Below are 125883 nucleotides of genomic sequence, written 5' to 3'. Positions count from 1 at the left end.
GAATTTTCTCAAGAGTCAGAGGCTGCATAAGACCCTTTATCCACAGATTGAAAGTTGTAGGGAATTTTTCTTTCTGTTTAAGCAGTGTTGTCAGTGTTCTAGCCAGGAGTGTAGCAAAGGCTATGCTTTTGCTGCATTTGTTGAGACAGAGATCCTGCGGTATCGTGCCAAATATTACATTATGGTGTGGGGTTCGATGAATATTTCTAGCATGTCAGAAAAGACCTGGAGTATAGCATTCCAGGATTCTATTAATTTTGGCAGAGCCAGAACATGTGATAAAGTGGCTGGTGCTGTTCCATAGCGATCACAGTTAGGGTTAATATTAGGTGTAAATTTGACCAGGCCTTGCTTTAGACCAATGTAATTTATGTACAATCTTACATTGTATTACTTTGTTTTAAACAAATTGAAGGTGAATATAGAGGGATATTACTGACGTCACCCAAAACCGGAAGTAAACAGACCCTGCGCCATATTGGAAGACCAACAAACTTGTGATTAGGGGGAAATAACAGCAGCGGTATGTGAACCCACGAGAATAAAGTGGAGTGGCAAACGACTTAAGCAAACAAATCTGAGCTGTTTTATTTATGATTTATTGGCCCAACAGTAGACTTGAAAGAAACCTGTGTGAGACTTGGCAAAAAACTGTGGATATAATGGATAAGTCTGTGCATGATCTGTGGACATGGAAGATTATTTCAAAACCCTGAAGCCTGCTGAAAGGAAGCGATATAAGGAATTTCATATGTCAATAACTGTAAATATTACAATATTGTGAAATACAAATTTAATACACGTACTTGAAAACACTTTGAGGTAAGCAAACGCAAGAAATTCAGATTTAAAACATGCTAAATTGGCCCCAAGTTGATAACTGTATGAGGAGCAAGCCTCCCAGACTTCTACAATTTAATAATAATAATAATAATAATAATAATAATAATAATTTAGGATGGTTTGGGGCTTGCTCTCCCTCCTATTATATAAATAAAGCATAGTTGTTGTGTAGGCATATATCATAAATACATATGTATAATTTGGATAAATTAACCTAAATTATGGATACCTTAATAGTAACAAAAAGTATTAATTTTTCAACTGAAAAGATATATTATTAAAAGATAAATATCAACAAGATTACCTTGGCCATAACTATGTGTAGGTTATTCTTAACAACAGCTGTAATATCACGAACCAAGCCACTAACAACATAATTGTAAGCCTGTAGCCCTTTGTAGGCCTTCAAGTCATCAGCAGTGTAGGCACTGGGTGTAAACAACAAATGGTTTACAATGTCTGGGTAGCAAACAGATGGCAGAATTGGTGTCAGGTCCTCCTTATGTTTCCATTCTCCCTTGCCCCGAGTCTTATCATATGGGTCAAACCCATCAATCACAGCCAGTTTCTCCACATACCGTGCCCTTTCTGCAGCTGGTAATGTACTCACATAACCAGACTTATCAGCCATCATGTCATTTCACTCTCGCTCGTAGTTTGTTTTATATTGTGAGTATGTATGTATGTATGTATGTATGTATGTATGTACTTGAGGTCTTCCAATATGGCGCCCTAACAAAATCTCGCGGTACGGTGACGTCATGCAATAGCCCTCTATATCGTATCTAATGATGATTGCCACATGTCCTCAGAAAGTTCTGTATCTAATTCTTCTTCCCATTGTCTTTTTAACCATGTCACGGTTTCCAAATTGTAATATGTGAGTAAAGTATAGATTGTTTCCAATACTCTTTTTAGGATAGGAACTGAGCTCTTAAAACTGATTCAAGGACAGAACTGGGTGGTGATGATGGAAAGTGAGCTGAATATGAAGATGCGAAGTTGTAAGTATTTAAAGAAGTGAGAGTTAGGGATTTTGAATTTCAATCTCAGCTGCTCAAAGATGCAAAACCATCATCAATATATAAGTATTTTAATGTAACTAATCCATTCTTGGTCCAAATACTGAAAGCTCCCTCTGTAATAGAGGGTTTAAAGTGCTGATGACACGTTTTTGACATCTTTGGCGATGTTTTATAACATAAAAAGTAATTCCCGATGATCCATATATTAATTCATGAAGGTGCCTATTTTACAAGTTATGATGATAAACGCGGCTATTTGGGCAAATTTGACGGGGCTGCAGCACCCAGAAGACAGAGGAGGAGGAGGAGCTATATGACGTCAGCAAAAGAACCTTCCTCCTAACTTACCAGTTTGTTGTTGATGCGACAGGTGTTCAGTTTATCATTATTAGTATTTTTATTAGACATTATTATACATTATTATATATACAGTTATTATGCCTTCGCGTTGTGTTGCCGGCTTTTGCTCCAAAACCCACAAGGATGGGGTAAGTTTATTCAAGTTTCCCAGAGATCCCGAGCTGCATGCGAAGTGGGTGAAGCAAGTCAGGCGCACTCGTAACAAGTGGGAGCCCTCACCAACATCCGTCCTGTGCTCTGAACACTTCGATTTGGATTGTTTTGACACCCTTCCCAGCTTAAAAGAATCTCTTGGGTGTTCAGTTCAGCACAAACGTGTGTTACTACCATCAGCAGTGCCTACACAGTGTTGCCAGATTGGGAGGTTTCCCGCCCAGTTGGGCGGTTTCAAGTGCATTTTGGTGGGTTTTGAACATATTTTGGGCTGGAAAACGTCAGCGCTGATGTTTTCCAGCCCAAAATATGTTCAAAACCCACCAAAATGCACTTGAAACCGCCCAACTGGGCGGGAAACCTCCCAATCTGGCAACACTGCCAGTATTCCGGAGGGGGTCTACTAGTAGCTATGCCGAATCCAAAGACAGTCCTCCTGTCAGAACATGTGTTGTGAAATGACATAAGATAAAGATACGTAGAGCTATAGATTCTACATGATAATCATAAATGTAATCATAAAGTCAGAGTGATATCAGTCATGTATTTGCTTGTGAAAGCTTGCGGGTTTCATGTAACTGCCGCCTAGCAACGAGAGGCAAAGGGTAAAGAAGGTAGGCTATCATAGATTCTATTCGGAAGAGATCAACACAATTCTAGATTCCCAGAAGAGGAAGAGCTAGCACTAGAGAGTTCACCGGCGTTTTCATGTGCCATTTCCATTGAGTAGAACCAGAGTAGAACAGCCAGTGAACCGCAGCGTGTTCTTCCGCTGACGTCACAGCATGGCCGCGAGCCACGGACCCAGTTTTCTTGCGCTGTGCAATTAAAAGTTGGATATTTGCGTAACAACAGCTTCTTTTCACGTAATTATAACAGAAATCTAACGTTTGCCATGTTGTATAGTTTATTTAAGAAATTGCATAGAGTCATGTTCGTGTCATCAGCCCTTTAAACATGTTGTTTCTTGCTATAGGGGCATCAACTGAGAAATTATTGAGTGAAAATGCTCATCTAAACTGTGCCCAGACCTTCAAGGTTTGTAGAGTGCATGAGTACAGGTTCAGGTGGTGGGAACTTGGAGCGAAGTAAAGTGTGTAGGGAGGCAAGTCCACATGATAAGTTCTCTAACAGTAACCATTTTGGGTCACTATCATATGATAAGTTAAGCCAATATAACATGGCACGTATATTGGCTGCCCAGTAATAATAATGAAAGTTGGCCACGGATAACACTTCATGTTGGCAGTGTAGTTGTAAGATGCTCTTGTGTATTCGTGGATTTTTCTTATTCTCAATGAATGAAGGTATCAATTAATCTATAAGAAGAAAGAAGGATTTTGTGTAAAAAAAAAAAGGTATACATTGGAACAGACATAAAAATCTAGGTAGCACGTTCATTTTAATGGTGTTAATTCTACCTCCTAATGATAATGAGGATAAGTTCCAACATTCAAAGTTTTGTTTCATAGAATCTGTAAGTGGAGGTAAGTTAGCTTTATAAAGGTGTTAAAAATTATGAGTGATCCAAATTTCTAAATACTTAAATTTATCTTTACTTAGTTTGAAGTGCAATGAACTAAACATGATCTGATTAGCTGCAGGATTGATGGGCATAAGTTCACTTTTTTGTTTAATTTATTATTACCCGATATTTCACAAATGCATCTAGTAAGCCAAGTGTTTGTGGCAGCCTGCTTAGCGGATCAGATAAGTACAAAAGCATATCATCCGCATATAGAGACACTTTCTGTTCAGAATTTTCTCTCTGTATACCTTTAATTGAAATGTCACCATGTAGTGCAATCGCTAGTGGTTCGATTGCCAAGGTGAATAAAAGTGGTGATAAAGGGCAGCCTTGTCTGGTTCCACAACCTAGTGAAAAGGAGGACAGATCATTGTTTGTACAGACTGCTGCAAAAGGGAAGGAGTAGAAAACCTGGATCCATGATATAAACTTTACACCAAATCCAAACCTTTTTAAGGTATCGAAGAGATAGTCCCACTCCACCCGATCAAATGCTTTCTCTGCATCAAGTAAGAAATGTATCTCAGGTATATCGGGTGGAGTGGGATTGTAAAGGATATTCAGTAGTTTGTGTACATTAGACAAGAACAAGAAGCCTTTATTTATCACAGGTACACTCAGGCACAGGTGTAAATACAGTGAAATGTGTCCTCTGCATTTAACCCATCTGAAGCAGTGAACACACATGCGCGCACACACCCAGAGCAGTGGGCAGCTATGCTACAGCACCTGGGATTAGGTGCCTTGCTCAAGGGCACTTCAGCCCAACTGTAAGAGCCATTTTTGTTATGTTTTGTTTATTATGGTGTTTTGTATGGGTGTGTCCTGTAGGGGTCACTCTTCGGATAATTGATTGTATAAGATTAGATTAGATTAGATTAGATTAAACTTTATTGATCCCTTTTTGGAGCGTTCCCTCAGGGAAATTAAGATTCCAGCAGCATCATTACAGATAAACAGAGAAAAGAAATGGAGAAAAACTTCTAGATAAATTAAAATAAATTAAGTATTTACATATACAAATATAAAAGAATAAGATATGGGGAAGGGGGAGGGGGAAATGGAGGAGAAGTGGGGTTAGGGTAAGTGTGTGTGTGGGGGGGGAGCAGGAAAGATATTGCACATTATATTGCACATTGTCCGGTATTGCTTATTGTTAGGCTAGGCTACTGCTCCTTCCCGTCCTCTGTCCTCCTGTTACCCCCAAGAGAGGAGTTGTACAGTCTGATGGTGTGAGGGACAAAGGAGTTTTTGAGTCTGTCCATCCTGCACTTGGGAAGGAGCATTCTGTCACTGAACAGGCTCCTCTGGTTGCTGATGACGGTGTGCAGAGGGTGACTGGCATCGTCCATGATGTTCAATAGTTTGTCCATAGACCTCTTCTCTGCCATCGTCACCAGAGAGTCCAGCTTCATGCTGACCACAGAGCCGGCCCGCCTGATCAGTTTGTCCAGCCTGGATGTGTCCTCCTTGGATGTGCTGTGCCCTCAGCACACCACGGTGTAAAACAGGACACTGGCGACCACAGACTGATAGAACATCCACAGGAGTTCCCTGCAGATGTTAAAGGACCTCAGCCTCCTAAGGAAGTATAGCCTGCTCTGTCCCTTCCTGTATAAGTGATTGGTATTGCAAGTCCAGTCCAGCTTGCTGTCCAGCCATAGCCTGAGGTACTTGTAGGAATCCACAGCCTCCACCTCGACTCCCTAGATCAGAACTGGTCGTGACCTTGGTCTGGACCTCCCAAAGTCAATGACCAGCTCCTTGGTCTTGGAGGTGTTGAGCTGCAGATGGTTCCTGTTGCACCACACAGCAAAGTCCCACACCAGGCTCCTATACTCCTCCTCTCTGTCGTCACTGATACACCCAACGATGGCTGTGTCATCAGCAAACTTCTGAATGTGACACAGCTCCGAGTTGTAGCAGAAGTCCGCGGTGTACAGGATGAAGAGAAGAGGGGCCAGCACTGTGCCCTGGGGTGCTCCGGTGCTGCTAATTACAGTGTCAGACGTGAACAAAGTTAAAGAGACCTAAATTGGTGTTTATACAAGCAATCAACCAAGTGTAAACTTTTTTACACACACACACACACACACACACGTATATCTCATCTCATCTCATTATCTCTAGCCGCTTTATCCTTCTACAGGGTCGCAGGCAAGCTGGAGCCTATCCCAGCTGACTACGGGCGAAAGGCGGGGTACACCCTGGACAAGTCGCCAGGTCATCACAGGGCTGACACATAGACACAGACAACCATTCACACTCACATTCACACCTACGGTCAATTTAGAGTCACCAGTTAACCTAACCTGCATGTCTTTGGACTGTGGGGGAAACCGGAGCACCCGGAGGAAACCCACGCGGACACGGGGAGAACATGCAAACTCCACACAGAAAGGCCCTCGCCGGCCCCGGGGCTCGAACCCAGGACCTTCTTGCTGTGAGGCGACAGCGCTAACCACTACACCACCGTGCCGCCCACATATATATGTGTGTGTGTGTGTGTGGAATGGACCCTTTATTATCACTGTACCAGTGAAATTACAGAGGGGAACAGGACTGGAAGACAGGGATAAAAGAAAAAGAAATACAGTAGTAACATGAGGAGAGATGAGGAAAAAAAAAAATCCCCCCCCCAGTATGCTCCTGTCAGGAGTACAGTGTGGGAACATTTAAAAAACCTCCGCACATAAGCACACAATAACACAAGTACACTTTAAAACATGGGACTTGAGGGGGGGAAAGGAGGGGGCAATCAGGGGTGGGGGGGGTAAGGGGGGAGGGGAGGAAGTAGAGGTAACCCAGCGCAAGCAAGCAGCCGTCCGCTCCTGCAGCCATGAGGGCGCTGGCCACGCACCCGCTTGTCACACTGGGGATGAAAACGGCGATCGTGGAAAGTTGGACAAGGAATACGAAGAATGCGAGAGCGTCTTCCAGCAGTGACCTTCAGGGGGAAATGTCTCAGCAACGGCCTTAACCGAGGCCGGTGCTGTCTCAGGGAGCCGAATGTCGATAAGATAGAAATTGTTTGGTCTTTCCAGACGCAGTCTTTGCACGTCCACACCGCTCGTCCATATCTGCCCATTCCGTCCATTCTGTTCAAATTGGTCTCCGAAATACTTATTCCTTGCAAAGCCGAAAGCTTTTCCAAGATAACAACCATATTGTGGTTCAAGTTCTGAATAGCCACAGTCTGAGTGCCGACAACTTTGCCCACCGCTTCAATCATATCGGGCAGCTTTGTGGGGCTTTGAACAGCTGTCACCGTTGTCTGATTTCCTCGATATGCCAGGGCAATGCCTAATCCAATCAGCAAAAGTCCTGTAATCATGGTTCCGAATAGGTAGATATCTTCAATGTCCTCCACAGAAAGAATCGCCAGGTACACGACCCGCCACTGCTCCCACGCATCCATCATGTAACCAGCCGCGAACATTCCGGCAGGACAGGCGGGTTCCCCCGAACCTAGACTTCTCGTCGAGAAAACGGTGTCAATTTCGTTAGGAGACCAGTTTATCAATTCCATGCTTTTTTTTAAGTTTAGAAAGTAATGCGGGGAGAGTCTCTTCAAAAAGTACAGCAGACGAGACGAGACAAAGAAGCACAAGCAGGGAAAAAAAGGAGGGAGAGGGAGAGCAGAGAAAATGCGACCGCCTTCCATGGAAGCACGGAGAGGAAAAAAAACATTTTATTCATATATATATATATATATATATATATATATATATATATATATATATATATATATATATATATATCACACACTGTGTGTGTATGTGTGTATATGTATATATATATCTCACACACACACACACACACACACACACACACACACAAAATATATATATTGTGTGTGTATATATATATATATATATATATATATATATATACACACACACACACACACACACACACACACAGTGCCTGGCAAAAGTATTCATACCCCTGAACTTTTTCACATTTTTCCACCTTACAACCACAAACTTAAAAGTTTTTTATTGAGATTTTATGTGATAGACCAACACAGAGTAGCACATAATTGTGAAGTGAAACGAAAATGATAAATGGTCTTCAAAATTTTAAACAAATAAAAATCTGAAAAATGTGGTGTGCATTAGTATTCAGCCCCCTGTCCTCTGATACCTCTAAATACAATCCAGTGCAATCAATTGCCTTCAGAAGTCATCTAATTAGTTAATAGAGTCCTACTGTGTGTAATTTACTCTCAGCATAAATACACTTGTTCTGTGAAGGCCTCAGTGGTTTGTTAGAGAACACTGAAGAACAAACAGCATCATGAAGACCAAAGAACTCACCAGACAGGTCAGGGATAAGGTTCTGGAGAAGTTTAAAGCAGGGTTAGGTTATAAAAAAAATCCCAAGCTCTGAACATCTCAAGAAGCACTGTTCAATCCATCATTCAAAAATGGAAAAAGTATGGCACAACTGCAAACCTACCAAGACATGGCCGTCCACCTAAACTGACAGAGCGAGCAAGGAGAGCACTGGTCAGAGAAGCAGCCAAGAGGCCCATGATCACTCTGGAGGAGCTGCAGAAATCCACAGCTCAGGTGGGAGAATCTGTGCACAGGACAACTATAAGTCGTATACTCCACAAATCTGGCCTTTTTGGAAGAGTGGCAAGAATGAATGAACCCTTTATTGTCACTGTTACCAGTGAAATTGACCATCAACCTGTCCTTACAGAGGGGGAACAGGACAGGAAGACAGGGATAAAAGAAACCCCCACTATGCTCCTATCAGGAGTACAGTGTGGGAGCATTTAAAAACCTCCGCAAAAGCACACAATAACACAAGTACACTTTAAAACATGGGACTTGAGGAGGGGAAAGGGGGGAAGGAGGGGGCAATCAGGGGTGGGGGGAAGGGGAGGAGGTAGAGGTAACCCAGCGCAAGCAAGCAGCCGTCCGCTTCTGCAGACATGCAAACAGCGCTGGTCACGCACCCGCTTGTCACACTGGGGGTGAAAAATGGTGACCGCGGAAAATTGGGGAAGGAATGCGAGAGTGTCTCCCAGCAGTGACCTTCTGGGGGAAATGTTTTCCCAGCAACGGCCTTGATCAAGGCCAGTGCTGTTCAGGGAGCCAAATGTCGATAAGATAGATTGTTTAGTCTTTCGAACAGATGCAGTTTTTACATGTCCACACCACTCGTCCATATCTGTCCATTTCGTCCATTCTGTTCAATTCAATTCTATTTGGTCTCCGAAATACGTATTCCTTGCAAAGCTGAAAGCTGCTCCGAGATAATAACCATTTTGTGGTTAAAGTTCTGAATGTCCACAGTCCGAGTGCCAACAGCTTTGCCCACCACTCCAATCATATCGGGCAGCTTTGTGGAGCTTTGAACAGCTGTCACCGTTGTCTGCTTTCCTCGATATACCAGGGCAATGTCTAATCCAATCAGCAAAAGTCCTGTAATCATGGTTCCGAATAGGTAGATATCTTCAGTGTCCTCCACGGGCATTCCAGCAGGACAGGTGGGTTCCCCCGAACCCAGAAACTGTGTCAATTTCGTTAAGAGACCAGTTTATCAAATCCATGCTTTTTTAGTTTAGAAATTCAATGCGGAGAGAGTCTCTCAAAAAAAAAGTATAGGCAGACGAGACGAACAAAGAGCACAAGCAGGAAAAAAAAGGAGAGGAGAGCAGAGATGCGACCGCCTTCCGTGAATGCACGGAGGAAAAAAAAAGAAGAAAGCCATTGTTGAAAGACAGGCATAAGAAGCCATGTAGGGGACACAGCAAGCATGTGGAAGAAGGTGCTTTGGTCAGATGAGACCAAAGCTGAACTTTTTGGCCTAAATGCAAAGCGCTACGTGTGGCGGAAAACTAACACTGCTCATCACCCTGCACACACCATCCCCACTGTGAAACATGGTGGTGGCAGCATCATGCTATGGGGATGGTTTTCTTTAGCAGGGACAGGGAAGCTGGTCAGAGTTGATGGGAAGATGGATGGAGCTAAATACAGGGCAATCCTGGAAGAAAACCTGTTTGAGGCTGCAAAAGACTTGAGACTGGGAAGGACATTCACCTTCCAACAAGACAATGACCCTAAACATACAGCCAGAGCTACAATGGAATGGTTTAGATCAAAGAATATTCATGTGTTAGAATGGCCCAGTCAAAGTCCAGACCTAAATCCCATTGAGCATCTGTGGCAATACTTGAAAATTGCTGTTCGCAGATGCTCTCCATCCAATCTGGCTGAGCTTGAGCTATTTTGCAAAGAACAATGGGCAAAAATTTCAGTGTCTAGATGTGCAAAGCTGGTAGAGACATACCACAAAAGACTTGCAGCTGTAATTGCAGCAAAAGGTGGCTCTACAAAGTATTGACGCAGGGGGGCTGAATACTAATGCACACCACATTTTTCAGATTTTTATTTGTTTAAAATTTTGAAGACCATTTATCATTTTTGTTTCACTTCACAATTATGTGCTACTCTGTGTTGGTCTATCACATAAAATCTCAATAAAAAACTTTTAAGTTCGTGGTTGTAAGGTGGAAAAATGTGAAAAAGTTCAAGGGGTATGAATACTTTTGCAAGGCACTTTCATAAAATCTGATGCATTTTTGTTTGGGTGTTCCTTTTCACCAATAAAGACATCCTGTAAAATTTTTTGACCATATTCAAAAGTCTAATGGTGGCACCATGAGGTTCATTTTTTGCCAAAAAAACGCTTATTTTATGTTTTCGCGTAAGGTTTGAATCACAATGTTGGACTCCATTTATTGATTTCTTGTGACTCAGAGATCCTGTTAAGAACCTTTGCAAGGGATTGAGAAGCATTAATGTGATTCATAATACATTTGTATTGTTTAAAAGTAGTTGAACAATGATTCAATGAACAGCTAAAACTCAAACTGTGCTTGATAATATGTTTAGAATATGTACTAAAAATGTGTATTTAAGATATTTGGTATACTCTATAAGGTGCCATAATGTTTCATGAAAAGTGATTGAAATTTTGTCATAAAAGTCATAAAATAGCAGCTTTTTCCATAACTTTGAGCTCCTGGTGCCACCATTAAACTTTTGAATTTTGTCAAAACATTTCACCCAGTGTGTTTTCTTACCAAAAGGAACATAAAAACAAAAATGCATCATGATCGGAGGAACTTTTCATTTAGGGGGCAACTGATGCACCCTAATATATGTGTGTGTGTGTGTGTATATATATATATATATATATATATATATATAGTATGTGTGTGTGTGTGTATAGATAGATAGATGAATAAAATGAAAAATATATTTCATTTTAGTATGTTAGTTATAACTGATTTAACGATTCTCCAATTATCATATTCCAGTGTTTGCGTGCTTTTACAACCCCAATTCCAAAAAAGTTGGGACAAAGTACAAATTGTAAATAAAAACGGAATGCAATAATTTACAAATCTCAAAAACTGATATTGTATTCACAATAGAACATAGACAACATATCAAATGTCAAAAGTGAGACATTTTGAAATTTCATGCCAAATATTGGCTCATTTGAAATAGCAACACATCTCAAAAAAGTTGGGACAGGGGCAATAAGAGGCTGGAAAAGTTAAAGGTACAAAAAAGGAAGAGCCGGAGGACCAAATTGCAACTCATTAGGTCAATTGGCAATAGGTCATTAACATGACTGGGTATAAAAAGAGCATCTTGGAGTGGCAGCGGCTCTCAGAAGTAAAGATGGGAAGAGGATCACCAATCCCTTTAATTCTGCGCCGACAAATAGTGGAGCAATATCAGAAAGGAGTTCGACAGTGTAAATTGCAAAGAGTTTGAACATATCATCATCTGCAGTGCATAATACCATCAAAAGATTCAGAGAATCTAGAAGAATCTCTGTGCGTAAGGGTCAAGGCCGGAAAACCATACTGGGTGCCCGTGATCTTCGGGCCCTTAGACGGCACTGCATCACATACAGGCATGCTTCTGTATTGGAAATCACAAAATGGGCTCAGGAATATTTCCAGAGAACATTATCTGTGAACACAATTCACCGTGCCATCCGCTGTTGCCAGCTAAAACTCTATAGTTCAAAGAAGAAGCCGTATCTAAACATGATCCAGAAGCGCAGACGTCTTCTCTGGGCCAAGGCTCATTTAAAATGGACTGTGGCAAAGTGGAAAACTGGTCTGTGGTCAGACGAATCAAAATTTGAAGTTCTTTATGAAAATCAGGGACACCGTGTCATTCGGACTAAAGAGGAGAAGGACAACCCAAGTTGTTATCAGCGCTCAGTTCAGAAGCCTGCATCTCTGATGGTATGGGGTTGCATTAGTACGTGTGGCATGGGCAGCTTACACATCTGGAAAGACACCATCAATGCTGAAAGGTATATCCAGGTTCTAGAGCAGCATATGCTTCCATCCAAACGACGTCTCTTTCAGGGAAGACCTTGCATTTTCCAACATGACAATGACAAACCACATACTGCATCAATTACAGCATCATGGTTGCGTAAAAGAAGGGTCCGGGTACTGAACTGGCCAGCCTGCAGTCCAGATCTTTCACCCATAGAAAACATTTGGTGCATCATAAAACGGAAGATACGACAAAAAAGACCTAAGACAGTTGAGCAACTAGAATCCTACATTAGACAAGAATGGATTAACATTCCTATCCCTAAACTTGAGCAACTTGTCTCCTCAGTCCCCAGACGTTTACAGACTGTTGTAAAGAGAAAAGGGGATGTCTCACAGTGGTACACATGGCCTTGTCCCAACTTTTTTGAGATGTGTTGTTGTCATGAAATTTAAAATCACCTAATTTTTCTCTTTAAATGATACATTTTCTCAGTTTAAACATTTGATATGTCATCTATGTTCTATTCTGAATAAAATATGGAATTTTGAAACTTCCATATCATTGCATTCCGTTTTTATTTACAATTTGTACTTTGTCCCAACTTTTTTGGAATCGGGGTTGTACAATAATAAAAGAAATTGTTAAATTCTTAAATTGTCCTTGCTGCCTCTGTAAATTGGATTGTAATTGAAGAGGTTTAATTAAAAGGATGTTTCCTCGTATAATTTATTGATTATACTCCATTTCACATTTACAATTAACTACATATTCCATATCTAATGATCAATTAATTACACAAGGAAAAGCAGCATCCTTTTAATGAAACCTCTTCAGAATATAAAGCTTTACACTCTGAATGTTCTTACAAGTCACATCGTATACATTGAGAATCAATGTTTATTGTTAAAAGCGCTATACAAATAAACTTGACTAGAATCATGGTTCTGTACACAGATATTACAGAATCATACATTCACAGTTTATTTTAATATGAAAACAGTTTCTCATAGAGTGTTAGAATAAAAAAAACAGCTACATACAATGAGCAATAAGACAGGTATAAAATCCTACAAGCTTCAGTGAGTTAGTTACTGTATTGGCAGCAGAGTGACAAACCTGGAGGCTTCAGCAGCTGCAAGGACACATTGTGCCACATATGTTTTCTGGCATGGATTTTGAGAGAAATATTGTTATATCCTTTCTGAAAAGACATGCATGGGCTCCAAGAGTGCACTGAGATCTTCACAAAACATCGTTTAGTGGTGGTATCATTCTCGTGCACTGTCTAGACCTGAATATATTTTAATAGCTTTTTTTTAAAGGAATATGGATTATGGTCACATTTTATGGATCTTGGCAGTTCTCATGGATGTTATGTTAGTTTGTATAATCCTGTCCATTTTGATATACCGTATAATGTTCAAATGCATTTGGCAGCTTGGCATTTTTTTGAATTGGCAACAAAACCTGCTGTGCTTAAAACCGTTACAGTGCATTAGGGCATTTTAAATAGTACTGAAGGCACACCATAACACTAAGTTCCAGCAAAACAATTTCTGAAATACACTCTTGCAAAAGGTGCACAGTCTCAGTGTTTTAAAATCCCAGACAATCCAGAGTGTGTGGTTTGAACTAAGGATCTGTCCTCTACTGGGTTTGTCCATGAAGATCTGTAGAATAAGAAATATAAATACAGTAACAAACTTCAGTACAACGCTTTGTCTCCATTATGCTGGTTTACAGTATTATGGAATTCAGCAATTCTGTTATCATTATTACTGTTGCTGCTGTACCCTGTTGATGCTGCCTTATTGCTGTTTACTGTTTGCAGTGACTCCTCCTGACATTCAGTCGTGCTCTGTAGTCTTTCCTCAGCTTTTCTGAAGCATCTCGGGATGGGAAAATACCCTTTGTAGAAGTTCCATGACACAATCGCAAATGTTGTCAAAGTTAAGCTGATGACTATAAATTTGAGGGCCAAGAGGATAGTCTGCTTTTCCTGAGAAGGATGTCCTGTTAAGTCCTCCAGCCTCAGCTCATACGTAATAATTTGGGTGATATACGTTTTGCCATTGGATGTCTCTTCAGAGGTGCAGGTGTAGTGGCCGACGTCACTGCCTGTGGCATTGAGGATCAACAGGCTGTCGTGTTGAATGTGGTACATGTTGGAGTTTTTAACTGGGTGATTGTTGACGAGCCACTTCACTTGAGCCCAGTTTGACCCAGGCTGGCACTGCAGCCTTACTGTGCTACCCGGGTAGAAGTTTTTATTAGTCTTAGTGCTCTCTGTAACACAAAAATGACATTGTAATTCAGTCATCTTAATTTTTCTCCATTTATATTTTTAGCTTTCTCCTTGAGAGTAAGATTGACTTTGTGTTTTAATGACAGTCACAATGGACTTAAACCACTTCTGCTGCATGTATATGTATATTCACCCTTACAGTCAGTGAAGTTCATTAAAACATTTGTGTAAATACTGTACGTGCTGTAATCCTCGAGATAAAAAAATATACATCTGTTAACATACCAACTGGAGGACAACGTATAGCATTTCCATCTCTCAGACTCTGAATCACCTCACTTTGAGAGAAATACAGGAAAAATACAGGGACATGAGAGAAAATACAGTATGTCGAACATTCCCATTTCAGATACAGTATATGCTTTAGAACAGTCAGTATAATATTTCAGACTACAGTGCTGTTCAATTCTTGATGCAGATTGATTCTTGATCCAGAAGGTGATTGATTGATTAATTTTCTTTAAGAGCAACTGAGAGTTGTGCTAACTTCAAGACACCTCACGAGTTTATATTAATGTCTGTGTTCTAATATGCTGCTGTTTCTACAGCAACGGTTCATTCGCAGGGATTTGTATGGTGGACGCTCCACATAATCTATTGAATAAAAAAAAAGAAAAGAAACATCTCATCTCATTATCTCTAACCGCTTTATCCTGTTCTACAGGGTCGCAGGCAAGCTGGAGCCTATCCCAGCTGACTACGGGCGAAAGGCGGGGTACACCCTGGACAAGTCGCCAGATCATCACAGGGCTGACACATAGACACAGACAACCATTCACACTCACATTCACACCTATGGTCAATTTAGAGTCACCAGTTAACCTAACCTGCATGTCTTTGGACTGTGGGGGAAACCGGAGCACCCGGAGGAAACCCACACGGACACGGGGAGAACATGCAAACTCTGCACAGAAAGGCCCTCGTCGGCCATGGGGCTCAAACCCAGACCTTCTTGCTGTGAGGCGACAGCGCTAACCACTACACCACCGTGCCGCCCGAAAAGAAACATAATAAATTAAAAAAAAATCTAATAATTGATATGATGCTTTCCTTAAGGAGATTTGTTCATTTGTTTATTTAACATTAATGGAAGGAGTCTCTAATGCCAGTGCATTGAAACAGTCAGAGAGGTAAAGGTTTATTTTTTTTTTCAGTAAACCTGCTGAAATCATCCAAACTACAAGCATGGACACTATATATGTTAGGTTCAGGCAGTCATCCCACCCTGCCTAAAATCAGCTACAATAGTCCCAGTGTTGAAGAAGTCTCCCATCACCAGGCTGAATGATTACCGTCCTGTGGCCCTCACTCCGGTAATCATGAAGTGCTTCGAGAGACTAGTTCTTCAGCACATCAAGGACCACCTCCCCCCAGACTTCGACCCCTACCAGTTCACATATCGCACGAACAGATCCACAGAGGATGCCATCGCCGTAGCTCTACACTCTGTACTGAACCACCTGGAGCAGCAGCAGAGCTACGTCCGCATACTCTTTGTGGATTACAGTTTTGCTTTCAACACAATAATCCCGGACATCCTTATCAGTAAACTGGACACTTTCGGCCTCCCCCCTCTCACATGTGCCTGGATAAAGGACTTTCTTACCAACCGGCCCCAGACTGTGAGACTTAGCCCCCACTTCTCCTCCACCTGCACGTTGAGCACCGGCTCTCCACAGGGCTGTGTGCTGAGCCCCCTCCTGTATTGCCTCTACACCCACGACTGTAGTCCGACCCACAACAACAACAACCTTATTGTCAAGTTTGCTGACGACACCACAGTGGTCGGACTCATCTCAAAGGGAGACGAGGCAGCCTACAGAGAGGAGGTCCTGAAGTTGGCAGCCTGGTGTTCAGAAAATAACCTCGCTCTGAACACCAAGAAAACCAAAGAGCTCATTGTTGACTTCAGGAAGCACAGCACCGACCTAGCCCCCCTCTACATCAACAACGAGTATGTGGAGAGGGTCCACACCTTTCGATTTCTTGGCGTCCTCATCGCCGCCGACATCTCCTGGTCAGTAAACATTACAGCAGTCATTAAGAAGGCTCAGCAGTGGCTACACTTCCTGAGAGTCCTCAGGAAGTACAATCTAAACTCCAACCTGCTGCTGACCTTCTACCGCTCATCCATCAAGAGCCTGCTGATGTACTGTATTACAGCATGGTATGGCAGCTGCACTGCTGTAGACAGGGAGAGGCTCCAGAGGGTAGTTAAGGCAGCACAGAAGATCATTGGCTGCCCTCTCCCCTCCCTGATGGACATTTACACCTCCCACTGCCTTAGCAGAGCTAAGAACATTATCAAGGACAGCTCCCACCCTAGCTTTGATCTGTTCGACCTGTTGCCCTCAGGGAGGCACTACAGGTGCATCAGGACAAAGACAAATCGATTCAAAAGCAGCTTCTTTCCAAAAGCCATAACCGCCCTGAACTCGGATATGCTCTGACTTTATAGTCTATTTATTTTACTATGTGACTCTCTTCGTGCAATAATTTATAATGTGCAGTACTTTATAAGGTGACTCTCTCTCTGCAATACTTTTATAATGTGCAATACCTCACTCCATAATGTGAAACACAACACATACACCTCAGGACTGTGCACCTTGCACACAGCACATACACCTCAAGTCTGTGCACCTTACCTTACCTTGCAATACTTCATAATGTGTCATATTTTATTTTATAATGTGACTCTCTCTGTGCAATACTTTATAATGTGCAATGAGCAGTACCTCACTCCATAATGTGTAACACAACGCATACACCTCAGGACTGTGCACCTTACACCCTCCCCCCCTTTTTTCCCTTCCTCTCTCTCTCTCTCCCTCTCTCTCTCCACCTCTCTCCACGCTGTTTGCACTGTTATTGGAGATGCTTTAATCTCATTGTACATGTGTATAGTGACAATAAAGGCATTCTGTTCTTTTCTATATGAACTACCCTTCCCAGAATTCACAGCACCCTCTGTCTCCTGACTATTAACCGCAGCTGTCACTCATCACTCCAATTAGTCCCTCTGCCTATTTTAAAACCCACTCTCATGCCACTTCATTGCAAAGTATTGTTCTGCTATCCCCAGTTCATACCAAGCTTTGTTGTTTCTGACTGACCCTTGTTCTTCTGACCTTTGCCTGTCTCTTTCATGTTTACTCCTATTCTCTTCTCCTGTTTACTCTGTTTGCCAATCGCCTGACCCTCGCTTGTTCCATGACTCTGATTCTCATCTCATGTTTTGGCTTGTTCACCGTTTGCTCTATGTTCCCCTTCTGTGTATACATCTGTAAGTGCCTGCACCGTGACAGGATACTTTGCCACCATGGATGTAGTGGAAGAGGCGAAGCAGACTGCTCTCAATGCTCAAGGACACTTATTAGGAGAACATCAGCAGATGCTAGCCGACCTCAACACAAGGAAGTCTCAACTAGGAGCTGTGATGTCGCAGGCCCTCCTAACGCACTCCAAGCCATCTCTGACCCCAGCACAACAACTCCCTGCTCCAGAGAAAAAAATCGCCGGAGACCCACTCGCTTGTAAAGGTTTCCTTCTCCAATGCTCCATGTACTTCGCTGCCATGCCTAACATGTCTGATGAGCATAAGATCACTAAATTCCTTTTCTTTCTCACAGGTAAAGTCATTTGATGGACCAGTGCTGTTTGGAACAAAGGCGGCGGACCAATGAAGTCTTATGAGCAGTTTCTCGCTCAAATCAAAAGGGTTTTCGACCATGAACCCGAGGGCATCGAAGTAGATGAAAGCTTGCTCACCATGTCACAGGGTTCCAGAAGCGTGGCAGAGTATGCTCTGGAATTCAGAACACTAGCGGCCGCTAGTGGATGGAATGATCCTGCTCTGAAGGCTGTCTTTCGCCAAGGGCTGCACACCGAGATAGTGAGTAAACTCACCTGCCAATTAGCACTGGATTCTCTCATTGACCTCGTGATTCATCTGGGCAATCTCCTGACTCATCAACCCTCCCTGCAGGAGACTGTAAAGCTGGCTCTGATTCCGGAGAACAGTTCCGCCATGGATGTCTCACGCACCCAGTTAACTCGCTCCGAACGTGCTAGGAGGAGAAGGGAGGGGCTCTGCTTTTACTGTGGAAGCTCTGAACATCAGCTCAACTGCTGTCCCATTCTATGCCCATGTATTGACTACAGGGGATTGAACCAAGTGTCAGTCAAGTACCTTTTATCCACTTCCTCTTGTTCCAGCAGCCTTGGAACAACTCAGATTGGCCAAGATCTTTTCTAAGCTCGACTTGTGCAGCGTGTACAATCTCATCCGGATTAAAAGAGGTGATGAGTGGAAAATGGCATTCAGCACTACCGCCGGCTATTTTGAGTACCCAGTAATGCCGTATGGCCTTTCTTCAGTGCCTAGCATGTTCCAGTGTCTCATCAACGACGTGTTCTGGGACATGCTAGGCAGATATACCATCGCCTATATTGACGACATCTTGATTCTCCTGATGAAGAATGCCACATAAAGCATGTTAGGATGGTCCTCAAACGCCTGCTCCAGAATCACCTCTATGTCAAAGCTGAGAAATGAGAGTTCCATTAGCATTGTATTGCCTTCCTGGGATACGTCATCAGCTCCAAAGGAGTCAGTATGGACCCATCTAAGGTCTGCAGTCATGTCTTGGCCCATGCCCACATCCATTAAGGAGCTTCAATGTTACCTAGGTTTTGCAAACTTCTACTGATGTTTTTATTCAGGGTTTTAGCTCGATCACTGTCCCTCTGACCGCGCTACTCAAAAAGGGACTTAAACGCCTTCAATGGAACCCCACGGCGGAATAAGCGTTTGGTCGTCTCAAGCAAGCAAGCCTTCACCTCTGTTCCCATATTGCAGCATCCGGATCCTTCCAAACCTTTCACTCTGGAGGTCGATGCATCTGACATGGGAATAGGGGCAGTATTATCACAACGTTTTGGGGAGAAACAGAAACTCCATCCAGTAGCATTCTTTTCTAAGAAGCTCTCATCTGCTGAAAGAAATTACGATGTAAGAAACTGGGAACTACTCACCATAAAACTGGCCCTAGAAGAGTGGCGACACTGGCTTCAGTGAGCTACTCACCCATTTGTAATCCTCACTGACCACAAGAACCTCGAATATCTCAGGAAAGTCAAGCGGCTAAATCCTCGCTAGGCCAACTGGGCTCTTTTCTTTACAAGATTTAATTTCACCATCTCATTTCGTCCTGGCTCTAAGAATATCAAGGCTGATGCTCTATCGCGAATCTTTGCCCCCACTTACCAAGATCCCATTACTCATCCCATACTCCCGTCTCAGTGCTTTCTTTAATCCATTACCTGGGACATAGATAAGGAAATCAGAGACTCCCAACCCCAAATGCTTCCCAACAATTTCCCTTCTATATGTGCCTAAGCATCTTGGAGGCAAACTAATTATGTGGGCTCATGCATCACCCGCTACTGGACACCCTGGCAGCCAACGCACCCATCAGATGATTAGGAACAAGTACTGGTGGGAGAACATGTTCACAGAAATTAACCAGTTCATCACCTCACGCTCCGTCTGTGCCCAAGCTAGTTCCCAGAACAGCTCCTGCCGGCAAACTTTGTCCCCTCCCTGTTCCTCAGAGACCCTGGTCCCACATAGCCATCGATTTCTTCACCAACCTCCCCCCCCACTAGGCAACACAACCATCATGATGACTATCAACTGCTTCTCCAAAGTCCTCAGACTCATTCTGTTACCTGGCATTCCCACAGCATCCCAAACGGCAGAACTGTTATTTCAGCAGGTATTCCGTTACTATGGTCTCCCTAAGGACATTGTCAGTGACCGGGGTGCACAGTTCATTTCACGTTTCTGGAGGAACTTCATGGAGAGATTAGGGGTTTCAGTGAGCCTCACATCCGGATACCACCCTCAGTCCAATGGCCAAGTTGAAAGAGCCAATCAGGAAATCAGCTGCTTCTTGAGAATCTTCTGTATGCACAACCAGGGGGACTGGGCATGCTTCCTTCCATGGGCCGAGTGTGCACAAAATTCCCTCAAGCACTCTGCAACCCAACTAACACCGTTTCAGTGTATGCTTGGCTACTAACTGCCCCAGTTCCCTTGGGACATGCCCAGCCAAGTTAAAGCCATAGAGGAGTGGTTCTCATGCAGCCAGACAGTTTGGGAGTAGGTATACCAACATATTGAAACGATCAATGCCAAGTACAAAAAGTATGCAGATAAACACAGAGCAGATACATCAACATACAACCCAGGGGATAGAGTATGGATAGCCACTAAAAACCTCCGAGAACCCAACTCCTGCAGCAAGCTCCAACCATGATGCGTCAGGCTTTTTAAAGTTATTTACCGCATTAATGAAGTTTCGTACTGGCTAGAACTCCCTCCTTACAGCAGACTGTCACCCACATTTCATGTATCCTATGTGAAACCTGCCATTCTGGGCCCCCTCGCTGAAAATGCACCAAGCCAGGAACACCCAGCTCTTGACCTTGAAGGCGAACCCATCTACCAAGTCAACAAGATCATCAACTCTAGACGAAGAAGAGGGCAGATTGAATACCTGGTAGATTGGGAGGGTTACGAACCCAAAGAACAGAGCTGGGTTCCTGACAAAGACATCCTAGCTCAGCTCCTCAAGCAAGAATTCCATGCCACACATCCAGACAAACCTGCACCCAGAGGTAGGGGGTGGCCTAGAAAGTCTATAGCTCCTGATAGGAGCTCCTCCGGGGGGGGTGTTCTGTCAGTAAACCTGCTGAAATCATCCAAACTACAAACATGGACACTATGAACTACTTTTCCCAGAATTTACAGCGCCCTCTGTCTCCAGTCCTGACTATTAACTGCAGCTGTCACTCATCACTCCAATTAATCCCTCTGCCTATTTAAACCCCACTCTCACACCACTTCATTGCGAAGTATCGTTCTGCTATCCCCAGTTCATACCAAGCCTTATTGTTTCTGACTGACTCTCGTTCTTCTGACCTTTGCCTCTCTCCTTCACGTTTACTTTACTCTATTGTCTTCGCCCATTTTACTCTTTTTGCCGATCGCCCAACCCTTGCTTGTTCTACGACTCTGATTCTCATCTCATGTTTTGGCTTGTTCACTGTTTGCGCTACGTTCCTCTTCTGCGCATACATCCATTAGTGTCTGCACTGTGACATTCTTTTTAAATACACAAGCACTGGCTGTCTATAACCTCTGTAATATGACAAGAACTAACTTGTTTAGTGGATAGCTAGTACATGACATTAAATGTAACTACTGTATAAGTGGATAAAACTATGATGTTATTCTTTAATAAATAAAAAATTGAAATCATTGGCAAATCACTGTGGTCTAAGAGGAATAAGACTATTGGGGACATCCTGTTGTAGGATTAACTTCAGGCCGCATCACACCACCCCATTGTTCCTGTTCCTGTTTTCCTATAACGGCAGTTTACATCATGTTTTATTCCTTCCAACATGACATTAAGAAATACGAGTAGCGTATGTTCAGTACCTGTGTGTGTCTGGATGAGTGTTATTTATAGCAATGCAGCTGTCGGAGGAGAAGTCCCAGCCACAGTACGGGTCTCTGGCCAGCACACAGTCCATACAGGAGATGTAATGGCCACATGCACTCAGCGGCATCTGCACCACTGCCACCTCAGAGCCTGCATACAGCTGACCCTGATAAAATATGTGCACCAGTTATTGAAATGTGGGTCAAACTGAAACTGAATCTCAAGTTCAAGTAGATACAATTAAATTAATCATAACAAATGAATTGGATGAGTATTGGGATAATCATATAATTACTTAATCATGATTAAGTAATGATATAACAATGTTATGCTATTCTAGTGTGATTAATGATGGCACAAAATCTAAAGTTAAGGTGTGCATGTTCCCTAAAGTGCATTACAAAATTGTTAAAATGGGAGGAAAACTGTATTTCTATATTGCTTTGGAAAACTAACAAAAGGATAAGAGAAATCTATTCAAGAAATGCATTTTATAAAATATTCTCCCAAACTAAATAAGTTTCTATGAATATTTATTCCTATTACTAAATCACTTCATCAGTGTAAAAGTGTAATTTTTTTTTTTGAAAGTGAGAAAAAAAGGCCTTGCCTATCAGATTCTTACACTGATAGATTCACAGGGCATGGCAGTCTGTAACTGGCTGTCATGCTCCCAGGCTCACTGAACACTCAGGACTCCACTTCCCACAATCCCCCTCACACACCAGTCACTACCACGTGCACTCCGTCAGCCAACCCAGAGCCACTTCCTAGGAGTGGCTCCTCCGAGTTCTAATTAACATCACCTGTACCTTTTTTGTTTCCATTTGTATTTATACCCCTTTGTTTGTTTTGTTCCTCGCATAGTATTGCCTCCACATTTCGTGAGTCTACTGAGCGTTACTATTCTGATTGTATTCTTGTGTATGACCCTTTTTGCCTTCCGTTTTTTTCTCATTTTGCCTAGCCCTTGTGTTTGTTTGCTCGTTTCTCTTGCTTCCTGGTTTCTCGAGCCTCACCTGTTTTCCGATTACGATTTGCCTAGCCCTTGTTTTTAGATTGCCTGTGTTTTTCTGATTCCCGGTTGTTGGACTATTGCCCGTTTCCTGACCACGATTTGTCTAGCCCTCGTTCCTGTTTTGGATTTCTCTGTATTGACCTGGCCTGGCTTTTGTACATTGTCTTTTCTTACTGTGTTCATTAAAACCTTGAGTTCATTCTTAATCCGTGAGCGTCTGGTTTGTCACAGCCACGTTACAGAATTCTGTGCCATCATGCATATGGCGGATTACACGGAGCTAAAGGTGGCGCTTAGCAGCCAAGGACAGATGCTGGGACATCACCAGCGTTTTGACTCCGTAACTCAGTCCATCCAGACTCTTATGCAGCAGCAAGGTGAGCAGCAAAAACAGTCGATGCAGATTGTTGAAAGCATGAGAGAAATCACCACCCAACTCCAACGACTCAGCTCCTCCGGCTTGCCTATGGTTACTAACCTAGCTGCTCCCTTCCCGGCTGATGTCAGTTCATTTGTCAGTAAACTGGATAAATTTGATGGCTCACCTAATCAGTGTAAAGGGTTTTTGTTACAATGTTTGATATTTTTTGTGAATTCCCCTCCGAGCTCTGACGAGGCTTTTATTTCTTTTATGATTTCTCTCCTTACGGGCAAGGCCTTAGATTGGGCATCCGCAGTTTGGCCCGTAGTCCAGTCTGACACTTACGACAATTTTGTTAAAGAATTTAAAGCAGTTTCTGATCACGCCAATGAGGGCCACTCTCAAGGGGAATTACTCACCCATTTACATCAAGGTAATTGCTCAGTTTCTGACTATGTTTTGGAATTTTACACTCTTGCGGCTGGGAGTGGTTGGAATGAGCCGGCTTTACTTGTGACATTTTGCAACGGATTGAACTCTGACATACTAGCGGAAATGGCTTATAAGGACGACGGTCTTTCATTAAAGAAGCTTCTTTCATTAGCCATTCGCCTAGACCAATTGAAGCACAGGAGAGGTTTTCGTAAATCCCTTACGGTTCCAGCTGCTGCACTGACTCCTCACCACCCGTATCCAGCTCTGACCTGGACTCGTGAGGAACCAGAAATCCTAGAACCCATGCAGTGTGACTCATTCCATTTGTCTGTGGAGGAGAAGCAACAACGTCTCCATGATGGGCTGTGTCTCTGTTGCGGAACTGCTGGTCACATTCTACGTGACCTGTGGAATCCGCTGACGCAGTACTTCGGCACTGACCCCAGGAAAGCATGTGGAGCTTGCTTCACACGCTAATGTGGTGAGTGCACCGCCTAAGGGGTTGGTCTCCAAGTCCTTCCTCTTACCCGTGACGACAGTTAACTGCCCTCAGTCTGTCTTTGTGTTCTCAGTATTAATTGATTCTGGAGCTGAAGGAGACTTTATCCACGCCAAGCTGGTGGAGCAACTCCAGATTCCTGTGGAGCCACTGGAGGAGCTGCTGAGATTGACTGACTGCTGTTGATGGGGATCCCGTGGGAGAAGGGCTTGTTAACCGGGTCATGAAGCCCATTAATATTGCTGTCAGTGCGTTACATTCTGAAGAGATTTGCTTTTTTTGTATTGAATTCTTGTGAGTATTCTATTTTAGGTTTGCCCTGGCTTAGGAAACATAACCCTGTCATATCTTGGTCCAATAAAGAAATACTTTCATGGTCCAGTTACGGCTATGACCATTATCTAGCACTTCCCACAGTTTTGGTATCGTCAACGACTATAGAAAGCCCCAATGCCAATGTCATAGTTTCTGCCCCCCCCCGAATACAGTGACTTTTTAGAAGTATTTAGCAAGAAAAGTGCTACCAAACTTCCCCCTCACAGAGAATATGACTGTTCTATTGAATTAATAGATAATGCTATTCCACCTAAGTCTAGGGTTTATCCATTCTCTCAGGTGAAGGAGAGAGAGCTATGGAGGAGTATATTCAGGAGGCTTTAGAACAGGGTTTCATCCATCCTTCTCCCGCAGCTGCAGGGTTCTTTTTTTTGTTAACAAGAAAGAGGGGGAACTTAGGCCCTGCAATGACTATCGTGGGTTAAATCAGATCACGAAACCCTTTTCTTATCCGCTGCCTTTAGTCCCCGTAGTGCTAGAACAACTTCGTGGAGCGTTTATATTTACAAAACTCAACTTAAGAAGTGTACAATTTAGTCCATATAAAAGGTGATGAATGGAAAACTGCATTTCTTACCACTAGGGGGCACTATGAGTATTTAGTAATACCGTTCGGGTTGCGTAATGCCCTGTCCGTATTTCAAGCGTTTATAAATGATGTCCTCAGGGATATGCTTAGCAAATATGTTATTGCCTACATCGACGATATTTTGATTTACTCCCCTAATCTTGAAACTCATATTTGTCATATCCGTTCTCTGTGTCTGCTAGAGAACCAGCTGTATGTTAAAGGGGAGAAGTGAGAATTTCATTGCCCTTCTACTTTCCTCGGCTACGTCATCAGTCTGGAGGGTGTTATGGACGATAAAGTAGAAGCCATAACTAATTGGCCCATCCCTACTTCCATTAAAGAACTCCAGTGATTTTCTTGGGTTTGTTAACTTCTACTGTCGCTTCGTTCACAATTTCAATAGTCTAGCAGCTCCTCTTACTACCTAATTGAAAGGAAATGCCAAAACACTCTCATGGAATCCCTGGGTGCAGGAGGCGTTTGAATCCCTCAAGGTAGCCTTCACCTCTTCCCCCATTCTGAAACATCCCTTCCTCGTGTGAACAGATCATTTAAAAACCTTGAATATTTACGGTCAGCTAAATGACTTAATCCCCGTCAGGCTCGGTGGTCTCTATTCCTTTCCCTATTTAATTTTTCCATTTCTTATCGTCCCGGTTCCTGTAATACTAAAGCAGATGCCCTGTCTCGTGTATATCCCGGTCCCGAGTCATCCCCTGAGGTAGTTAATGTACTACCCCCATCAGTTGTGGTTGCCCCCATTAGATGGGGAAATAGATGAAGAGATTGACCAAGAGCTATCCATCACGTCTTCCCCTGAATCTTGCCCCGTAAGAAGGAGATATGTACCCACTCAATGCAGGGATAAGTTAATTACGTGGGTCCACTCCTCTTTGACTTCTGGTCATCCGGAGGAGACACGTACGCACCAGTTATTTTCTGGCAGATATTGGTGGGAAAATATGCTATCAGATATCCATAGGTTTGTCTCCTCATGCACTACCTGTTCAAAATGCAAAACACCCAAAACTCTTCCTGCCGGTAAACTCATGCCCTTGCCTATCCCTTCTCGTCCATGGTCACATTTAGCGGTAGACTTTGTTACTGACTTGCCCCCCTCACAGAACTACACGGTCATTCTGACCATTGTTGATACGTTCTCACGAGGAGTTAGATTTATTCCCTTTGTTAGCCTACCTGCCGGCTTTCAGACAGCTGAAACCCTTTTTAACTGTGTTCCATATATTTGGCATTCCAGAAGATAGTGTCTGAGGGCCTCAATTCACCTCACATGTATGATCAGCTTTCTTTGAGAGACTGGGAGTTAACGTCAGTCTCACTTCCGGTTACCATCCCCAGTCAATGTGAAAGGGTAAACCAAGATCTGGGAAAGTTTTTGAGAATGTACGGTCACGAAAACCAAGCCGACTGGTCCAACTACTTGCCCTGGGCCGAAATGGCCCAAAACTCGTTAATTAGCTCTGCTACAGGCCTCACACCCTTTCAACGTATGCTGGGCTACCAACCCCCCGTAATGCCATGGTTTGCCATGCGCTCTGACAACCCAGCCATTGACAGTTGGATGCAATGGAATGAGCAGGTCTGGGAACAGACCCACCAGCAGATCGAGAACGTTCTCCATTGACACAAGAGGCTGGCAGATCATTATAGAGGTGACACACCTACCTACCTCCCTGGGGACGAAGTGTGGCTTTTGACCCGGGACTTCAGGTTTCCTGAGGGAGGTAGAAAATTATGACCCAAATACACTGGCCTGTTTAAAATTCTCCAGCAAATTAACAAATTAGATCTGCCTGTGCATTACCGTGTTTCTAACTCATTCCATGTATCTCTCTTGAAACCTGTTGTCTCAGGTCTGTTGGATGAGGCCACACCCGATGTCGCGCCCCCACCTCTGGTGTACATAGAAGGTACCCTGGTGTATGCTGTCTGCCAGTTGCTGGACTCCAGAAGGAGAGGAGGGACTCTGCAGTACCTTGTGTACTGGGAGGGCTATGGGCCCGAGGCGCGTAGCTGGGTTCCCGCACAAGATATCCTGGATCCAGGGTTGGTGGAGGAGTTCATCAGCATCATCCAGAGAAGCCAGTGCCTCGGCCTAGGGGCTGTCCCAGGCGCCGTGGGTCCAGCCCTCCTGGCGGTCTGTGCAGCAGTGATCCCAGAGGTCGCCCATGGCGATGACCCTCTGTCTAGCACTGCGGCAGTTCTGATGGCTCGCTCAGGAATGTTCGCAGCAGCGTGGGTGGTGGTCGTGGTTGCCTTGTCCCTCGGCCTCCTTGGACTCCGGGGGGGGGGTGCCGTCACACTCCCGCTCACCGAACACTCAGGACTCCCCTTCCCACAATCCACCTCACACACCAGTCACTACCATGTGCACTCTGTCAGCCAACCTTTTTGTTTCCGTATACCCCTGTTTTGTTCCTCGCACAGTATTGCCTCCACATTTCGTGAGCCTACTGAGCATTACTATTCTGATTGTATTCTCATGTATGACCCTTTTTGCCTTCCGTTTTTTCCCATTTCGCCTAGCCCTTGTTTGTTTGCTCATTTCTCTTGCTTCCAGGTTTCTCGATCCTCGCCTGTTTTCCAATTACGATTTGCCTAGCCCTTGTGTTTAGATTGCCTGTGTTTTTTCTGATTTCTGGTTGTTGGACTATTGCCTGTTTCCTGACCACTATTTGTTTAGCCCTCGTTACTGTTTTGGATTTCTCTGTATTGACCTGGCCTGGCTTTTGTACATTGTCTTTTCTCACTGTGTTCATTAAAACCTTGAGTTCATTCTTAATCTGCGAGTGTCTGGTTTGTCACAGTCGTGTTACAGAGGCTTTAGTTTTATATTCAACTCAAAAGCAGCTCAAGTCTAAGTTACTGCAAACTTGAAATGAGTTTTTTGAGCTGTAATTGATATTTTGTGGGTTGAAAATAGTTCAAAACATGATCAACTGGTTTAAATCATCATGAGCCTTGCACAGTCGATGATGACAGGGTCACCCATTTTGGACTTATCTACATCATGAAATGTATATTTAAAAAAAAGAATATTAATGCACTAATCAGAGGTGGGCAGCCCATCTCCCCCAGACCCCATCCTAGAATGGAAGAAATTGCATTCATTTTCAAATGTATGCTGATCAAAACTCATTCACAAGAGTTTATGCTGTTTCCCCACCCCACATCCCTCCTCAACCACTCCTCAGCCCCTTGCCCACTTTTTAGCATTTTTCAAAATTTTCAGTGAAAATTCACAATAAATGTAGCTAGTTATTGATGTTTTACAAAATTGAGGCAAGGTGAGTTAAAGTTGCTCACTTGTATGCAAAAAAAAATGAGCCTCTTTCAATATTTTTTTTTTCAATACAACTGGAAGGCACTCGAGTACTATATTACACAATATCCCCATCCCTGCCAGAACGAACAGGACGTAGCATGAAACTAAACCACTTTAACCAATGTCTAGTCCTGAAACAAATCTCAGCCACCATTTTCAGGTTGACCAGGGATCAGTTCCTGGAACTGCACCCAGTTTCAAAACCAGCTTATACCACCTATAAACTTTTGGTGTAGCTTCAGGGAGGAGAAAATCAAATGTAAATATTCTGAGGCTTACCGTGGTGGTGGAGAGGCGCAGTATCTTCACTGGCTCAGAATGATTAAAGAGCTGCATCTCCTCTATGATCACCATCTCTCCATTATAGTCGACTGCTTTCAGCACTGAACCACTTGCTGTTACAAACACACGTTTGATTTGTGAATGCTTATGTGAGCAAGCACTACAATTCGCTGTCCTGGATGTATTTAAATGTGTTTTGCTTAGACTATTGTAACCCATAAAATAGATCTATTTTTATAAATGATGTAAACCGTATGTCAGTAAACCTGCTGATTTCAACCAAACTACAAACATGGACTCTATGAACTACACTTCCCAGAACTCACAGTGCCCTCTGTCTCCCAACTATTAACCGCAGTGGTCACTCATCACCCTATTAGTCCCTCTGCCTATTTATACCCCACTCTCACACCACTTCACTGCGAAGTATTGCTCCGCCTTTCCAAGTACATACCGAGTTTTTTCTTATTTCTGACTGATGCACGTTTTCTCGACTTTAGCTTCTCCTCTCTCGTTTACTCTCTTGCCTGTCCTCATTTGCTCTGTTTGCTGTTCGCCCGACTATTGCTAGTTCTTTGACCCTGATTCACACCTCACATTTTGGCTTGTTCACTGTTTGCTCTACACTCCTTCTGCGTATAGGTCTGGAAGTGCCTGCACCGTGACACTGTACACTAAATGAATACCTGTGCCAATAAACATGACCTGATGGCTGCTCCCATCCAGGGCAGTAGTGCTGGCCACTACTATACATGTAAAAGCAGCTCCTTCCTTCACCAGTAGGGGTTGTTGAGAGGACGGCGTCACTGCCTGATCCATCAGAGGCTTGTCTTTGACAAACTGAAGGGTTTTATCAGGCAAGTCCAAGGACGTGGAAAACCCTTTCTGCCTTGCGTCATTGTTAATACACTACATACACAGAGAGAGAGAGAGAGAGAGAGAGAGAGAGAGAGCGCAACAGCTAACATTATCCAGCTTGTTACTTTGGCATATCTAGACTTTTATATGTCACACTTTGTGTGAAGAAAGGCTGTACAAATGCAAGTTGTATTAGATTACTTTTGGACATAAAATATTCCAATGACATAGTCCATGCAAGCCCATGTACAAGTTATTTCTAAGGAAATGTTAACATGAGCATTAATTTAACCCTTGCAACTGGAACTACTGTCCAAGCCACATTGTTATAGAAAATTAATCAACACTTTCTGATGAATCAAAAGCAAGCATTCAGCTGTGGTATAATTCTCTTTATTATATCCTGACCTAATTAAAGAGACTGGCTCACCCTTCCCAGAATCCTCTGCACCGAGTAGCAAGTAGCCATTTTCCATGCTAATGATTTTCCTAAAACAATCTGCAACAATTCGGCAACATCTTAGGCCATAGATCTTAAATTTGAACATGAAATTGAAGATATTTTATCAAAGTATCTATATTTTTTATTCTTTTTGCGATCCATTCCATTTTCATATGGTTATTTAAATGGGTCACATGCATTCAAAACAAAAACAACAAATAAGATTCTGGGAAAGGGGAACGGGCTCCTTTAAAATCCTTTCTCCTTCACCACAGCTAATATGTTAAAATGATTGTTGCAGAATTAGTTGATAAGTGCTGAACTTACAGCTCCAGGACGGGGGTCAGGAACTTCTCCGGTGTACGTCACCCATTTTGTAACAGGATGGTTATTGTACAGCATTTTGAATTTGCCTTCAGAGAACACTTCCCTGATGTCTTGTATCCCATAGGCACACACTGCAGAGAACTGTGATGTGCTCCTATCAGTTAAATCACAGCAATGAAATGAACATGTTAGGATGGAGCTTAGTAAAACTACTTTTAATTAAGTGTTGGGTTTCTGCTAGAGTTATGATTTTCTACACAAGTTATTTAGGTTTTTACTGGCTATGACATCTTGGTAGATAAAAATATTTAAGCAATTTCTAGATTTACATCGCAGTCTAATTTGAAATTAAGGCAGGTTTCGAATCCCTTAAATACTTTTGTCTTCACCTCATTGCATCATGTAACCTCCAAAAGTGAATGCATTTCAGATTATAGTACAAATCTGCAGGGAAAATACACAAAAATAAAGCAGTATCTAAGGCAATTGTATCCATGATTGAATTTGACTGACAGAATTTCATTTGATTGTGTTGTAAACCAAATAATAAGTCTCACATACTGCATATTATGAGGATCAGTATTTATATTGCATACACCAGTTTAAACTAAAGACAACAAGGTGGTGCAGCATGGCTGTCTCAAGCACCAGGGTCTGTGGTTTGATCCTGTGCTCGGGTTATAGTTTGTGTAGAGATTTCCTTTCCTCTTCTGTTTCCTCCAGTTTCCTCCCAGCTCCCAAAACCATGCCAGTACATGGAGTGGCTGCACTAAATTGCCCATAGATGTGAATGAGTGTGTGAATGTGTCTGATGCCTTTTGTTGTATGGGAACATAATGGGTATGTAGTACACATATAGGTTATTACATATCTACTATTACATTCAACAAATCAAATGCAGTTTATGAATCAGAAATAAAAGACTGCTGCAATTTAAAAGAGAACACATTGCAAATTAGGAATACACTGTGCAGTTCTGTAGTTAATGGCAAACCATAAATCACTAGAAATACCAGCGAATTTTAAAAGCTTATTAGCTTATCCATGTGTCCTAATCACCTTGGGCATTCCTCGACCTTAGGCTGATCTAATACAAGTGGTAATGTTTAAGTCCTCCATTTTAGGGTTTGATTGCTATGTGCATTGTCAGACTGGTATAAAACCACAATCATGATTACATATAATATCAATAATTGTCTTATAATGGTGATTTTTTTTTTGCAGGGTCTTCATTACAGTTATTCAAACCTACTCTTTTGGCATATATGAACTGAACCATACTCACGTCTGAGGAGTGAAGACTCCATAGAACACACAGGTTGTCCAATTGCCTGGGCAGAAGAGGAACACATCCTGTATAATTAAAGGCAGTTTGCTTTGAGGGACAGGACAATCCAGATGAGCCTTTAGAAATGAAGTCCACTTCTTCTGCAATATCCACTTTCCTCCTCTATCCCCCTAGAAAGGAGAGATCAGAGGGAATGAGAATAATTGCTGCAATGCTGCAAAAAAAAGGACATCTTATCAAGTGTATAGTTATATTTGTTTATTCATATTTATTTCATTATACACTTTATAATGTATTATGCACATTGTAAAATGTATTACACATTATAAACATAACCAAATATTTATTGGAAAAGTATTCTTCTATGGGCAGATAATATTTTGAATTTTAAGCATTTATTTCTCAAAAGAATCAAAAGTATCTGCCAATAGAATAATAAAAATATATTTCACTGATGCATGAAAGTATCAAAAGCAGGCTGAATCTTATAATATTTGATTTATAATGATTTCAAAATCGAAATATTAGATACATTTTCACGTATTCAAGATATTTTCACTTGCTAAGATATCATCTTTGTTCAGTGAAGACAAGTTGGAAGTGGTCTGGTTGGTTGAAATGAACATACATGGTGCTTTTATGTAGAGCGAAGTGTAAAATGTTCATTCAATCATCGGGAGATTGAGTTCAAAACATAAATGACTCAATTTGTGACGTGTATGGCTATCAAAAAGCAAATTGTGGGTGTCTGTTAACTCATGCACCATTATGGGCAAAAGTGAGTACACCCTCCTTCAAGTCTATGTTTTTACTGATCAAGGTCGAAATAACAATTGTGAGGTCCTCATTAATCACTATAAACAAACAAATAACCTCAAGTGACAACAAAAATACACAACAGATTTCAATATGTTGCCTTTTTTTTTTTTTTTCAAAATGTAAACCAACGTTCAGAAACCAGGTCAGAAAAATAAAGTACACCATATAATTTTGTGACACGTACAACTGTTCCTGTACAACATTTTGTAACGTACTATTGCCTTTAGCAGTAGTAATTTAAAGTACATGTTTTCTGCAGGAATTTATCAGTCTCTCACGTTGTTTTGGAGAATTGTTTTTCCCCCCTATTGTTGATAACATTGCTTCAATTCATTGATGTTTGAGGGCATTCGTTTATGCATGGCTATCTTAAAGCATATATGCAGAGCCATGGCCTCACTTTCATTTATAAATGCCTTGAGACCTCAAGAATGGCACAGGAATAGTGTTAAGCGTTAACAATAAATCTAATATAGTAATTTTTACCATTAAAGTGATTTATATAGGTAGCAGTGATGAGTAGCATGCCAATGTGATGGACAATGGTGTAACATAGGGAAAAAAATAAAAAAATTCAGGTTTTGATTTTATGTATTGAAATAACTATTAGGCACAATTTTTACAATATCTATATAAATTAGTTGTTTTTACCCATTTTAACCTTGAAATCAGCATTTTAATGATTACCCATAATGCACTGTTTATCCCGCTAAAACAAGCAAAAACGTCATAAGACAGTGGAAATACTACCTTTATTACCTTCACGTGGCGTCTTTCTCGATCGCACGTGCCTAGAAGCGTACCTTCTAGAACATTCCTGGGTGGTCACGGACTGTCACGTAGCCTAGTTCGATTGTGAAACTCGCTAGGATGGAGTATTTTTGCGAGTTTAGTGGCAAACTTTTGCGCTGCAATTTCTCTATTCTCGAAATTTGTAACCTGAAACCCTACAAGAGATGTTTCATAATGTTTGGGATTTTGAAAAATGCTTCTAGCAAGTTTATTTTGCTGTATTTTTCCGTGAAACTTGGCATAAATCATCCTTAAGTGATGAGCGTGACATTGTTATTTTGGTATGGGTCACGTAGTTAGTTGGAAGCGGGAGAAATGAGAGTTTCTCAACTACAGCAGCACTTCTCACCATAGATGGCTGGCGTGTTTCACAGCGTTTGGAATTTACTAAATCGACTAAATCTCTAGATCTACTGAAGCTACGAGGATATAAATCACCAGGATTCTAATTTACTGGGTGAGAAGTATTATATATTTTTTGAAAGGTTTATTCGCGCTACAAGTCCATGAAAGTTGGAATTGTTCATGAAGGGGTTAGTTAGATTTTGGTAGCGTGACGCGCACAACAAGCAAAAGAAAAAACAAATTTTCTTCCGAATTTCCTTGCTTTATCAAAATTATTTTTTGATACATTAAAAGACTGTGTGTTTATAATATTTAAGCAATTTTTTTATTATAGAGAATATTTTATCAAAACTTTCAAAACAGCATTCAAAGTGATTTTTCACGGGTGTAAATGTTACGCGTGACGTGCATAATTACGTTAAATTTTAAGAACTAAAATTCTGTTAAAAATTCTAGATTTGTGCTATCATTCTGGGGTTTTGCTGAATAATACTTTAGGGAGTTCTCTTACAATGCTGAAAATTCAATGAGTTTTGGTGAAATTCTAGAAAAGTTATTTACATTTTAACGTGCCTGATAGCGATTGTGCTCACACAGCGTGCTACTCATAAGTCTGAGTGAATGACCTTGACGTCCGTAACATCACAGCAGGAAGTCTATCAGTCTCATCGCCACTAAAACACAGAGCTGACTGCCACTCCAATCCTCCATTTTGAGCTAATTTATCGCCATGCCACATAGATGTATTGCTGGCCAGTGCAGTAACACAACAGAAGGTGGATTTATGTTGCATTCATGGCCCAAGAATGTTCAAACTGCAAAGATTTGGACGCGTTTTGTGAGAAGTTCATGGGCACATTGGACGTCTACGAAGTGGTCTCTCCTCTGCTCTGCACATTTAACTGAAGACTTGTACGAGACCTCTGATCTGTTGAGGAGCGTTGGCTATAAGCCCGTATTGAAAGAGGGTGCAGTACCAATAATTAAAAGGAAAAGAAAACTACAAGAAAAGGAAAGTATTTATTTAATTTAATTTAATTTTTTAAAAGGAAAGTGAGTTCAGTTGCACCAGTCCTCCCGCAGTGAGCTGAGAGTTGTTGCTAAAACCTGGGATGGAACGGGACGTGACATATCGCTTGGGCAGTGACCTCCCTGCAGTTGTTGCTAAAACTGGTGACATCCCACTCCGTCCCGGGTTTTAGTAATTGCCTGAGCCCAGTAGTAATGATGGACTACACAGTATGAAGAAAAGTGAATGAGTGGAGGAGCTGTCTTATTCCTAAACTGGATAGTGCTGCCATCTCTCCCTTACATGGAAGAAGTGAATGAACGGAGAACTGAACAAACAACTGAAAGTCAGATTGTTTCAAAAACAATCGGCCTTCAAGAAGCGAGAACACAGACGGGTAAGCTCTGACTTTCATTTGGATAAAAAAAAAAGCCACCACGTTGTTTATCTGCATTTAGATTAATACATGTAACTTGTAGTGTGTATTTAAGTTACCGGCATAAGATTATTTAATTTGCTTCAGAATGTGATTGTCTCAGTTCAGCTTATTATTTAATTAGCCTTTTACGTTTTATCAGTGAAAATGCATGCATGTACATGTATGTTGCATAAGTTATAACACCTATCCTGTTTTAATGAGAGTCAACCCACAATCAATGAAGTCAAATCAGTCTTAGTTGAGCAAGTCGGTAATGGTATTTCTTACTTTCACCGTAAATTTTTATTTATATGACTTTGGTCTATAGCTGTAAAAGGCCTCAGCCTTAAAACCAGTTCCTGCTGTGATGTCACGCGCTCGGGGCTGGCTGGCTCAGTGGGGCAGCTCGAATGCCAACTTTGCGGTCGATTTTAACTCTCAAAAATATATATATATTTTTTATTCCCATTTATGCAGCATACAAGAGTCAAGGATGGAGATACTATCCACTCAGAAATTTATTTAAAAATAAAGGCTCTGCATATCTCCTTTAAGATCCCACCACAGCATCTCAGTGGGGTTGAGGTCTGGACTGTGACTTCACCATCCCAAAACCTTGATGTTTTCTTCTTTAGCCATTCAGATGTCAATTTTTCTGGTGTGCTTAGGATTTTTAGTAAATTTTTGGCCCAGCTTTACCTGCTGGGCAGATGGCTTCACATTTGTCCCAAGAATATTCTGGTAGAACATGCAACCCCTACTACCATGCTTGACAGTAGGTGGGAGGTTTTTGTGGCGATATGCTGTGCTTGGTTTTCACCAAACATGGCGCTATGCATGATGACCAAAGAGCTACATCTTGGGCTCATCAATCTAAAGTATATTGTTCCCGAACTTTTTTTAAATGCAATTCTGCAAAACTGAGTCATGCGACCACATTCTTTTTGAAGAGAAGTGACTTTTTCCGGGTCACCCTTCTATGAAAGCCATAGTTGTTCATTCTTTCTGATTGTGCAGTCATGAGCATGAACATTTAATGTGCTTACAGAGGCCTGTAGGTCATATGATGTAGCTCTTGGATTTTTTTTTTTTTAATATCTCTGAGCATTAATCGGTCTGAAATTGATGGGATGTCCACTCCTCAGAAGACTGAAGACTGTCATTATGTAAATAATCCTTTTTACTATGAGTAGCACTGATCCCTTGACCTATGCCTGTTTCTTGACCATGATTTCTGCCTCACGATTTGGCTACAACTGCAGTTTGCGCCACACCCACTCTCCTCTGCATCTGTAAGGGCCTGCATTCTGACAGGATACTTCGCCATTATGGATGCAGCAGAGTAGGCTAAGCAGACTGCAATCCATGCACAGGGGCGACTGTTAAGAAAACACCAGCAGATCATAAGTGATCTCAACACCAGGATGACACAACTCACTGTCGTGGTGTCGCAGGCTGTTCTCACACATCCCTCCTCTCCTTCCTGCATGCCCTGAAGTATTACTCAGCCAGAAAAATTTTCCAGGGAAGCCTCCTGTTGTAAAGGATTTCTTCTTCACTGTTCCTTGTACTTCACTTCTCTCCCGGAGGCAACTGATGAGCACAAGATCTCCCAGTTTATCAGTCTTCTCACCGGTAAGGCCCTTCAGTGGGCAAGCATGGTATGGAAGCATGGGGGCGAACACACCACATCATATGACTATTTTCTGGAACTTTTCATGAGTGTGTTCGACCATGAGCCAGAGGGGATCGAAGTTGGAGAGAGCCTGTTCAAGGAGAAAGGAGTGTAGCTGAATATGCACTGGACTTCCACACATTAGCTGCCGGCAGTGGCTGGAACGAGCTAGCCCTGAAAGCCTCATTTCGCCAAGGGAGCAAAGGGAGGGCCTGTGGTCTGCCCCCTCACTGTCCCTATGACTGTGCTATCGACCTCCTCCCAGGTACTCCTCCTCCTCCTCCTCCTCGAAATCGTATTTACCCATTGTCCCTGACTGAACAAACAGCCATGGAGGAGTACATACAGGAAGCCCTGTAACAGGGGTATATCAGACATTCTACATCCCCAGCCTCAGCGAGGTTCTTCTTCATTGAGAAGAAAGGGGAGGAGGTCTCTGGCTATACATAGACTATCAGAGCCTGAACCAGATCACAGTAAAATACCCATATCCTCTCCCACTGGTGCCTTCAGCCTTAAAACAACTCAGATCTGCCAAAATCTTCTCTAAACTTGACTTGCGCAGTGCTTACAACCTGTACAGGATTCGTGAGGGTGATGAATGGAATCCCACTTTTAGCACCACCACAGGCCACTTTGAATACTTCGTCATGCCTTATAGCCTTTCTCATGCTCCCAGTGTCTTCCAGTACCTCATCAACAATGTGCTCAGGGACATGTTTGGGAGGTTTGTTATTGCCTACATTGATGACATCCTGATTTACTCCCCAGATGAGAACACCCACCATGAGCACATCAGGTCAGTGCTTTCTCGCCTGCTTCAGCACCACCTGTACATTAAAGCAGAGAAATGTGAGTTTCACATCCACCAGATCTCATTTCTGGGCTACATTATCAGTTTGGAGGGGGTGAGCATGGACCAAGCCAAGGTCACTGCCGTGACATTATGGCCCACTCCTATGTCAGTTAAGGAGTTGCAATGCTTTCTGGGGTTAACCAATTCCTACTGCCAATTCATCTGCGGTTTCAGTACCATCGCAGCTCCTTTCACCGCTCTCCTGAAAAAAGGACCTTGATGCCTCCGCTGGAATCCTTCTATTGATCAAGCTTTCAACCAATTAAAGGGCTGATGACACGTTTTTGACATCTTTGGCGATGTTTTATAACATAAAAAGTAATTCCCGATGATCCATATATTAATTCACGAAGGCGCCTATTTTACAAGTTATGATAAAAAACGCGGCTATTTGGGCAAATTTGACGGGGCTGCAGCACCCAGGAGACGAATGAGGAGGAGGGGCTATATAACGTCAGCGAAAGAATCTTCCTCCTCACTTACCAGTTTGTTGTTGATGCGACAGGTGTTCAGTTTGTCATTATTAGTATTATTACAGGGGCGCAGATACGTTTTTTGAACTGGGGGGGACAAAAAACTGGGGGGGACAAAAAACTGGGGGGGACAAAGCTGCCAGCAAACCAACCCCAACCCTGATATGCCTGTCAAACTTGTTGTGGGTAACCATAGCAACCAAGCTCGAGCTCGCAACCTGTGCAGTCTGCGCAGCTCAACCAACCGAATATCAGTCTTTGTTTTGTTTTATGTGAGTTGTTGCAACTATGTATATACTGCTGTGCACCTCAATAAACTGAATGGTAATTAGTCTTTTGATTTTTCCGTGAGGTTTGCCTTATGCAAAGAAAGACAGCATAGATGTTTTTTCCTCCCTATAAGTGGGGGGGACCGAAAGAGGTGAATTTAAATCTGGGTGGGACGAATCCCACCCGTCCCACCCTCTATCTGCGCCCGTGTATTATTATTATACATTATTATACATTATTTTATATATATATATATATATATATATATATATATAATCTCATTATCTCTAGCCGCTTTATCCTTCTACAGGGTCGCAGGCAAGCTGGAGCCTATCCCAGCTGACTACGGGCGAAAGGCAGGGTACACCCTGGACAAGTCGCCAGGTCATCACAGGGCTGACACATAGACACAGACAACCATTCACACTCACATTCACACCTACGGTCAATTTAGAGTCACCAGTTAACCTAACCTGCATGTCTTTGGACCGTGGGGGAAACCGGAGCACCCGGAGGAAACCCACGCGGACACGGGGAGAACATGCAAACTCCACACAGAAAGACCCTCGCCGGCCATGGGGCTCGAACCCAGGACCTTCTTGCTGTGAGGCGACAGCGCTAACCACTACACCACCGTGCCGCCATATATATATATATATATATATATATATATATATATATATATATATGAGAGTGATTCCACGCTTATGGGTACTGAAATGGGGACATGAACTTATTTTTAAAAAGTCACCTAAAACCATTTCTTTTTTTTACCATCAGGTCACAAAACATGTAATCTTTAATGAATGATATGTTAAAAGATAACTTTAATTTTCTGAGATGTAATAAAAACATATTTATATGCCAAAGTCAGAACGTAACAGAAGTGTTGTGGACATATATATTCTCAATTTTAACAATGTAGAATTACTTTTTGAAACATAGGAAGGTGATGTTTTAGCAAATATAATTAATAAGCATGTGTAGTAGAATAAACATACACATTCTTTCAATAAGATTAACATGGTATATAGCTAGATTGTAATTAATTTGTAACAGACGTGAGATGGACAATCGTAACAGAAGTAATGTAACAGACATCATTTTGGAACTCATAGGCTTGACTTTGGCATATAAATATGTTTTTATTACATCTCAGAAAATTAAAGTTATCTTTTAACATATCATTCATTAAAGATTACAAGATTACATGTTTTGTGACCTGATGGTAAAAAAAGAAATGGTTTTAGGTGAATAAGTTCATGTCCCCATTTCAGTACCCATAAGCATGGAATCACTCATATATATATATATATATATATATATATATATATATATATATATATACATACAACCCCGATTCCAAAAAAGTTGGGACAAAGTACAAATTGTAAATAAAAACAGAATGCAATGATGTGGAAGTTTCAAAATTCCATATTTTATTCAGAATAGAACATAGATGACATATCAAATGTTTAAACTGAGAAAATGTATCATTTAAAGTGAAAAATTAGGTGATTTTAAATTTCATGACAACAACACATCTCAAAAAAGTTGGGACAAGGCCATGTTTACCACTGTGAGACATCCCCTTTTCTCTTTACAACAGTCTGTAAACGTCTGGGGACTGAGGAGACAAGTTGCTCAAGTTTAGGGATAGGAATGTTAGCCCATTCTTGTCTAATGTAGGATTCTATTTGCTCAACTGTCTTAGGTCTTTTTTGTCGTATCTTCCGTTTTATGATGCGCCAAATGTTTTCTATGGGTGAAAGGTCTGGACTGCAGGCTGGCCAGTTCAGTACCCAGACCCTTCTTCTACGCAGCCATGATGCTGTAATTGATGCAGTATGTGGTTTGGCATTGTCATGTTGGAAAATGCAAGGTCTTCCCTGAAAGAGACGTCGTCTGGATGGGAGCATATGTTGCTCTAGAACCTGGATATACCTTTCAGTCTGGTGTCTTTCCAGATGTGTAAGCTGCCCATGCCACATGCACTAATGCAACCCCATACCATCAGAGATGCAGGCTTCTGAACTGAGCACTGATAACAACTCGGGTCGTCCTTCTCCTCTTTAGTCCAAATGACACGGCGTCCCTGATTTCCATAAAGAACTTCAAATTTTGATTCATCTGACCACAGAACAGTTTTCCACTTTGCCACAGTCCATTTTAAATGAGCCTTGGCCCAGACAGGACGTCTGTGCTTCTGGATCATGTTTAGATACGGCTTCTTCTTTGAACTATAGAGTTTTAGCTGGCAACAGCGGATGGCACGGTGAATTGTGTTCACAGATAATGTTCTCTGGAAATATTCCTGAGCCCATTTTGTGATTTCCAATACAGAAGCATGCCTGTATGTGATGCAGTGCCGTCTAAGGGCCCGAAGATCAGGGGCACCCAGTATGGTTTTCCGGCCTTGACCCTTACGCACAGAGATTCTTCCAGATTCTCTGAATCTTTTGATGATATTATGCACTGTAGATGATGATATGTTCAAACTCTTTGCAATTTTACACTGTTGAACTCCTTTCTGATATTGCTCCACTATTTGTCAGCGCAGAATTAGGGGGATTGGTGATCCACTTCCCATCTTTACTTCTGAGAGCCGCTGCCACTCCAAGATGCTCTTTTTATACCCAGTCATGTTAATGACCTATTGCCAATTGACCTAATGAGTTGCAATTTGGTCTTCCAGCTGTTCCTTTTTTGTACCTTAAACTTTTCCAGCCTCTTATTGCCCCTGTCCCAACTTTTTTGAGATGTGTTGCTGTCATGAAATTTCAAATGAGCCAATATTTGGCATGACATTTCAAAATGTCTCACTTTCGACATGTGGTATGTTGTCTATGTTCTACTGTGAATACAATATCAGTTTTTGAGCTTTGTAAATTATTGCATTCCGTTTTTATTTACAATTTGTACTTTGTCCCAACTTTTTTGGAATCGGGGTTGTATATATATATATATATATATATATATATATATATATATATAGTTATTATGCCTTCGCGTTGTGTTGCCGGCTTTTGCTCCAAAACCCACAAGGATGAGGTAAGTTTATTCAAGTTTCCCAGAGATCCCGAGGTGCATGCGAAGTGGATGAAGCAAGTCAGGCGCACACGTGACAAGTGGGAGCCCTCACCAACATCCGTCCTGTGCTCTGAACACTTCGATTTGGATTGTTTTGACACCCTTCCCAGCTTAAAAGAATCTCTTGGGTGTTCAGTTCAGCACAAACGTGTGTTACTACCATCAGCAGTGCCTACAGTCAGTGTTGCCAGATTGGGCGGTTTCCCGCCCAGTTGGGCGGTTTCAAGTGCATTTTGGTGGGTTTTGAACAGTATCTAGCAACACTGCCTACAGTATTCTGGCGACTCCTCCAAAGACAGTCCTCCTGTCAGAACATGTGTTGTGAAACGACATAAGATAAAGATACATAGAGCTATAGATTCTACATGATAATCATAAATGTAATCATAAAGTCGGTGTGATATCAGTCATGTATTTGCTTGTGAAAGCTTGCGGCTTTCATGTAACTGCCGCCTAGCAATGAGAGGCAAAGGGTAAAGAGGGTAGGCTATCATAGATTCTATTCGGAAGAGATCAACACAATTCTAGACTCCCAGAAGAGGAAGAGCTAGCACTAGAGAGTTCACCAGCGTTTTCATGCGCCATTTCCATTGAGTAGAACCAGAGTAGAACAGCCAGTGAACCGCAGCGTGTTCTTCCGCTGACGTCACAGCATGGCCGCGAGCCACGGACCCAGTTTTCTTGCGCTGTGCAATTAAAAGTTGGATATTTGCGTAACAACAGCTTCTTTTCACATAATTATAACAGAAATCTAACATGTTTGCCATGTTGTATAGTTTATTTAAGAAATTGCATAGAGTCATGTTCGTGTCATCAGCCCTTTAAAGACCACATTCACCACAGCTCCCATACTGCAGTACCAAGACCCATCCAAACCCTTCATCGTGGAGGTGAACGTTTCTGAAACAGGAGTAGGAGTACTGTCACAGTGCCTTGGTGAGTGACCCAAACTGCACCTTATAGCATTCTACTCAAAGAAGCTCAGCCCCACTGAGAGAAACTACGACATTGGTAATCAAGAGCTTCTAGCAGTTAAATTAGCTCTAGAAGAGTGGAGGCACTGGTTGGAGGGTGCAGTGCACCCATCCACGATCCTGACAGATCATAAGAACCTTGAGTACTTGAAAACAGCGAAACGTCTGAACCCCCGTCAGGCCAGGTGGGCCCTGTTCTTCTTACGATTCCAGTTTACCATCTTCTATTGTCCCGGTTCCCAAAATACCAAGGCTGATGCTCTATCCCAAATCCACTCATCCTCACTACACTCATCAGAACCTACTACCATCTTGCCACCTGAATGCTTCCTACAAACTGTAACCTGGGATGTAGATAGAGAGATCAGACTGACACAACCCACAAACCCTTCTGAAAATTGCCCACCTGGACTATTACATGTTCCAGCCAGACATCAAGGCAACCTCATCACATGAGCACACTGATTTCCTGCCACTGGACACCCCAGCAGTCATCGCATCTACCAGCTCCTACAAACAAGCATTGGTGGGAAAACATGATTTCTGACATTAATCATTACATCTCCTAATGCTCCATCTGTGCCCAAGCCAAGGTTCCTAGAGCTCCTCTTGCTGGCAAGCTATGTCCTCTCCCGATACCCCAGTGGCCTAGGTCACACATCGCCCTTGACTTCATTACTGACTTACCCCACTCACAAGGCAACACTGTCATCCTGGTCATGACTGATAGGCTCTCAAAGACACTCGGGCTCATCACACTACTGGGTTTACCTACTGCACTTGAAACAGCTGAATTGCTATTCACTCACCTCTTCTGTTACTATGGTATCCCTGAGGACATAGTCAGTGACCAGGACCCCCAGTTCACCTCAAAGTTATGGTCATGATTCATGGACAAGCTGGGAGTATCAGTTAGTCTCACATCTGGATATCACCCCCAGTCCACTGGCCAAACAGAACGAGCTAATCAAGAAGTGGGGTGCTTCCTCCGTGTATACTGTATGAGAAACCAGAAGGATTGGGTGCAATTCCTTCCCTGGGCTGAGTACACGCAAAACTCTCTTAAACATTCAGGCACTCAGCTAACCCTGTTCCAGTGCGTACTTGGATACCAACCTCCATTCTTTCCATGGGACGACACCCCTATGCAAATTCCAGCCACTGACTCATGGTTCCAGAGGAGCCAACAGATATGGGAAGAGGTACATCAAAGACTGGAGAATGTCAATGTCAAGTACAAACACTATGCTGACAAACACAGAAGCGCCACTCCCAAGTATGCCCCGGGTGATAGACTATGGGTTTCCACATAGGACTTCAGAAGTCCCAACTCCTGTAAGAAGCTTCTGCATCCATAAGTGCCTGCGTTCTGACACTTACTTTGGAATGGTGAATATCAAATTGTTTGGAAATGGCCTTATAACCCTTCCCAGATTGATAAGCAGAAACAGTTGTTTCTCTGAGGTCATGGCTGATGTCCTTTCTTCTTCGAATGATGTAGATGCACATCTGAGTGCTCCAGAACACCAAACTGCCAAAATGTCTGCAGTTATAGATAGTTACATTCCTTGATGATTATCAAACCTTGTGCATTTCTATAGTATGACCTGCCTGCAACTTACTCTCTTAATAATTGTGGAAGTAGGAAGGAATTTTCCCACCTGATTTATGAATGTTGGCTTTTTGGGAAAAATTATATTGAAATCTGTTTTTTTTTGTTTGTAATTGTGGGGTTGTTTTTAGTTTATTTTTGTCATCACCTGAGATTATTTGTTTGTTTCTAGAAGTTGGTAAAGACCACACAATTGTTATTTAGGCCCTGATGAATAAAAACATATAGATTTGAAGAAGGGTGTACTTTCTTTTTCCCACGACTATGTATGAAACAGGGCAGTTAGTGCTGTCCTCCAATCATGTTTAGCTGCCCTAAGATGTTGAACAAGCAGTTAGAAAAGCTGTTGTATGTGTTGGGGAAACTAATCATTTGCCTGAAAGTGACTGAATTTGGGCCCTGTGATGACCTGGTGACTTGTCCAGGGTGTACCCCGCCTCTCACCCATAGTCAGCTGGGATAGGCTCCAGCTTGCCTGCGACCCTACACAGGATAAGCGGCTACAGATAATGGATGGATGGATGACTGAATTTAGGAAAAGCACTGTAATGTTAGCCAAACAACGTTCTATTGCAGGGAAGAATACCTTACAGATGCGGGCCACCCTTGACACTTGCATCTTATTGTAGGAGTCATACTCTACAGCTGTTTCACTAAAGAAGAGGTAAATCTTGTCATCATCCCCCTCTGGGTTTTCCTTTCCCTCCGCAATATGCTGCATGCCAATAAAAATGGGGTCTGAAATCACAGTAATAGTCAGTGATAATCTTAAACTGAGTAGAAGAATCTCAAGTTCAAAGAATTAAAGAATATCACAACAAACTAGATGTAAACTAGAAGTTTCAATTTTATACAATTCCAGAAATGTTTCAATTTCAGCAACAAATCTTCTATTTCCAAAATCTTTATCCCTTTCAAAGTGCAATAAGATTTACATAAAAATTGATGTTGGTGTCATGTTTGATCTTTACATTGACCAACATGACTTTGTGTGTGTGCATTAGGGTGCATCAGTTGCCCTCACTTTCATAAAATCTGATGCATTTTTGTTTGGGTGTTCCTTTTCACCAATAAAGACATCCTGTAAAATTTTTTGACCATATTCAAAAGTCTAATGGTGGCACCATGAGGTTCATTTTTTGCCAAAAAACGCTTATTTTATGTTTTCGCGTAAGGTTTGAATCACAATGTTGGACTCCATTTATTGATTTCTTGTGACCCAGAGATCATGTTAAGAACCTTTGCAAGGGATTGAGAAGCATTAATGTGATTCATAATACATTTGTATTGTTTAAAAGTAGTTGAACAATGATTCAATGAACAGCTAAAACTCAAACTGTGCTTGATAATATATTTAGAATATGTACTAAAAATGTGTATCTAAGATATTTGGTATACTATATAAGGTGCCATAATGTTTCATGAAAAGTGATTGAAATTTTGTCATAAAAGTCATAAAATAGCAGCTTTTTCCATAACTTTGAGCTCCTGGTGCCACCATTAAACTTTTGAATTTTGTCAAAACATTTCACCCAGTGTGTTTTCTTACCAAAAGGAACATAAAAACAAAAATGCATCATGATCGGAGGAACTTTTCATTTTTAGGGGGCAACTGATGTACCCTAGTGTGCGTGTGCACACACGTGCGCACGCCTGTATGCACACTCTTACCTTTGAGACAACCAGACGAATAATCAGATCGTACAGTGTAATTTAAGCTTCGCATCACAGCCATGTCTGAGCCCAGGAAATTCATAGATGTAGCAGAGTACAGCTCTCCATCTAAATGCCAAGCAGAATTGTAATATTGTTATAACATTAGGGTGATACCATTCGGCTATATTCCTATGAAACCATTAAAAGTATAATTTTAGCTAAGATGAGCAGCATCTGTATTAAAGTGCCTGGGCATTCATAATGAATATAATGCATTTACTAAACTGAGAAAGGAATTTTATAAAGAGTAAAGAACTAAACACATTAAAGAGATACTAAACATATGTGTTTTTTGAGCTGTAAACTAAATGAGGTGACCGTACTGTAATGAAGCACATCAATACTGCTGTTAATACTGACAAAATTACCATTTTTATCATTGCTATTTTATGGGTTGAAAATGGCTCAAATTGCCATTCTATTGGTTAAAATAATCCTTAACTTTGCAAGGCCAATGCTGATGTAGAGTCAACGTTTTGGTACTTCTCTACATCATAATGTTCTTTTTTTTTTTTTTTAAAGACTGTTAACAGCTTCTAATCAGAAGGGCAGCCCACCTCCCCTAGTCCCTGCCCTTGAGTGGGAGTCTGTGAAACTGCCCTAATTTTCATATATTATGCTGATTGAGACTCATCATTCACAGGAGTTTACACTCCCCTCTTCAGATGCTCCCCACCTCCCTCCTTTCAGCCCCTCCCCTCCCCACTTCTCAGCCCTTCCCCACCTCTCTCTTCTCCTACAACCCCCCCACCCCTATCCCTACCCCCCACACACTTTTTGAAAAGCTATTTTTTCAAAATTATGCACTGGATTAGGCTCAGAGCTGGAGTGACATTACACTTTAAATAACTCCCTAACTGAACATTGTGTGCTTTAATTTGTTACGTCATGGAGCAGTTACACATTAAAAGTGATGAAGCACCTACCAACAAGTTCAGAGGCGTATCTCTGGAAAGGATCAAATGGACACCTCCCCTTCCCATCATGTTCTTTATTTTCCAGAGTCAGGTTGCCATCTGTATAAGACTGGAAGACAGAACACAGCACAGGCTATATGAAACATCTACATGGTGTTACGATGCAGCAAAATATTCACAAAGACTGAAACTTTGCTAATGTCTACAATAACATGATGACATTTTGCAGTGAAATAATGTGACATATTACTCACCATTAAATCACAAGTTGGATTGAAAGCATTGGTACCACACACATACATCTTGTCATCTGGCATTTCATGAAGGATCCGGATGTAGTTATAACACTCGGTCTGGAACGGAAATAACAGGGTCCAGTGAATTATCACAGTCTGGACTGTCAGAAAACAGAGATTCAGTTCATTCCAGACCAGGTCACAGAACAATACAAGATAGAAGAATAAATGTGGAATAATTTCATGGGGGGGGCTTTACGGTGGTGTAGTGGTTAGCGCTGTCGCCTCACAGCAAGAAGGTCTGGGTTCGAGCCCCGTGGCCGGCGAGGGCCCTTCTGTGTGGAGTTTGCATGTTCTCCCCGTGTCCGCGTGGGTTTCCTCCGGGTGCTCCGGTTTCCCCCACAGTCCAAAGACATGCAGGTTAGGTTAACTGGTGACTCTAAATTGACCGTAGGTGTGAATCGTTGTCTGTGTCTATGTGTCAGCCCTGCGATGACCTGGTGACTACCAGTCAAATGTTTGGAAACACCTTCAAGATGTTTTTATTTATTTTTTTTCCTACATTGTAAATTAATACTGAAGTCATCCAGACTATGCAGCAACATGTAAGGAATCATTTAGTAAACTTTAAAATGTTAATCAAACCAAAATATGTTTTAGATTCTTCAAAGTAGGCACGTTTTGCTTTGATTACAGCTTTGCACACTCTTGGCATTCTCTCAATCAGCTTCATGAGGTAATCACTTGAAATGGTTTTCCAACAGTCTTGAAGGAGTTCCCAGAGGTGGTGAGCACTCGTTGGCTGCTTTGCCTTCACTCTGCGGTCCAACTCATCCCAAACCATCTCAATTGGGTTTAGATCAGGTGATTGTGGAGGCTACGTCATCTGCTGAAGCACTCCATCACCCTCTTTCTTGGTCAAATAGCCCTTACATAGACTAGAGGTGTGTTTTGAATCATTGTCCTGTTGAAAGACAAACGATAGGCCCACTAAGCGCAAACCAGATGGGATGGCATGTCGCTGCAGAATGCTATGGTAGCCATGCTGGTTAAGTGTGCCTTCGATTTTGAATAAATCGCCAACAGTGTCACCAGCAAAGCACCCCCATACCATCACACTTCCTCCTCCATACTTCACTGTGGGAACCACACATGTAGGAACCATCCGTTCACCTTTTCTGTGTCTTACAAAGACATGATGATTGGAAGCAAAAATCTCAAATTTGGACTCATCAGACCAAAGGACAGATTTCCACTGGTCTAATGTCCATTCCTTGTGTTTCTTGGCCCAAGCTATTCTCTTCCTCTTGTTGTTCTTCCTTAGAAGTGGCTTCTTTGCAACAATTCGACCATAAAGTCCAGATTCATGCAATCTTCTCTGAACAGTTGATGTTGAGGTGTATGCTACTTGAACTCTGTGAAGCATTTAGGTGGGCTCTTATCTGGGGTGCTGTTAACTTGTGGTTTCTGAGGCTGGTAACTCTGATGAACTTATCCTGTGCAACAGAGGTAACCCTAGGTCTTCCTTTCCTGGGGCGGTCCTGATGAGAGCCAGTTTCATCATAACGTTTGATGGTCTTTGTGACTGCACCTGGGGATACTTTCAAAGTTCTTGAAATTTTTCGGACTGAGTGACCTTCATTTCTTAAAGTAATGATGGACTGTCGTTTTTCTTTACTTAGTTGAGTAGTTCTTGGCATAATATGGATTAGAACAGTACTCAAGGGAACAAGATGGTGTCGTAGAGTGAGCAGCACTGTTCAGCAGCTCCAGTGGCTATCTTTATCTTTTTTTTTTTAAATATAAATACGTGTTTGTATAAAAGACATACGAAACAACTGCGAGGGAGGTACCCTAATATGAACCTAGACACTTATTTTGGACAAAAATCGACTATGGACAAAAAATTGATGAAAAAAACGAAGAATACTCCTGCGAAATCTAGCCTGAGAGGTGAGCAAACGAGGGCAAGCGCTATGGAACCTAGCATTGTCCAGGCTTTGGATAATTTATCAGATAATCTCACGAAAGCTATCGACACGAAAATCTCCACCGTACTAGATGCCATTAAAGAACAGACCTCACAAATTCAGGCTGTTGCCACACGCATCGAAGAGGCTGAAAAACGAATCCTCGATGCTGAGGAAGCGGCCACAGCCTCAGAAGCTAGGATAGCATCACTTGAAAAGCAGGTTCATGATATGCTTGAACATGTCGATGACTTGGATAATCGGGGTTGCAGGTGTAATGTGCGTGTCGTTGGCTTACCGGAGGATTCAGAAGGGAAAGATCCAGTGAAATTTTTAGAAACATGGATTCCCGAACACCTCCAAATGACGACGAAAGGCAACCGCGTAAAGCTTGACCGAGCTCACAGATCCATGGCACCAAAACCCGGCCCGAATCAGCGTCCAAGGCCACTGATTTTGAAGTTCCACAACTTTCGAGACAAACAGCGAGTAATGGAGGCGGCAAGGCGGCTAGGATCCCGTGATCAAGATGGCTCTACATGCAGGGAGCCCAAGATCTCCTTTTTCAACGACTTCTCGGCTGAAGTGGTATGGAGGCGCAGGGCATTTGATGATACGAAGACACGACTGAAGAAACTTAACGTGGCATATGCGTTGCTCTATCCGGCTTCTTTGAGGGTGACATTGGACGGAAAACAGACGAGATTCAACTCTCCTAAAGATGCCGCATTATTTGTACAGTCGCTGGAGGAGGGACGCAGAGGTAACGTTAGGTCGAGCCAGAGCAATGAGTCTGAGGATGATAAAGTGGACACTGATTAGCCTGGTAAATTTGTAAGTAGTACCTCCCTGCTTAACGTTAACGAAAACTCGTATATTTTATTTGTCTAGCCACAGTGAGTGTGCTGAAATGTTTTTTTTTTCTTCTTCTTGGGTTTTTTTTTTTACTATTCTTATTGAGGGTTCTTTTGTTGTTGTGTAAGGGGCGGTCACACAGCACTCCGCGTCTATATCACGTACAAAAAGATACAAAAATCTGGTGGACGTGGTCGTAAGTGCTAATTTTTGGTCAATTTTGGCTTTGCCGTGCTTTGTACGGGGTATGGCCGTCGGCCGCTGTTTCACTGCTGCAGCACTGCCTAAGCACAGCTAACCAAGTCCAGCCACGCACCCAGATGTTCCGTACCACCCTCCTCCTCCTCCTCCTCCTTCTTCTTCTCTCAGCAAGGATATGTTGAGCCTGTATCAGTTGGTTCTGTTGGTGCTGGAGCATTAAGATGAGGACATCACAGCGTTGAGGGTTCATGTTCACCCCTTGACATCTAGACTGCAAGTGCCGAGGTCTCAGAAAATTACGGTATTTATACATGCCGCAAATCAGAAGTGATGCAGAAGTGATTAGACAGTGATCAATCGAATTTAGAACTTGTTTGAGACGTCGTTTAACGGGCTTAGACAGTGCTATGTACGCGGAAAAATCCATTTCTCAGTGATAAGCCGCTAAACACACGCTATATCCCGTGATACCAACGCGTAACACCCGTCTGATGACCGTGCTCTGCCCGTGATAGACCGCCAAACTTTCGCGTCTTACCACGTCTCCCCAAGTTTTAATAACGGCCGGGACACTGATTATCACGTGTTTTTCACGTGTGTTGCACGTCTTTACCACGTGTGCCGGCCGTGGTTGTCCGCGGTCTAAAGTTTTGAGCAGTCCAAAACTTTTTGCCGCGTCCGACGCCGTTCCGATTTTCCCCTGCGTCCTGTCACGTCTGTATATCGACTGTAACACGTCTTAACTTCGACATCAACACGAACAACATCGTCTGCTTCACGGGAGAGCACTTTTTGACGGGTTTTGGCCGTGATAAAGCCGTAAAGCGCTGTGTGACCGGGCCTGTAGGCTAAAAGCGCCTCAATAGTGGCTTTACTTATGGTGAGAGATGAGGATTGGATGGCAAGCTATTTCAGCTGGCCGAGGATGATGTTTAGAGTTCCCTGCAGGTTAGGTAGCAGGGATATCCCCCGTGAACTTTTAAGTTGGACTTGTTTTTCTTTGTATGATAGTTCTTTGTTACACTATCAGCAGTGTTTCTCTCTTGGCTCAGTGAATGCATTATGTTTTTTTTTTTTTAACGTTTTATGACACATGCTCAGTATAGGTTATTATTTGTGCAAGCTTATAATTGATAAATTATATGATAAATTGTGCCTCTGTACATGGAACATAAAAGGGGTTCATAATCCTGTTAAAAGAAGAAAAATTTTGACCTTTTTGAAAAGAGGTAATATTGATATTGCTCTCTTACAAGAAACGCACTTAAATGATGAAGAACATTTAAAACTGCAGCGGGGAGGTTTTGCACAAGTTTTCTTCTCTTCATTCACTTCAAGGAGTAGAGGGGTAGCTATATTGGTAAAGAAGAACTTACAATTTTCAGTACTGGATTGTGTTAAAGATAAAAGTGGCCGATATGTTATTGTTAAGGGTGTTATACAGGGTGTGACCATCTCTATTTTGAATGTATACTATCCTCCTGCTCATCCTTCGGACTTCATAACAAAAGTGTTTTTGGATTTTTCTGCTATTCAGTCAGATATTGCCATTGTAGGTGGGGATTTTAATTGTTTATTAAACCCAATGATGGACAGGCTCCCCCCTAAAGCTATGCCTCTCTCACCACAAACTAAAGCTCTCAGTGCAATTTGTGAGGAACTTGGATATGTAGATGTTTGGAGAGCTCTTCATACTACTGATAAAGCATATACTTTTTTTTCTGCTCCCCATGGCTGTCATACTAGAATTGATTACTTTTTTCTATCAAGGCTCTCTTTGCACAGAGCTTTGTCCTGCTCTATTGGCAGCATCTTGATTTCTGATCATGCTAAAGTGGTTTTGGATCTCTCCATTAAAGGAGTGAATAGTAGGGTGAGATGCTGGAGACTGAATACATCTATTTTGAAGGATCAAACATTTCTTGATTACTTCACTACGGAATTTGGGTATTTTTTGACTACTAATTCCCAGTCCACAGATAACTCAGCTTTACTTTGGGAAACTACTAAAGTGTTTGCTAGAGGGTTAATTATTGCTTTTTCAGCCAGTAAAAGAAAACAAAAAAGGGAGAAGCAAAATAAGTTAATGGTGGAACTCAAAACTAAAGAAGAGGCTTATGTAGCATCCCCATCCCCTGCTATTATGGCAGAAATAAATGCAATAAAAATAACCTTAGATAATCTTCTAACACAAGATGAAGAGATCAAAATTCGATTTATTAGACAAAGGATGTATGAACATGGGGACAAACCTGGAAAGTATCTGGCTTATCTCACCAAGAAAAGAGCGGAGTCACAAACCATTGCAGCCCTTGTTGATGTACAGGGCAATCTCATATATGAGAATAAGCTTATTAATGACACTTTTAAGATATTTTACCATAATCTTTACACTTCAGAGCAACCATGTGGTGTATCTGTATTGATGGATAATTTTTTTGCTCCATTGGAAATGCCCACTGTATCACCAGAGGATAAGCTTATTCTTAACTCCCCTGTTTCCAGAGAAGAGGTGATTAATGCTATAAAAGTACTACAGAATGGGAAAGCCCCAGGACCTGATGGGTTCTGTGTTGAATTCTATAAAGAATTCTCTGGCTTATTAGTGGATCCATTGGTTAGCATGTTTAATGATGCATTCTCAAAAAACGAATTGCCCCAGACATTAAGAGAGGCAAATATCTCTCTCATTCTTAAAAAAGGGAAATGTCCAGAGGCATGTGGCTCCTATAGGCCCATATCCCTTCTAAATGTTGACAGAAAGATTTTGGCAAAAGTTCTGGCCACACGCCTTGAGGGTTTATTACCAAAGCTCATAAAGGAGGATCAAACCGGATTTATTAAGGGACGAAACTCTTCTAACAATGTCAGGCGTCTTCTGAATATCATTCAAGTTTTTAAAAGATGGCAGATTGGTGGTTTGGTGCTTTCTCTGGATGCAGAGAAAGCGTTTGACCGAGTTGAATGGTCTTATTTATTTTACTGTTTAGACAAATTTGATTTGGGAGATAATTTTATTAGATGGGTTAAGGTCCTATATGATAACCCTCAAGCAGCTATTCTAGCTAATGGTATCAGGTCTGGCAACTTTTCTGTATTTAGAGGTACTAGACAGGGTTGTCCCCTGTCCCCCCTTCTTTTTGCCTTGGTCATAGAGCCATTGGCAGAGGCCATAAGGACAACACCTTCTATTCATGGTTTAAAAATAGACAAGATAGACCATAAGATAAGTCTTTATGCAGATGATGTCTTGATCTATGTTGCAAACCCGGAAACATCAATACCCATATTACTCAATGTTATTGACTTGTTTAGTAAATTTTCTGGATATAAGATTAATCTGACAAAATCAGAAGCCATGCCACTTGGGAGTCTTAAGTCAGTTCCTAATGTGCTGCCTTCTTTCCCCTTCAAGTGGTCCCCAGGGGGCTTTACATATCTAGGTATATTCATAACCCCTGAATTTCAACAAATGTACAAAGCCAACTTTGTCCCACTATTTGAGAAGGTGAGACAAGATCTGGAGCGTTGGAGTTCATTACCAATCTCCTGGCTAGGACGCATTGCTATGATCAAAATGAATACTTTGCCTAGATTACTGTATCCTATCCAAATGATTCCAATTTTGTTTTCAAATGCAGTTGTGAAAAAGCTAAATGGCTGGCTTAGTGCATTCATTTGGAGCAAACGCAAACCCAAACTAAAGATGACTACCTTGCAGATGCCGCATTCTGAAGGTGGGCTAGATTTACCGAACTTTAGAAAATATCAAATATGTGCCCATATGCGATATATTTATGACTGGTTCTTTGTCGACAACGGGTCTGTCTGGTTAGATGTGGAAACTTCTCTATCTAAATACCCATTAAGGGACTTGTTGTTCATCAAAAACTTTAAAACAATTAAATCACTCTGTGATAATATTATCACCCTCAATACAATTAAGGCATGGCGACTAGCCCGTAGGCTTGAAGGAAGGTCAAAACTAACATCAATTTACACCCCCATCTTGAACAATCCTGATTTCCAACCAGGATTGATGGATGCTGGCTTTAAGCTTTGGAGTGGCTATGGCATATATATGTTAAATGATCTATTCTCTAATAAGACGATAATGACATTTAGTCAACTGGTTGAGAAATACAATATTCCCAGACAGCATTTTTTCCGTTATTTACAGATAAGACACTATATATTACAAAGTACAACTCTCACTGATAACTGTGAAACATCTCCCCTGGAGAGAGTGCTGTTTGGAACATATGGGAGGATGTCTATTAGACTACTTTATGGAGCTCTGCGCACACTACCAGCTGTAGGCCTACAGGAGCTTCGAGAAAAATGGGAGACTGAGCTCTCTGTTACAATAAGAGATAATGAATGGCATGATATGTGGACCTATGCTAAAGCAATTTCAGTTTGTAACCGGGCTAAATCAATACAGTTCAAGATTTTACATAGAATGCACATATCTCCTAACCGCAGACATATGTTTAATCACACTTTGTCACCAATGTGCCTCAAATGTAAAACAGAGATTGGTACTTTAACTCATTGCCTATGGTCATGTCATAAACTGCAGAGCTATTGGTCAGATGTTGTAACGGAAATGGAAAAGATACAGGGTGTGAGGGTAGAAATGGAACCTATGTCTCTTATTATGGGTCTTCCAGGCAGATCTGTAATGTCAAGGAATCAGAGACTTTACTGTATTCTAACATACGCAGCTAGAAAAAATATTCTATTGCAATGGATCAGTGATAAGGTGCCTACTATTAAGGGTTGGCATGATGTATTGTTTGGTATGGTACCTCTAGAATATCTTACATGTGTAGTACACTCAAAGTCAAACCAGTTCTTTAAGGTTTGGGAACCATATCTGAATTTTTTAGACCCGGATGTGTCTGATATTATGTTACAAGGATTTTTTGAAAGGTAATAGGAAATTGCTTGATGCTGTGTAACTGTCATAACTATGTTTTTGTAATAATTATTGTTTTGTGCATGTAGCTGAGCCGTGTTGTTGTGGTTGTGTGTTGTTTGTTTGTGTGTCTTTTCTAAAGTGAAAACCAATAAACATATTTCTAAAAAAAAAAAGAACAGTACTCAAATAGGGCCATTCACTGTATACCAACTCTACCTCTTCACAACACAACTGATGGTCTCAAACACATTAAGAGGTCAAGAAATTCAAGAAATTAACTCTTGACAAGGCACAGCTGTAAACTGAAAACCATTCCAGGTGACTACCTCGTAAAGCTGACTGAGAAAATGCCAAGATGTGTAAAGCTGTCATCTAAGCAAAAGGTGCCTACTTTGAAGAATCTAAAATATAAAACATATTCTGGTTTGATTAACACTTTTTTGTTTACCAAATAATTCCATATACATTTCTTCATAATGTCGATGACTTTAGTATTAATCTACAATTCAGAAAATTTTAAAATAACGAAAAACCACTGAATTAGAGGGCATTTCCAAACTTTTGACTGGTAATGTATATATTTATGGCAGGGTTTCCCGCAGAAAATCAGTTAGTCAAGGTGGTGACCAGGGGGGAGGGGGCGTCGCGTGGTGTCCTGTTTGGGCGACGTTGGCGAGAAATCTGGATCACAGGGCCAACAACTTCTTTAAGGGCAACAGCCTTCTTTTATTTACTGAACTCTTTATAAATAAACAAAACAGTTAAAGTGCAATAACAAAGTGCAACAACACAATAACATACAATCAAAGTGCAATAACAAAAACAATAACAAGATAACATACAATCACACAACGTGCAAGTATTCTAGTGCGATACAACGTCACATAGTTGTCTGTAAACTCTGAAGGGGCACTGTGGAGTCTTGTTTGTGATTGGGGTGGCGGTAGGTGTTTACAGGATCATAAAGGAAACAACATCTTATTTACTCTTTATAAATAAAGAAAGCAGTAACTAAGTGCAAGGCACAGTATACAATTGCACAACATGCAAAAACACTTCTAGTCTGACACAACTTCAGATAATTGTGTTCAGGTAGTTAATAATAATAATAATAATAATAATAATGTTAAATTTATATAGCGCCTTTCAAAAAACCCAAGGACGCTTTACAATTATAGACAAGAAAAAATAAATAATAAATAAAAAGTCCACCAAGTAGGGGTCAGGATGTAATTCCCATGGTGTAGCAGCCACAGTCCCACCAAAAGGAGCACAAAAACAAGTCCCACATCTCCAGCACCGCCGCCGTCAACAACAGCGCTCGAACACCACGCCGTGGATCCACAAAGCGAGCAGAGAAGCTCCGCCATGCAGAGCGCTGGTATGTCCCAAACCGCCTGCACAGCCGCCGCGTCACCACCGAGCAACATCGCTCGGAACATCACGCCAGGCGTTAAAGCGCAGAGCGCTGGACAACCACGATGTAAAATGAGCAACGAACTCACTGCAGTCCACAGCTGGGAGCACAGGCATCACCCATGGCGAACCAAGGCCTGGAGGGAACCGACGCCCAAAACTGGGTCCGGAGCTACACCACAACCGGCGGACAAAACACTCAAACAAACATCAAACTACACAAACACGCAGAAAAAAAAATAGAAAAAGAAATAAAATACAGTAGTTGTTCTGCCGGATAATTAGCCTCTTCCCGTTAAAAAAAAAAGTCATGCTGGCGTAGCAACAGGTGATAGATGGCGCAGTAACACATTTAACCAGCAGATGCCGCTATTCGGCCTCATCGCGATGCGGCCGTATTTTAATTGTCTATGCATGCGCGGATGCGGCAGATTTTTTTTTTTTTTCCTGGGGGGACGTAGTCAAGGCGGGGGGCAGTTGTTGTCAAGGCGGCCGCCCTAACTATAAAGCGCTGCGGGAAACCCTGTTATGGGGAAGCCATGACCTAATGGTTAGAGAAGCAGCTTTGGGGCCAAAAGTTTGCAGGTTCAATTCCCTGGACCAACAGGAATGGCTGAAGTGCCCTTGAGCAAGGCACCTAACCCCTAACTGCTCCCCAGGCTGCTCTGGGTATGTTGTACGTTGCTCTGGATAAAAGCGTCTGCTAAACGCCATTAATGTGATGTAATACAGTGGGGAAAATAAGTATTTGATACACTGCCGATTTTGCAAGTTTTCCCACTTACAAGGAATGGAGAGGTCTATAATTTTTATCATAGGGACACTTCAACTGTGAGAGACAGAATCTAAAAAAATCCAGAAAATCACATTGTATGATTTTTAAATAATTAATTTGCATTTTATTGCATGAAATAAGTATTTGATCACCTACCAACCAGCAAGAATTCTGGCTCTCACAGACCTGTTAGTTTTTCTTTAAGAAACCCTCCTATTCTCCACTCATTACCTGTATTAATTGCACCGGTTTGAACTCGTTACCTTTATAAAGACACCTGTCCACACACTCAATCAGACTCCAACCTCTCCACCATGGGCAAGACCAAAGAGCTGTCTAAGGACACCAGGGACAAAACTGTAGACCAGCACAAGGCTGAGATGGGCTACAGGACAATAGGCAAGCAACTTGGTGAGAAGGCAACAACTGTTCGCTCAATTATTAGAAAATGGAAGAAACTCAAGATGACTGTCAATCTCCCTTGGTCTGGGGCTCCATGCAAGATCTCGCCTCGTGGGGTATCAATGATCATGAGAAAGGTGAGGGATCAGCCCAAAACTACATGGGAGGACCTGGTCAATGACCTGAAGAGAGCTGGGACCACAGTCTCAAAGATTACCATTAGTAACACACTATGCTGTCATGGATTAAAATCCTGCAGCGCACACAAGGTCCCCCTGCTCAAGCCAGCACATGTCCAGGCCCATCTGAAGTTTTCCAATGACCATCTGGATGATCCAGAGGAGGCATGAGAGAAGGTCATGTGGTCATATGAGACCAAAATAGAGCTTTTTGGTATAAACTCCACTCGCCATGTTTGGAGGAAGAAGGATGAGTACAACCCCAAAAACACCATCCCAACCGTGAAGCATGGGGGTGGAAACATCATACTTTGGGGGTGCTTTTCTGCAAAGGGGACAGGACGACTGCACTGGATTGAGGGGAGGCTGGATGGGGCCATGTATCACGAGATTTTGGGCAACAACCTCCTTCCCTCAGTAAGAGCATTGAAGATGGGTTGTGGCTGGGTTTCCAGCATGACAATGACCCGAAACACACAGCCAGGGCAACTAAGGAGTGGCTCCGTAAGAAGCATTTCAAGGTCCTGGAGTGGCCTAGCCAGTCTCCAGACCTGAACCCAATAGAAAATCTTTGGAGGGAGCTGAAACTCCGTGTTGCCCAGCGACAGCCCTGAAGCCTGAAAGATCTGGAGAAGATCTGTATGGAGGAGTGGGCCAAAATCCCTGCTGCAGTGTGTGCAAACCTGGTCAAGAACTACAGGAAACGTCTGACCTCTGTAATTGTTTCTGTACCAAATATTAAGTTCTGTTTTTCTATTGTATCAAATACTTATTTCATGCAATAACATGCAAATTAATTATTTAAAAATCATACAATGTGATTTTCTGGATTTTTTTTTTAAATTCTGTCTCTCACAGTTGAAGTGTACCTACGATAAAAATTACAGACCTCTCTATTCTTTGTAAGTGGGAAAACTTGCAAAATCTGCAGTGTATCAAATACTTATTTTCCCCACTGCATATCTGTGGTGGCCTTGTAAAACCCTTCATACAGTAAAAGTTTCATATTCTCAATATATATGCTTTCCTGTATTTAAATTGGTGTCTTATTTGTGCATATATCAAGCATAAGTTAAGTCTTCTACTTATCAGCATTTTAAAAGCCTGGTTACTGTGAGAAAGTGAAAAAGGAAAGAATGAAATCATATTTACGTATTTCATTTTAATTCCATGGAAAGATGTCCTACCTCCATCTACATTTATAACCTAATTTACTTATGTAAAAACATCACTGTCAAAATCAAAATTTTAAAGTAAGCTTACAATTGGAAATGAGTTATCACTAATTATCAGCATCATTCATATCGGTCTCTGTGTCACCATCCTGAAGGAAAAGTTACTTATGTTTAAAAAAAAAAGTTCTCATCCTTGTCTCGTCACTCCCCTGAGCTCTGCTAACACCACTGGAAATAATCACTGATTCATTCAACAACAACTGTTCTGTTGACCAATTATTAGGTGTGCTGTATGTATATTTTTGACCCTGTATGTGTAACTTTGACTGTGCTGATTTCAGAAAACCCAAAATAAATTTAAAAATTGTGCACCAAATTTGTAGCCTGGCAAGCCAGACTAAATGTGAATATTTAGTCTGGCCTCGCTCGTAGACATTTCCGAATGGGGTGGGAGGAACAACCTGCTGTCTTTCAAACTGTCTCTGTGCGTATAGGCCAACGCTCTGACCAATCAGCGCAACAGTGACTGTGATGTAGTCAGAGCGACAGAAAGCAGTGGGGGAGGCCTTGAAATAAATAATTTTTCAAAATGCATATTAATTAATAAACAGGTTCTAGATATTAAGAAGTTTGGAGATAATGACCACAAGTTTGGAGTCTGTACCACATACACACTTTTTTTTTTCAAGTGTTTTTCAAGGGTTTGCTTAAACTGTTTTTGAGAGTTTTTATTTTTATTTAGTGGTGTTTGGTGAAATAATTTCCCTTAAATTTAAAATAACGGGAAAATAAGAAACAATCAAAAAGTAATGTTTCAAAGCTGTTTATTAATTCTTCGTACTGCACAAACTAGCCCCGTCCTTTTGGCTACGAGCGGAGCCAGCTGGTAGATCAGACTTTTGCCATAGCCGGTCGGCAAAACAGCGAAAATGTCCTTCTTGAAAAGGAATGAGCAGAGAGCCTTTTCCTGCTCATGTTTCAATGAAAACTCCAAGTCTAATTCTTCTAAAACTGATTCCAAAGCAGAGTTAAACGCGCGCTGTTCACTAGCCGTAGCCATCTTTCCTGTTGTGCTTTCTCCAGCATCGCGCAGCTTTGTCGTCACTCCTGCAAAAGCCCGCCCAAAGAATCCAAACAAAAACCTTGCGTTGTGATTGGCGGGCACGATTTGATGCCCGGGGTGTTTTGTTGATATGGTGCGAGGCTAGACCCACTCGCTAGGCAAAAATATTTTTGGCCGCTAGGCGGGTGGATCTAGTTTACTAGGCTACCAAATTCTCATCTCATCTCATTATCTGTAGCCGCTTTATCCTTCTACAGGGTCGCAGGCAAGCTGGAGCCTATCCCAGCTGACTACGGGCGAAAGGCGGGGTACACCCTGGACAAGTCGCCAGGTCATCACAGGGCTGACACATAGACACAGACAACCATTCACACTCACATTCACACCTACAGTCAATTTAGAGTCACCAGTTAACCTAACCTGCATGTCTTTGGACTGTGGGGGAAACCGGAGCACCCGGAGGAAACCCACGCGGACACGGGGAGAACATGCAAACTCCACACAGAAAGGCCCTCGCTGGCCCCGGGGCTCGAACCCAGGACCTTCTTGCTGTGAGGCGACAGCGCTAACCACTACACCACCGTGCCGCCCTACCAAATTTGTATTTTTAATTAAAAAAAAATATATGTTGCACAATCATTCATCCTCAGAAAACAAACAGTTCAAAGAAATAATTAAAAGCCCAATATTGCCATGACATTCATGTCTATAATGAGTGTATGCAAACTTTTGAATGCAAATGTATGTGAGAGGAAATGCATCATGTCAACATCCAATCTAACAAAAGCCCCTGATGGAACTCCCACAGGTTTGATCTGGATAATTTAACTATAATTTTTACAGCAAAAAAAGATCTCACCTCCAAACTTTTCCCTTTGTTTAAACATGCCTTCCGCATATCTGGAGTCACCTCCCACTTTACCTGCAACAGAAATAATCAGTATAATTGTCCACTGATATAGTCTTAAATACAGTACAGATTAAAATGTATTACTACACTCAACAATTTTAATAATAATAATAATAATAATAATGTAGCACCTTTCATTCATTTAAAATACATACAGACATAATGAAACAAAATGTAGCCAAATAGAATAGTGAAACAAATATATAATAAAAAATAGAATTGACAAAAAGAGAAAATATTTCAATTAATATCGCCACAAGTGGTGATGAAGGCTCCAAGCACCTCTGGTTCTGTGACCCATCACACGTGGTCATCATACAGCGCACATGCGTCTGAGATGTGTGACAAAAGCCTGCGTATGTGATGTGTGCACCACCAGTGATGAGGCTTTAGGCATTTACTTTACATGTGTCTGTTAAAAGCTATGGCTTCAAATATTGGATGTACTGTTTTTTGTGTATAAAATTCATTTAACAAGGCAGTGTTATTGTTTGCAAGTTATACTCAATTTGTGAATATTTTATGCAGTTCAAAGTTCATGAGTCTATCAATAAACTACATCAAAAGGAGCATTTTGGTATATCATGGGGTGAAACACAGGACTCAGACACAGACATACAGTAGTGCTTGAAAGTTTGTGAACCCTTTATAATTTTCTATATTTCTGCATAAATATGACCTAAAACATCATCAGATTTTCACACAAGTGCTAAAATTAGATAAAGAGAACCCAGTTAAACAAATGAGACAAAAAATATTATACTTGGTCATTTATTTATTGAGGAAAATTATCCAATATTGCATATCTGTGAGTGGCAAAAGTATGTGAACCTCTAGGATTAGCAGTTAATTTGAAGGTGAGAGTCAGGTGTTTTCAATCAATGGGATGATAATCAGGTGTGAGTGGGCACCCTCATCTCATTATCTCTAGCAGCTTTATCCTGTTCTACAGGGTCGCAGGAAAGCTGGAGCCTATCCCAGCTGACTACAGGCGAAAGGCAGGGTACACCCTGGGCAAGTCGCCAGGTCATCACAGGGCTGACACATAGACACAGACAACCATTCACACTCACATTCACACTTACAGTCAATTTAGAGTCACCAGTTAACCTAACCTGCATGTCTTTGGACTGTGGGGGAAACCGGAGCACCCGGAGGAAATCCACGTGGACACGGGGAGAACATGCAAACTCCGTACTGAAAGGCCCTCGCCGGCCACTGGGCTCGAACCCGGACCTTCTTGCTGTGAAGCGACAGCGCTAACCACTACACCACTGTGTGAGTGGGCACCCTGTTTTATTTAAAGGACAGGGATCTATCAAAGACTGATATTCATAAAACGTTTGTTGAAGTGTATCATGGCACGAACAAAGGAGATTTCTGAGGACCTCAGAAAAAATGTTGATGCTCATCAGGCTGGAAAAGGTTACAAAACCATCTCTAAAGAGTTTGGACTCCACCAATCCACAGTCAGACAGATTGTGTACAAATGGAGGAAATTCAAGACCATTGTTACCCTCGCCAGGGCTGGTCGCCCAACAAAGATCACTCCAAGAGCAAGGCGTGTAATAGTTGGCGAGGTCACAAAGGACCCCAGGGTAACTTCTAAGCAACTGAAGGCCTCTCTCACATTGGCTAATGTTAATGTTCATGAGTCTACCATCAGGAGAACACTGAACAACAGTGGTGTGCATGGCAGGGTTGCAAGGAGAAAGCCACTGCTCTCCAAAAAGAACATTGCTGCTCATCTGCAGTTTGCTAAAGATCACGTGGACAAGCCAGAAGGCTATTGGAAAAATGTTTTGTGGACAGATGAGACCGAAATAGAATTTTTTGGTTTAAATGAGAAGCGTTATGTTTAGAGAAAGGAAAACACTGCATTCCAGCATAAGAACCTTATCCCAGCTGTGAAACATGGTGGTGGTAGTATCATGGTTTGGGCCTGTTTTGCTGCATCTGGGCCAGGACGGCTTGCCATCATTGATGGAACAATGAATTCTGAATTATACCAGTGAATTCTAAAGGAAAATGTCAGGACATCTGTCCAAGAACTAAATCTCAAGAGAAGGTGGGTCATGCAGCAAGACAACGTCCCTAAGCACACAAGTCGTTCTACCAAAGAATGGTTCAAGAAGAATAAAGCTAATGTTTTGGAATGGCCAAGTCAAAGTCCTGACCTTAATCCAATTGAAATGTTGTGGAAGGACCTGAAGCGAGCAGTTCATGTGAGGAAACCCACCAACATCCCAGAGTTGAAGCTGTTCTGTACGGAGGAATGGGCTAAAATTCCTCCAAGCCGGTGTGCAGGACTGATCAACATTTATCGGAAACATTTAGTTACAGTTATTGCTGCACAAGGGGGTCACACCAGATACTGAAAGCAAAGGTTCACATACTTTTGCAACTCACAGATATGTAATACTGGATCATTTTCCTCAATAAATAAATGACCAAGTATAATATTTTTTGTCTCATTTGTTTAACTGGGTTCTCTTTATCTACTTTTCAGACTTGTGTGAAAATCTGATGCTGTTTTAGGTCATATTTATGCAGAAATATAGAAAATTCTAAAGGGTTCACAAACTTTCAAGCACCACTGTATATTACCACAGTAACACCTTAGGGGAGCATAGGGGAGCATATGGCTCCCCTACGCTCCATCACTGAAGCCACAGAAAGAGTCACAAGGTGGCTCTGGATGAAGCCCAACAACCCATGGCTTGTTGCTGCTGGGATGCAAGCCGGGACCTGATCAACCCCAGCTGGGTCACCTGGGTGAGTGGGTCTGATGTTGCAAGACCCGAAACCCCCAGTGACCCCAGGCACATCACTGAGGATACATCCCAGTGCACAGCAAATTCCTCAGTGTTGAATTAACACCCAGAGTGTTTATATAGGTCCAACACTCTGGGTGTTAATTCAACACCGAGGAATTTGCTGTGTGCATCATAAAGATATATCTTGAAACCCACGGTGACACCTTCAGGTCATTTGTTGGAAAACCATTGAAGCTGCTGTGTCTGAGGGATGTTTTTTGTGATGCTGTTACACTGAATAGAATTAAACACAAAGGTGTTTGTTATTTACTCTTGCCTCAATTATTGAACTTGGGTGCACTAAATAATATAAACAGGTGTCAGTGCAAAGCAGTAGATTTCAAAAACACCAGAAACTACAGTCTCCAAAATAACAGTTGAATCATCAGGTCTCTAAATTTGTTTTAAAAAATAATGACTATTCTAGCCTTCATGACGCTTACATTTATTGCAGGACTGGTGCATTAGCTTGGTTCCTAATTAATACACAACTATGTATGATAACATTTCAAGTGTTAGTGACACCTGTGATTTTTTGCCTAAAAGAAGGACATACCAGGATACCTGATAAACACCTAAACATAGGTTATGTTTTTTTAATTATTATTATTAGGCTATCACATGATTAAAGAAATTAACTACAACCCTGATTCCAAAAAAGTTGGGACAAAGTACAAATTATAAATAAAAACGGAATGCAATGATGTGGAAGTTTCAAAATTCCATATTTTATTCAGAAAAGAACATAGATGACATATCAAATGTTTAAACTGAGAAAATGTATCATTTAATGAGAAAAATTAGGTGATTTTAAATTTCATGACAACAACACATCTCAAAAAAGTTGGGACAAGGCCATGTTTACCACTGTGAGACATCCCCTTTTCTCTTTACAACAGTCTGTAAACGTCTGGGGACTGAGGAGACAAGTTGCTCAAGTTTAGGGATAGGAATGTTAATCCATTCTTGTCTAATATAGAATTCTAGTTGCTCAACTGTCTTGGGTCTTTTTTGTCGTATCTTCCGTTTTAAGATGCGTCAAATGTTTTCTATGGGTGAAAGATCTGGACTGCAGGCTGGCCAGTTCAGTACCCGGACCCTTCTTCTATGCAGCCATGATGCTGTAATTGATGCAGTACGTGGTTTGGCATTGTCATGTTGGAAAATGCAAGGTCTTCCCTGAAAGAGACGTCGTCTGGATGGGAGCATATGTTGCTCTAGAACCTGGATATACCTTTCAGCATTGATGGTGTCTTTCCAGATGTATAAGCTGCCCATGCCACACGCACTAATGCAACCCCATACCATCAGAGATGCAGGCTTCTGAACTGAGCGCTGATAACAACTTGGGTCGTCCTTCTCCTCTTTAGTCCGAATGACACGGCATCCCTGATTTCCATAAAGAACTTCAAATTTTGATTCGTCTGACCACAGAACAGTTTTCCACTTTGCCACAGTCCATTTTAAATGAGCCTTGGCCCAAAGAAGACGTCTGCACTTCTGGATCGTGTTTAGATACGGCTTCTTCTTTGAACTATAGAGTTTTAGCTGGCAACGGCGGATGGCACAGTGAATTGTGTTCACAGATAATGTTCCCTGGAAATATTCCTGAGCCCATTTTGTGATTTCCAATACAGAAGCATGCCTGTATGTGATGCAGTGCCGTCTAAGGGCCCGAAGATCACGGGCACCCAGTATGGTTTTCCGGCCTTGACCCTTACGCACAGAGATTCTTCTAGATTCTCTGAATCTTTTGATGATATTATGCACTGTAGATGATGATATGTTCAAACTCTTTGCAATTTTACACTGTCGAACTCCTTTCTCATATTGCTCCACTATTTGTTGGCGCAGAATTAGGGGGATTGGTGATCCTCTTCCCATCTTTACTTTTGAGAGCCACTGCCACTCCAAGATGCTCTTTTTTTACCCAGTCATGTTAATGACCTATTGCCAGTTGACCTAATGAATTGCAATTTGGTCCTCCAGCTGTTCCTTTTTTGTACCTTTAACTTTTCCAGCCTCTTATTGCCCCGTCCCAACTTTTTTGAGATGTGTTGCGGTCATGAAATTTCAAATGAGCCAATATTTGGCATGAAATTTCAAAATGTCTCACTTTTGACATTTGATATGTTGTCTATGTTCTATTGTGAATATAATATCAGTTTTTGAGATTTGTAAATTATTGCATTCCGTTTTTATTTACAATTTGTACTTTGTCCCAACTTTTTTGGAATTGGCGTTGTAATTACTCACACAATTTTGCTCTGCTTACTCGCAGTTAATTTATAACTTCTGACACTTTTAATAATGGATATTGAAATCATGGAATTCATGGAACATCAGCAAACAATTCAAATACTATTGCTTAATTTAATTTACTCTCTCAAACTTTGAACACAGAATTGACACAAGACAAGCCAACAGAGTGCCAATTAAAAAAAGACCTTATTTGAAAACGACCGTGCCAAATTTTCCCTCGCCAAAATGTTGGCTACATTTGCAGTGTTATGTACAGTGCTGTGAAAAAGTATTTTTCTGATTTTTCTGATTTCCTGATTTGTTCTATTTTTGTATATTTGTCACACTTAAATATTTCATATCATCAAACTAATTTTAATATTAGACAAAAAGATAGCCCAAGTAAACAAACAAACAAAAAAAAATGCAGTGTTTACATGATTTACTGATGGAAAAAAGTTACCCAACCCTACCTGGCCCTATATGAAAAAGTAATTACCCTCCCAACCAACCAACCAACTAACCAACCAACCAACCAACCAACCAACCAACCAACCAACCAATTAACCTAAAGATTCAAGATTCAAAAATTTTTATTGTCAATTCACTATATATCCAGGACATATAAGAATTGAAATGCCGTTTCTCTCTCACTTATAAAATCAAATAAAAATATAAAACTATTTAAAAATATAGATAATATAGGTGGAGCGGCACACTGGTGTAGTGGTTATCACTATTGCCTCACAGCAAGAAGGTCCTGGGTTCGAGCCCAGCGGCCAATGAAGGCCTTTCTGTGTGGAGTTTGCATGCTCTCCCCACGTCCGCGTGGGTTTCCACCGGGTGCTCCGGTTTCCCCCACAGTCCAAAGGCATGCAGATTAGGTTAATTGGTGGCTCTAAATTGCCCATAGGTGTGAATGTGAATGGTTGTTTGTCCGTATGTGTCAGCCCTGTGATGACCTAGTGACTTGTCCAGGGTGTACCTCTCGCCCATAGTCAGCGAAGATAGGCTCCAACTTGCCTGCAACCCTGTAGGACAGGATAAGCGGCTACAGATAATGGATGGATGGATAATATAGGCAAAAATACACTCTGAAGTCAAACAAGTACAAAATAACAGTAGTGCAAGTACAATACAATAACCGTAACAGAGGTGCTTAAAAGAGCAGCTTATGAGGTGTACACGGACAGTAGTGCAAATGACCAATAGCAGCATGTACAACAATGATGCAAATGATTGTGGTGTGATTTGCAAACAGCTGAGAAAGAGTTCTTGTGTAAATGAATGTGCTACAGTCCAGGGGCAGGGGGTAGGTAGTGAACAGAGTTTAGCATCCTGACAGCCTGGTGGATGAAGCTGTTCAGCAGTCTTGTGGAGCGGGCCCGGAGGCTCTGGTACCTTTTCCCTGAGGGCAAGAGGCTGAAGAATAAGTGTAAAGGGTGGGAGGTGTCACCAGCGATGCTGATGGCTCTGCAGGTGAGGTGGGAGTGGTAAATGTCCATAAGGGAGGGCTGAGGGGTACCAATGATCTTACTGGCCGTGTTCACTATGCGTTGCAGAGTCTTCCGGCAGGAGCCACTGCAGCCTCCATACCACGCAGTGATGCAGCCAGTGAGGACACTCCATGGTGTCCCTGTAGAATGAGCACATGATGGGGGGTGGGACTTGTGCATTCCTCAGTTTGCAGAGGAAGTAGAGGCAAGTTTGAGCCTTCTTGGCCAGCGATGCGGTGTTGCTGGACCAGGAGAGGTCCTCAGAGATGTGCACCCCCAGAAATTTGATGCTGCTCACCCTCTCCACTGCAGCACCATCGATGGTCAGATGGGGATGCTGTGAGTGACCTCTCCTGAAGTCGACTACAATCTCTTTGGTCTTCCCTACATTCAGGAAGAGATTGTTTGTTTTCTTTGCTCCACTGGACCAGTTGGCTCACCTCATTCCTGGAGTTGGCTTCATTATTATTAGTGTTGAGGCCCACCACAGTCATATTGTCTGCAACTTGATGTGGTTGGTGCTGTAGGTTGGTACACAGTCATGGGCCAGCAGGGTGAAGAGCAGCGGGCTGAGTATAATATTGTTTGTATAATTGTTTGATTATACAAACAATCACATCATTAAGTTCTCAGACGACACTGCAATTTTATCACTGTTGAAAAAGAATCATGATATATCTGACTACTTTCTGGAAATTCAGAGGTTTGTTGAGTGGTGCGACGATAACCACCTCATTCTGAATGTGAATAAGACAGAAGAAATGGTGTTTGACCGTCGAGGAGTGGGTGACCACAGGCCCATGGTCATCCACAATCAAGCCATTGCCCAGGTGCAGTCATACAAATATCTGGGTGTCTTTATTGACAACGCACTCACCTGGAGCACACACGTCGACAGCCTCTGTTGCAGACTACAGCAACAGTTGCATTTTCTTCGTCGTCTGAGAATTCATGGTGTTGATCAGATTTATGTTGATTTTTTATAAGGCAGTCTTGGAAAGTCTGATCAGGTATAGTATCACAGCTTGGTTTGGTAACCTCTCTGTGCAGCTAAAGAACAAACTGCTTCGGCTAATTCATGCTGCTGGAAAAATTATTGGTGTTAAAGAGCACTTCTCCATTCAGAGTATTTATGAACAGGCCACTCTGCAACAAGCAAGTAAGATTATCTGCGATCCATCACACATGGCGAGTATGAGCTGCTACCATCTGGTAGAAGGTTTAGAGTTCCTCATTGCAGACTGAACAGATTTAAAAACCCATTTGTTCCTGTGTCAATTAAGCTGGTAAACAAGGTCAGATAAGACCAGAGCACAGATGACTTGTGGTGGTTTGTTTTGCACAGGTTAGTATTTTTACTTATTAGAATTTTAGCATTTTATTACACCTATTAGGTGTTATTTATTCACTCTCTTATTTATTTTTTGTATTTTTATTATTGTATTTTATTATTTTATTTTATTTTATAATTCACAATGTTTCCTGCACTTTAGGCACCTTTGTATGTCTTTGTATGTGTATTGTGTTGTATTGTATGTTCTGTGTTGTGGCTGCAGCATGGGCGAATGGCCCAGAACAAATTTCTCACTTTGTGAGACAATAAAGTTAATCTTGAATCTTGAGTACACACCCTTGTGGGGCCCCTGTGCCCAGCATGATGGTCCTGGAGGTGTTACTGCTGACCCGCACATTCTGTGGCCTCCCTGTAAGAAAGTCCAGCACGCAGTTACAGAGAGAGAGGTGTTGAGTCCCAAATATCCGAGTTTTTGTATTAGCTGCTGGGGAATGATTGTGTTGAATGCTGAACTGTAATCCAAGAACAGCATAGGTGTTGGTTGAGTCCAGGTGAGTGAGGGATGGGTGGAGAGCAGTGGAGATAGCATCCTCTGTGGACCTGTTTGACCTATATGCAAACTGGAATGGGCATGGGAGGGAGGGAGGATGGATGGACTTGATGTTCTGCATGACCAGCCGCTCAAAGCACTTCATGACGATAGAAGTCAGTGCTACGGGCTGATAGTAATTATAGCTAGATGGAAGGGGCTACTTTGGCACTGGTATTATGGTTGTGAAACACGTGGGGGCAACAGCTTGGTTCAGGGAGATGTTAAAGATGTCAGCGAGGACATCCTTGAGCTCCATGGCACAGTCCTTCAGAGCAGGGGTTAAATTGGGCCGGGGCTGTCCGGGGCTGAGCCCCGGCACATAAGCTCGGAGCGGATGGCATATGATCACGCACACATCAAAAGCAACAAACCCTTTTCACGATTTTCAGTTCTGAATAATTAAATATCATTTTATTAATCAATAAACCCATGACTTTTATGAGATAGATAATAGTTTTCCTGATAACAAGACGACCTGTCAAAGCTATTTAGAACAGAACTTGCGATCAGAGATTCTGGTTTCTGGAACACTGCGTGGGTTGCCAATTCCGCTTTTTATAAGCGACTTTGGGGTTTCTTTTTTTGTGAGCTCGCTTTAAAAAAAAATCAGAAGTCGTGGTTTGCGGGTTTTTGGGCTTGTGTTTCAGCGTTGTGACTTGTTTATAATTTTCTCCGTACACCGTCTCCCCTTTTACCTGCATACGATCCTAATCCATCAGAGGTGCTTGAACGAACTGTCTGTGCATTTGGCGAGTTCAATTTCCATAGTCCCCAGTTATCGACAGAAATTAGCCAGGGGGAAGGGGGAGATGTCAGTTAAAGTTACTGAGATTGACCAAAAGTTGAGCCTAACGTTGCCTCAAGTTAGCTACTTTTGGCAAACATAAACAAAACACTCGTCTTGTGCTCTAGCCTTAATTAACTGTCGATACAGTCAATTTTACTTTTATACAAGAAGGTTAATAAATTGTTTTGTTGTCTTGGATTTTTAGAGGTCAGCAGCTAAAGGTTAAAAATGAGGAAAGCAAAGAGGAGGAAGCTTACAGATTTCTTCAAAAGGTGGGCAGATTATCATATTTTTTATTATTAAAAACAAAATATCAAATAATACTGAAGAGGGGAAAAAATAATACTGATCTAAATATGTTGTGTTTTTATTTTTAGACAGTATGTGTTTAGCAAAACACATACTGTCTAAAAATAAAAACACAACATATTTAGATCAGTATTATTTTTTCCCCTCTTCAGTATTATTTGATATTTTGTTTTTAATAATAAAAAATATGATAATGATTATGTTCACTGTATTGTTAATATTATTAGTGTTTTATTATTTATTGTTAATATTTAATTTAATGTTAATTTATTATTATTTATTGTTAATATTATTAGTGTATTATTAGTGTAATTATTATTGTTATTATTATGTATTCAATTATTTATTTGGCATGTGGTGCTTTTTGTATTGTCTAGAACATACATAAGATGAGCATATTATAGCAGCAAAATAGAAGCACAATCATTTGAATGCATAAAACTTTTGCTGCATTCAAATGATTGTGCTTCTATTTTGCTGCTATAATATGCTCATCTTATGTATGTTCTAGACAATACAAAAAGCACCACATGCCAAATAAATAATTGAATACATAATAATAACAATAATAATAAATGCTTCCAATGTTATAGTGTTGTTTGTATTTGGTTGCATTCACTGCATGAATATATTTGATTGACAATTTGACTGACAGTGTTTTGGCATATTTAACATTTATCCTCCAAAATAAATCAACTGTTTTGGTTTAAGATTGTGCAAGCCTTCAAATTTTCTCACTGAACATTTCTCCTTCACATTTTTCACCTGTAGGCATGTGACAAGATTTAACATGATATTGCTCAACCTACCTCTGTAAAGTCAGCTAACAACTTATTAAAATGCACCAGAATTCAGCAAATAACATGTATGATAATAAAAAACTTCTGGGGGAGGACCCCCAGACCCCCCACTAATCATTTCCTTCAAACCAGTGTACAACAACCTGTACAATCTGTTACATTGGCCAACCAATCTACATTCAAACTGCCATAATGTGTAGGGGGGCACTACAAGACACACATACGCCTACAACACACAGATAAGGTGTATATCTCTGTGCAATATGATATGGTTATCAAATTAGAGGGTTATTTTCCAAAAAGTATATTGGGGCAGGGCGGCGGGGGCAGGGGCGGGTACGAGGCAGAGCCCCCCCACATAACCAATCCCAATTTAACCCCTGCTTCAGAGCATGAACAGGTATGTTGTCTGGTCCAGCTGCCTTACGTGGGTTGATCCTGGAGAGGGTCCTCTCCACACTGGCTGGAGCCAGACATATGGCCTGCTCGTCCGGGGAGGAGTGGTCTTCTGTGCTGGTGTGTTGTTTTGTGTTTCAAAGCATCCAAAGAAGTCATTGAGGCAATTTAGCAATGTGTTGTCACTCTCACAGGTCCATGGTGGGGGTTTGTAGTTTGTGAGGGTTTGAATGCCACTTATATATTATACATACTGCTATATATACACTAACTTAATATTTATATACTAACTTAATATATATTGTATAATATCACACTATTACATATATTTACTGATATATAATTTAACTATGCCTATCATGTAATATACTACGCTTTTTATCTACCATATACCACTAAGCACACTGCACATGTATGTAACTGTCCACAAAGTATTTGCACTGCTCATTATAGTCTTATTTGCACTTTCACAGGTTACTGCCAACTGCACTACCTCACTACCTCCCACACTGAGAGCTGTATATTCTATTATTTGCTCTTATCGGTAATGCTTTAAGTGACCCTTATCGCTTACCGGACGTAGTTTTCACGACCGTGTCAGTGGATATTGAACTGCCAGAGGTGGAATACCCAGACGTGTATAATTACCTCATTAACTTTCCCTCGCTGTTCAGTGGTGAAGCACTGCGTGCTTATAAATCTCTGGACAGTTATCTTTACAGAAATTCAGGATTTGTCAGCCCCCCTAAGATGTGGCATCTTGTAAACAAGAAAATAATCCTCATTGGAAGGGTAAGTCACTTAAGGCCCCCCTAAGATGTGGCATCTTGTAAACAAGAAAATAATCCTCATTGGAAGGGTAAGTCACTTAAGTATTGAGTACTAGAACTGATACTAGATATATCAGTAGTATCTAGTATAGCACTGACCAGCCGATTATGGTTGAATATTTTATATTATCAGTTAGATCAAGTATCAGTAGTCTATCACTATTACTGTATATACGGTATACCTGCTTTATGAAATAAAAATGTATTTGTCCAGTTTAATTGGATATACTGGAATAAATACATGGATATACTGGAATAAATACATGGATATACTGGAATAAATACATGGCGAACCTGAGATGAAATGATCACTGCACAGGCGCCAGTGATCATTCTTTCCAGTCGGTACCCATGCCTTGTTGTTGTTGTTTGGATCGGCCCGGCTGATAGCAGCAATCCATTTTGCACGCCTGTCAGGGTCCCGTGGCAGCCTATGAAACTTTCTTCCCGATTTCTGACCTCTCCTGTTGTGGCATTTATATGTCATACAACTCTCCGGCATTGTGGCACGATAATATTTGAAGATTTGGGCGAAAAATAACGAAAGTCAGTGTCAGTAAGACGGCAGAAATATGGCGTTTTACCGACAAGATGGCGTCTGTGTACAATCTGGATCGGATGTGACGTCACGTGCAAGTGCTCCATACTGTATGCAGGTCTCAGCATGATGGTGATGTGATCAGAGAGACCCAGGTGTGTGTGTGTGTGGGGGGGGGGGTGTGTGCCTTGTATGCTCCTTTGTGGGTTGTGCACACCAAGTCCAATAAGATGTCTCCTCTTGTTGGAAAGTTCACATGTTGATGTAGTTAAGGCAGTAAAACCTTTAAATCTGCGTGATTGAAGTCTCCTGCTGTGATGAGGAATCTGTCTGGGTGTGCTATCTGTTGTTCACTGATGGCCTGTTAGAGTTAATTCAGAGCCTCGCTCCTTACGTTGGTGTTAGCAGTGGGAGGGATGTAAACAGCGATGAGCAGAATTGATGTAAGCTCTCTCGGTAGGTAGAAGTGTCGGCACTTGATGATAAACTCCGCCAGCAGAGAACAGGTTTTGTGCACAACAGTAGCATTCTGGCACCAAACGTCGCTGATGTAAACACACACTACCCCGCCACGGGTCTTGCCTTCTTCCGTAAAGGCTCGGTCAGTGCAGTAGCATGTTAGCTCAGCTAGCTGGATAGCGGAGTCCGGGATGATGTTGTTCAGCCAGGATTCTGTAAAGATGAAAACACAGCAGTCCCCCACATCACGTAGCGCAGATCTCATGAGTTCTATGTGGTCTATTTTGTTGTCTAATGAGCGTACATTGGCCAGAATGAGGAATGGTATTGCGGGTCTGTGCAGGCTAGCAGCTAGCCTAGCCCAGATGCCGCCACGCTTGCCAAGCTTCTGATTCTTCTCACACCGCTTCTGGCATCTCCTCTCTAGGTGAGAGGCAGCAGGCGAGTCTGGTGATGTAGTAGTCTGGCAGAGAAGACCCAGGCCTCGAAGTTCCTCTGTGACTTTCTGGTCCAAGACGAGGTGTTTGGTCTTATTTCCTATAGCCAGAAGACAGTGGCGATGATATCTTATGACCGACTTCGTCAGTGCACAACTCACACATGCACATAGACAAAGCACACAGACATACACTAGGACACACACTTTTAGACACTAAACATGGAGAGAGGGGGCCACTGCGTCCGTTTGCGCTGCCATCTTGAATCAAACAATTAACCAAATTTAATTGATAATTAGATTCAATTTCACTAGACACACCCAGGCATGATTACTGCCAGACCTGTTCAATCTAAACACAGTCCCCTCCAAAAGTATTGGAACGGCAAGGTCAATTCCTTTGTTTTTTTTGTACACTGAAGACATTTGGGTTTCAGATCAAAAGATGAATATGAAACAAAAGTTCAGAATTCCAGCTTTTATTTCATGGTATTTACATCTAGATGTGTTAAACAACTCAGGACAGAGCACCTTTTCTTTGAACCCACCCACTTTTCAAGTGAGCAAAAGTATTGGAACATGTGACTGATGGGTGTTTCTAGTTGCTCAGGTGTTGCCTTTTAGATTGATTGCTGAAACTTTAAATAGTTCTTGTTTTTGGCTTTGGGTTTCACCTGTGAAAACTGTATTTGCTGCTAAGCAAACATGAAGACCAGAGAGCTGTCAATGGGAGAAAAGCAAACCATTTTGAAGCTGAGAGAAGAGGGAAAATCGATCAGAGCTATTGCACAAACATTGGGCATAGCTAGTACAACAATTTGGAATGTACTGAAAAAGAAAGAAACTACTGGTGTACTGAGCAACAAACATCGAACAAGTCGGCCAAGGGTAACAACAGCAGTTGATGACAGAAACATTGTGAGAGCTGTAAAGAAACACCCAAAGACAACAGTCAGTGACATCACTGCCAAACTCCACAGGGCAGGGGTGAAGGTATCACAATCCACTATTCGAAGAAGACTTCGAGAGAAGAAATATAGAGGCCATACCACAAGATGCAAACCACTCATCAGCAAAAAGAATCAGAAGGCTAGATTGGATTTTGCAAAGAAGTACAGAGATCAGCCACAAAAGTTTTGGGACAAAGTTTTATGGACTGATGAGACCAAGATTAACCTCTACCAAAGTGATGGAAAGGCCAATGTATGGAGAAAGAAAGGATCTGCTTATGATCCAAAACATACAAGCTCATCTGTGAAGCATGGTGGAGGTAATGTCATGGCTTGGGCTTGCATGGCTGCTTCTGGAACAGGCTCACTAGTCTTTATTGATGATGTAACTCATGATGGTAGCAGCAGAATAAATTCTGAAGTCTACAAAACCATTTTGGCAATTTACAGAAAAATGCATCCAAACTAATTGGGAGAAGCTTCATCATGCAACAAGACAATGACCCAAAACACACTGCCAACACAACAAAGGACTTCATCAGGGGGAAAAAGTGGAAGGTCTTGGACTGGCCAAGTCAATCACCGGACCTTAACCCAATAGAGCATGCATTTTACCTCCTGAAGAGGAGACTGAAGGGAGAAACCCTCAGAAACAAACAACAACTGAAAGAGGCTGCAGTAAAGGCCTGGAACAGCATTTCAAATGAAGAATGCAACAGCCTGGTGAAGTCAATGGGTCGCAGGCTCAATGCAGTTATTGCAAGTAAGGGTTATGCCACCAAATATTAAATGTTATTCACTTTAAGTTAATTTAATAATGTCTGTTCCAATACTTTTGCTCACTTGAAAAGTGGGTGGGTTCAAAGAAAAGGTGCTCTGTCCTGAGTTGTTTAACACATCTAGATGTAAATACCATGAAATAAAAGCTGGAATTCTGAACTTTTGTCTCATATTCATCTTTTGATCTGAAACCCAAATGTCTTCAGTGTACAAAAAAACAAAGGAATTGACCTTGCTGTTCCAATACTTTTGGAGGAGACTGTGTCACTAATAGAACCAGGCTGGCAATGTGGAGTAGGCTAATAGATCTTAAAAAGATGTGCAACAAAATAACTGAAATCTGTCAGTCTGGAAAGGGTTACAAAGCTATTGCCAAGGCCCTGGGACTCCAGCAAACCACAGTGAGAGCCATTATCTACAAATGGAAAAAAACTTGGAACAGTGGCGAACCTTTCCAGGAGTGGCCAGCCTTCCAAAATTCAACCAAGAGCACTTCAACAATTGATCTAGGAGGTCACAAAATAACCCTGACAAAAATCTAAAGAACCGCAGGCCTCACTTGGCTCAGTTAACATCAGTGTTCATGATTCTACAATAAGGAAGGCACTGGGCAAAAATGGCATCCAACGGAGAGTTGCAAGGTACAAACCACTGCTGACCAAAAGGAACAGAAAGGCTCATCTCACATTTATCAAAAGCATCTTGATGACCCCCAAGACTTTTGGGATAATATTCTGTGGACTGATCAGTCAAAAGTAGAACTTTTTGGAAGACATGGGTCCTGGTACATCTGGTGTAAAGCTAACACAGCATTCCAAAATAAGAACATCATACCAACAGTCAAACATGGTGGTGGTAGTGTGATGGTCTGAGGCTGCTTTTCTGCTTCAGGACCTGGATGAAATGCCATAATTGATGGAACTATGAATTCTGCTCTCTACCAGAAAATCCTAAAGGAGAATGTTGACCCATCAGTTCGCGACCTAAAGCTCAAGCACAGCTGAGTTATGCAGCAGGACAATGATCCGAAGCACACAAGCAAATCCACCTCTGAATGGCTCAAAAGAAATAAAAGGTTTTGGAGTGGCCTAGTCAAAGTCCTGACTTGAATCCAATTGAGATGCTGTGGCAAGACCTTAAATGGGCAGTTCATGCTCGAAAACCCTCTAATATGGCTGAATTCTGCAAAGAAGAGTGGGCAAAAATTCCTGCACAGTGATGTAAAAGACTCATTGCAAGTTATCGCAAACATTTAATTGCAGTTGTTGCTGCCAAGTGTGGTCCAATCAGTTATTAGGTTTAAGGGGCAATTGCTTTTTCACATGGGTGATACAGGTTTTGATAAATTTTTACTGTTAATAAATGGAGTGATCATTTAAAAGCTGCATTTTGTGTTTACTTACATCGTCTTTATCTTATATTAAGTCTTGAAGAAAAAAAATCCTTAGGAAAATAATAGGGCCTGGCACCTCTGGTGCTTGGGCCCTAATAATAAATAAAAATAAATGTGTGAAACTAGAATAAAAGTACAATAATTAAAATAACAGTGTAAAAAGTAACATAAGATTAAGGCAAATAATAAACACCTAATAGTTAAACTGAAAAGTTTTGAAGGTTGATAATATTTAAAGGTAACGTGTTTGGTATCAAAAACAAAATTCTGCTTTTGATTTTGACATTGAGATGTAGGTCCTGAATTACCAAGAGATTTAAAAACTAAAACCTGTAGTCAGTTCTAAATTAAAATAATGCTGCCTGAGCATTGTGAAAAAGCTTTAATAATAATAATAATAATAATAATAATAATAATAATAATAATTTTCCTGACCATAGCCTTCTTGTGGGTGATGTTAGTGAGGTCCAGGGCAAAGATGGTCTCTCGAGCTCCCAGGATGAGTACACCAATGTCTTCTCTCAAGAGTATGGTAGAGTAGTTCCACACTCCCTCCTCTTGAAAAACATGTCCTCTGTAACCTACCAACAGCAGAACAGACTTTTAGGGCTTAGTATTGTGGAGTAGCTATTGGGAGGGAAGACTCATGCTGTTCTAATAAAGAACAGTCCAAAGAAGCGAAGTAGAAGACTTGGTGATAAATTAGCAGAAGATACAGTGGGGCAAAAAAGTATTTAGTCAGCCACCAATTATGCAAGTTCTTCCACTTAAAAAGATGAGCGAGGCCTGTAATTTTCATCATAGGTACACTTCAACTATGAGAGACAGAATGGGGGGAAAGAATCCAGGAAATCACGTTGTAGGATTTTTAATGAATTAATTGGTAAATTCCTCGGTAAAATAAGTATTTGGTCACCTACAAACAAGCAAGATTTCTGGCTCTCACAGACCTGTAACAACTTCTTTAAGAGGCTCCTCTGTCCTCCACTCATTACCTGTATTAATGGCACCTGTTTGAACTCGTTATCAGTATAAAAGACACCTGTCCACAACCTCAGTCACACTCTCAACTCCAATATGGCCAAGACCAAAGAGCTGTCAAAGGACACCAGAAACAAAATTGTAGACCTGCACCAGGCTGGGAAGACTGAATCTGCAATAGGTAAGCAGCTTGGTGTGAAGAAATCAACTGTGGGTATTAGAAAATGGAAGACATACAAGACCACTGATAATCTCCCTCGATCTGGGGCTCCACGTAAGATCTCACCCCGTGGGGTCAAAATGATCACAAGAACGGTTAGCAAAAATCCCAGAATGACACGGGGGGACCTAGTGAATGACCTGCAGAGAGCTGGGACCAAAGTAACAAAGGCTACCATCAGTAACACACTACGCTGCCAGGGACTCAAATCCTGCAGTGCCAGACGTGTCCCCCTGCTTAACCCAGTACATGTCCAGGCCCATCTGAAGTTTGCTAGAGAGCATTTGGATGATCCAGAAGAGGATTGGGAGAATGTCATATGGTCAGATGAAACCAAAATAGAACTTTTTTGGTAAAAACTCAACTTGTCGTGTTTGGAGGAGAAAGAATGCTGAGTTGCATCCAAAGAACACCATACCTACTGTGAAGCATGGGGGTGGAAACATCATGCTTTGGGGCTGTTTTTCTGCAAAGGGACCAGGACGACTGATCCCATGTAAAGGAAAGAATGAATGGGGCCATGTATCGTGAGATTTTGAGTGAAAACCTCCTTCCATCAGCAAGGGCATTGAAGATGAAACGTGGCTGGGTCTTTCAGCATGACAATGATCCCAAACACACCGCTTGGGCAATGAAGGAGTGGCTTCGTAAGAAGCATTTCAAGGTCCTGGAGTGGCCTAGCCAGTCTCCAGATCTCAACCCCATAGAAAATCTTTGGAGGGAGTTGAAAGTCTGTGTTGCCCAGCGACAGCCCCAAAACATCACTGCTCTAGAGGAGATCTGCATGGAGGAATGGGCCAAAATACCAGTAACAGTGTGTGAAAACCTTGTGAAGACTTACAGAAAATGTTTGACCTCTGTCATTGCCAACAAAGGGTATATAACAAAGTATTGAGATGAACTTTTGTTATTGACCAAATACTTATTTTCCACCATAATTTGCAAATAAATTCTTTAAAAATCAGACAATATGATTTTCTGGATTTTTTTTTCTCATTTTGTCTCTCATAGTTGAGGTATACCTATGTCATCATTACAGGCCTCTCTCATCTCTTTAAGTGGGAGAACTTGCACAATTGGTGACTGACTAAATACTTTTTTGCCCCACTGTACTTTATCGTTGGTTAATCAGTAACCCAATAATGCTTAGTGTTATTTAGATTTGTAATACTGATCTTCTGAAGACTGCAGCATTCAAATGCCCCAAATGCTCCATTTTAAAATTATATACTGTGAAGATTTTCCATATTTCCAGGAAGAGCTTCTATGTACGATTTAAAGGCTGTTTCACAATCATGGTTGTCTTTTTGAATAACACTAACTAACCTGTTTTTAAAAAAAAACCCAGACAGTTCACTTACTGCTCAGAGAAATTGTTTTCCGTGCTGTGCTGTGCAAAGGCCAAACCTGACCAGCAGTCAATACATTTGTACCCAATACAGACAAGATGAGCAGGAGCAGCATGTTGTTAGCTCTTCAAGTCTCACTACAGCACAAGGCCATTCTTGGTCTCTTAAATGGTGACACTAAATTTCTGGAATCAGAATTAGAATCAGAATACTTAATTGTCATGCAGAAACACCCTCTAGTGGGCTTGCTGTTGATCCTAGAAGGTGGCACTCTCATGTTCTTTAATCCAACAACAAAATTACATAACATGTAACAATAAAAAAGGTAAGCACTAATACTGCTACAAACCCAAATAATGCCATGTCTTGCAGTTCACGAGAAAACAAGCAGAGAAAATCCCCCCTTCTAGGGAATATCTATCTGCTCCTGGTGTGTCCAGGAGGTAATAACAGCATGTTTTCAAAACTTTGAATATCACACATGTTCACATCTGTTTTCTTATTAAAATACCCACTATATGAAAACTACTGTGTAAAACTTGTGAAGTTTTGTTGATCTGCTTCAACATTTATAAACACTGTCAAGATGTTGTTGAATCAGGAAATGTAATTTTTAGATTGCTTGACCTCTCAAAACCCAGTTACATAAAATGGAAAATTGTCTTTGGCAGTGGCATGGAGGACAAAAAGACAAATAAAATATACAAAAACAATAGACATTAAGAATACAATAAAAATACTGTAAAGAAAATGGCATGGTCAGTTCCAGGTTATTCTAAAAAAAAGAATATAAAAATGAATGAATAAATAAAATAGGAATTAAAGAGATTCAAGGTTTGCATGTATGTGCTGAGTGAGCAGATGCGGGACTTATTTGATCAGGGACTCCCTTGTCAGTTCTGGAACTCGCTTGTATGTAGGGCTGGGACTTGGCTCTCTTTTGATCTCTGCTCTTGGCTCAGGTACAGGCTCGAGGTCTGTCAATGCACTGCTTTGGTCCTGGTTAGGACCTGGTGACAGGATGATGCAGATGTCTTCATGGCAGGGCAGGACAATGCAGACGTCCTCCTGGCCGGGGGAGGCAGAGGTTGTTCTGACGTCCTCTGACACAGGTTCAGGAACAGGCTCAGGTTCTGGTCTTAACTCTGGCACCGGCACTGAAGCTGGCGCAGGTGCTGACTCTGGCACTGACTCTGATGCAGGCTCTGGCTCCGGAGTAGGCCCTGATGCAGGCTCTGGCTCTGGAGTAAGCCCTGATGCAGGCTCTGGCTCCAGAGTAGGCCCTGACACAGGCTCTGGCTCCAGAGTAGGCCCTGACACAGGCTCTGGCTCCGCCTCTGGCACAGGAGCAGACACTGGCTCTGACTCTGGCTCCGCCTCTGGCACAGGAGCAGACACTGGCGCTGGCATGGGAACAGATGCTGGCACTGGAACAGGAACAGATGCTGGCACAGGTTCAGGCATGGATTCTGATACAGACATGGGTTTAGGCATTAATTCAGGTACTGGTTCTGGCTGAGAAACCAGCTCAAAAGAGACAGCCTCTAAGAAGGGCTCAGGAGCAACAACCTCCTCTGCTGTCTCTACATCAACCACCAGTGAGAGCTCTGGAGCGATGGTCTCCTTGGCTGAGTCAGCCGCTGGAGGGAGCTCTGGAGTGATGGCCTCCTCAGCTGGGTCAGCCACTGGAGGGAGCTCTGGAGTGACAGCTTCCTCAGCTTATTTATTTATTTATTTTATTTAGCTTCGCCTGATAAATACAGTAACGGATAGGCAGGGACACCACAACAGTAAAAAACAATTACTGTGGGCCCAGAAAACAATAAAAGTATATTACAGTAAGAATACAAAAATACAACATTAATAGCAGCAAGTGATTTAGCTTGCTAGACTTCTTGCAGTATTACATTTCAAACAAATTGACTTAAAGCTACGTGGATCCTCATAATTGTAATTGGAAAGAGCATCATTATAGTATTTCTTAAGTAATGTTTTAAATTGCAGCAGGTTTAAGTTCTTGCATCTTAAGTTAGATGGTAGACAATTCCAGACACGTGTAACTCGGACAAGATAGGACTGTTTAAAAGTTGCAGTCCTACATTTGCGTAACCGAAAGAGAATCGTATTTGTGTTGGACGTAGATCTTGTCACTCGTCTAGGAATATCAGGAGATGGTAGCACATCAGCAGACAACTGAACAAGGCCATTTGTAGCTTTAAAGAAGACAAGGTCCATGTATTCATGTCAGTATGAAATTGGCATCAGCTCCAATGTGCTGATGCCAATTTCATACTGGCATGAATACATGGCCTGTCTGTGTATGACTCACAGCAGAGGAAGGGAAGATTCAATATGAATTTTGAAGCCTGTCTTTGGAGCCTCTCAGTACGCTTGATCAGCTCAATGGTCTGAGGACACCAAATCTGACTTGCATAACCAAGGATAGAGCGAACCACAGCAAGATATAAGGTGCAACGAGTCCTTGTGCTTGTGATTTCAACTGCACTTCTTCCTAAGAACCCCAGTAATTTATTGGCCTTGGGACATCTATCCAGTACATGCTTAGTCCAGGTAAGATCGTTTGATACCCAGATTCCGAGGTCTTTTTCAGCTATGGGAGTGTCCAGGGCATCTCCCTTGATCCTGTATGGATGGAGGATGGGTTTGATTTTCCTTGTGACTCGCAGACACTTGCACTTGGCTTGGTTGAAAGTGAGACCACTGGTGGAAGACCAAGAGACAAGATTGTCAAGGTCCGTTTTCAAGAGAACAGCATCTGCGACGGAGTCGATACACTGGTAAATTTTGGTATCATCAGCAAAGGAAGATATTTGACAATTATCAACGACGTCTGGGAGGTCGTTAACGTACAACAAGAAAAGAATAGGCCCCAAGGTCGAGCCCTGTGGAACTCCTGAGACGACACATTTTTCTGAACTAGTTGTCCCAAGGATGGTCACACGCTGGTGGCGGCCGTGTAGGTATGATCTGAACCATTCAAGGAGCATCCCAGAAATATGGAAACCCTTGAGTTTGTTAATAAGAGCAACATGGTTTACTTTATCAAACGCCTTAGACATGTCCATAAAGACAATATCAGTTTGTTTGCCACCATCCAGTAAGGAACCAATGTGGTCCAATACCTCCACAAGCTGAGTAGTACACAAGCAGCTTCGGATAAACCCGTGCTGAGAAGAATTAATCAACTGCAACAAATGGTCGCATAAGTTACTAAGCACACATCTTTCAAGAACCTTAGACACAATACAGAGTAGCGAGACAGGACGGCAGTTCTCAACAAAACTCTTATCACCCTTTTTAAATATGGGCATTATATTGGCAAGCTTCCACTAATCTGGGAGTGATCCACATGCAAGAGACTTGTTGAGTAAGAGACACAACGATGGTGCTATTTGCAGAGCAGTGTCCTTGAGTAGCCTAGCCAGGATAGTATCTGGTCCGGTTGCTTTGTTAACATCGAGCAATTGTAATTCCTTTAGTACTTCTTCAGTGGAGAGCTGTAGGTTTGACAGAGTGGGTTTTAGGCTAATTGCAGTTACAGGAGGGTCTGTGATCGTCATGTTCAAGTCAGTGTCGTTGAACACAGACGTAAAATAGATGTTAAAAAGTTCTGCAATGTCATGAGGTGTGGAAGCATTGCGAACAGCAGCTGGATCTAATCCTTCCTGTAAACCCATTGATAACTTGTCAGGAACACTAGATTGCTTGTTGTTCAATCTGAAGAGTGACCAGAATCTTTTAGGGTTGTTTACAAAGTCAGTATCTAAAGAATCATAAAACATAGCACGACTATCACGAACCAGTGATTTAATATTGGCCCGCAGTTCTTTGAATTTCTTTTCCATCACGTCAGTTGGCAAGACCTTTAGTTTCCGATGAACAGCTTCCTTTTTCTTTATGGCATGAATGATATTGCCAGTAACCCAAGGAGGGTTGTTCCTGCCTTTAATCTTTTTCATTGGTATATAGTCCTGAACTGCTGCGAGGAACATATCTTTCCATTTTATCCAACAGATGTTAATGTCGGACTCAGAGTTGATAGCATTCGATAGATCAATTGCTTCCAAAGCAGCGCAAAGTCCATCAAAATCGCCTCTACTATAGTTGTACACTGTTCTCTTAAGCCACGGCGCTGCTTTGATTGACATCTTAAGGTCGAAAACAACTGCTGAATGGTCTGTTATTAGTCCGCTCTGTTCTGGGCTGAAAACTGATAAATTTGTAATATGATTTGGAGCATTGGTAAGAACAAGGTCTAGATAGATTAGAATATTCACTTCTCTTGTGGGAAAGGTGTTGAGTTGAGTAAGATGATAATCATTCAACAATTCAGTAAATAAGACTTCATCAACACCTATAGTAAGTTCTGGTGAATCCCAATGGACTTTAGGGAAATTGAAGTCGCCACATATTAACATATTTGAATATCCAGAACATGAATTTGCTAGAAATATATTAAATTTATCCATCCACTGTCTATTAGCATTTTGTTGGGACTTGTAACAACAACAACAGATTAAATATTTTAGGTTCGAGCTTGATGCCAGTTCCACAGTGACAAGTTCAAGATCCGTATTGAAGTTAATTTCCCGCTCTATTGGGAAAGAGCTTGAATTTATCGCAAGTAAAACTCCACCACCGCATAAAATCCGGTCTTTTCAAAATATTGTATAGCCCCATGGCAGGATTTCTGAGTTATAGAGTGCTCCGAGATGATGCTAAAAATAGTAACCATGGGGTCGGCGCGGCCATCTTGGAAGTCACTCGCTCCAGAGCGCGCATAGAGTACACATCATAGAGTAAACATTCACCGATTCGTTTCCGTGTTAGAGGGCTTAGAAGCTTTGATTTTTTTAAGAATTTAGACATCTGAAGTGATGGAGCACTACTGTGAAAGTTTGGATAAGCAGGCACGGGAGCGTTATGCTGAGAAGGTACGTTTCATTGGGAATGTAGATCCATACACTGTTAGTGAGAAGGAATGGAAAGCTGACCCCAGCTTGTTGCCGCATAATTATTATCAATTATTTTAGTCAGTGAATAAAATGTAGGCCTAGTATGTAACTTGTACTAACAGCATGTGTACATAAACATTACTAGGCCTAGATCTTAAATGCGGGCGGCACGGTGGTGTAGTGGTTAGCGCTGTCGCCTCACAGCAAGAAGGTCCTGGGTTCGAGCCCCGGGGCCGGCGAGGGCCTTTCTGTGTGGAGTTTGCATGTTCTCCCCGTGTCCGCATGGGTTTCCTCCGGGTGCTCCGGTTTCCCCCACAGTCCAAAGACATGCAGGTTAGGTTAACTGGTGACTCTAAATTGACCATAGGTGTGAATGTGAGTGTGAATGGTTGTCTGTGTCTATGTGTCAGCCCTGTGATGACCTGGCGACTTGTCCAGGGTGTACCCCGCCTTTCGCCCATAGTCAGCTGGGATAGGCTCCAGCTTGCCTGCGACCCTGTAGAAGGATAAAGCGGCTAGAGATAATGAGATGAGATGAGATCTTAAATGCCATTTGATGCAACAATGCACTGCAGTAGACATAAGCTACCTAATGTGACATATCCATTAATCATTAAAGGACCCATGGCATGGTGGTTTGTTGATGCTTTAAACGGGCTCGTGGAGGCTTCCGGATGTTATATCCGCAGCCTTTCTCAAAATGAACCCTCGGCAGATAGATATAGCCTCCTGGGAGAAAGCCCCATTTCAGCCCTTTTCCCAGTGCGTTGTTTTGCTAATGAGAAGCATGGAGGCGGGCCATGGGGGGAGGGGGAGGGGGCGGGGCTTGACCAAGCTGCGGGCATGCTACCTGGCTAACTGCAGGAAGTGGTTAGCTGCACAGCTAATGTAGCCATTGCTAGGCTAACGCACCGATTTTAAAACACGGCAAAACGACTTAACAGTTATACACTTACTTGTTCAGTGTTTGTGGCTGATGCGGCAGGGATGCAGCACAATTTCCATGTTTCGCTCACATAGGTGGTGTAAAGTTATCCTACCTCTTCAATTTGTCCTACCAAGCCTACTGCGCACGCGCGAAGCCTACTGCGCACGCGCGAAGCCTACTGCACATGCGCAGAACATATGACGTCATTACAATTAGCAAGTTCTCATACAGACCGTTTTATTATACAAAACAAGTCATTACAAATTATTTGACTTGGCCAAAGACTCGACCAATACGCACAAAACATAAAAATCGGCACATGCGTGAAATACCGATTTTCTATCAGCCCAGCTGATCGGTAGGACAAAACTACTGTTGAATTTTCCTACCCTCCTGGATTTCGCACATGCGCAGTAGACTTGGTAGGACGGGCAATCCATACAGTGGGTGGGAGTCCAGAGGGGGGTCATGGGGATCATCTCCCTTGCTGACGTAGTAAAGGGAAGAGCCTATCAACGCGCCATTTTGACGCGCCATTCTCAAATGTTGGGCATAGTTTGGTTTACACATTATGAAATTTCTAGCCACTGGGGTGACTTAAGAAGGTTAGAGGAACTCATTTTAACGTTAAAAAACCTCAGAAAGTGAAAATGTCATGCCATGGGACCTTTAAAAGATAATAGTTTGTATCACATTTATTTTAGTAACTATGAAATTCAAGACAATTTAACCTACCTGTCACAAAGTGATCAGAACAAATCCGGATACAGTCTAGTTGTCCTAAATTTGATCGGTTAATGGCAGCCAGCCACTGTCGTCTCCTCCGCTCGCTTTTCTCCTGTGCTGCAATTCCCTGGTTTGTCACGACTTTAGGGAGTCTGTGGAAGCTTTTGCCACCCTTTTTCCCCCGGCTACTACAGCCAACAATGACACACGTATTCGGCATTTTGCTTCGCTGAGCAACAACAATGCACTGACACAGCGACGTTCCAATATGGCCGCCGCCAGGTTTGCGCTGATCTCGAAGCACTCTATTGATGTTGTCCTTAAGCCATGTCTCAGTTACCCAAACAATGTCAGCAAGCTCAGAGTAAACTAACTCCCGAAAACGAGCTAGATGGCAGATTTGTTTACTTTCGCTTAAATGCTTGCTTACAAGACTTTGAGCATTGATGACAAGGCATTTAGCTGGAACTGTACCTTGTTTCCCCTTTAATTGGTTTTTAGGAGGTCCTGGGTTAATACTGACATCTCCAGCAAGAAGAATAGATAGCAAAATATGGAAGTTATTTCCACGGATGTCAAAGCCTAGAAGATGGCGCTTTAACGGAGAATTTAAAATCATCCATTTCAGGTCCCTCGAATAACACCACAAAAAGCATTCCTTGTCTGTTAAGATGACGAATTTTGAGCCATCAGCATACTTATTTAAGATAGATCCTCGAAATAAACAGCCAGAGTTCATATATGATGCAAAAATCCAGATAATGGTGGACAAGCAAAAGGGCCGTCTGAACACCGCCGCCATTTTCCCTGGGTCAGCCACTGGCATGATTGCCCCTCCCCAAAAATTTTCATGGAATTCCTCCTTTTCTAATGATTAAAAAATGAACTTGAGCATGGCAAAGAAAGTCTGTGAACTTCAATGTTAAGGTTTTGCTAGGATTTGAACCCAGGTCACTGGTGTGATAATCCAGCAAACCCCTACTAGGCCACCAGGGAGATGACACAAGTGCAGAGGCGTGAGGCGAAAGTAGAGTATCAAAAACCAGTTTATTTACACTATATACAATCCAATGGAGCCCTGTGATGACCTGGCGACTTGTCCAGGGTGTACCCCGCCTTTCGCCCGTAGTCAGCTGGGATAGGCTCCAGCTTGCCTGTGACCCTGTAGGACAGGATAAAGCGGCTAGAGATAATGAGATGAGATGAGACAATCCAATGGAAAAAAACAAAAAGAAAATCCAAAAGCTCAGAAGATAAACCAAAATAAAAATATCCAAAGGTTCAATGTCCAAAAACAAAAGGAAAGGCAAAATGCTGAACGCTCAGAAGATCAAAAAGGTACAAAGTCCAAAGAAAGCAAAAAATATCAAAAACACAAGGGCACAGGCAAGATATGTGGGACAGAGGAAACTAGCACTAGACAGCATAGCATAAAGACAGAGGGGTATTTATACACAAACTAATTAAGGAACAGGGCGGGGCAGGAAACAGGCAATCAAGACAAACACAAAACACAGTGGCGGCCTCTAGAGGCCAAAACAAACATGACAAGATAAACATAACAGCGGCCTCTAGAGGCCAAAACAGTCCCAGTCCTAACAGGACCCCCCCTCTAGGAGCGTCTACTGACGTTCCCAGGGTGATCCGAATGGGCCAAATGGAAGTCCCGACAAAGTCCTTTATCTAAAATGTCCCGGGCGGGGACCCAACAGCGTTCTTCAGGGCCATAGCCCTCCCAGTCTACCAGATATTGAAGCCCGCCGCGGACCCGGCGGGAGTCAAGCAGGCGATGCACAGTGAACACAGTCTGACCCTGGAAGATGCGGGGGGGTGGGGGATTCCTAGGGGCAGGGGCATACGTGGACGTCAGTACGGGCCGCAACAGGGAAACATGGAATGTGGGGTTGATCCTCAGAGTCCGGGGCAACTGGAGCCGGTAGGCAACAGGGTTCACCCTGCGCACCACCTTGAAGGGGCCAATGTAGCGAGGAGCAAGCTTGCGGTTCTCCACCTGCAGCGGAAGGTCCTTGGTGGACAGCCAAACCCGCTGCCCAGGGCGGAAAGTGTGGGCAGGTCTTCTATGGCAGTTGGCCTGAGTCTGGTTGGTTCTGGAGGTCTGGATGAGGGTCATCCTGACCTTGCTCCAGGTCTTGCAACACCGTCTCACATATTAGTTGACCGAGGGCACCCCTGCGTCCTCCTCCTGGTCCGGGAACAGAGGTGGCTGGAACCCGAATTGGCACTGGAATGGCGACAGCTTGGTGGCCGATGACTGCAGGGTGTTGTGAGCGTACTCTGCTCATGGCAGCCAGGTGCTCCATGATGTCGGGTTATCCATAGCCAGGCCTCGCAGGGTGGTTTCCAGGTCCTGGTTGAGCCTCTCCGTCTGGCCATTGGACTGTGGGTGGAACCCAGAGGAGAGGCTGGCAGTGGCTCCAATGAGCTTGCAAAACCCGTGCCACACTCGGGAGGAGAACTGGGGCCCCCGGTCAGAGATGATATCCTGTGGGAGACCAAAGACTCGGAAGACGTGATTGAACATTAGTTTAGCTGTTTCAAGGGCAGAAGGGAGCTTGCACAGTGGTATAAAGTGGCAGGCCTTGGAGAATCTGTCAACTATGACCAAAATAACAGTGTTACCTTGTGACTCAGGGAGACCCGTGATGAAGTCGACTGCCACGTGGGACCAGGGATGCCGGGGAATGGTCAGAGGATGCAGGAGGCCCTGGGGATGCTGTCGTGGGTTCTTGCTTCTGGTGCACACCTTGCAGGAAAGGACGAATGACCTCACTTCCTTCTCCATGCTTGGCCACCAGAAGCGTCTTCTCAAAAAGTCCAGGGTCCTTCGAGCTCCTGGGTGGGCGGTGAGAGGGGACGAGTGACCCCACTGGAGAACCTTGGCCCGGGCTTAATGTGGGACGTACAAGAGGCCCGGTGGCCCCATCCCAGGACCGGGGTCCTGGCGTTGGGCTCGTCGGACGGCCTCCTCAATACCCCAGCGAACAGGGTCCACAATCCGGGACACAGGGATAATAGGCCCGACTTCGCTCTCCCTGTTGGTGGGAGCGAACAGCCTGGAAAGCGCGTCAGGTTTGGTGTTTTTGGAGCCGGGGCGGTATGATAGGGTAAAGTCGAACCGACTGAAAAACAAGGCCCACCTAGCCTGTCGTGGATTGAGTCTCTTTGCTTGCTGGAGGTACTCCAGGTTCTTGTGGTCCGTCCAGACCAAAAATGGATGTTGCGCTCCCTCCAGCCAGTGCCTCCACTCCTCAAGGGCCAGTTTAACTGCTAGCAGTTCTCGATCCCCCACGTCATACCGGGACTCCGTAGAACTCAGGCGGTGGGAGAAGTATGCGCAGGGGTGCAACCTTCCTTCCGAGCATTGAGAGAGGACCGCGCCAACGTCGCTGTCCGAGGTGTCCACCTCGACGATGAAGGGTTGCGAAGGGTCCGGGCGGACCAGAATGGGTGCCGTGCAGAAGCGGTGCTTGAGGTCTTTGAACACCTTTTCCGCCTGAGGAGACCAGACATAGGATCCACCTGTCCCTTTGGTGAGGTCCGATATGGGCGCTGCTACAGAACTAAAGTTCCTGATAAACTTGCGGTAGAAGTTAGCAAATCCTAAGAACCGCTGAACCTCTTTGATGGACTTGGGGGTGGGCCAGTCCCAGATGGCCAGGGTCTCGGCTGGATCCATCTGGAGTTGGCCTGTCCGTACAATAAAACCCAGAAAGGAGACCTCGGGAACATGAAATTCGCATTTCTGGGCCTTAGCGAACAGATTATTCTGTAGCAGCCTCTGGAGAACCTGGCGGACATGGTGGCGGTGCTCCTGCATGGTCTTGGAAAAGATTAGGATGTCGTCGAGGTAGACAAAAACGTACTGGTTAATCATGTCCCTCAAGACGTCGTTGATTAGGGCCTGAAAAACAGCTGGTGCGTTGGTGAGTCCAAAGGGCATCACCTGGTACTCGTAGTGCCCAGACGGGGTGTTAAAGGCAGTCTTCCACTCGTCTCCCTGTCGGATACGGATGAGGTGGTATGCGTTCTGTAAGTCCAATTTGGTGAAGACAGTGGCGCCTTGGAGCAGATCGAACGCTGTGGACATCAGCGGAAGGGGATAGCAGTTGCGTACAGTGATCTTGTTCAGACCCCTGTAATCAATACATGGCCGGAGCCCTCCATCCTTCTTGCCGACAAAGAAGAAGCCGGCACCAGCGGGTGAGGTGGAGGGTCGAATGAACCCAGAGGCCAAGGCGTCCTTGATGTACTCCTCCATGGCCTTGCGTTCTGGCTGAGAGAGGGAAAACAGTCTGCCACAAGAAGGGGTAGTCCCAGGGAGCAAGTCGATGGCACAGTCGTAGGCACGGTGTGGAGGAAGAACGGCGGCCCTGCTCTTGCTGAAAACTTCTTTGAGATCCCAGTACTCTGTGAGAACTTGAGATAACTCGGTGAGATCAGGAGGCTCGGCAGGAGACACAGGAGAGCTAGAGAGCAGACAAGAGGCATAGCAAGCAGGACCCCACTCCACAACCTGGCTAGTGACCCAGTCTATACGAGGGTTGTGGTGGGTAAGCCAAGGAAGACCTAGAATAACTGGGAACTCTGGTGAAGGAATCAGGTGCAGGGATATTTCTTCCTTGTGACCTTGAGACTGGAGGAAGACTGGAGAAGTTACTTGGGTGACTCTTCCGTCACCTAAGGCTTGGCCATCCAGGGCAGACACAGACAGTGGGACTTCAAGAGGTGCAGTTGGGACATTGATACTTTGGGCGAAGTGAACATCCATAAAGTTTCCAGCCGCCCTGGAGTCTAACAAGGCCTGATAAGAGTGGACAGACTCACCCCAGGAGATGGAGACCGGGATGTAGACTCCTTGGCCAGGGAGTTCAGGAGAGAGGGTAGGCCCCGTCACAACCCTCCCTTGGCTGGACGGGGCAGTCCTTTTCCCGAGAGCTCGGGACATGATGCTCGGAAATGGCCAGGCTTGCCACAGTAGATGCAGCACTTGTCCCTCCTTCTGCGCTCCCTCTCAGCTGCGGAGAGACGAGTACGGCCAACTTGCATGGGCTCTGGACAGTCACTGGAGGAGGTAGACGGACTCCAGGTCGAGGCAGTGAGGCCGGGGAAGCTCAGGACTCGGCGGCGCTCTCTAATCCTGTTGTCAAGATGAGTAGAATGTGAGATCAGAGTTTGGAGGTCACTTGGGCATCCGATAGAGGCCAGGCCATCTTTGATGGAGTCAGACAAACCATGGTGAAAGGCTGAAACCAGGGCTGCTTCGTTCCATCCGCTGACTGCTGCGAGCGTCCGGAACACGATGGCATAGTCCGCGACGCTTCCTTCTTGCCGGATGGACATGAGCTTCCTGGCTGCGTCTTTACTGGTGTCTGCCTGATCGAAGACACGAAGCATCTCCTCCATAAACAACTTGAAATCAGAGCACTCGGGTCCCTGTCTCTGCCAAATGGCCGTTGCCCAAGCTCGTGCCTTACCAGCTAACAAGGTTATCACAAAGGCAATCTTGTGGCGATCCGTAGTGTGGGTGGTAGGCTGAAGCTCAAAGGTGAGTTGGCACTGGGTAAGGAACTCCTGGTACTCACCGTGTTTGCCGTCATACCTCTGTGGTGCAGGAAGGCTGGGTTCGCGAGGTGAAGGAGACAGCATGGCGGGAGGCACTGGAGTGGGAGCCGGATCAGGAGATGCAGGCAGAGGAGTCAGCTGTGCCAGGGTTTTCCCAATTTGCTGAAGCAGTACCTCGTGGCTTGTCCATGAGTGTCCATGGTAGCTCCGAAGTGTGTAAAAGAAGCCATAATTCCCTGAAGGTTAGCCAAGTAGACCGTTGAAGACACCTCTGCTGAGTCCTTCTATTAAGGTTTTGCTGGGATTCGAACCCAGGTCACTGGTGTGATAATCCAGCAAACCCCCACTAGGCCACCAGGGGGATGACTCAAGTGCAGAGGCGTGAGGCGAAAGTAGAGTATCAAAAAACAGTTTATTTACACTATATACCAGGGGTGTCCAAACTGATCCATAAAGGGCCGTGTGGTTGCAGGTTTTCATTCCAGCCATGCAGCAGCACACCTCATTTGGCTTATTCAATCAATTGACACACCCACCCTTTAATCAAGGGTGGGTGTGGCTGCAAGTATTTGACTGTGTGAAGACAGTTCAGTTGATTGAATGAGCCAAGTCAGGTGTGCTGCTGCATGGCTGGAATGAAAACCTGCAGCCACACAGCCCTTTATGGATCAGTTTGGACATCCCTACTATATACAATACAATGGAAAAAAACAAAAAGAAAATCCAAAAGCTCAGAAGATAAACCAAAATAAAAATATCCAAAGGTTCAATGTCCAAAAACAAAAGGAAAGGCAAAATGCTGAACGCTCAGAAGATCAAAAAGGTACAAAGTCCAAAGAAAGCAAAAAATATCAAAAACACAAGGGCACAGGCAAGATACGTGGGACAGAGGAAACTAGCACTAGACAGCATAGCATAAAGACTCCGTGACAAGGGAACAAACAGAGGGGTATTTATACACAAACTAATTAAGGAACAGGGCGGGGCAGGAAACAGGCAATCAAGACAAACACAAAACACAGTGGCGGCCTCTAGAGGCCAAAACAAACATGACAAGATAAACATAACAGCGGCCTCTAGAGGCCAAAACAGTCCCAGTCCTAACATTCGAAGACACAGGTGCTCTACACGAATCAGGTAATCCACTCATCTGTGTGCTCGTCCAGAAATAAACGTTAGTAAGAAGCTTACCCAGATGGGTTCAGGTGGTTTGGGCTCTTGGAGGTCCTCATAGAAGAAGTCACACTGTAGCTTGAATTCCATAGGGTGATATATTCTTTAGTAGATTGCCGGGGGGCTCCAGTCAGTCTTCAGCCGAAAATACGAAGTGAGGGATTGCATACTGAAACGTTTCTGCTACATCCATTGTATGGCGAAGTATTCTGTCAGGTACGTGAAGGAGGTGATGTATGTGCAGAAGTGTTCAGTTTAATAAAGTGCATACACACACACACACACACACACACAAAGGCGAACAATCCAAAACGACAGGCAAGATCAGAAACGTGAAAACAGGCAAAAGGGTCAGTCAAAGTGCAAACAGTACATCAAAGGCTAAATTAGAATGAGAACAAGAAACCAAGCACATGGGTAGAAAGGCTCGGTAATGCACACTTAACATAGCGTAATACTTCGCGATGCATTTGCATCAGCGCAGTCCTTAAATAGGCAAACACAACGTTCTCTAATTGAGTTCAGATGCGCCTTGTTCATGGTGCGCGTGCTGGAGTCCACTTGGTGCACATGCTGGAGTCCACTTGGTGTGCGTGCAGCCTTCAGGTGCATGCGCTACAGCGCGTAGGACTAACGTTACTGAGAATGGCCACAGCTAAATGGGATAAAAGCCTCTTTATAGCCCTTCTTCTTGGCTATTCTGGCCCCTTTTAAATGTTATATATTTTAAATAAGCTTATTTCATGGATTATAATGTGTTATTTAATAATATAATTAAGACATTGCAAAATGTACTGCCCACATTTAAAACAAGTAACATTTCTTCACATAAATGTAGCTTGAAAAAGTTGTGTAATAGGCAACTGTCCTGTTTGCAACTCAATGCACATGTCCACACACATGGCCACCACTATCATCTGAGAGGCACTGTTTTTTTTTTAAACTTAAACTGGGATTTGTATACACATTAAATCATGTTTTGATGGAGAAAAAAAGTAGTTACAGCTATGGGGTTTTTATTCTGACTGTTAAACTTTAGCTAGCCAAGTGTAGATGTACGGTACTGGTAGCTATAGCTGACAAGCAAGTTAAATTGACGTTTCTTATAAATTAAAAGCAAATCACTGTTCAGTATCTTGTTAGACTATCTTTATTTGATTAGTTTGCTGACATCAGATGTAAGTCTACCGTCCATCCATCCATCCATCCATCCATTATCTGTAGCCGCTTATCCTGTTCTACAGGGTCGCAGGCAAGCTGGAGCCTATCCCAGCTGACTATGGGCGAGAGGTGGGGTACACCCTGGACAAGTTGCCAGGTCATTGCAGGGCTGACACATAGACAACCATTCACACTCACACCTACGGTCAATTTGGAGCCACCGATTAGTCTTACCTGCATGCCTTTGGGGGAAACCGGAGCACCCGAGGAAACCCATGCGGACACAGGGAGAGCATGCAAACTCCACACAGAAAGGCCCTTGTCAGCCACTGGGCTCGAACCCAGGACCTTCTTGCTGTGAGGCGACAGTGCTAACCACTACACCACCGTGCCACCCCGTAAGTCTACCAGCTTTAATTAATTATTTAATACCTTGTAGCTTCCCATTTATTGCTGTCTCACCTTGCACACTGGACATTACTGACTGGCTGTATGTTTTCTAATTTTGTCATTGTGGTGATTTTAGCACAAAACTAAATATGAGAAAGCATGTCGGTAGAAGTCGGGGGGGGGGCTTTCAAGTCGTGTACTCAGTTCCTGGTACCAATGTGTAATGGTCCCCTCCTTTCAAGTGGACAGGTATCAGCTATCTGTTCATGGCTAAGAGGCAGATTTGCAGCAGCTTGCTTTCTGAGAGGGGCATGAGTTTGACGGGGCTGGGATAACAACCAAGTTTACCACTGTAAGATTGAGAATTATGTAAGCATGTTGCACCTAAGCCGAATGAAGGGGGAAACTAAGGAAATATAGACTGTTTGCATGTGACATCACATATCCCATGACCCTCTCTGATTTAGCTGTGTCCACCATCTTGATGGAATAACACATGCATAGCAACAAGTACCTTAATACGAAATGCCGCAAATTTCCGCAGTTATCGGCTGCTCAACCAATTCTGCTAAGGCTGGAGTCAGATTGTTTAGCTTACCCACTGTTAAAATGCGGGAAAGACCCGAAATGGAAGATCTGACCTGTAGAAGACAGAGACAGTGGCTTGCAAATCTGAACAGATTGGACATAAAAGAGACCAGCTACAAATATGTATGAGTATGTGCAGATAATTTCATAAAGGGTAAGTTTAGATTTCTACCATTAATGTGAACCATAGACAAAATTTATATAAAGATGCGACATACTGTAAGTGATAGACATATAAGTGCTACTCCTCTTTATGTTGCAGTTATAAATGCATAGCACAAAGCCCTAGTAAAATGTAGGTAGTTGAGCTCAGTAAAATGTTGCCTTAGAAGATGTCAATAATTAGGTTGTTTTTATTTATTTATTTATTTATTTATTTATTTTGTTTTGTGTTTTGTGTAACATTTGCCCACATCAGGAACCTACGAGATTCTTATATATTGTGGGCGCTGTGTGAGATGGCTGCCTCTCCAGTAGCTCTGTAGATTTTAGCTCTTTAAACCTCTTTTTTCCACCTTTTTTTACTTTTCTGCTCTTCTTACAAAGACAAAGTGTGTTTTACTTATATCACATGGATATTTTTAACTTTAACACGCAACCAGGAGCCAGTTTTCTCGCTTATTCGAGAGAGGAGCTGCTGGCCCTGAAAACAATGGGACAAGCCGGGATACGACACCCCATCCCGGCGGAGCTGAGGAGGAAACCCAGGGGCTGCAAAGCCGGACTAAGCAAAAAAGCTAGGCTAGCAGACAACCGGCGGCGCTACAAACCATCCATTCCCTCGGTTATCATGGGGAATGTGAACTCGCTGCCGAATAAAGTCGATGAGGTTTCTGCTCTGAACAACCAGCGGATTTACCGTGAGAGCAGCTTATTTATCTTTATGGAGACATAGCTAACACACCTCGTACCGGATGCTAATGCGGACTTGCAGGGATTCACTGCTGTGAGAGCCGACAGAGACACTAACACATGTGGGAAAAGCAAAGGTGGGGGACTCACCATTTATGTTAACAACCGCTGGTGTAACCCGGGGCATATCTCCATAAAGACAGTTTTATGTTGCCCGGACTTGGAGCTGCTAGCTGTTAGCCTGCGGCCATATTATCTGCCGAGGGAGTTCAGTCATGTGATCACCATCTGTGTTTACATCCCTCTGAGGGCAGACGCAGCCACTGCATGTGAGGGGATTCACTCTGTTACAGCAAGGCTGCAGACACAGCACCCTGAGGCATTTATGATCATTTCTGGGGACTTTAATCATGCTACTTTGGACTCTGCTTTGGCTGATTTTTACCAGGCTGTGGACTGTCCAACAAGGAACAACAGGGCAATTGACTTGCTGTATGCTAATGTGAGGGATGCATACAGAGTCACACCCCTCCCCCCACTAGGGAAGTCTGACCATAACCTGGTTCGTTTACAGCGAAGTACACCCCCCTGGTTCAAAGGCAGCCTGCAACAACTAGCTGCATCAGGAGGTGGTCCCCTGAAATGAAAGATGCCCTCAGAGACTGCTGTGACATCACGGACTGGGATGTGCTGCTTAGCCCACACTGTGAGGACATAGAGGGGCTGACACACTGTCTGACAGATTACCTCAACTTCTGTGCAGATGTGGTCTTCCCCGCTAAGACTGTACAGTGTTACCCTAATAACAAGCCATGGGTAGCACAGGAAGTCAAAGCTGTCCTCAACAGGAAGAAGGCTGCCTTCAGGAGCAGGGACAAGGAGGCGATGAAAGCAGCACAGCAGGAGGTGAAACGCTGCGTGAGGGAAGCTAAGGACAGCTACAAGAGAAAGGTGGAGCAGAAGCTGAAGGAGAACAGCATGAGGGAGGTCTGGGAAGGTGTGAAAACCATCACAGGCTACAATACAAAGACCAGAGTCATTGAGGGGACAGTGGAGAGGGCGAACGAGTTGAATGACTTCTTAATTTGGTTCAACCAGCCCACGTCCCCCCACCCTCCCCCTCACTGCAGCCATCTCTCTTTCTTCCCTCAACACACCTCCCCCCAGTCATCGCAGAAGCCCCCTCCTCCCCCACCTCAACACAGACTCCTCCATGCATTTCTGCAGACTAGGTCAGAGGTCAACTGAGAAAGCTTCACTCCAGGAATGCAGCAGGCCCAGACAAGGTGTGTCCCTGACTACTGAAGATCTGCACTGCTGAACTGGGTGAACCACTCCAACGCATCTTCAACCTCAGCCTGCAGCTGGGGAGAGTGCCCACCCTCTGGAAGACATCATGTATCGTTCCAGTTCCCAAAAAGATTCGGCCCAGTGAGCTGAACGACTTCCGACCAGTGGTGCTCACTTCACATCTGTTGAAGATGTTGGAGCGGCTCTTCCTCAGCCTCCTCAGACCCCAGGTACAACATGCCCAGGACTGTCTGCAGTTTGCGTACCGGGCAGGTGTTGGTGTGGAAGACGCCATCCTTTACCTGCTACACCGAGCCCACTCACATGGGGAAATGACACAGTGAGGATCCTCTTCTTGGACTTCTCGAGTGCCTTCAACACCATCCAGCCCCTTTTGCTTCAGGACAAACTGAACAGGATGCGAGTGGACCCCTGCCTGGTCACCTGGATCTCCAGCTACCTCACTGACAGGCTGCAGTATGTCAGACTGAAGGACATCACGTCTGACACTATGATTAGTAGCACCGGAGCACCCCAGGGCTCGGTGCTGGCCCCTCTTCTCTTCACCTTGTACACCGCGGACTTCTGCTACAACTCGGAGCTGTGTCACATTCAGAAGTTCGCCGATGACACAGCCATCGTTGGGTGTATCAGTGATGACAGAGAGGAGGAGTATAGGAGCCTGGTGAGGGACTTTGCTGTGTGGTGCAACAGGAACCATCTGCAGCTCAACACCTTGAAGACCAAGGAGCTGGTCATTGACTTTGGGAGGTCCAGACCAAGGTCACGACCAGTTCTGATCAAGGGAGTCGAGGTGGAGGCTGTGGATTCCTACAAGTACCTCGGGCTGTGGCTGGACAGCAAGCTGGACTGGACTTGCAACACCAATCACTTATACAGGAAGGGACAAAGCAGGCTATACTTCCTTAGGAGGCTGCGGTCCTTTAACATCTGCAGGAAACTCCTGTGGATGTTCTATCAGTCTGTGGTTGCCAGTGTCCTGTTTTACACCGTGGTGTGCTGGGGGGGGGGGCAGCACATCCAAGAAGGACACATCCAGGCTGGACAAACTGATCAGGCGGGCCGGCTCTGTGGTCAGCATGAAGCTGGACTCTCTGGTGACAGTGGCAGAGAAGAGGACTATGGACAAACTATTGAACATCATGGACGATGCCAGTCACCCTCTGCACACCGTCATCAGCAACCAGAGGAGCCTGTTCGGTGACAGAACGCTCCTTCCCAAGTGCAGGACGAACAGACTTAAAAACTCCTTTGTCCCTCACGCCATCAGACTGTACAACTCCTCTCTGAGGGGGAGGAGGGGTAACAGGAGGACAGAGGACGGGAAGCAGTAGCCTAGCCTAACAATAAGCAGTACCGGACAATGTGCAATATAAAGTGCAATATCTCTGCAGTTGGCCCCCCTTTTTTCTTTCTTTCCCCCTTCCTCTCTTCCCCATATCTTATTCTTTTTATATTTGTATATGTAAATACTTAATTTAATTAAATTTAATTTATCTAGAAGTTTTTTCTCTATTTTCTATTCTCTGTTTATCCTGTAATGATGCTGCTGGAATCTTAATTTCCCTGAGGGAACCCTCCCGAAGGGATCAATAAAGTTCTAATCTAATCTAATCTAATCTAATCTAATCTAATCTAATCTAATCTAGTCTAGTCTAGTCTAGTCTAGTCTAGTCTAGTCTAGTCTAGTCTAATCTAATCTTACAGTAAACTTGCGCTAAACTTTTGTAGGCTTTCATCTGCTTCCCAGTGACAAGGCTAGTAGTTAACACCAGGTAATTCATGATGTCCGTGTAATTCCCACTCAGCCACATCCGTACATTGTCTTCATACTCTACAACATTGCTGTTCGGATCCACCCCTGAACATTCATTTATCTTTTCCCTGTATCTGACCTTGTCACTATTATTACATTTGTGATGTATTTGTGGAAAATTACAGCTCGCCAGTGTACTCTCCTCAGTTGTCATGGATGCTATACCACAAAGATGGCAGACACAACAAAATTGGAGAGCATCATGGGAGATGCTCTAAGTGCTGCAAGTGCAAACGGTCTATGGTCTTGTTGAGGTAATAGTGGTACATGGGCTACAGAAGCAGACTTCTGATCAGAAAGGTGCCAGATCAATTATGTTTTCTCAAGTGCAGACAGTGAAAATGCAACTCCTGCCTTATACAATGTGTTTGACAATCCCTAGCTCAGTGGACAGAAGATCAAACTGGATGTGCTCAGCACATACCTGTAAAGATGACAGCATTGTCAGTGAAAGTCCCTGAATAAATAAAGTTAAAATGGTGCTTACATCCTACACATTCATACTTCTCACTTTTCCAAAAAATTAAGCCACACTTTACAAGTATTTTCTACTTAAAGAAGGAAGGCCACTTACATAATGTTTGACTTGACATTGGGCTATATAAATAAAAATTGACTTGACAAATCCATCCATCCATCCATTATCTGTAGCCGCTTATCCTGTACAAGGTCGCAGGCAAGCTGAAGCTTATCCCAGCTGACTATGGGCAAGAGGCAGGGTACACCCTGGACAAGTCACCAGGTCATTTCAGGGCTAACACATACAGACAAACAACCATTCACACTCACGGTCAATTTAGAGCCACCAATTAGCCTAACCTGCATGTCTTCGGACTGTGGGGGAACCCAGCGCACCCAGAGGAAACCCATGCAGACGTGGGGAGAACATGCAAGCTCCACACAGAAAGGCCCTCATCAGCCCCTGGGCTTGAACCCAGGGCCTTCTTGCTGTGAGGCACCAGTGTTAACCACTACACCACCATGCCGCCCTCGACTTGATAAAATTGATTGGAAGGCAATGTACCTGTATAGTTTTTAGGTTTTCACAGGTTGGAAAGTTAATTTTTTTTTGTAGTCATTTATGTGTTTAGGCATGTTTTAATCAGTGGAATTCCTTTACACAGGCTACGAGTGATGTTAATCACAAAAGGGCAGCAGTCCTCAAGGCACTTTGCGTCTACCTAGGTGAGGAAGATGGAAGTCTAATTTGGGAGTATGTGGTAAGTCAGTTTAACTGCTTTTTCCAGTCAGATGTACCATAATTTGTTGAAAATATTTTAAGATTCTAAAGTCACCTGCCCATTTCGTATCTGGGAGAGGTGTCCATCATGTGTAAAATTATGTGTAAAACATAATGAGCGATGGCAGCACACTATAACAAATCATTTGACAAGTTCTAATGTTTTTACTGCTGTATCTGACTTGTGCAAAAATAAGTAAATTGTTGGTTGGCTTTTTCAACGTATTTGAACAAGCAAACATGAAGAAGTCTTCTCTTGATCCTTGACAAAAAAAAGTCCGCCTACATCATGGAGAGCATTCTTGACTTGCTGTGCAGTCGTATAGGGATTTTTCTTCACCATGCAAATGATTTTCTGCTCATCCACAAGAATGCACCTAACTGCTGATTTTGCCAAACCAACTACCTTTGAAATCTCTGATAGATATTTGCTTTTTTGAGCCTCATTATTATCTTCTTTACCTGCAAGGTCACCTCATGACTCTTCATACTGATAAGAACTAAACTTAAATGGTAACTCTCAGTCAACTCTGAGTTACGTGTGAGCTGTTTTGCACATGAACTCACATATGTAAACCTGGACTTCAGAGCCTGAAGAACATAAACTGTGTAACTGTTCAAATCAAAGCTTTATTGCCAAGTAATTGTTGCAACTACAAGAATTGGGCTTGGAGTTAAAGTGCTAAATGAATAAATACTAAATAAAGACAGTCTATTCTAATAAAGGAGCTACATAGAAATGGTCTATTCTAAGATATTAAGAAATAAGAGCTAAATAAATAAGATAAAAATAAGATAAAATAAACAACTGTGCAACTGTGCAAATCAGGTAAACAATAGGATAAAATAAACAAATGTGCAAATCAGGTAAGCAATAAGATAAAATAAACAAATGTGCAAATCAGGTAAAAAATGGGGGGGGTCAGAGTAAATGGGGTCACTGGACTTGTTTATTGAGGTGGGGGGTCAGAGTGGGCCAGGAGTCTGAGATATGGTACTGGCGGTGGCAGGGGGGCAGAGTAAATGGGGGTCACTAGTCATGTTTATGAGGTCAGCAGAGGTAGGAAAGAAACTGTTTCTGTGGTGTGAGGTTTTGGTCTTGATGGACCGCAGCCTCCTGCCAGAGGGGAGTGTCTCAAAGAGTTTATGTCCAGGGTGGGAGGGATCAGCCACAATCTTACCTGCCTGCCTCAGTGTCCTGGAGGCGCACAGGTCCTCAAGCGAAGGCAGGCTGCAGCCGATCACCTTCTCTGCCAAACGAATGATACCCTGCAGTTTACCCTTGTCCCTGGCAGAGGCGGCAGCATACCAGATGGTGAATACTTCCAGTATTGACCAAAAAAAGCCAGAAATTTCTAGGTGTGGGTGGAACTTTGCGCACAGGTTGAGAAAGTATTGAATTTTGTTTTTCCTACTCAAAGGTCCCTCATCCCAATTTTCCAACAGCACGTCCAAAATGCTGTGAGGCTTACACCCATACCGTATAATTATTTGAATGGGGAAAACCCTGTGGGGGCTGGTGGGACCTCTCATACTGCGAATAACAGGGTCTCAAGCAATTTATCCCAATTACATGTGTCTGTAGGTGGTAAACGCTGATGCGGAATGGATTTAACCCCTAGTAATTTGTAGAGTTCATGAAGTGTATGTGACATACATGTAGTCCCCTGGTCAGTCAGGATTTCTTTGGGAATCCAGACTCGGGAGATAATTTTAAACAGTGCCTCTGCCACATTGCATATGGAAATGTTACACAGCGGGACTGCTTCAAGGTATTGCATTGCATATTCCACTGGGCCTAAAAGTGATGCCCTCGTGCAGACCAGTCTAATGGCCCAAAAAGATCCATACCAATTGTTTTGAAGAGGGTCTTCATCAGGGGAAGAGTGCGCACTGGTGCTTTTGGTGTGGTCACTGGATACACCAGCTAGCATTCATGGCATGCCACACACCACCTACGGACATCCCTGAGAATCCCTGGCCAATAAAATTGGGCCATTATTCGGGCTAGTGTCTTATCCTGACCTAGGTGTCTGGCCATAGGGTTAAAATGAGCCACATGGAATATGAGCTCCCTACAGCTCTTTGGGATTAACAACTGGGTTACTTTTTCATTGGTTTGAGTGTCCTGTGCCACTCGGTACAACCTGTATTTGATGATTGTGAAGTATGGGTAGGATAGTGTTGTGTTTGGCTGGAGAGTCTGACCATCGATGACTCTCACTTGGTCAAAAGCAAGACATAGTCTTGTCTTATATTTGTTCTAAAGGGAAATACTTGAAAGAATCTCCAAAAGAGAGAGAACGGGCAAGCCACTCCCATCTCTCTATGTTGCTCTGATGTGGTGCTGATGTGGACAGCTCTGAGATGGCTTCCCCAGACATGCTACACTGGGATCCCTCCATAATGTGCCACTGTAGAACCTGCCCACTACTACACAGTCCATTAGAAACTTAAACCCTGGCAAATCTGTCCCCAGAATCAGTGGGTGGGTGAGCCACTGCCACCTCTACACAATGGTTTGTTCCCTGGAAATAGATGTGAACGAACACAAGCCAATATTTGTGAACATCCCCATGCACACACAATACCTTCACCAATTGTGCTGTCCCCAGTGCCACACTTTGAATTAGGCTTTGGTGGATGGAAGTCTGATTACAGCTTGAATCCACCAATGCGTTATATGTGTCCCCTTGAATTGGTAAGAGCTACACTCCAGCTCGATCAAGAGCGGTCTTTGGCGCATCAGGGTTCTGGACCACTCCCCTGACCTCCATCGCATGGCACTGGTCCTGGAAGTGCCCAGGCTCCTCACAGTGCCAGCATACTGGCCCAGAATTCAATTCTACACTGGTGATTTGGGGATCACCCATCTGAGGGGGAGAAAACACAGACACATAAGGGGAGGGAGGAGGACACCATGGGCTCGGTGAACAGACTGTGGGGGGTTGGCCCCTGCTTCCATGGTGCAGGGCTGGGGTGGGGACGCAAACAGGGGGCAGTGAAGGAGAGAGAAATAGAGAGAGAGAGAGAGAGAGAAAATAGGCAGGATGTCCATCTGCTGTTGGCTGCAAATGGTCCTCCACCAACTTGATTGCTCGATTCAGCGATGCTGGGTGGTGGCACTGGACCCACTCTGCTGTCCCTTCTGGCAGCCACATGATGAACTGCTCTATCACCACCGCATCAATGATCCCCTAGCATCATGATCTGCCCTCAGCCACCAACAGCAGGCGTCCTGTAGCCGCTGGCCAAAAGCGGATGGCCAGCGACCTCTTCCAGAGTCAGTGCGCAGAAGCACTGTCAATGTAGTTCTGGGGTGTGGCTGACATGCAGCAGGATGGCTCACCTCAGTTCAGCGTAGTGGAGCTGGTTGTCAGCAGGGAGTGTTTGGATGGCGAGTTGGGCCTCTCTGGTCAGGAGCAGCAGTAGGTGAGCAGCTTGTTGTTCAACTGGCCACCCCCACACCTCCGCAGCTTGCTTGAACAGTGTAAGAAGGCCTCTGGGTCATCAAGAGGCCCCATCTTCACTAGGGTGATGTGGAGGAGGTCTGCAGACACAGTGTCTGAAGGCCTTGCTGATGCAAGCAGGTGCCAGAACACCTGTCTATCCTCCTACTGAGCCTGCAGCAAGGACTCAAAGTGCTTTTCCTATTCCTTGAGCAGGACGATCACCACTTGGTGCTGGCTTTGTTGGGAGGTGGTGAGGGCATGGATGAGGTCCTCAAAGGGGGAGGACTCCAGAAAAGTGGTTCCCCTCAGTGTCCTGGGTTTCAGCACCAGGGTAAAACATCTCTGAGAGCAGGTGGAACACTGAAGCACAGACAAGTGGGTAGTGATGGTAAATTCTGTCTTTTTTTTGTCATGGTAGCTTTTAAGATGCCTACAAAACCCTACTCCTCCCCCACCTTGGGGCCTCAGATCACTCCACTGTTATGCTAATGCCAACATACAGGCCGCTGGTTAAAGTCACCAAACCAGCTACAAAACAGATACGTGTGTGGCCAGAGGGGTCCTCAGAGGCACTCCAGGACTGTTTTTCCACCACTGACTGGAGCATGTTCAGACAGGCGGCCACCTATCAGCAACGTCACAGATCTCCAGGAGTACACGGAGACCATCACTGCCTACATGAGGAAGTGCATGGACGATGTTACGGTCACCAGAACCATCTCCATTCGGGCAAATCAGAAGCCATGACTGACAGGGGAAGTCCACAGGCTCCTGAGGGCTCAGAACACCACCTTCAGAGCTGGGGATGAGGTGGGCCTGAGGACAGCTAGGGCCAATCTGTCATGAGGCATCAGGGTGGCCAAGAGACAGTATTCTAGGTATATTGCTGACCATTTCAATGACAGCAGAGACACCAGGAACCTGGGGTGGGGGATTCAGACCATCACAGACTACAAGCCCTCGCCGCAGGCCTGTGACAACTCCACGTCTCTGCTGAATCAGTTGAACGACTTATTCGCTCGCTTTGAGGCAGACAACAGCACCACGGCACAGAAGACCCCACCACGTCCCAGCAACCAGGTGTTGACGCTGTCCCCAGACAGCGTGAGGAGAGCTCTCAGGACGACAAATGCACGAAAAGCCCCGGGTCCTGATAATATTCCTGGTCGTGTCCTGAGAGACTGTGCCGAGGAGCTCACAGATGTCTTTACAGACATCTTCAACATCTCGTTGAGCCAGGCTGTTGTCCCCACGTGCCTCAAAACCACCACTATCATCCTGGTCCCGAAGAAGCCGTCTCCCTCCTGCTTCAATGACTACCGCCCTGTCGCACTCACTCCCATTTTCATGAAGTGCTTCGAGCGGCTAGTCATGCGGCATATCAAGTCTGCCCTCCCCCCCACCCTGGACCCTTTCCAGTTTGCATATCAGTCCAACCGTTCAACCGATGATGCCATCTCCACTGCCCTCCACTCAGCCCTCACCCACCTGGAGACAAAAGACTCATATGTCAGAATGCTGTTCATAGACTTTAGCTCAGCATTCAACATAATCATTCCTCAGCAGCTCATTCATAAACTGGACCAGCTGGGACTCAACACCTCCCTGTGCAACTGGCTGCTGGACTTCCTGACAGGGAGACCACAGACTGTATGGGTCGGCAGCAACTCCTCCAGCACCATCACATTGAACACGGGGGCCCCCCAGGGATGTGTGCTAAGCCCCCTCCTCTTCACTCTGCTGACCCACGACTGCACACCAACATCCAACTCTAATCTCTTCATTAAGTTTGTGGATGACATGACTGTGGTGGGTCTCATCAACAATAGCAATGAGACAATCTACAGGAGTGAGGTGAGCCGCTTGGCCATGTGGTGCAAGGACAGCAATCTCCGTCTGATTGTGGAGAAGATGAAGGAGATTGTTGTGGACTTCAGGAGAGCGCACACCCAGCATGCTTCACTATCTATCGACGGTGCTGCAGTGGAGAGGGTGAGCAGCACCAAGTTTCTGGGTGTGCACATCTCTGAAGACCTGTCCTGGAGCAACAACACCGCATCACTGGCCAAAAAAGCCCAACAGTGTCTGTACTTCCTCCATAAACTGAGGAGAGCAAGGGCCCCAGCCCCCATCATGCACACATTCTACAGAGGCACCATCGAGAACATCCTGACCAGCTGCATCACCGTGTGGTACGGTGCCTGCACCGTGTCCTGCTGCAAGTCTCTGCAGCACATCGTGAGAGCAGTTGAGAGGATCATTGGTGTCTCTCTCCCTTCTCTAATGGATATTTATAACTCCCGTCTCACCCGCAAAGCAATGAGGATTGCAAGTGACCCCACCCACCCATCTCACAGTCTCTTCAGTCTGCTGCCATCAGGGAGGAGACTGTGGAGTCTCTGGGCCAAAACCAGCAGGCTCAAGAACAGTTTCTTTCACCAGGTGGTCAGGAGGGTCAACTCCCTCCCTGTTCTGCCCCTCCTCCCCCCTCTGCCCCCTGCCACAGATTCTGCTCGCACACCCCCCTGACATGTCATCCTCACAGTCCTGGCATCTGACATGTCATCCTCACAGTCCCCCCCCCCAAACACACACACACACATACATACATCTCATCGTTCATTAACACACTGAACTCAGGGACCACACATCTCACTTTACCTCGCTCATTTGCACTATTCCGCACTACCTCATCTTAACAGCTGCTAGTTTGTTTATATTGCTTATTTCATGTTTACCTGCTATAACTCAAGTGCCCTTGACTGTTTGTTTATTTGCACCAATTTATGTGTGTGTGTGTATGTATATGTATGTATATATGAGTGTTTAGTCTATGTCTAGTTCTTATCTAGAGTGTTTATACTGTTTATATTGTTTGAGTGTTTAGTCTGTCTAGTTCTTATCTAGTGTTTTTACTGTTTATATTGTCTGTTTATGAGTGTTTAGTCTATGTCTAGTTCTTATCTAGTGTTTATACTGTTTATATTTATACTGTTTATTGTTTGTCTGAGTGTTTAGTCTATGTCTAGTTCTTATCTAGAGTGTTTATATTGTTTGTTTGTTTTTTCAATTATTCTATTTTTATTTTTATTTATTGCATTGCCTGTTTGCACCATGGGTCAGAGAGGACTGAAATTTCATCTGTGCTGTATGTCGAGCATGTATAGCATATTTGACAATAAAGTTGACTTGACTTTTCAGCTCAGTGTTGTTTTACTTTGCGCACACAGACACACACACCTGCTCCAGTCAGGAGACAAATGCCACTGAACAAGCCTTCCATCCAACTGTGTCCTCTTGACCTATAGTACAGTACCTGCTCTACATTGTTTCATTGCCATCAGACAGGTTTTCTGGATAATCATCTTCATCCCTGATTATGTCAAGTCAAGTCAAGTTTATTTGTATAGCGCTTTTAACAATAAACATTGTCGCAAAGCAGCTTTACAGAATTTGAACGACTTAAAATATGAGCTAATTTTATCCCTGATCTATCCCTAATGAGCAAGCCTGTGGCGACGGTAACAAGGAAAAACTCCCTCAGACGACATGAGGAAGAAACCTCGAGAGGAACCAGACTCCAAAGGGAACCCATCCTCATTTGGGCAACAACAGACAACATGACTATAACATTAACAGTCCTAACAAAGTCAGCTTCGTTGATGCTATAAACCCCCCACCAATGGAAACCCGAGCGCAAAACCGTTCACGACAACCGCAGCCCTAAAGTCAGCAAGTCACCTGCGGCCCTAAAGTCAGCAAGTCAACTGCAGTCCCCAGCCACAAAAGCACCACTGCAAGAGTCCAGAGCATCCTCCAGGCATGAGCCCCAACTGTCCACATGGGGCTGCCCTCCACAGGAGCGATGCGATGAGACTCCAACCAGACATAGGGCACCAGGATGGATCAGGCAGGTCCAAGGAGCAGAAGAGGTCAGCATCTCGATCCCAGGACCAACATGTAACTCAGAGGGACAGATTTGGGGAGGTAGAGAGAGAGAGAGTAAAGAAAAAAAAAGAAAACACAGGTTGTTAGGCATGCCCAATGTCACCTGAATAAGTAGGAACAGTATACATATTGCATTGAGTACAAGCAGGGACTCCGGCAACTAACTATGACAGCATAACTAAAAGAGAAGAGCCAGAAGGTAACACAGGCATGAGGGAGCCCCGGGACATAAAACAGTCAGCCACTACACTATCAACAAACTTGAGTGAGCAAGCGAGTGGGGGACTGACAGTCAAGTCAAGTCAACTTTATTGTCAAATATGCTATACATGCTCGACATACAGCACAGATGAAATTCCAGTCCTTTCTGACCCACGGTGCAAACAGGCAATGCAATAAATAAAAATAGAATAATTGAAATAAACAATATAAACAGTATAAACACTCTAGATAAGAAATGGACATAGACTAAAGACTCATATATACGCATGCGCACACACACACACACACACACACACACACACACACACACACACACACACACACACACACACACACATAAATTGGAGCAAAAGGACATAAAATAAACAGTCAAGGGCACTTGAGGTATAGCAGGTAAACATGAAATAACCAGTATAAACAATAAACTAATAGCTGTTAAGGTGAGGTAGTGTGGAATAGTGCAAATGAGTGACGTAAAGTGAAATGTGCAGTCCCTGAGTTCAGTGTGTGAATGAATGTTGAGAGTGTGTGTGTGTGTGTTTAGGGGGGGAACTGTGAGGGTGACATGATGTCAGATGCTGAAGTGGGGCAGGGGTGTGTGCGGGCAGAATCTGCGGCAGGGGGTAGAGGAGGGAGGAGGGGCAGAACAGGGAGGGAGTTGAGCCTCCTGACCGCCTGGTGAAAGAAACTGTCCTTGAGCCTGCAGGTTTTGGCCCGGAGACTCTGCAGTCTCCTCATCGATGGCAGCAGGCTGAAGAGGCTGTGAGATGGATGGGTGGGGTCACCTGCAATCCTGATGGCTTTGCGGGTGAGGCGGGAGTTATAGATATCCATAAGAGAAGGGAGAGAGACACCAATGATCCTTTCAGCTACTCTCACAATGCGCTGCAGAGTCTTGCAGCAGGACACAGTGCAGGCGCCATACCACACGGTGATGCAGCTGGTCAGGATGTTCTCGATGGTGCCTCTGTAGAATGTGTGCATGATGGGGGCTGGGGCCCTTGCTCTCCTCAGTTTGTGGAGGAAGTACAGACACTGTTGGGCTTTTTTGGCCAGTGATGCGGTGTTGTTGCTCCAGGACAGGTCTTCAGAGATGTGCACACCCAGAAACTTGGTGCTACTCACCCTCTCCATTGCAGCACCATTGATAGTGGAGCATGCTGGGTGTGCACTCTCCTGAAGTCCACAACAATCTCCTTCATCTTCTCCACGTTCAGGTGGAGATTGTTGTCCTTGCACCACATGGCCAAGCAGCTCACCTCACACCTGTAGATTGTCTCATCACCATTGTTGATGAGACTCACCACAGTCGTGTCGTCCGCAAACTTAATGAAGAGGTTGGAGCTCGATGTTGGTGTGCAGTTGTGGGTCAGCAGAGTGAAGAGGAGGGGGCTCAGCACACATCCTTGGGGGGGCCCCCGTGTTCAATGTGATGGTGCTGGAGGAGTTGCTGCTGACCCATACAGACTGTGGTCTCCCAGTTAGGAAGTCCAGCAGCCAGTTGCACAGGGAGGTGTTGAATCCCAGCTGGTCCAGTTTATGAATGAGCTTCTGAGGAATGATTGTGTTGAATGCTGAGCTAAAGTCTATGAACAGCATTCTGACGTACGAGTCTTTTGTCTCCAGGTGGGTGAGGGCTGAGTGGAGGGCAGTGGAGATGGCGTCATCGGTTGAATGGTTGGACTGATATGCAAACTGGAAAGGGTCCAGGGTGGGGGGGAGGGCAGACTTGATATGCCGCATGACTAGCTGCTTGAAGCACTTCATGAGGATGGGAGTGAGTGTGACCGGGCGGTAGTCATTGAAGCAGGAGGGAGACAGCTTCTTCAGGACCGGAATGATGGTGGTGGTTTTGAGGCACGTGGGGACAATAGCCTGGCTCAGCGAGATGTTGAAGATGTCTGTAAATACATCTGTGAGCTCCTCGGCACAGTCTGTCAGGACACGACCAGGAATGTTATCAGGACCCGGGGCTTTCCGTGCATTTGTCATCCTGAGAGCTCTCCTCATGCTGTCTGGGGACGGCGTCAACACCTGGTCGCCGGGAGGTGGTGGGGTCTTCTGTGCTGTGGTGCTGTTGTCTGCCTCAAAATGAGTGAATAAGTCGTTCAACTGATTCAGCAGAGAGGTGGAGTTATCACAGGTCTGTGGCAAGGGCTTGTAGTCTGTGATGGTCTGAATCCCCCGCCACAGGTTCCTGGTGTCTCTGCTGTCATTGAAGTAGTCAGCAATGTTCCTGGAATACTCTCTTGGCCACCCTGATGCCTCGTGACAGGTTGGCCCTAGCTGTCCTCAGGCCCACCTCGTCCCCAGCTCTGAAGGCGGCATTCCGAGCCCTCAGGAGCCTGTGGACTTCCCCTGTCAGCCATGGCTTCTGATTTGCCCGAATAGAGATGGTTCTGGTGACCGTAACGTCGTCCATGCACTTCCTCATGTAGGCAGTGACGGTCTCCATGTACTCCTGGAGAGCTGTAGTGTTGTTGCAGGTGGCCGCCTGTCTGAATATGCTCCAGTCAGTGATGGAAAAACAGTCCTGGAGTGCCTCTGAGGACCCCTCTGGCCACACACGTACCTGCTTTGTAGCTGGTTTGGTGACTTTAACCAGCGGCCTGTATGCTGGCATTAGCATAACAGTGGAGTGATCTCAGGCCCCAAGGTGGGGTAGGGGTAGGGCTTTGTAGGTGCCTTTATGCATGGTGTAAACATTGTCCAGAGTATTGTTTCCACGTGTGGGAAAGTTGATATGTCCATAGAGTTTTGGAAACATGCTCTTGGGGTTTGCATGGTTGAAATCCTCAGCCAGGATGAGGAAAGCATCTGGGTGGGCTGTCTGCTGCTCACTGATGTGCTGATAGAGTTCATTCAGTGCTTCACTCCTGTTGTTATTGGAGCCGGGAGGGATGTATATTGCTATCAGCAATATGGCTGTAACTTCCCTCGGCAGGTAGAATGGCCGGCACTTAATAATTATAAACTCCACCAGTGGTGAGCACTTGTTTGCAGACCACGTGTTTGCAGACCACGACAGCATCACGGCACCAGGCATCACTGATGTAAACACAGAGTCCTCCGCCGCGAGTCTCCCCCCCCTCGACTAGCACTCTGTCTGACCGGTACCATGTTAGCCGGGCTAGCTGAATGGCACAGTCCAGGACGCTGTCATTAAGCCATGTTTCCACAAACACAAGGACACAACACTCACTCACAGACTTAGAAGATGAGTGGAGTAGGCGGGCATAATCCAGCTTGTTGTCCAGCGAGCGTACGTTGGCCAGAGTGATGGTAGGGATAGCCGGCCGGTGAAGGCTAGCCGCTAGCCTAGCCCAGATACCTCCATGCTTGCCCCTCTTCTGCTTCCACATGTTCTGCCTGTGGGACTTCCACTGTGTGCTGGATGCAGGAGTGAGGGTCGGTGGTTGAGCAGGCCTCCGGAGCAAACTGTAGTTGCATAGCACTTCCGCGTCCGCTGGATTTATATCCGTGAATATAGCTCTGCGGATGTCAAGCAGAAACTCACAGGAGTATGTGCACCTTAAGACTGATGGATGTGACAAAGACAAACAGATACACACTGTTTTAAAACACAAAAAACACTATAACACCGTTCTGTTGGGACGGAGAGGAGCCGCTGCATGTGTATGCACCGCCATCTTACATCCCAGTTTACCAAAACATTCTATGTCTGAGGACCCTCCAGATCTACACCTTTACCTCATAAACACCATTAACAAAAGGCTTGACTAAACAGATATGTTTTCAGCCTAGACTTAAACACTGAGACTGTGTCTGATTCCTGAACACTACTTGGAAGGCTGTTCCATAACTGTGGGGCTTTGTAAAAAAAAAGGCTCTGCCCCCTGATGTAGCCTTCACTATAAGAGGGACCAGCAGATAGCCTGCACCTTTTGATCTAAGTAGGCGTGGCGGGTCATAGAGGACCAGAAGTTCACTCAAGTACTGTGGTGCGAGACCATTCAGTGCTTTAAAGGTCAATAGTAGTATTTTATAATCAATACAAAATTTGATTGGGAGCCAATGCAGTGTGGATAAGACAGGGGTGATGTGGTCATATTTTCTAGTTCTATTAAGGACTCTTGCTGCTGCATTTTGAACTAACTGGAGCTTGTTTATGCACTTATTGGAACATCCAGACAGTAAGACATTACAATAATCCAACCTGGAGGTAACAAAAGCATGAACTAGTTTTTCTGCACCATGTAGTAACATTAAATTTTTTATCTTAGCAATATTTCTGAGATAAAAGAAAGCTATCTGGGTGATTTTATCAATGTGAGTTTCGAATGAAAGACTGGGGTCAATAATCACTCCGAGGTCTTTTACTGCTGCACGTGAAGAAACAGAAAGTCCATCCAGAGTTACTGTGTAATCAGAAAACTTACTTCTAGCTGCATGTGGTCCTAGTACAAATACTCCAGTCTTGTCAGAGTTAAGCAGAAGGAAATTAATAAGCATCCAGTGTCTAATGTCCTTTACACATTCCTCAATTCTATTAAGCTGGTGTATCTCATCAGGTTTTGCAGAAACATACAACTGTGTGTCATCAGCATAACAGTGGAAACTAATGCAATGTTTACGAATAATATCACCCAGAGGTAACATGTATAAAGAAAAAAGCAGCGGACCCAAGACAGAACCTTGTGGAACACCAAACTTTACCTCAGTATGTCTAGAAATATCACCATTTACATCAACATACTGATAGCGATCAGTTAAATAAGACCTGAGCCAGGAGAGGGCCATTCCCTTAACTCCCACAACATTTTCTAGTCTATCCAGAAGAATGGAATGATCAGTGGTATCAAATGCTGCACTAAGGTCAAGCAACACAAGCAGCAAGACACAGCCCTGATCAGACGCCAACAGTAGGTCATTTACTACTTTAACCAGAGCTGTCTCTGTGCTATGATGAGGTCTAAATCCTGACTGATACATTTCATGGATGTTATTACCAGAGGTGGGACAAAGTCACTAATGTGCAAGTCACAAGTAAGTCCCAAGTCCTACCACTCAAGTCCGAGTCAAGTCACAAGTCAAGGCACTTTTGACCAAGTCAAGTCCAAGTCCAAGTCCTACCCAAGCCAAGTCGAGTCCAAGTCCAAGTCTCATTTTTTTCCAAGTCCCTAACAAGTCACCATTTATTCTACAGGCAATCAACACATTTTTGATCACAAATGTATTACCTCTCCACACTGCAGTGTATGTCCTCCTTTGCCAGTCACCTTGGATAAAAATGTCTGCTAAATGTAATGTCAGTGATTGATAGAGTCAGCACAAGTAACTACAGTACACCCATTCTTTTCTGTTTTAAAATGTTTTAGAGCTTGTGCCCCAAGACAATCAAAGAATCTCAGAGGAGACAATGATTAGTTAGTTAACGTTAGTAAAGCATCCTAAATTTTCAGTGAGTTTAGTTTGAGTGAGTCAGTGTACATCTGAGGCTAAGGGTGTGAGAATGAGTGAAAGTATGACCATTTCCTTAAATTTTTTATTGGAAAATTAGTGAGAAATTAAAACAAAATTCTAAACAAAACTAGTACTGGTACTGTGTAACAAAAATAATTTTCTTTTCATTTCATTCATGTCATTTTTCACATAAAAATGCTTTTCATGTGCATTTTAAGACATGAAACTCAAAGTCCAAGCTAACAGATGATCTGTGTACTTTTAGAATCAAAGAATGGTTTTCCTTCTGAAGTTAGGCACTGTCCCAACATACAACATGACATGCCTTTGACACAATACAATGTGACTTGAGTACGTTTGTGTGTGTGAGAGAGACCAACTAACTGACAAAAAATTCCGGAAATATCTGTTCTCCACTACTGAGAGAGGGATGTTGCATCCAATGACCAAATCTGTTAGTATTGAATTTGTGATGGCTTTTTGTTGTGGGTGGGTAGCATTGTACTGTGTATCTTTTGCAGTAAGGAATCCAGAAATGGACGGCTGCTCTGTCTCACTTGGGATGATCTTGTTCTTCAGATATTCTGCAAATCTAAACAAGAAAAAAAAAAAAGTAAAATTAGTAGGCCTACTTGTTTTCTGTTTTTAATCATGTAGACATTAACATGTTTTTATCACTTTCAATATCAAAGTCTGAGTTCATTTAATCTGAACATATTTGTTTATACACAGTATAATGTTTAATACAAGCCAGCCAGGATGTTCCCTTAAGCAGTTTAGCTAGACCACAATGCATTCACTAAACACTCGCTAAAATACCGGTAGCCTCAGTAAACACAGAACGTTGTGACGATGTAGCCAGAATCAGAGTCCTCTAGGGCTCTGGCCAGAATGTGAGAATGAAGCCCTGGCAACATTCTAGAGAGCCGTATAATAAAGTAGAATAAACAGTTGTTGTGAATTTCAGAATGTTCAGCGGAATCCTCCAGATCCAAGTTGCGTGCTTTTGGCGAATTTGGTTTCTCGCCAGAGACTAATAAATGCACTGGTAAAGCCACGCTATGTAGAGGCATTGTGTGCCCTGTCGTTTGGGTAAGACTGTGGGATAACGCTTCGCGTCGGAGTAGGCTACACTCCAATCTGTCGGGATGTACTGCGCTATAAAACGTCAGCTGAGCTTACATTTTACATAGCCCAAATGGCCCATTATTCACATTGCCTACATGACACCAGAGAGAGGAAGAGAATAGAATTGAATGTCTCTGATGACACGTAATCCCAGCACTAATAACACACATCGCACAGCGTCCACGACTTGGTGCAGTACGTAGCAAACAGTTAAACGCCTGGTTTAACTTGCATTGCTAGTCATCTCGTCTCAGTGGTTTAAATGCCTTTCATGACAAGCACTGACTTTCCCATTGCAAAGAGCGAACTTCTGTTTTACATACTTAGTTTGCAGCCTGGGTAACTGTTTATTTGATTCACGTTTTATCCTTTGCTGTCCGGTTCTTATCATAAGTCTGTGTCGTTCTGACCAGAGCCTTTATAACAATCTTGTAAACGTTCTCTGCTCTGACCAAATCACCACCTTCTGGCTATGCCTTCCCAATGTGTGTTAACTGGTAGCCTAGCCCACATAATCTAACACTAGACTGAACACAAAAGCAATCCAATAAAAAAAATCTACTTCACTATTTTATATTCAGCAAAGCAAAACAAATCCTTGACAGCATTAATATATTAACACATTCCACTTCTAGCCACCAACTAGCCTGTACAGATTCTTGCTAGCTGTAGCCTAGCTTTGTTACTTACTTGTCCTTATGAGGTGACGAGCGAAGTTTGATGTGGTTGACTGGCTATCCGAAATTGTGGCTCCACATGTTCTGCACGTAGCAATGCGTTTGCCATCTGTATTGGAGTATTCTTTAAATCCAAAGGAAATTACGCGGGGAATCATGTTTTTATCCATCCGTTCATCATTCAGCGTCCTCATTGCCCATCACCGTTTGGTTTTTCATTTGAACCAGTTGAAGTGCTTGAGTGACACCTAGTGCTAGTGGATTGAGCTGCCGTAGCCTAGGACAAGGAGCTACACCGCATTCAAATAATAACGAGTGTACTTGGATTCAAAATCGAGGGGGGTGAAGAATATTTATACCTGATACGCCAAGTCATTGCAAGCTAAAACTGTCAAGTCCAAGTCAAGTCTCGAGTCAACAGCGTGCAAGTCCGAGTCGAGTTGCAAGTCATTCCTCATCTAGGGATTTCAAGTCTCAAGTCATCAAAATGGTGACTCGAGTCTGACTCGAGTCCAAATGTCTGGTTATTACTATGTAAATATAAGCATAACTGGTGTGCCACAGCTTTTTCAAGGATTTTGGAGATAAAGGGGAGGTTTGATATTGGCCGATAATTGGACAGCTGACAGGGATCAAGGTCAGGTTTTTTAATCAGGGGTTTGATAACTGCTAGTTTAAAGGATTTGGGTACATAGCCAATCATAAGAGAATAATTTATTATTTTTAGAAGTGGTTCAATTACTTCAGGTGTTATCTGTTTGAATAGACGTGTAGATAAAGGATCTAATACACAAGTTGAGGCTTTTGATGCCAAGATTAATGAAAGTAATTCAGTTTCTCTAAGGGGAATAAAACATTCTAATTGCTGATCTGATAAAGTTATATTGTTAACTACAGGGTCACTTACATTGACCTTAAATTAGTAGTTTGAATTTTTTGTTGGATATTCTCAATATTGTTATTAAAAAAATTAATGAAATTGTTGCTACTACATACTACAGGTGTGCATGTGTCTATAGTGGACTTATTCCTGGTTAATTTTGCTACAGTATTAAATAGGAATCTAGGATTATTTTTGTTATCTTCTGTTCAGGAGGAGAGATATGTTGATCTAGCAGCACTAAGACCTTTTCTATACTTCAGGAAGCTCTCCTTCCACGCTAATTTGAACACTACCAATTTTGTTTGATGCCATTTACGTTCCAATTTTCGAGTGGTCTGTTTTAATGTGCGAGTGTCATTTTTATACCAGGGTGCTAATTTTTTGTCTCTGACGATTTTCCTTTTAAGAGGAGCTACATTATCTAAAGTATGGCGGAATGTTGACTCTAAGCATTCAGTTGCCTGATCAAGTTCTGCGGGGGCTGACAGTGACCCAATCAAAGTTGATAACTCTGGGAGATCATTTATAAAGCTCTGTGCAGTAGTTGACGTGAATGTACGTTTAATACAGTAGCATGGTGAGGTGCATATATTATTACTCAGACACATTTTGAATGAGATGAGATAATGATCTGAGATAACTTCAGACTGTGGAAGTATGACAATATTTTCAACGTTTAACCTGAATGTCAGTATTAGATCGAGGGTGTGACCACCATTATGGGTCGGTCCTATGACATTCTGATTAATCCCTACTGAATCTAAAATGGACACAAATGTTGTTTTCAAAGGGTCTTCTGGGTTATCGAAGTGAATATTAAAATCTCTGACAACTAAAGCTTTGTCTAATGAAATAACCAGATCTGAGATAAAATCTGTAAATTCAGAAAGAAACTCAGAATATGGCCCCGGGGGCCTGTAAATAATAAGTAACGGAATTAACTGGGTAGACCTATTTTTCAAAGCTACATACATTATATTAGTATGAAGAACTTCAAATGTATTAAATTTATAACCAGGTTTTTGTGTTACACCTAAATAATCATTATAATTAACCGTGATGCCTCCTCCTCCGCCAGTTAGACGAGGCTAGTGTATGTAATTGTATCCAGGAGGATTTAATGCTATTCTTCATCCGCCTGGGAAATCTCACAGTTCATACAATTGTATATACAGTAGGGCAAAAAAGTATTTAGGCAGTCACCAATTGTGCAAGTTCTCCCACTTAAAAAGATGAGAGAGGCCTGTAATTTTCATTATAGGTATACCTCAACAATGAGAGACAAAATGAGAAAAAAAAATCCAGAAAATCACATTGTCTGATTTTTAAAGAATTTATTTGTAAATTATGGTGGAAAATAAGTATTTGGTCAATAACAAAAGTTAATCTCAATACTTTGTTATATACCCTTTGTTGGCAATGACGGAGATCAAACGTTTTCTGTAAGTCTTCACAAGGTTTTCACACACTGTTGCTGGTATTTTGGCCCATTCCTCCATGCAGATCTCCTCTAGAGCAGTGATGTTTTGGGGCTGTCGCTGGGCAACATGGACTTTCAACTCCCTCCAAAGATTTTCTATGGGGTTGAGATCTGGAGACTGGCTAGGCCACTCCAGGACCTTGAAATGCTTCTTACGAAGCCACTCCTTCGTTGCCCAGGTGGTGTGTTTGGGATCATTGTCATGCTGAAAGACCCAGCCACGTTTCATCTTCAATGCCCTTGCTGATGGAAGGAGGTTTTCACTCAAAATCTCACGATACATGGCCCCATTCATTCTTTCCTTTACACGGATCAGTCGTCCTGGTCCCTTTGCAGAAAAACAGCCCCAAAGCATGATGTTTCCACCCCCATGCTTCACAGTAGGTATGGTGTTCTTTGGATGCAACTCAGCATTCTTTCTCCTCCAAACACGACAAGTTGAGTTTTTACCAAAAAGTTCTATTTTGGTTTCATATGACCATATGACATTCTCCCAATCGTCTTCTGGATCATCCAAATGCTCTCTAGCAAACTTCAGACGGGCCTGGACATGTACTGGCTTAAGCAGGGGGACATGTCTGGCACTGCAGGATTTGAGTCCCTGGTGGCGTAGTGTGTTACTGATGGTAGCCTTTGTTACTTTGGTCCCAGCTCTCTGCAGGTCATTCACTAGGTCCCCCCGTGTGGTTCTGGGATTTTTGCTCACCGTTCTTGTGATTATTTTGACCCCACGGGGTGAGATCTTGCGTGGAGCCGCAGATTGAGGGAGATTATGAGTGGTCTTGTATGGCTTTCATTTTCTAATAATTGCTCCCACAGTTGATTTCTTCACACCAAGTTGCTTACCTATTGCAGATTCAGTCTTCCCAGCCTGGTGCAGGTCTACAATTTTGTTTCTGGTGTCCTTTGACAGTTCTTTGGTCTTGGCCATAGTGGAGTTTGGAGTGTGGCTGTTTGAGGTTGTGGACAGGTGTCTTTTATACTGATAACGAGTTCAAACAGGTGCCATTAATACAGATAATGAGTGGAGGACAGAGGAGCCTCTTAAAGAAGAAGTTACAGGTCTGTGAGAGCCAGAAATCTTGCTTGTTTGTAGGTGACCAAATACTTATTTTACCGAGGAATTTGCCAATTAATTCATTAAAAATCCTACAATGTGATTTCCTGGATTCTTTCCCCCATTCTGTCTCTCATAGTTGAAGTGTACCTATGATGAAAATTACAGGCCTCTCTCATCTTTTTAAGTGGGAGAACTTGCACAATTCGTGGCTGACTAAATACTTTTTTGCCCCACTGTATCTGTACATGGCAAACTAGCATTTAGGCAAGAGCATTGACCTTCTGAACATTTCCTGGCCTGCAGCTCACACATTGCACAAGAGGTTCTAGAGCTGGTGGTTGGGTCGTCCATGCAACTGTCAGCTCTCCCTTGTCCACTTCCCAACCATGTCCAGCAGGTGATGGTGCGAGTATCTGCCTCTATGAAGCCCTCTTGTGCACTGTAGCCTGGTAATTTCACTGGTTGCAACATCGGGTCAGTGAATCTTTACAGGGGACGAGCTTTGCTCCCTTGCTGAAGAAGAGCAAAAAGTATGTCTTGGATTTTGTGGGCTTTATGACCATACAGGAGGCAAATAAACTCCTCCATTGAATTCAAGATGTCATCAACGTAAAACTAATTCCCCAGATTTGTGAAACATTCTGGAATTGGGAATTATCTTAAAGAACTTGCAGTGCTCTGTGCTTTTCCTTCCCATAAAAGGCACTTGTTGATTTGCATTCTGTGAAGGCATGCAGTCCAACAAGGCATTTACAAAAGCCTGCACCCAACTTACTTTGCATCTGTGTGAGGTCAATGCTTCTACTTGTACTCTTCTTCTCAGTCAAGCAGAAGAAACGGCTACTGAAGCTTTCCAGAATGCTCGGGCCAATGAAGGCAACATCTGTATCTGGTGATTATGATGCTGGAATGTGATATACTAGCATGCTTTGCATGCAGAAGAAGTCTCGTGTCTGCCTCTTCATGGTCACAGAAAAGATGTTTGCACTCAGCTGCCTCGCAGATGTCTTGTTTCCAAGTTAAATGATGGCAAAAGGGGCCATGAGCATACCTGTCAACCCATAAGGAATAGCTGTAAATCTTCAGGATTTTTCATTTTTTGTCAGGCTTATGGGCATATTCTAATAGTCTTACAAAGTCCTAGTTTTTTCCCAAAACATTTTAATTCTGCAAGTACTTCTTGTGTGTGGTCACCGTGCGCATTACGCATGAAACAAGCAATAGACAATCGAACTGGAAACCATCGTGTTATGCAGGTGGAAGGTCTTGTTCACAACATCTTGGCTGTTATCATCTTGTGATGAGGTTTGCTACATGCTTGAAAGCTCAGACTTCAACATTATACTCAAAAGTCAAGCATCCGCATGAAACTGAATACCATTTCGTGCAATCGTGAGCTGAACAAAAGGGCCCGAAGCCATTCTGTTTTTTCCAGTAAAGTAGATTTGAAAAAGTATTCAACACAGAGAAAGAAGAAATGGCAACCCTAGTGAAAAGAATGCCGTACAGCAGGAGGTTTCCTCCTGATGGGTTGACCTATTTAAAAGGCAGATTATTGAACTGGAACTTCATGAAGTGAATTATGTGATGGACATGATCATAAACTTCATATAACAAATTATGATGTGGAAAAAATGCTCTTGAAGTTTTTCCTTGTTTGTTTTTCAATATATTATGCCTCAAAACCAATATCTAGTTGTCTCAGTTTTAGTTTGTAAGGATTTTTTTTTTAACTTCACTAAGGGTTTTTGTGAGGGCTTATGAGGCTGGACTCTGAAATGGGTTGACACGTATGCATGAATGACCATGATCACTGGACCAACACAGCATGTCAGATTTAACGATATTCAGGTCTCATAAAAGAATTAAACAAGTGCCTGTTTGTTTGTACCATCCAACAAGAACTTTTTCCATTGGCGTGGGGTCTCCTGTTCCTTGTCATATATATTTTTAAAACTTGCAAACCCCCTTGAGCACACCTTAATCTCTTTATATTCTTAATGCTCACAGGTGGATACGTGTGTCAACTGAAAAATCTACTCTAGAGAACTTGTTCTAGCAGATCAACCTTTGACCAGTAGAATTTGATTGGATAAATTGTGTCACGTGGTGCCTGCACCCAGGTCTATTGTTGCATTCACCAGCTCACATCGGTAAACAATGTTCGTGTGTGCTGGAATATTTAGACCCGATTTTGATCACAAACTATCCAAACTTGACAGTCAATTTTGTGGAGAACTTTTCAGAAATTAAATCTTCATCAAATGGAACGTTTTAAACCAAAATGTTCTCTTAGACCCACGGGAGTCGGAACAGGCTTGTGAGTTACAATTTACTCCATATAGCCTATCGCCATGAGAGAAAAACGGGTGGACACGATGTTGCCTCAAATCACTGGGAGAACCGATTCAAAGCTTATGAGTACGTGAAAACTTATTTATAAAACCTTTATTTTGGGAAGTGATTGTACACTATGGATTAGAAAAAAGTGGCTTTGTGATTTGGTGAATACACTCCAAATTTAGCGAAATAACTATAACGTATTTTAAATGTGGGTTTCTTTCTTTCTTTCTTTCTTTCTTTCTTTCTTTCTTTCTCATTCTCTTTTGTTTACTCAGCTTTTAGACTCTCGTCGCTTGGCTCTGAGCAACTGAACAGGGGTTGAACACGGCTCATAGATTCATAACATGGCAGAGCTGGAGCCTTTCCATATACATTTATAGACAATACAGGGACAGACGGGCACACCACCAATGCGGATTTGGTGAATTTCTCATCTTTGTTTTTATTAATTTTATGAACCTTTTTTCCACAAGCATAGGCACTGTCCCAGTTATGTTTCTGATTATGCCAAACATTCAAACTTTATGTAGTCAAAATCCCAGTTGGGATTTTCCAGCTTATCATATACCATTTAACCAGCACTTAACAAATGGTTCTCATCAAAAGTACTGTCTGTTGGATAAGGTTTCCATTGTGGTTGGGCCTCCGTCCATCTGGCCAAATTATCAATGAAAGGTTGCACAGAATACCCAAAGTCCTTATCACATATGAATTTGAGTCCTATCTTCAGTCTTAGACTGACTACTTCCACCCATTTTGGCATGCACAAAACACACATGAGAATTTCCTTGGCGGAGTTAAGTAAAATTTCAACAAATTATAGTCTTGGGGAAATAATTTTTAGGTTGGAGTGTATAGCTCTCTCAACTTGTCTTTGGCAACACCGTTGAGACCATATCCACACAATATGTGGCAGCTTTAGAATATACGTGTTTGAATAAGATTCAACAACCTTCTTATTTCCAGAAAAACGCAGCGATGAGGATAACTTGAACATATCAAAAAAATCAAATCAGACAGATCAAATCACAGTCGCATCCAATCGGCACTAGGAAACACCATGGGATTATTTATACAGTGCACGTATGTGTGTGATCGGGATAACCAGATTTCAGATCTCCAGATGGAAGAAGAGAACCCAATGTACTTAATGGAAAAAAAATTCTCTTACCTTCCACATGGAGGAGCCAGACATGAGCCCTCAGAAAACTGTTACGTTTTGATCTGTCTGTATTGAAGGAGGTTGAATTGACAAAGTATGGTGTATCTGGGAGCAAATGGTCACTGACACATACACAGCTGCTCAGAGATATTTCTCGGTTTATTGTCGGACAAACATGAATATATATTCACACTCAAGAGTGTGTTGAAGCTATGTGATTGGATGATTTAATTGATGTACCGAAGTTATCTCTTAAATGTAAATGGGTCATGAAGCATTACATCACTGGCTTCAATTGCACTACTGCATGAAAGAAGAGATTCACTTTAGGCCCACTTTACACGGGGACGGTCTGAAACAAAAACGCAAAAGTCCGTTTTTGTTCTCACTTTTTTCCGCGTCTACACAACCGTTTTCAAGGAGGAAATCTGCGTCTATACGGTGACGCATAAATGTGTGGAATTAAATTGGATGTTGTAATAGAGTGTGCCGAGTGGATGGAGTAGTCAGTCAGAATGATGAGCAAAACAAGGAAAATTCTTGTACAAAAATAGTTTTCTTTTTATTCTTAAGCCGGCAGTTAACACAAACAGGACAAACAAAAAAAAAAAAAAAACACTGATGACAAAACCAACCAACCAAAAAAAAAATTCTGGGACAAAATGCCCACGCAAGCTAGGCTACTCTGGCATTACTCACACAGAGCTCAAGTCACGCGTCCTCTCCCTGCAGAGGCCATCTCCCGAATGAACAGTGCAGCGCATATTTAAAAGACTACGGCACAGTCTTAACACAATTAAAATCAATCAACACATCTAGACAGATTTTAACAGTTCTAAACATTTTCACTGCATGCATTACACTCCTACAACAATGTGCAGACCTTAAATATTACAACAAACACTTACGTAAGATTTTTAGACCATTTCTCTCCGCTCTAATGAGCTGCTTTCCCGCGCATCGCGGAAGAAACCTGGAAAAGCGCTTTCAGACCTGCATTCTGGTTTGGTCCCGCACCCGGAAGACTACAGCAGGTAAATGGCTACAAACATTTCTGGCTGATGTTAGATAAACTCTAGCAGAAAAGGATTCAGATGTTAAACGTGCGCACTTAATGAATCTTTACACGCTATTGTTTATAGTGAAAACTAATAAATGCTTGCGCTGTTTAAACCTGTGTCGCGTCTTTTACTATGAACACATGTACCAAACATTTCAGGTTTACAAAAGTTGTAACAAATGTACCTGTAACAAAACATACTTGTAAAGCCCCCATTACCAAACCCACAACAAACATACAACACAGATTGTATTTGGAATGTCTTTGCAACTGTGGTTTAGTCCATTGCACTTGACCATTGAAACATGACCAGCGGGAGGAACCGCTGTTTAGTGACAGACGCATTGCGCTCTGTCACAGATGTGCATGCCAGGCGGTGCTGTGAAAGACCTCCGCTATGTCTGCACACATGCGCAACATCTTCCGTCTTGTCTGATCTGCACATCTGCGCCGCGAAAACTTTGACTACTCTGGCTATGGTAAGTAAGAAAGTAAGTAAAAAAGTAAGAGCATACTATACCCGCCTCTGTTCATTAACAGTATACCGTATGTGCAGATTCGGTATAGATGTTCGAAGGACTCCTGGACGTTTATTAAAGCTGCCAGAGCAGCTTGAAGGTCTGTTGGATCGATGTAATCAGACATGCTCTTACTTTTTACTTACTTTCTTACTTCCCGGGCTGGCATGTACAGTATATGACATATGTATGACGTAAACGCGTACCCGACGTGAGCAGATCCGAGCAGAGTTTGGCGTATTGGGTAGTTTAGACGGATATGCAACGGGGGCCGTTTTTAACTTATCCACTTTGGAAGGCGTTTTCAATTTTATCTGTTTTTCAGCCTCGGAAACGCCGTCCCCGTGTAGACGAAAGGCACTTCCGATAAAATATTTAGTCGTTTTTACCCGACAGCGTCCTCGTGTAAACGGGCCCTTATTCACTTTGTCATTTCCCTGAGTATTTACATACACGGAAAGAAACAAACTAGTGCTTCTCATCAGCATAATGCAGTGCAATTAAAAGTTAAATTATCAATTTAAAAAGTTAAATTATTAATTAAAAATATCAATAAAAAATTAATTATCCATCACAAACTAAATTATCAGTTAAAAAGTTCAATTATCAGTTTTAAATTATCAGTCTCTTCAAATAGATCTAAAACAACCATTCAAACACAATCAATCAATCAATCAATCAATCAATCAATCAATCAATCAATCAATCTCTAAAATAGAATTAAAAGCAACCAAATATTTAGACACTCCTGAGCATCCAAGCTCGTAACAATTTGTGTTTCAGTGCAATTTCAGTCATAATGAGGTTGTATCACTTTGACAGGTGACTGGGGGGTGGTGGATGTGGCTGGATGTGACACAGTCCATTTATTATTCTTACAGTATATGGGAAGAAGCTGTTTAGCATCCTGCTGGTTCTGCAGCTGATGCTTCTGTACCTCTTCCCTGATGGTCAGAGGGAGAAGATGTAGTGGGAAGGGTGGGAAAGGATCCTCTTTTTTTCCCTCTATTCTCCAGAATCCAATATTTTTATTGTTTTCCATAGAAGGATACACATCTATTGACCATGACTAGAACTTCCCCTGTCTCTGGCCAGCTTCCGGTTTGACCAAAATTACCGTGAAAAGGGCCACCAGGGGTCATGATTGTTCCTGAACTCTGGTATCAATTTTGGCCATTGTTGACCAATAGAAAGTGAGCTAGAATCTAACATCACGGGGGTGGCATGTCATCGGCTTTCGACCAAAATCCAACATGGCCATGCCCAGCGGTTTCACCATCAACATTCAGAAAAAAGATCGCTGTGTCAAAGGTAATCGGTATCGTGCAAATCTGAGTGTATATTCTGAAAATTCAGTTTTTTTCCTATAAAATATCCAACTCTTGTGAAGTTGAATGTACTTTTTATGTTGGTGCGCAGCGATCGAATATTTGCAATTTACTATGTAAACAGATAGGCGCTTCCCACACAGTAAGTGCTGCTGGCATTACTACTTCTTGTCATAGGCCTTGCCACTCCCAAACCAGGAAGTGAAGCTGTATGCTAAGATGCTTTCAGTGGTGCCCCTGTAGAACATGTTGAGGTGAACAGTGGGGAAACCAGCTTTTCTGATTCTCTGGAGGGGGTGGAACCACTGTTGTGCTCTTTTGATGACTGCTGGTGTTGGTAGTCCAGGTCAGGTCATCAGCTAAGTGAACTCCCAGGAACTTCACACTGCTGACCCTCTCCACAGCAGCACTGTCGATTTGCAGCGGTGTATGATGGTGTTTGCCAGCCTTCCTGAAATCAATCACCATCTTCTTTGTCTTATCCACATTGAGAGTGAGGTTGTGAGTTCTGCACGATGTTGTTAGCATCTCCACCTCCATCCTATATGCTGACTCATTATCATCACTGATGAGACCCACCACTGTTGTATCATCAGCGAACTTGATGTAATTGCTGCTGATTCTGGCCATGTTGTCATGGGTGAGCAGGCTGAACAGCAGGGGGCTCAGGACTAAGCCTTGGGGTGGGTGATCGTGTGCTCACTGTGATGGTTCTTGATATGCAGCTGCCTACCCTGACTGTCTGCTGCCGCTTTGTCAAAAAGCTAAGGACCCAGTTGCAGGTGCCAGTGTCCACATTCAACAGCCTCAGCTTCTCCACTTGCTGCTGTGGAATGATTGTATTAAAGGCTGAGCTGAACTCTATAAAGAGGATCCTGGCATAGGTGGTGT

General features: G+C 43.1%; 1 protein-coding gene across 1 annotated transcript; it reads right to left on the bottom strand.

The window, feature by feature from the left end:
- Nucleotides 1-13947: 13947 nt before the first annotated feature.
- Nucleotides 13948-79678, bottom strand: LOC132871296 (semaphorin-4E-like). Its single transcript, XM_060905412.1, has 14 exons — nt 79576-79678; nt 77449-77594; nt 60846-60908; nt 47045-47143; nt 46800-46899; nt 45829-45939; nt 44744-44895; nt 31822-31994; nt 30537-30690; nt 29596-29818; nt 28907-29022; nt 22058-22227; nt 14773-14825; nt 13948-14528 (listed from the first exon to the last, which is right to left on the bottom strand). Exons 1-14 carry the CDS (start codon nt 79676-79678, stop codon nt 13948-13950), a joined length of 2244 nt encoding a protein of 747 aa, XP_060761395.1.
- Nucleotides 79679-125883: the final 46205 nt, after the last annotated feature.

Source organism: Neoarius graeffei, chromosome 23 (assembly GCF_027579695.1).
Source record: "Neoarius graeffei isolate fNeoGra1 chromosome 23, fNeoGra1.pri, whole genome shotgun sequence".
NCBI lineage: Eukaryota > Metazoa > Chordata > Actinopteri > Siluriformes > Ariidae > Neoarius > Neoarius graeffei.
The sequence above is the reverse complement of the archived record's forward strand: the minus strand, read 5'-3'. Positions and strand labels throughout refer to the sequence as shown.

Excerpts from the sequence above, each read along its gene's own strand:
- LOC132871296 (XM_060905412.1), bottom strand. The coding sequence starts at position 79,678 with ATGCTGCTCCTGCTCATCTTGTCTGTATTGGGTACAAATGTATTGACT. Across the intron at positions 60,909-77,448 it reads TCACCCACAAGAAGGCTATG|GTAAAGTGGGAGGTGACTCC; the intron begins GTCAGGAAAATT and ends TTTCTGTTGCAG. Across the intron at positions 44,896-45,828 it reads TTCGTCTGGTTGTCTCAAAG|ACCCCATTTTTATTGGCATG; the intron begins GTAAGAGTGTGC and ends CTGTGATTTCAG.